At 44.2% G+C, this 128,254-nt stretch overlaps 4 protein-coding genes, 1 long non-coding RNA gene, 1 other non-coding gene and 1 pseudogene across 12 annotated transcripts in view; 5 read left to right on the forward strand and 2 right to left on the reverse strand.

Annotated features, from left to right (window-relative positions):
• The window catches only part of GABRQ (gamma-aminobutyric acid type A receptor subunit theta), a 19,401-nt gene extending 10,475 nt beyond the window's left edge, over window positions 1-8,926 (forward strand). Inside the window, exons 4-9 of the mRNA XM_043570403.1 lie at window positions 638-858; window positions 2,593-2,675; window positions 3,145-3,282; window positions 3,818-3,970; window positions 5,502-5,752; window positions 6,379-8,926. Of these exons, the coding sequence (XP_043426338.1) occupies window positions 638-858; window positions 2,593-2,675; window positions 3,145-3,282; window positions 3,818-3,970; window positions 5,502-5,752; window positions 6,379-7,359 (1,827 nt within the window). The 3' untranslated portion in view covers window positions 7,360-8,926. The remainder of the gene's footprint in view (window positions 1-637; window positions 859-2,592; window positions 2,676-3,144; window positions 3,283-3,817; window positions 3,971-5,501; window positions 5,753-6,378) is intronic.
• LOC122478167 lies at window positions 4,491-4,655 on the reverse strand (annotated as a pseudogene).
• A 4,325-nt stretch (window positions 8,927-13,251) lies between the features above and the next one.
• On the forward strand, window positions 13,252-13,404 carry LOC122478120. The gene has a single exon (XR_006295870.1). It is a non-coding gene; the product is annotated as a small nucleolar RNA SNORA62/SNORA6 family (small nucleolar RNA).
• A 17,578-nt stretch (window positions 13,405-30,982) lies between these two features.
• LOC122477236 lies at window positions 30,983-32,329 on the forward strand. Its single transcript, XR_006295659.1, has 3 exons — window positions 30,983-31,070; window positions 31,907-32,009; window positions 32,168-32,329. It is a non-coding gene; the product is annotated as an uncharacterized LOC122477236 (long non-coding RNA).
• Window positions 32,330-32,638: 309 nt separating this feature from the next.
• LOC122477966 (melanoma-associated antigen 9-like) lies at window positions 32,639-34,025 on the forward strand. Its single transcript, XM_043571525.1, has 2 exons — window positions 32,639-33,645; window positions 33,789-34,025. The coding sequence occupies exon 1, from the start codon at window positions 32,798-32,800 to the stop codon at window positions 33,530-33,532; it is 735 nt and encodes a 244-aa protein (XP_043427460.1). The 5' UTR covers window positions 32,639-32,797; the 3' UTR covers window positions 33,533-33,645; window positions 33,789-34,025.
• Window positions 34,026-72,153: 38,128 nt separating this feature from the next.
• CETN2 (centrin 2) lies at window positions 72,154-76,578 on the reverse strand. The gene is made up of 5 exons (XM_043571120.1): window positions 76,450-76,578; window positions 75,325-75,483; window positions 74,664-74,792; window positions 73,175-73,312; window positions 72,154-72,728 (listed from the first exon to the last, which is right to left on the reverse strand). The coding sequence occupies exons 1-5, from the start codon at window positions 76,546-76,548 to the stop codon at window positions 72,639-72,641; spliced, it is 615 nt and encodes a 204-aa protein (XP_043427055.1). The 5' UTR covers window positions 76,549-76,578; the 3' UTR covers window positions 72,154-72,638.
• Window positions 76,579-76,728: 150 nt separating this feature from the next.
• NSDHL (NAD(P) dependent steroid dehydrogenase-like) lies at window positions 76,729-106,866 on the forward strand. 7 transcript variants are annotated; one of them, XM_043571114.1, is made up of 9 exons: window positions 76,740-76,860; window positions 84,246-84,313; window positions 85,171-85,282; window positions 88,742-88,900; window positions 97,162-97,308; window positions 100,963-101,091; window positions 103,854-103,996; window positions 105,121-105,223; window positions 106,306-106,866. In XM_043571114.1, the coding sequence occupies exons 3-9, from the start codon at window positions 85,211-85,213 to the stop codon at window positions 106,636-106,638; spliced, it is 1,086 nt and encodes a 361-aa protein (XP_043427049.1). In that variant the 5' UTR covers window positions 76,740-76,860; window positions 84,246-84,313; window positions 85,171-85,210; the 3' UTR covers window positions 106,639-106,866. The 7 variants fall into 7 exon arrangements, with proteins under 7 accessions (XP_043427048.1, XP_043427051.1, XP_043427053.1 ...); XM_043571113.1 differs by lacking the exon at window positions 84,246-84,313 and having other exon boundaries at window positions 76,729-76,860; XM_043571117.1 differs by lacking the exon at window positions 100,963-101,091 and having other exon boundaries at window positions 76,736-76,860.
• Window positions 106,867-128,254: the final 21,388 nt, after the last annotated feature.

The raw sequence follows: 128,254 nt of genomic DNA on the forward strand, positions 1-128,254 counted from the left end.
AAAAGTCAGACCATACCAGGCAGGAGCTGGCCAGGCAGGAGCATTGAGAAATCTCATCTGTCCTCAGTGTGGGTGTAAACTTGAACTTTCACTTCATAATTCTTATTTCATGTTGATTTGGGTATGTATCATGTGTTCACACAGTGGTGTATATGTAGTATATTCATATGAACAAATTTTATTAACAGACATCAACTTGAATTAATCTCACAAATATAATACATACAGTGTAATTCCATTTGGAAAAAAAATTTTTTTAAATGGGTCCAAGCAATGTTTCCTAGAAATACACACATAGACAACAGAATTCTAACAAACAGCAACAGAACTATTATCATTAAGATCTAAGATAATGGATACTGCTGGGAGGTAGGTGTGGGGAATATGTTCTAGAAGAAACAAATTGAAACTTAAAGTTATTGGTAATGTTTCATTTCTTAACCTGGATTTTAATTACATGAATTTCAGTTATTCTTTTTTTTTTGAAGTTCATTTTTAACATTTAACATTCTTACATATTTCAGTACTCATCTATATTTGTGATATATTTCATACACCTTCATGCACACACACACACTGTGAGGATGGAGAGGAGGACAACCTCACTTACAGCTGGGATTCACCTTTCTCTCCCCAGGACTATACGATCACAATGTTTTTTCATCAGACCTGGAAAGATCCACGTTTAGCATACTATGAAACCAACCTGAACTTGACCCTGGACTATCGGATGCTAGAGAAGTTGTGGGTCCCTGACTGCTACTTTTTAAATAGCAAGGATGCTTTTGTGCATGATGTGACTGTGGAAAATCGTGTGTTTCAGCTTCATCCAGATGGAACAGTGCGGTATGGCATCCGGTGAGTTTCCCCAGGCACTTGAGGACCATCCTCACAGGCTTCCTTCTTCCAAATGAGTATCCCATAAACACACTGTAAGAGACACACAAAGGAGCCCACGGCTTTCCACATCTGTCTTGTGCTGCCCCCTCACTCATCCTACCCAGTAGTCAAAGTGAAACCTTCAGAGCTTTCCACAACCATCCTTGGCTGTCCTGTCCCCACACCTTGCCCATCTTTCAATCCCTAACTTAAATGCTCTCTTTGTCAAGAAATCCTCCTTGATTATCTCAACTCAAAGAGCTCTCCCTCCACTTTAGCATTCTATACATTCTGTTATTTATCTTTGTTTCTTTTCTCTTCCATGCAGTGAGGGAGGGAGACAAATGAATGCTGAAGCCCATATGTAATGAGGGAAGGGGACCAATCTCTGTCATTGGTCATATTTGCATCATGCAGGGGAGCCCACGGTGTGCAATATATGTCGATTGTCCATGGCTCTGTACACATAGGATGTGCACATGCTGGAAATCCTCACTGGCTTATTTATAGCACAGTATATGGTCACCAAGGCTCTCCCCACAGCATCATCTCTTATAAACTATCACTTAAGACGAGCATAAGAGATAAATGTAGCTCAGAAAATTTTTCCAAAAGGTAGTTGTGCCAGGGTTCAGCCCCTGTCTCTGAGTCTCTCTTTCTCTTGGGTGCTCCTGTTATATCCCTTTGTTTCTCCCTTCTTTCTCCATGGCCCAAGGTGCTAGAGTTAAAGAACAACAAAACTTACAAGGAACAGATGACTGGTCATACCTGTTTCATTAAAAGGGGTCCTCAGCTGATAAACGCTGCATGGAGGATTCATAGAAAGGAGAAACACACACACACATCTCTACCCAGTGTACAAAATGGAAATTGCTTAAAGGGTTGAAAGGGACTACACTGGGATTAGCAGCTGGGAAGGGCAGGATAACGGATAGGGGACAGCCTCCCAGCGGAGGCTGCAGAGAACGTTTGTAATTATCCTCTTTCCCACAGGCCATTCCTCCCACTTCCCTAGCGCCTCCAAGATCCTTCCTCAGATTCCTCCCACAGACGTACCACCTGGCAACTTGAAGCCCCTGCCCAACACTGCATGACCCACCTTAGATATGTTAATACCTCCTACCCATTTATACCTACTACTGGCAATTTTCTCAGCTCCAGTGGTCCATGTACTTAGGCAGATACGCAGAGATGAGAGTGCTATGGGAGCACCTCTCCTAGCCAAAGGTGGGCCTGGGCTACAGCTCACATCCATGCCTGCACAACACATACGGGCACTCCACATGTGATCTGGCACATCAGCTGCTCCAATGTAGCCTTGCTCCTTCTTCAGCAAGAAACTCCACTTTCTGTCTCTCCATCCAGTTTCCTCAAGAGCCCTTCCCATTTTGATGCCCTGAGACTTCCTGACATGCCACACACCTGTTCTTTAAGCCCTGCCAGACTTGTTGGCATATACATTCCCTCTCTCCTCCCTCCACAAGTGCAACTTAGCTTTCCTCTAGAGAGAAAGGAAGGAAAGGAAGAGGAAAAAGAAGGAAAGAAACACTGGAGGGAGAGGAGGACCCAGTTCTAGTGTAGGCAGTATGGGAAGATGTTAGGTGGGTCAGCACTTGGAGTACCTCTCTCCTGCACACCCCTGCAGCCTTCTCAGGAATGGTTCTTTGCCTGAACTTGATTCGCTTTTCCCTTCCTTCTGCTTTTCCTTTGCAGACTTACCACCACAGCAGCTTGTTCCCTAAATCTGCAAAAATTCCCCCTGGACAAGCAGACCTGCAAGCTGGAAGTAGAGAGCTGTACGTATGTCCTCCAAGGCCCCTCATTTCTACTTGGGGTTATGGTTATCCAGAAACCAAAAGCAGAGTAGAGAGTGAGAAGGATAGCATATTTCCCCTACTCCATCCCTCCCCATTCTCTCTCTCCTCAGTAGACAGACAGACAGACAGAGGTATATACAGAGTATCTGGGAGAAGGTGGACTTTAATGTGTAAATAGTCCCATGAGGAAATTGTACCTTGCTATTGGAAAGTTGTGTACAAGCTAGTGTGCAGGAGCACATCTGTTTGCTTTCTTTCCTGGCTGAGAAATTCCAAAGTGAGAATTCCCTTTCCAAGTTCCCCCCTCTTCTGTGCTCAGACTCAGCAAACCACAAAGGTGCCCCAAATGTGCAGGTTCCAACCATTCTTTGGGTTCCACAGACTGCTCTGGTGTAAAATCTGCCTATGCCTGCTTTCTCAGACCGACCTGCTTCTTTCCCTGTCCCAGATGGCTACACAGTTGAAGACATTGTATTATACTGGGAAGGCAATGGGAATGCCATCCAGGGGACTGAGAAGCTGCACATTCCTCAGTTCAGCTTCCTGGGGAAAACAATGGCTAGCAAAGAGGTGTTCTTCTACACAGGTGGGTCTGATATTCTCTCCTATTTCTTCTCTCTTTTGTACCCTGGTAAATTCCTGGACATCTCTCTGCCTTTGACCTCTGCACTCCTGTCCTATTTCCTTCTGGCTCTGTACACCTTCCAAAACCCCTTCAAAATGAGGAAATGGATGTGGAAGCACTTGGCTGGGTTTGACACTCTACAGGTATAAAAGGTTCATGCTTTTGCTGATAAAAATAGGCCTCCTCTTAAAGCCAGCCTCTCCCCGTCCATCTGTTTGCAGCTTTGAAATATCCTGTATCTCCCATTTCAAAACTCCAGTTGACATGAAGCAAGTGAGGAAGGAAGGAGGAGAGAACAGACTCACTATGCCATATGGGCCTACTTACATGCCACTGTCACTGGCCTTAAGGCAGCAAATAGGGTCAGATCTACAAACTGCCCAGGCTGGAATATTAGAGGCTGAACTGCCCATCAGCTTCCCCTCCTCCATCCTGTACTTCACGCTGAAAATCCCCTCAGCCCTGCCACCCTAATACCAGTATGTCTCCTTGCCAGGTTCCTATGTACGTCTGATACTGAGGTTCCTGGTCCAGAGGGAAGTCACCAGCTACCTTGTACAGATCTATTGGCCTACTGTTCTCACCACTGTTGTCTCTTGGATATCGTTTTGGATGAACTATGAATCCTCTGCAGCCAGGGTGACAGTTGGTAGGTCCTGTCCGCATCCCGAGGAGGAACTTGGATCATCTTGCTCAGAAAAAAAGTTGACAATAAGAAAGGAATACCTGGAGTGGTATGTGACTGCACAGGCAAGGAAGCAATATGGTGCCTGCCCAACAGGCATTTATACAGGTCCTCAGCCAATCCCTAGCAGAGACACTGATGTTGGAGACAAGTGTGAAAAAACAACAGGGATAGGATCTTGATATGTTGGGCCCAAAGTATCAGAATTCATTATTTGCTGGATACATAAATGAACAGGTCATAAATTTAGATCAGAAATGCAATACAGCAGGGGTGTCTGGGTGGCTCAATCGGTTAAGTGTCTGACTTAGGCTCAGGTCATGATCTCACAGTCTGTGAGTTGGAGCCCCACATCGGGCTCTGTGCTGACAGCTCAAAGCTTAAAGCCTGCTTCAGATTCTGTATCTCTCTGCCCCTCCCCCACTTGCACTCTGTCTCTCTCTCTCTCAAAAATAAACATTAAAAAAAATTTTTTTAAGATGTGTAGAAATTTAATACAATAAACATAGATTGAGCAACATAGCAAAATGTCCTACTAGGCATCAGAGGACTTCCAGAGAAGCTTGCCCTCAATGAGTGTCTAATGAAATGCTAAGATAGATGCTAGGAGATTCTACACTTGATCTTAGCCAAAAGGCCGAGAAGCAACAGATGCTAGGAGATTCTAGAGGAGGAAATGACCCAGGTCTTGTTGTCTAAAACTACACCAAGAAAATGTTGCTCAAACTGGGTTTTCAAGATCTGTAGGAGGCAGAGACATAAGACTTGTCATTCACTAAAACAGGAAATTGCTATTAAAAGGCACAGGGGCCCTAAGAGGGGATTAGATCACAGAGGGCCTGGGGCAAGAGCTGGGGAAATAGGGAGAATAGCAGAAAGACAGGAGGGTTGAATGGGAAAGACCTTGAGATCCCAATTTTAGCAGTTAGAACTTCATGTCCAAGCAATGGGGAAAACAAGAGGGTTTTGAGCAGTACCAAGGAGGAGCCTAAGAGATCAGCTCCCAAGTTTATCTGGTCCCAGTGTGCCCCACATCCAGGTCTGGTTTTCCATCACCATCTTTGGGGCAGACTCCTCGGCCTCCTTCTTTAGGAGCACATGTTGGACTAAGCCTTTAACATTTGTGTAATATTTTAAGGGCTCACAAACCTTTCTGAGGGATGTGATCTAAAGGAAAGCCCATGTGTTGGAAGGCAAAAGAGATTGGAGATGTAAGTCACTGTGAAACCATGGCTGGAGATTTTGGACTTGACCCTAAGAACAATGAGAAGTCACTGAATCATCAAAGCATGACTGGATGTAAAGCTGGGAGGGCAGGGAGGAGCAAAGAGAGCACTTGAGCAAAGTCCCCAGGCCTAGGGAGTTGAAGGCATTTTGCTGAGAGTCCTCCTTATCCCAGAGATGATCGTTGCTCCCTTCCTGTGGGATGTGGACCTGATGGCTTGCCAAGAACTTCAGCCACCTGAGGATCCTAACCCTGCCATGTTCTTTACAGGTCTGACTTCAATGCTCATCCTGAATGCCATCAACTCACATCTGCGGGATAAACTCCCCCAAATTTCCTGTATTAAGGCCATTGACATCTACATGGTCGTATGCTTCTTCTTCGTGTTCCTGTCCTTGCTGGAATATGTCTACATCAACTATCTTTTCTACAGCCGAGGTGGATCCCGGCGCAGACTCAGGCGACACAGGAGAGCCCAAAGAGTCATGGCCCGCTACCGCTACCAAGAATTGATGCTGCAGGTTTGGCTTTTTGACTGACAATCAGCTTTCCCTGATTAGGGATTGGGCACATATTAAAACCTAAGTTTAGCACTTGACCCTTTCACATTTCTTAGCTCCTTTTAGCCTCACACAGCACATGTGTGTGTGTGTGTGTGTGCTCAAACACACACACAGACACACACACACCAGATAACAAATAGAACAATTTATCATCACTCCTTTACAGGTCAAATCATTGTCCTAAAGTCACAAAGCAGTAAGTGGCAGAACTAGATTTTCCCAGACCTTTTGACTTCAAATCCAGTCCACTTAGCATACTTTCCAAGGGCAGGTGATGGAACCAGAGGGAAGAGGAACACAGGCAGGCTGAAAGGAAAAGATAGGCAGCAGAGGTGTTGGTCTACCGCTCCTTCCTTTGCTCTTTCAGTTCCCAAAGCCATGCTGGGACTTTTGTTGCTGGCAGTACATTAATGTCCAGCAGTACTCCCTCCTTCACAGGGAGCCCAGCCACATTGCCTGAGGAGCCCTTGCCTCCATCCACCACACAGCACTCCAGAGGGAGCAGCTGCCCCAGGGAGACACAGGCTTGGCAGCCACCATGGATTTCCCTTACATGCTAACAGACTTTTGGTCTTGTTCCTCAGCCCCTTGCACGTCGGAGATCCCAGGAAGAGATGATTCTGTCAGTGGAAGAGATCAACAATCACATTGCAATTGCTGTTGAGGAAAGTCCTCTCCCTCCTCCCTCCCCACCACCAGTGCTTATTCATGTAGGATGTGAACCTACTGACTTTGTAAGTCTACCTACTATCTCCTTAAAGGATGACCAGGTTAGCATAGAAGATGAAAGTGGCTCTCCTTTCTCCACACCAGTACAGGCCTGTCTGGCAAGCCTCGAAAGCCTCAGCTCTTTGACCTCCATCCCAGAGCAGGCCCCACTGGCCACCTCAGAAAGCCTCAGCTCACTATCTTCTCTCTCAGAGCAGGCCTGGATGGCCTCTAGAGAAAGCCTGAGCGATCTCCCCTCCACCTCAGAGCAGGCCCTGCACAGCTATGGCGTTCGCTTTAATGGTTTTGAGATTGATGACAGTGTTATTCCTACTGAAATCCGCAACCGTGTGGAGGCTCATGGCCATGCTGAGACCCATGACCCAGAAGACCCTGAAGAGAACTCGAGCTCAGATGAGAGTCGTAGCTGTGGCCCTAGTGGGAGGCATCTGCTTCTCCACAGCCACAGGTGTGTGCAAGAGGCAAGCTATAGCCTTGATGAGATCCGTAGCAACCTTAATGAGATCCGTAGCAACCTTGATGAGATCCGTAGCTTGCCTGATGACATCAAAGTTGAGAGCGGCTACCTTGACCTTGAGAAGCAACTCGAGTGTGATCTTGACAGCACCTGGAGCCTTAATGTTGATGATTTCTTGGGCTTTGACCAAGGCAAGGATAGTAACTCAGAGTCTGATGACAGTTGCCCCCCGAGTCCTGGGTGCTCCTTCAGTGAAGGGTTGTCCTCCAAGCTCTTTCACCCTGACTATGTCCCTAAGGTCGACAGGTGGTCCCGGATCCTCTTCCCTCTTGCCTTTGTGGTGTTCAACATTGTTTACTGGGTGTATCATATCAATTAGTCCCATAGTGCTCTTTTCATGGTTCCACTTGATTCTACTCTGCCTTCTTTTCTTTGTTCATTTTACTTTGTGGTTATTTGGGCAGTTGAATCAGTTCTACCTTTCTCTTTGTAAACATGAGGTAGTGAGTGGTTGGAAAGGATGCGTTCTGACTGGAAGGAAAGGTATTGAGGAGGAGTTGGAGGTAAATAGCACACTGATTTCCCTTTTCTGCTAGAAGACTATCACCTTTCCAAAGACTTCTACCATCTATTAAGCACAGAAAAGCCCCTAGAAATGTTCAGAGGACAGAGCCAGGTTGGGGGGGATGGAGGAAGCATCCAAGCCCTATGCATAAACATTTCTAGGGGTTTTTTTGTCCCCCTGAGGTGTTGAATTTTCTTTTTCATTACTTTTTTTCTTCTGTTTTTCCCTCCTAGGGATTATGGTCTTGCTCACCCCCTGATTAAGGTTTTACAGGACAAAGTCAAGCTGGGTTGAACAGAGGTACACAGGGGAAGGGCTAGCCATGGCTTTAAAGTGCAAGGGGATGGCACTAGGGAACTTGGGAAACTTTGAAAGTGCCTCTTCCCCACTATTTTTTCTGTTGTATTTTGACTGTGGCATTGTGGCATGAGGTTGGGAGTGGAATATGAGTGGGTAGGGGTACTGAGTGAGATGTCAGAGTGAGAGATCATGTTTCCAGGAGGAGCTTACAGGGGGTGATGAGGTCAACTTGGAGATTACCCAGATGTAACTAGCATCTTTGGAGGGATTGGAACTTCTCTTGTCTATATTCTGCTTCATAGCGCTTGACAACACAGCCTGAGTACACCTAGGTCAGATGCTGACGTGATCACTAGTTACAGAGAAAGCACTTGATAAATGAAGACTAGGGTCAGGACATTTCTGGCTTGCTATTTCATCCTCTGGTCTAGAACAGCAAATGAACAATTGTCGTGAATCTCTATATAGTAATCTTATTTGTCTAGTGCACAGCAAGTGTCAACAAGCTCACTGACCCATCACAGTGTCACACCCTCACAGGAGCCCAGTGAAGCAGGAAGGCAAAGCACATTGTCTTCAGTGTTCCAAGGGGAACAAGTGGAGCTTATGTATCATGCTTGAGGACATGCAGCCAGTGAGTGGTAGATCCACTCCACTTGCTCTTCCTTCTTCTTGTCCTTTTAACTCTCTCAACTGAAGTGTTCCCCTTTCTCCTTGCCCCTTTACAAATGGGGGTGCTCCATCAGGTTCTGCTTATCTGCCAGGCACCAGACCTCATTTGATAGCACCTGGAACATCTCTGCTGGAAGTGGCCAGTGACCAGCCAATGAGTGTGAACTGAGCACATGGAACATGAGCACTGCACACCCAGTGGGGCTCCTAAGGGAAATAGAAAGTAGCCTGCACTCCAACTTTCTTAGCAGCTCCACCTCATGAATAGAGGCCACAGGGAACAAGATTTGCCAAGCACTCAGCCTGTGTTTCTCCTTCCTCCCCAGGCAGCCTCTCCCGTAGCCCCTCAGCCACCTACCCTTTTAACTGTGTTTCTGTGTTTGTGTTTCTGTGTATAGCTGAGTGTATGTGTGCATGAAAACAATTTTGTGTGCACATACAACCATTTGAGAAGCTGTACAGCTCTATGTATATCAGTGTAAATCTATATTGATGTGTATAAGAGTGTATATATAACAACATGTGGATGTGTGTATGTGTGTGCATACCCCTAGGAAAGAGTGTGTGTGCTTGTGTGTACACACATGGGTATGTGCTGTGTGTATATGACAGCATATGTGCATACCTATGTTACTTTATCTGATTTGAATGAGTGTGAAAAGAAATACACCTGAAAGCATATTTATTTCCTGTTGGTGGCTCTTCTGGAACCACCATAATTCCTTTGGCCTCCACATATGTGGGGGGCCTTATTTGGCCGGGCTGGTTAACTGTTTCGTTCCAATTCCTTGTTCCAGGGAGCAGTGTCTCCTGGCCCCCATCCATTCTTCTCCTCCTCCCTCCACCCATCTGTGCTGTCGCCTGGACAGAAGACATAGGAGAAGTGAATGTAGTCCCAGGAAGTGACAGTTTAGTGCCTTGAGGTAGGAAGTGCTCAAATGTGAGATAAGCTGAGAGTGCAGAGCATTTTGCTTTGTCCTGAAACAAATGTTTCCATAACAAAGACAGAGATTGAGGGGGTTCCTTGAAGATGCATTAAGAACAGAAATATGTGGACAATGGATGGGGACAGCTAAAGAACTGGAGAGGGAGTTGTATATAGCCTTTATAACTTATTCCCTTATTGCAATCACATTGTACGCCCAACATGTGTGGGGGCTGAAGACAGCCAAAAGCAGGTGGGTGATGTGAAGACATATCCCAAGGGATCAGCTGTAGCACTGGATGCAGAGAACTAAAGGTGCTTGGGAAAGGCCTGCAGGCATGGCCAGTAGGAGTGGTCCCTTTTAGGGGCACTGTAATAACCCATCCTGCATCTTTGGACAGCCTTGGATTTGGAGTCCAGAAATCCCTCCTCCTACCCACTCCAGGAAAAGAGATTGTTATAGGGGTGAGAGGATTGGCCAAGGAGAGAGGTATAAAGGGAGCCCCAGGGACTGACTGTCTAGATCGGTCCAGCTTGCCATGTCTCTTATTTTGTATACACACAACATACAAATATAGCCTCCTACACATACACACCCACAGAGACATAGTCACGCATACATGGATACTCACCCTCAGCACTAAATGGATATATACACCGAGACATGCACACTCACATATAGCTACATATATATTCACATGCACAACCACACACGATTACCCTCATTCATGTGCATGCACACGCGTGCATATACACACACACACAGATAACAGCTAAAAACAAAAAAGTTGCCAATGGAATATCTAAGATTGCCTCTTTCTTTTTGGACACCTCTCACAGAAAGGTTGGGAGGAGAGCAATGACCCCAAATCTGAAGCTCCCATCATGGCTATTGAAAGTCTTGCTTCCTGGAGCCTAAACATTGGTTGGTTGATTTGAATTTGGGTTTCCAGGATCCTAGAGGACTGTCGAGCCCTGTAGGAAGTGAGTGGCTTATCTGGGGTGATGTCATACAGAAAGACTGGAGCAGTGGGCACCAGAAAGTGGGTTTGAAGATTGGTCTGGCAGCAATGCATAGGAAGGCTTCAGAGCACAGACGAAGGGCATAGAGGCCAGTTGTAAATATGTCTGTAGATCCACGTAGCTAGATAAAATATTCATACCTTAAAATGAATATCTTGGGAGCACCTGGGTGGCTCTGTCGGTTGAGTGACCGACTTCGGCTCAGGTCACAATCTCGCAGTTTGTGAGTTCGAGCCCCGTGTCGGGTTCTGTGCTGACAGCTCAGAGCCTGGAACCTGCTTTGGATTCTGGGTCTCCCTCTCTGCCCCTCCCTTGCTCACGCTGTCTCTCTGTCTCTCCCAAAAATAAATAAATAAAATTAAAAAAGAACATCTTGCCCTAATGTGCTGCAATGAGAGCAGTTGAACTCTACTGCAACTCACACTGCGTGAGGTTGTCAAGGTGAGGTGGAGGTTTGGCAATGATACCTTTGCAGAAACTTGAACCTTCTGAGTTTTTCATGGACTTGGTCATTTTAGCCTGAAAATTGCCAGATCTCCCCTTGTTGTCTTCTATGTGTGTTCTGTCGTCAGTGTCATTGTAGAGCCCTATCCTCAGCCAGCTGCCTACATCCCCTCCCACTCCTCACCCCACACCAAGTAACTCTGAAGTGCAGAGTATCTAGCAGGGCTAGATACTAGAACTACTAGGGTTCAGCCCACAGAGCCGTTCTCAGCCCCAGCCAATCAGAGAGTGCTTATGGTAAGATAATTCACAGCTTGAGCAGAGGGAAGGGTCTTGTTGAGTTTGGGATGGAGCAACCCTCACTTCACTTTTCTGCACAGCTTTCCTTCCTTTTCCTCACATGGGCTATCCCATTAACTTTCCCTCTAGAATTCCTTCTCCACCACTACCACAGGAAGGGCATCCTCTGTCTCTTCAGAGTGTCATTTTGTTGTGAGGATGTGTGATATGTTTCCTGCCCATTCTTGCCCATTCCATCTGCCACTGTGGGGTGCCTTTGCAGAGATAACAAATGATCTATTGGGTCTTACTGTAGCTTATACAATGTATTCTTACAATTTGTGTCATCTTGTTAATAGCAAGGCTGTGGTGTCTTTGCATATTTAGAACTGAACTTTGCTGAGACCATGGCCATTCCTAATGAGGTTTCTTTATTCTGTACTTAAAAGAAGTAACACTTTGAGCTATTAACTAATGAATGCATTTGCTAAACCATCCACCTGCATGGTACCTTGCTTTGGTGATGAGCATCACAGGAAATCTTGACTTGTGCTATTGAAAGTGCAGTGTATTTGTGTTTGTTGTGTAGTGTCTTGTGATCAATATGAAATCCCTATTGTCAGTATTGTTTTCAGGGTAGGGAGGGGGGAGGGTGTTACAATGTCTCTCTGATATATTTCAGTTATGAAATAGCCTCAGTTGGTCAGGGTCACCTCTGTTAACATGTGTGAGACTTTACACCCACTATCTTGCCAGACTGCATCCCTGGGGTCAACAGTCATTAGCAGAACTAAAGGTGCCCGAGTGTAGTGAAACTGGCTGTGGTGCCTGACTTTAGACAGTGCAAGAGAATTCTTCAGAGGACAGGCAAGGCAGTGCCATTCTGAGGCAGATCAAATACAGTAAAACCACAAACATGGAGGTCTTCAAGAAAACCAAGAAAGGAGCAAGAAGAAAAACTACATGTCTTGCTGTCCTGAGCTACATAAGGATGCAGAATGGCAGAGACCCCCCCAAGATGACCCAGTTCCCTCTTTGTCCTCATTAAATGTACATTTTTGCATGAAAAAGACCTTGACCAGTCTGGACTTCAAAGAAGGAAAACATGAAGAAACATAAAATTATGCTTCTGAAAAATATGCTGAAATAAAGGTTGTAAATAGCCAAAAGGAGAAAATAAAATTAATATATATAATGCCAATTACACTTATGGGTTGTTGTGTTTCCTCTCTTGGTTTGGAAGGGAGCCGCTTCTGGACCTAAGAAGCCTCTGGCTTTCATTGCTCACCTTTCCCTTCCCAAGGCTTTGCATATTGACCTCCTCATACCCTGAGATATTTGAATCCATAGTTTTGAAGCAGACTGGAAATATTAATGTACAGTTGAAATTAGTTTCCACTTTCACACAAGCATTTTAATCATATGAAACAAAAATTATAAAACATGTCAAGCCATTGTGGTGCCAGAATACAATGAGGACATTTATTTGCAGTGGCAGGGGCATCTTTATGAAGAACGTTTTTAAAAAAGTATCTTTTGGGGTGCCTGGGTGGCTCAGTCGGTTGAGCATCCAACTTCAGATCAGGTCATGATCTCACAGTTCGTGGGTTCGAGCCCTGCTTCAGGCTCTGTGCTGACAGCTCAGAGCCTGGAGCCTGCTTCAGATTCTGTGTTTCTCTCTCTCTCTGCTCCTCCCCTGCTCACACACTCTCTCTCAAAAATAAATAAAGATTAAAAAAAAAATTTAAATATATCTTTTGTGGTGTCTGGGTGGCTCAGTCAGTTAAGTGCACCTGATTTCAGCTCAGGTCATGCTCTCATGGTTGGTGGGTTCAAGCTCCACATTGGGCTCTGTGCTGATAGCTCAGAGCCTGGACCTTGCTTCAGATTCTTTGCCTCCGTCTCTCTCTGCCACTACCCCCACTCGCGTGCTCTCTCTCTCTCTCAAAAATAAATAAATAAACATTAAAAAAATTAAATCTTTTTTGCCAATGTGGATGTGCAGAATAGAGAGCAAGAAAGCCCTATGGGGGTGGAAGCAGGTTTTAAAAATTTTGTAGAGTCCTGCACATTGTTAGAGCTTGGAGTTGAGGCCCCTGGCTAGTGATAAACTCACAGGGGTAGATAGCATGCTACATGAGGGGCAAGCCTTTCACTAACACCATGAGGGTCTCTGGCACAATGAGTGGAGTTTGATAGTAATTCTTGCTGCAAGAATAAAAAAAATAATAATAGAATTTGTAAAAATAAAAAACTTTATACAGTCACATTAAAACATCCTGCCACTGGCCCAGAAGGTCCTTGTTGTGGCCCACATTTGTGAGTGCACCCACCTCCAAGCACCTTTTGATGAAATCCTTGGAGTTACAACAGGAACCCTAACCTAGTGGCTCCTCTGTGGTCCCTTTTGTGCCCAAAACAGGCCCGCAGAACTGTGCATTCACAGCGTGCTTTGCTGGTCTGTTCATGGTGGAAGGGGCCTGGTGTCCTTACAGGTATACACAGAAGGAGAAAATGCAGTTGAAGGTAAGGAGGAGTTTTCACAGTACACCTGGATCCTGCTATTAGCTACCAAGTTCTTTTCTGGCTACGTTCTTGCCACAAGTCAGGTTTTTGTATTTATTTTGTACGTCAGGTTTTGAGGGTAGCCAGCGACCCCAGGTGGAGCTTGCTGCCCTTGAATGGTCCTACTGTCAATTGCTGCCCACTGATTATACAGCTACCCTAAAGAATAGGTCAGAAGAAAGGGAATGTGACCTCTTTCTCTCTTTACAGCCTCCCTTAGGGTGAAAGAGCCCTTGCTACAACCTTTCCAGGATTTTAGCAAGGCCTCTCTTCCCAGCCTCCCATGTTGGCCTACCTTCCTCCAAACCCTGGCAAGGCCTCCCAGGGGCTCCTTAGTACTGCTTTCCCAGTCCAGGTCTCTCCTAAGCTCTCCTCCTGATCAGAATCTCAAAAGAATTAGTAATACAAGACTGAGGCAGATTTGTTTTATTTTTCAATAACCGTAAGTGCATTTTTATACTGATACATTTAAAAGTAATAGGGGATAAGGGACTATTCATCATGAGACTCAAATGAGTTTCTGTCCAATGGTCTGGAAGCAGTTCAGAGACTGCACCCAATGTGGAAGTGCCAGAATTTGAACATGAACCCTTCCCATGGCCAGGCTAAGACTTGCTGCAATAGAATGCAGTCCAGCATCCTTGACTCTAGATTTCTCAATTTCAATTTACAAATCAGCTTCTTAAAAAGTCTCCCTTTAATATCACATGGGGGAAAGATGTTAAAAATTTATTGAAGATTGTGGACACCAGCCCCCACTTCTGTCTAGAATATTCTGCATGCTTTTGGGCGAGACTCTGGTCATTTGGGGACTTCTTCCATTCCTCACCTTTCCCAGCCCATTCTCACCCCAGGCCAGGTGCACCACTCAGAGTTCTGCCCATTAGTAAGATTTTCCCTCCCCACTTTCTTTCAAGACCACACCCATGTTAAAACCAGCCCATGTTTCAACCAGCCAGGGCCCAAAGGAATCCCATACGGTCATAAGTGCAAGCTGGGGAAGGGGTGCTGGTGCAACTGTAGCAGGTGGTATGGGAGTCTGGGCTATCTGCTCATGTAATTGGGTCCTCTGCTACTACTCAGGCTAGAACAGGCCAGCACTAGTATCTCTACCATGCTGTATCATTGGATGCAAGCAGCCCAGGAGAAGTACGGCCTTATTGCAAATGCAGCTGAAGCTGGCAAGCAACTATGCCCCTTACAATAGATTCTCTTGCTAAACATCTGAGTGGCACACCTCCATGGCCACAAAACAAACACATTTTACTATTGCTAATGTTGGTTTACTTCTTTCAGCATACTATTTTGCACCTAACCAAAGACCCTCTTCTGTTACTGTGCTTGTGGTTTGGTATAGGCCAGGACTCCAGGACAGTCTCCATCCTGGCACTCTCTACATACAGGAATATGTGGATGCTTTGCTAAGGGAAGTGAGACCTCCCACCTTCCTCTCTAATGAGTAAAAGGTACTCTGTCCCATCACACTACCAAACAATGGCTAACCATGTGATAGCCAATTTGTTATAGGATAATCAGTGAGGAAAGGTTACATGAGTGCTGCTTGAGGTTACAAAATCCTAGTAACTTAACCCCAAAGCATGTTTATTTCCATCTCACATTGTGTGTCTAATGCAGGTCATCAAGTAAAGTTGGGGGTTTGGGGGGAGGTGTCTCACATTAGTGATTAAATGCTATATTCAGAAAGGATACACATCATTCACACTCACAACTCATTAGCTAGAATTATAGCCCAACCCAACCTTGGAGAGCCAGGACATTTACTTTGCTATGTACCTAGGAGAGGTGAACCACATACATAATCACTGAGAAGTACTAAGGACAACCATTGGAAGTTTCCCTTGATCTTTGCAGGAATATTATTTGTTCCTCTTCCCACTCAGAGGTACTTATGCCCTCCTTTGTAGTAGTCGTCTCATCTTTAACTTTGACACATGAGCCAGCAACATATATTAAAATTCCAAAATGCTCCCAATCATCAATGAGAGTGTTTACCATTCTTAAAGGAGGGATTTCTGGCCTCTGGATGAAGTTGCACCTTCCCTATGGCCAGGAGTGCAATTTGCATTCCACCCACCCCGGGCTAACTTGGTCCTGAGCAAAGTGGACCTGGAGATAATTCAAGCCTCCAGTGAAATCTTTGACAAGACTACAGGTAAACTTCTTTTGGGATCTCAGTATTTCTGAATTCTTCTGAGAGTGCTGTCAAGACTGAGAGCAGCTGGGGGAAAAAATGTGTGGAGCAGGGATGGGGTAGGTCCATTTCTGAGCTAGCAACTCCCCATGGGTGGATCAGATGACCAAAATGGACTCCTTCTTCCTGTGGGGTCCCCTCAGCTAATGACCTTATGGCCCTACTTATGGGTGATACCATTCTTAGAGAATGAGACTTCCAGCCTGAGGCCTTTCTAATTAGGAGCTTCAAATCCTATTTTTATGGTGGAGGGACTTTATTAGACACTTCCATGAAGTCCTGCCCAGACTGGTGGTACTTCATGTGCTAGAGGAGGAGGTGCTCCCACTGGCATTTCTGGAAGCTCCCTGACCACTGTGGAATCATTCCATTATTCCTATCATCTCCCCACTTAGAGTATCCCCGACCTCAGGGAAAAGAGAGACCCTTCCATTGCTCCATTAAGTACTCCAAGCCCCAGTAGTGGGGGTCTGCATAAAGCGTTTTCTGCAAGGTCACCTTTGCCAGAGCAAAAAAGGAGTGAGGCCAGGGCTTCTGAGTCCTTCCCCCTAGCGAGATCTCTCATCCAGGTGGGGAGGGAGGTAGAACTCTGCTCCCATCACATGTCAGTAACCTGGCACTGACTTTAAGTCAGTAAAGGACTACTGGGCCTGTTCAGGGTGTTTGTAGTCAGCCCAACATCTCATTGTCATGAGTCTCTGGAATTACACTATCAAGTCATACATGTATGACTATGTCAAAGATATATTCTCCAGAGCTCCAGAGGTCAGCAGAAAGACTGGTCCAGTAGGAGGCAGGATAAACTGATTATTGGCCCAGTAGCTTTCTCCCAAGCCACTGCTAAGTACCAGGTCCTGCTCTTTGAAGGCAGAGGCCCATGAAGGTGTCAAAGCCATCAATGTTAGCAATAAGGGGGCAGAAGGAGCTACCATTTCCATTCCTCCTCTCTAATTCATATAATCTCTACCCTTTTTGTTATTGATTTGACCATATCCCCAGCCTCTTCTAGTCCTTCCCCCTCCAGAATTATCCATGTCCTACTTGACTGGGACTGCTGGTTCTTCAGATGATAGAATATATGAAGGATCATTTTACTATTGTGCATACTTACATGCACAGTTGAATATTTTTACAATAACAATTTTATTTTTTTAAGTTTATTTTTGAGAGAGAGAGAGAGAGAGAGAGACAGTGAGAGAGAATGGGGTAGGACCAGAGAGTTGGAGACACAGAATCCGAAGCAGGCTTCAGGCTCAGCTGTCAGCACAGAGCCCAATGCAGGGCTCGAACTCAGGAACCGCGAGTTCATAACCTGAGCCAAAGTCAGACACTTAACCGACTGAGCCACCCAGGCGCCCCTCTCACTTTCATTCTCATATTGTTTGTTGCTATAGAAACAAAGTTTACTTTTTATATATTGATACTAAGCCCAGCAAACTTTATATTCACTTTATTGATTGAATACTAACTTTAGTACTTTTGAATTTTCTTTGCATGCAATCTAATCATCTGTGAATCATAGAAGCTTTGTTTCTTGTTTTTCTGATTTCTACCTCTTTTATTTTTCTGCTTTTCATTCCTGCACTGGCTAGTATTTCTATGAAAATATTGAATAGAAATGGTGATTAGGTATCCTTGTCTAGTTTGCAGTTTCAAATTAAAAGTTTTCAACTTTTCCTCATACAAGTATGATGTTTGCTATAGGTTTTTCATACTTATCCTTTAGCTAGTTGGCTAAATTTTCCCTTTTATTCATTTGCTAACAAACTTTTTATTTTAGAATGGTTTTAGGTTTGCAAAATTTTGCAAAGATAGTACAGAGTACTCATATATGCTCAATACTTGGTTTACTCTAGTATTAACATCTTATATTCACATGGTACATTTGTCACAACTAATGAGCCAATTTTGTTATACTGTTATTAACACAAATTCATACTTTATTCAGATTTCCTCAGTTTTTATCTAATGTCCTTTTTGTATTTCAGAATCCCATCCAGGATCCCACAATACATTTAGTCATCATGCTTCCTTACGATATTCTTGACTATGACAGTTTCTCAGGCATTCCTTATTTTTGATGACTTTCATAGTTTTGAGTAGTTTGAGGAGTACCAGTCAGGTATATTATAGGATTCCACTCTTGGCATCCTTCGGGTGATTTTGTCATAAAAATACTGGGGTTATGGGCTTTGGGGAGGAATAGCACAAAGGTAAAGGACTATTCTCATGACATCATATCAAGGGTACATACTATCAACATGCCATGAGAGTTGATGTTAATCTTGATCACCTGGCTGAGGTCATATTTTTCAGGCTTCTCTACTATAAAATTACTCTCTCTCCCACCTTTTTCACATTGTACTTTCTGTGGAAGGAAGTCATTATGCATCACACACTTAAGGAGTGAGGAGTTATGCTCCCCCACCTTGAAAGGGGAGTACCTGTTATGCCCAGAATTCGTGATCCCCAAAGACCACCAGGGAGCCAAGTCCGATGCAAAAGCAAGAGAGCCTTTATTCGAGCTAGCTCGAGCTCAATCCCCTACCTGCACCGAGGCAGCGGTGAGATACCGGGAGAGAGAGCGAGTTTCAAAAGGACAAAGATTTTATTGGGGCCTAGGGGCAGTTGGTGAGGTAATGGCTGTGGCCTCAGCCGATTGGCTGGGGAAGGGTCAGAGTCCTGTTAGGCAGGTGAGCAGGAGGTTACTCAAGGGGAGGAGGCGTGGTCAAGGTGAAGGACACAGAACAACATGGAGTCAGCCAGCGTAGGCCCACCTTTTCAGTACCTACAAAAAATGATTTGTAATTCTACCACATGAGAGGTGTATCTATAGTCTCCAATTTATTTATTTATCCAGTCACTTATTTACATCAGTATGGACTCATGAATATACACTTTATACTCTGGGACTAACATTTCTTTTTATTATGACCAGATATAGATATTTATTAAATATTTTTATTTATCTACTTAGATATGATGTTCCTCACTCAATCTGTTAATATAGTAAGGCAGTCTTGGGCTTATTTGTCCCTAGATCCATCCCTCATTCTTCTCCTGGTCTGCCTTCAATTATACAGGGGCTAGTCCCTGAAGACTACAATCCTTAGGCTCACCAATATTTGGCTACCATTCTAGTGCAGCCAATTGGAGGCACCAGCAGGAGATTAGAACCCAGGAGGATAGACAGTCAGACATTTTTCCTCCTTCTTCCTCTGTATCAAGTGGCTTCTCCTTCAATGACTACATGGGCCCTATGGGTCCAGCCACCATCACATTGGCCCACCATGCCTCCAGATACTAGAATCCAATATTTAGATTATAGTAACACTATCACCTCTCTTTGTCCTACCAGCCTGGAGATCAGATTGACTTTCTCATGTTGCTAATTATTGGTTTGCCCAACTTTCCCTCATTGGGTTCCTCCATCACTTGTGTAATCAGTCCTCTGAATTAAATTTTCACTGTGTTAAATATTTAGAGATGTTTCTATTTTCCTGGACAATCCCTGACTGTTACATGAGGCCAATTACATGGATTGATTTTCTAGTGTTAAATTTCTTTGTTTTCCTGGGATAAATCAACTCTGTTGCCAGCAATCAAATATGTTTCTATTTATAACTAACAACAAAAATAAAATAAAATAAAACAAAATACTCTGGACCCTGAAATCTCCTCTAAATGACATTTTACCTCTCTCATCCTCTTCACATCCTTCTCAAAAACAATTTTTAGACTCAATTTTCAGTTCCACATGTAAGGAACTTGGAAGTTGCCACTCCTTCCTAAAAATGAATAAAAAGCTGAACAGACTAAAAAATCAATAACTTTACTTAGATCCATAGAAGAGGTGAGAACACAGGGCAAACAAGTTCTCAAGATTATTGAGACAGGCAGGTGAATACAGGAGGTTGAGAACTTAGCAGAGCAGAAGTTCATAATGGAAACCATTGTGGGAACCAGTTCTGGGGTGACCTGCACTGTAAGTGATGAATTGCTAGATGCTCAGTGTAGACAACTTTGAGAGTTAAAAATTCCAGGTTGGGGGAGTCATTGTAGGGGTGGGAACATTATTGTGAGATTTACTCCAGGCGCTCAAACAGGTTCCCAGAGTAAATATCAGAGAAAAATCCCCCCATGCTTCTGGTAGAGGAAGGTACAAAGGAACCATTTTGAAATATACCAGAGCACTCTGTTCTTTGTAACAAGGCTTGCCCTCAGGGAAGCCTAGTTAACCAGAGCCTAACCTGGTAGGGTATTATCAGAGCATAACTGACTAGGGGAAGGGAAATACCCAACTCCAGTCAGCTCTAGCTTTTCACGTGGGAGAGGGAAATAATTCCAGCCCACTGTAGTCATCCTGTTCCATCAAAGGGAAAGGGAGAGGGGAAAAATAGAAACACTTGTGAAGTTCATAGTGCAGAGGCACAAGCTCACTACAAGACTGGGATCTAACATAAGACCAAAGAAAACTTCCCTTCCCCCCCACACTTTACCACTATATTAAAGTCTTATTTACAGTAGTTCTTTCTACCCAGTACATCATGTCCAACTACCAAGAAAAAAATTACAAGGCATGCCAAAAGGCAAAAACACAATTTAAAGATAAAAAGCAAGCATCAAAATTAGATGTGGCAAGGCTGTTGGAATTATTGGACCAGAAATTCAAAACAACTGTGAGTAACATGCTAATGGATCTGATGGATAAGATAGACAGCATGCAAGATTGGCTAGGCAAGGTAAGTAGAAAGAAAAAAAAATTTAAGAACCAGAAAGAAATATGAGAGACCAAAAACAATATTGAAAGAGAAAAATAAAGTTGGAAGACTGACACTACCCAACCTCAAGACTTATTATAAAACTATAGTAATCAAAAGAGTGTGGTATTGGTGAAAGAATAGATGAATAGAACAACAGAACACAACAGAGATCCCAGAAATAGACAATATAAATATAGTCAACTGATCTTTGACAAAGGAGCAAAGACAATATAATGGGGAAAAGATAGTCCTTTCAAACATATAGTGTTGGACAACTAAATATTCACATGCAAAAAAATTAATTTAGACAGAGACCTTGCACCCTTCACCAAAATTAACTCAAAATGGATCATAAACCTAAATGTGAAATGCAAAATTATGAAACTCCTAGAAAATAATGGGATAAATCCTAGATGCCCTGGATATGGCAATGACCTCTTAGATGCAACACACAATCTATGAAAGAAATAATTGATTAAACTGGACTTCATTAAAATTGACAACGTTCTGTTCCATGAAAAAGAATATAAAGAGAATGAGATGAGAAATAACAGACTGGGAGAAAATATTTGCAAAAGACACATCTGATTAAGGACTGTCATCCAAAATATAAAATGCACACCTAAAACTCAAAACTAAGAAATTTTGATTTTAAAATGGGCCAAAGACCTTAATAGACACCTTACCAAAAAAGATATACAGGTTAAAATGCGTACTTTTAAACTAACTGTTGAGTCCAAGATGACAATGTAGGAAGACCCTGAACTCATCTTCTCCATGGAACACACCAAATTACACCTGTTAATTGAACAACTCCTCCTAAATAAGAACAGAGGGCTGACTGAACAATTTCTGCACAACCAGAAATAGAACTACAAAAGAGAACAGCAAGAAAGATGGAGACGCAGTAACAAAGGGAAGCCCTACCCCTGATGCTGTGAACAGCAGTGGGGAAGGATAGTACCAAGGGACGAGGAACAGATTCCTCTGTCCTTGGGCACAGAAAGAAAGCCACAGTTTAAAAGAGCAAATAGCATGTGAAAGAGACAACCACTAGAACTCTGCCAAAAGGTAGAGGAGCTGTGGGAACACTCTCCAGGTCAGAGAGACTGGAGAACAACATGGTTTACATTAACACTCCAGTTTAAATATCCAAAAGGGAGCAGGGTCCAAACTAGCAGGTCTTGTCATCACAACAAGCTTGGGACCACAGTGATCCCAGAGTCTGCAAGCCCACATTAGCACCAGTAGCACTGGGGAACAGACAATAAGGGGTTTGTTGTTGTTTGTGTTTTTTTGGTTTTTTGTTTTGGTTTTGTTTTGTGGTTTTTTGGTCTTGTTTTGTTTTTGTTCTTTTTGCTTTTTTTTTCTTCTTTGTTGCTTCTTTTTCTTTTTTCGTTTATTTATTTTAAAAATTATTTTATATTATTATTATTTTATTTATTTAAAAAAACTACTGTTCAAAAGACCAACTATGATATAAAATAGTCAGCCCTAGAACTCCACCAGTGAGGGTAGCTGATGGAACACTCTCCAGGTGGGAGAAGCTAACAGATACAGTCTATACCCCATCTCCACCTTGAATCACAGACCAGTGCATAGTCTGGGCACCCTAACTGGCCTGCTGCCTCAGTGAGCCCCAGGCCCCTAGCCCACACCAGCCCCAGCTGACCTACCAAGGTGGCCAAAGGGCAATGAACACTGGGACACCACTAGTTAGCGCTCAAAACGGCCCCAGCCTTCGTGCCAAGGTGACACAGACACAAAGCACCCTAGAACAGTCCAGGCCCACACCACTTTGGCTTCAGATGTCTTGCTAGGACCCCCGGGTACAGAGCTCTCTAGAACACCTCATCTGATGTCTGTTTTAAATCCAGTCACCCTGCCAGGGTGTCTTCTAAGACGAGCACCCCAGGAATCCCAGGTTTGTGCCTGCATCAGTTTCTGCTAACCCACCAGGATGCTCCCTATATGGAGTATCCTAGAACACACCCACTTGCAAAGGCCTTGGCCTCAGTATCTCAACCAGCATACCCACTGTGCTAAACAGCTTGAGACGCCATGGCTTGGACACAATTCAGCTTCAGCTGTCCTGCTAGGGCACATTTTGTATGAAGAGCTCAGGGACCACATCAGCCTGTGCCCATTTTAGCTTTAGCTGTCCTGCCAGGATGCCCCCTGGAGTGCCCCAGGACCTCCCAGTCTGTACTTCACCTTAGCTCCAGCTGCCACTTTAGGGCACCCTCTATGCAGAGAGTCCAGAAACACCCCTGATTATATCCACATCTGCTTCACCTATTCCTGCCAAGGTTCCCTCTGTTTGTAGAGCCTTGGATCCCCCCAGCTTTCACCCACTATAGTTTCAGCGATCTTACTAGAGCACCCTCAGCATAGAGAACTTACTAGGGCCCATACATTGCATCAGCTCCAGCCACCCTGCCAAGGCACCCTCTGCACAGAGCACCATGAGACACTCCATCTTGCACCCATCTCAGCTTTTACAGTCCTTCTAGGGTTCCTTCAGCACATAGAAACCCCGGGACACCCTGGCCTGCATCCACTTTAGCTGTCCTGACAGGGCACCTGCTATGTGGAAAGCTCCAGGACCCTCAGCCCAAGCCAGCCACAGCTCCACTCAGCCAGCAAATTTACCAAGCACACACAGTTAACACAGGGGATGATGATACACAAATATATTCCTTCCAGCTGAGGAGAAGTGGCTATTCCACCTAATCCATAGAAACAAACACAGAAAGTCAAGCAAAATGGGGAGGCAGGAATATGTTCCAAAAGAGAGAACAAGAAAAAAAAAACTCTAAAAAAGAACTAAAGTAAACAGATAAATAATATGCCTGATAAAGAAAGTAATGATCATAAAGATACCCACAAGGCTGGAGAGAAGAGTAGAAAAAAATGAGTGAGAACTTCAACAAAGAGATAGAGGGATGCCTCGGTGGCTCAGTCAGTTAAGCGTCCAACTTTGGCTCAGGTCATGATCTTGTGGTTCATGAGTTCGAGCCCCATGTCGAGCTCTGTGCTGACAGCTCAGAGCCTGGAGTTTGCTTCACATTCTGTGTCTCCCTCTTTCTCTATCCCTCTCCCGCTTGCACTCTGTCTCTCTCTCTCTCTCAAAAAAATAAAGATTAAAAAAATTTTAAAGAGATAGAAAATATAGAGAAGAACCCATCAAAGTTGAATAATACAATAACTGAAATTTAAAAAACATTAGAGGGAATTATCACTCTAGTGGGGGGTGTTGATAATGGAGGAGGGTATGCATGTGTGGGGACAGAGAGTATATAAGAAATCTCTGTACCTTTCCCTTAATTTTGCTATGACCCTTAAACTGCTCTAAAATATTGTCTTAATAAAAATAAATAAATAAAAATAATAATTTTACACTCTAGTTTTTGTATATGTATGTCTAAAAACTTCTAATACCATAAGTTATAGAGTGATATATTCAACTTGTAAAATATTTAACTAATACACATAAAGCTATACAATATTACCTTTGTCTAAATGATACTTATCTGGATACTAGTCTAAGTATCATTTAGACTAGTTAGGAAATATATACCCTTGAGTGTATTAATTAGGAAATTAGGAATGTATTCATTAGGAAATATATACCCTTGAATGTATTAAAAAATAAGAAATATTTATAACATCCAAGGAATTCAAGAAGCTAGGCAATGAATACTATAATAAACCTAAAGAAGTAGAAAATTAGACATAATGCATATAAATGCAGAAATAATGTGCCTGTTCACACACTCTCTCTCTCTCTCTCTCTCTCAAAAATAAATAAACTTTAAAAAAAAATTTTTTTAAAGGGGCACCTGGGTGGCTCAGTTGGTTAAGCGCCCGACTTTGGCTCAGGTCATGATCTCACAGTTCATGGGTTCAAGACCCTTGTCGGGCTTTGTGCTGACAGCTCAGAGCCTGGAGCCTGCTTCGGATACTGTGTCTCCCTCTCTCTCTGCCCCTCGCCAGCTCACACTCTGTCTCCCTCTCTCTCTCAAAAATAAATAAACATTAAAAAAATTTTAAAGAAATAATGAAACAAATAACAGTTGAACTAAATAACAAAAGCCAGTTCTTTGAAAATACTTTTGCAAATATGATCAATTACTGAAAAAAAGCACAAATAAATTAAATTAAATTAAATTGGACAAAATATAGGTGCACAGGAGATTTAAATATTATAAGAGAACACTACAAATATGTTACACCTTTTTCTCAGTATAACCAATGGTGGATGTGGACAAGGAAATGTCTCTACTGTGAAAACTAAGGAAACGTTGGTTAAAATGGAGTCAGAAGTCCAGTAGGGGGAGCTCTCACATACTACCACTCTGGGTCAATTGCAGACCCAACAGAAAGCGCCCCACCTTGCAAGCAGATTCTACTTTAGCAACTACTTTATAATCCCAACAAAGGTAATAATGTTTCCTCATCCCCTAGCAACAGCCCAGCCAATGAGAGAAGGTCACAATTTAGCCAATGAAAAGCCACTATATTTCAAACTCCCAGTTTACTCCCATAGGTTTTTCTGCTCATAAGAGCCCTCCAAACTTTCCCCTTTTCTCTATAAAAGAACCCCTCCTTTGTTCTCCAGCATTGCCTATGGTTTTGCAGTAGCTTGTGTGTCCTAATATTGCAATTCTCTTTTATTACAAAAAAAAAAAAACATTTTGCTGGTAAAATACTTGGCTGTTTTATTTTTAAGGTTAACATAACATATAGAAGTATTTCAGCCAATAAACTATGAAAGAGAAAATGAGAGAATTACCATCCTGCATTAATAGATAAAGGTGGTAATTGTTTTTTTTTATTTTTTAATGTTTATTTTTGAGAGAGAGAGAGAGAGACAGAGACAGAGTGTGAGTGGGGGAGGGGCAGAGGGCTAGAGAGACAAAGAATCTGAAGCAGGCTCCAGGCTCTGAGCTGTCAGCACAGAGCCTGGTGCGGGGCAACGAACCCATAGACTGTGAGATCATGACCCGAGCCAAAGTCGGATGCTTAACCGACTGGGCCACCCAGGCGCCCTGATAAAGGTGGTAATTATTAATGACTGCTGGCATCAGCACAAAGAGAGACAACCAGACAATACGTAACGCCTAATGGAAGTACATAGCATCACCTATGGAGTGGTCTTGCAAAACAACAATAATAACAACAATAAAACAAAACAAACACACGAGCAAATTAATCTGATCAAGCTTACACTTCTAACCACTAATTAAAAGAAACACAAGGGGCTAAAACACATGTTACAGGACACCAAATTGTTACATTAAGTAAAATCTACACTACAAGAAACAGGTCACAATAGAAGACTTGGTTTGTTTTCTTTTTTCCAACAACAAAAAAATTGTACGGAAAAAGATGTGATGTGAGGGGAATTTATAGATTTTTAAAGATTTTAAGGAACATAATGAATAATCACAGCTGTGAACCATATTTGGACACAAATTCAAATTTTTGAAAAAGTATAAGGCCCTCAGGTATATATGAAAAATACCTGGATATTTTCGATATTTAACATTTCATGCTTAGAAATGTACATTGAAATATTTAGACATAAAATAATTATTCCAGCAGCTGAGGCGCAAAGTAGGTGGAGAAATAACTGGAACCAGATTGGCCATGTAATTAAGGTTTTTGATGATGAGGGTCAGGTATATTCAGTTTATTATACTATTCTCTCCACTATTGTATATATTTATAACTTTCCACAAGAAAACATTTCATTATAATTATCATTTTATTAAATTTGAAATCCTAAGTGAAAATGATCATTTTTAGGGGGAAAAAATGTCCAAATTGGCCCATACAGAAAAAAAAAAAAAAAAAAACCTTAACAATACAAACTGAAACTGTTTTCAAAACTAAAGTCACCCTCAAAAGTTCTAGGACAGGCAGTTTTGGGGGCCAATTCTACAAAATATCAGGGAAAACTAATCACCATCTTATGTCAACTCTTCCAAAACTATAGAAAGATGGGCAACTGTTCAACTCATTCTCCCAAGCTAGCTATTCTTTTTTTTTTTTTTTTGAGAGGGAAAGAGGAGGGAGGGATGGAGGGAGGGAGAGAGAGAGAGAGAGAGAGAGAGAGAGAGAGAGAGAGAGAATCTTAAGCAGGCTCCACACTCAGCACAGATCCTGATGTGGGGCTTGATCCCACAACCTGGGATCATGACCTGAGCCAAAATCAAGAGTTGGATGCTCAACCAGCTGAGCCACCCAGGTGCCCCTAGCTATTCTTTATTCAAAAATTAAATGTGGACATACCACAAAAAGAATACTTGTGCCAAGTTCATTCATATAGCAGCAAATATCCTAAGTAAATTAATAGCATATTCAACCCAACAGTGAATTAAATGAGCAGTCTGTGTCTAAGGGATGAAAATATGGGGCGCCTGGGTGGCGCAGTCGGTTAAGCGTCCGACTTCAGCCAGGTCACGATCTCGCGGTCCGTGAGTTCGAGCCCCGCGTCGGGCTCTGGGCTGATGGCTCGGAGCCTGGAGCCTGTTTCCGGTTCTGTGTCTCCCTCTCTCTCTGCCCCTCCCCCATTCATGCTCTGTCTCTCTCTGTCCCAAAAATAAATAAAAACGTTGAAAAAAAAATTTAAAAAAAAAAATAAAAAAATAAATTATTTCAATTGTAATTCCCTACATTGACAAATTAGAGGAAATAAAAAGCATTTGATCACATCAGTTAGTAAAGAAAAAGTATTTTAAAGAAATTCAAGATGAATTCATAGTAAAAAGTTTTAGCAAACTAAGATGAGAATAACTTCCATTTCCTAAAATAGTGAACATATTTAAATGTCAAATGTTAGAGGCATTCCCATTAAAGACAGGAACTACATTTAGGTAGATACTCTCACCTTCACCATTTATACCTGTACTGGAACACAAAGCCAGACCTATGGGTGTCACATAAATAATAGTATGCACATTGAAAATAAAGAGATAGTGTTTAATAACAATCTGTTCACTTATTTTGAAAAGTCAAAGGAGTAGGCACGTGCGATATTCAAGGGGATGAGTCTTCAGATAGTGTATGAAAGATCCTTATAGCAAACTACCTAGCTCTGCCACACAAAATTATTAACAAATTAGAACATGTAATAGAATATACTCCATTCACAATGACAACAAAATTCAAAAATTACCTATAAAGAAGCCCAGAAAAAACAACAAGATCTATGTAACTATACAGAAAACTATATAAGTAGGGCACCTGAGTGGCTCAGTCGGTTAAGCATCTGACTTCGGCTCAGGTCATGATCTCACAGTTTGTGAATTCAAGTCCCACTTCGGGTGAGCTCAAGACCCGCTTTGGGTGACCCCTGCTTCTCTCTCTCTCTCTCTCTCCCCCACCCCTGCTCACTTGCGCCCTCTCTCTCTCTCTCAAAAAAAAGCCTATACATAATCATATAAATTATACATATATATGACACATAGCTTTATATATCTTTATAAATATAGTTAAGTATATAAGTACACGGGTTTACTGATAGATTCAGGTAAAAGAAGTCCCAAATAAATGAACCAGTATATATTGTTCCAGAATATTGCAAACACAGAATTCTGTTTAAATGATTTACAGATTTAGTGCCCTACCGTGTAGCTGGCAAGATGACTATCAAGCTCAGACTGCTGACTTCTCCCCATACCAAACTTGGAAGACTATAGAAGGAAGGGGAGAAGGGGAATCAACAACAAATTATAAACAACAAACAGGAGAAAGTTCTTCGGGAGAATGGGGAGTAGTGAGTTGGTGCCTGTGTCTGGGCTTGGGGTGTGAAGAGCAACAGGGATGTGGGAAGGTGCTGTAGGCTGCATAGATGCAAATGACAGGATGGATAGGAGAAATGATTTTAAACTTCTGCCCCTACATCCTGGCACAAATCTGAGGCGGGTTCTGGCAGCACACATGCCAGTAGCCCTGGAGTAATACCAAGACAGAGGGAAAGATGGGATGATTGAGGCATTTGAGTCCAGAGTCTGTGCTAATAACCATCTGAAATCATCTTAGCAGGGAGGAATACCCTTTCCAAAAATTATTATGTAAATAGAATATAAAGAACAGACTAGAATAGAGAGTATCAAAGCAAATCACATGTAGTAAGACAAGTTAGTCTTCATCAAATAAGTATAGTCTACACACATACACACATATATATGCACACTCATATAAATATATAACATAAAGAGGCATGCATATATATGTGTGTATACATATGTATGTATATAGTACACACACTAGGTAGAGTTGGACAATGTACTTCTTACTATGGATGAGCATGACAAAGGAAAACTCACTGCAGTGGACCCTGCAATATTAGATAACCATAAAATCGTAGGATCATCCCCCAAAACCCTTGGAGCTCCTCAGTAAATTAAATCTTGAACATATTTCTGAAGTCTGGGTGCTGGCAAAGGGACCACATGGGAAGCAGTGCATCTTCTCTGACCCTTGCCCAGGTTTATGGGCACTAAAGCTCCACTTCAGGCATTTGTCCTGCAACTTCGTGCATTCCCTAAGTGTTGATGAGAGCCTCCTGGGTGAGGATTGAAAATGGCACACGACTCAGAATACTGGGGGCTACTTAGCCCACCTGTGCCCCTGTTGGCAGCTATGAGAGACCTCAAGCCAGGGCAAAAGGCTGGGCACAACCCTCAAAAACGTTCCCTCATGTCTTCAGGAAAGATAGGGAGTGAGAGCCTGGGTCTGAGGCTCTGACCTGCCGGTGCCAAAGTAAAAGTGAGGCTCTGACCCAAGCCTGCCAGAGTCAAGGTGAGGATCCCAGAGAGGAGGGAAGATTCCCCCCCCCCCAACCTCCGCCAGCCTCCGAAACCCACCTCTGAGGGATATTATCAATGCCTGGGGACCGGTTGGCCATGGGGTCCAGATGTGACATCCACCGACATCCTCCCTGCAGACCGGGGTGACAGAGGTGGGGGTCTCGGTCCAGAAGGCCCGATTCAGGTCAGCCAAGGGAAGGGGCCCAGACCCGGCAAACAGGCATATACGTCGACCTGTGAGGGAGCACAGCGGGCCACCGCAGCCAGGAATCCAGGTCAGCCCCGCCGGCAGCCCAGAGAGACCCCGGCAGGGTCGTCAGGCGGAGCACCTCTCCCAGCAGGGCTGTGTACAGGGGTCCCCAGAGGGACGGGCCCCGGCTCTTCATGGAGCAGGTGTTGGGACCTGAGGGACAACCGTGGGGCCCTCTCCACCCTGGCGACAGGCTCTCAGCCCCTGCAGCGGCCCTGGGGTCCATGGAGGGAGCTGAGGAACCTGGGGTGAGGGGCAAGATCCCAGTTAGGAGAGGGCAGGGACACGGGGCCGGGCCAGGGCCAAGGGGCTCAGGACCCCAGGACACACAGAGGGGACCTCCCAGAGTTTGGGCCCTGGCATCCTTCCAGTAAGGGCCCTGGGCGGGATTGGGACTCCTGGAGGCAAGTCGGGCCAGACTTCCACAGCCTGGTGTCAGAGACACGGGGCACAGTAGTGGGGGGGGGGGGGGGGGGCGGGGCGGCTCGAAACCTCAGTTTCTCAGAGGGCAGGGCCCAGGTCCTAGGGCGATTCCTGGTGAGGATGCAGAGGACGGAAGGAGCCTGGACCCAACATCAGAATCAGTCTGGTAAGGCCCCCAGGCGGGATGGAGACACTGGGCAAGACTGGATTCGTGCATCCGGGTCTCAGGTAGCCAGGGCCAAGGAGTGAGGTGCGAGAGGGCAGAACAGGGGGAAGGATCGGTGAGCTGGGGAGGACAGGGGACCCTCTGTCTGTCGGGAGCAGCCGCTCAGGTGGGCAGAGGTGAAGAGGGCCCAGGTGCTGTCAGGAGTCAAGTTATACCCCAGCTACGAAGTCAGTCCGTGCCGCAGGCCCAGGGAGCCCCTGCATCGGGCGGCCAGAGGTGGCCGGCGCCCCGTCACTGAGCCTGGGCGGTGCGTCCCAGAGACCTTCAGACCCCGGTCTGAGGGGCACGAGTTCCCATCGTCAGCGGCCACGCACACAGGCCGTCCCCGGGGTGCAGGAGGCCACGGAGGGAACACCGAGGGAGGGACTCTGGCCCCCAGAACGCAGGCCCCGGCCCGGAAGGCGACCCCTAGCGGCAGCCTAGGGAAGCCCCTAGTGGGAATGAGGCCCCGCGGGGTGTCTGGACTTCCGCATCCGGGTCTCAAGAGACTGGCGGGGCGGGGCGGGGCGGGGCGGGGCGAGGGGGCCTCGGGGGCCTCGGCGTCGGCGTCGGCGTCGGCGTCTTCCGGCCGCGCCTCGAATCCCGTCAGGCGCGGGAAGGGCGCAGAGCCTCGTGGGCTTCGAGGTGAGGCCCAGCGGGAGGAGCGAGGGGGCCGGGACCCAGAGGGGAATGAGTACGGCGGTGGGGGCGGCGGTGGAGGCCGCAGGGCGGCGCGCCCACGACGACTGTGACCAGGGCGTGAGGCGTGGGCGGACTCGGGCTCTGGGTCCCAGCCCGACTGAGAGCTGGTTGCGCGCGAGGAGCCGGCGTCAGGCGGCAGAGCCCGAGGCCCAGGCCGCCCAGGGAGTCCGGATGGGGACGAGAGGATAGGGCTGAGGGACCCCCAAGGAAGCCACGTGAGCCCCCCGCCATCGGCCCCGGGCCTCCCCGGACTTGGTCGCCTCGTGCGACGCCAGCCGCCTTGGCCCGGACCTCGCCGGGCCGTGAGGGTTGTGGTGGGAGGCAGCGGGCCCGGGGCTCCCCGGGAGAGCCCTGCGGGAGGACGGCCGGAGGCCCCTTGGACCCCAGCCCCGGGGCCGCCCTCGGAAAGCCGCCCCCGCGGTGGGTCTGGGCGAGGGGAGGGCCTTGGTGTGCGGGGCTGGACCCCGGTCAGCCGAGGCAGGATCCCGGGCCCTGGCCGGGGTGCAGGGGAGAGAGGAGGCGCTGCCTCGCAGCCCAGGACACCTGCGTAGGGCCCAGGCCTGCCTGCCCTGCCGCTCGGGTCCGCTCTGGCTGTCAGCGGAGGCCCAGAAGGGGCAGGCCCAGGCTGGATGGGGGGTGGGGGGGGTGGGGGCTCCCGGGGCGGGGCCGCCCAGAGTCCTGGCCAGAATCTCCTGGCCGCAGTGGGGGGTGGGGGCCCGGGACGATGCTCGCGGTCTGCACCCACCCTGAGACCCTGAGGCGCTCCCTCCCTCTTCCAGGGGCTCTGCGAGCTCTGCAGTTGAGGCCTTGGTCTGAGGCAGGAGTCCTGAGGTCACAGAGCAGAGGAGGCGCGGCCGCGTGCCAGTCGGTTGTCCAGGCGAGGTGCGTGCTCCGCGCGTGGGGCCGGGGGCTCGCCCATCCCACCCCAGAGGGGACCCCTCGGCCCCCAACCCCCACGCGGCCCCGCTCTCAGGCCTGGGAGCTTGGGGTCTGGGTGGGCTGGGCCTCCCCCTGAGGAGCCACCCCTCTTCTGTCTTCAGGGTCTGGAGACCATCATGCCCCTGGGTGAGAGCAGTGTGTTCTGCAAGCTGAAGGAGGAGCCAAGAGAGGTCCCGCTGCCATGGGATGCACCGCTGCCAGAGCCTGAGGACAGGGAGGTGGAGGAGGTGGAGTTGAAGAAGGAGGAGGTGGAGTTGAAGAAGGAGGAGGTGGAGGAGGTGGAGGAGGTGGATTTGGAGGAGGAGGAGGAGGAGGTGGATTTGGAGGAGGTGGAGGAGGTGGAGTTGAAGGAGGAGAAGGCGGAGGAGGAGGAGGAGGTGGAAGAAGTGGATTTGGAGGTGGAGGTGGAGGTGGAGGAGGTGGAGGTTGAGGTGGAGGAGGTGGAGTTGGAGGAAGAGGAGTTGGAAGAGGAGGAGTTGGAGTTGGAGGTGGAGTTGGAGGTGGAGGTGGAGGAGGTGCAGTCGGAGGAAGAGGAGGAGTTGGAGGAGGAGAAAGCAGAGGAGGAGGAGGGGGGATACCCATCTCCCTCCTCCTCCTCCTCCTCCTCTCCTTCCTCCCTGTCCTCCTCCTGCTCTGTCCTCATTCTGGTCCCCCTGGAGGAGGGGTCTGCTGCTGCCGGGTCCCCGATTCCTCCCCAGAGCCCTCGGAGCTCCTGCCCCTCCCCCAGTGCCATGGCAGGCGCTTCGGGGAGCCAGTCCCACCAGGGCTCCAGCAGCCCCGATGAGGAGGGGTCGAGCACCTGGGGGGCCCCGGCAGGGGCCCAGGCCTCGCTCCCAGATGCGCTCTGCGTGAAGGTGGCCGGCCTGGTGCTGCTTCTGCTCCTCAAGTATCGCACCAAGCAGCTGACCACACGGGCGGAGATGCTGGCGGCGGTTAGCCAAGATGACCAGGACCGCTTCCCCGTGATCTTCCGCCGAGCCTGCGAGTATCTGCAGCTGGTCTTTGGAGTCGACGTGAAGGAAGTGGACCCCCGCGAGCGCTCCTACGTCCTGGTCAGCATCCTGGGCCTCAGCTGCGATGGGACGCCGAGTGGTAGGGACGGCATGCCCAAGACCAGCCTCCTGGTGCTGGTCCTATGGGTGATCCTCCTGGAGGACGACCGTGCCCCTGAGGAGGCGGTGTGGGAAGCGCTGGGGGTCATGGGGGTGTATGCCGGCAGGGAGCACGTATTCTATGGGGAGCCCAGGGAGCTGCTGACCGAAGTCTGGGTGCAGGAAGGGTACCTGGAGTACCGGCAGGTGCCCGGCAGCGAGCCCGCACGCTACGAGTTCCTGTGGGGTCCCAGGGCCCACGCAGAAACCAGCGGCGTGCAAGTGCTGCAGCACATCCTCGCGGTCAACAGCAGGCAGCCCGGGTCTCCGTGTCTGTCCGAAGACGCTGTGAGCCATGAGGAAGAGCGGGCCTGAGCCCGAGGGGCAGCCGGGCCCGTTCCCACCTGGGGTCGAGCAGCTTCTCCTGCAGGACACGAAGCCAGGCCACTTCTCCCCTGCGAGTGCGAGCAGAGCGGGCGCTGGGCGTTGTGAGTAGTGGAGGGCCAGGGCGGCTTGGGGGAAAGCGGGGCCAAGCGCACGTTTGGGTGGGTTCTTGTTCTCTGTCTACGTGGCCTCGGAAATCGATCTTTGTTTCCTCGAGGAAGTTTTCAGATGTTGTTCCTTGTCATAGAAGGTTTCGTGAGCTTCGGGCTCAGTGTGGGAGCGGCACCCACGCCACAGGTGTTCAAGAGTCAGAGTTGTGCCGTTTGGTGCAACGAGCTGGGAACCCTTCCGTCCTCGTTCGGGATCCAGAAGGGAATCGCGGTGCCTGGGCTGGGCACAGACAGGGATGTCTTGCAAACGTGAAGACCTTGGCAGTAAATGGATGGTTTCAGGACATGGAGAAATAAAAGATGTTCGTTCTTGCTTCTTGTCCCTTGTCATCTGTCATTCTGGACAAGGGACATAGAGATGTGTGCCTCCCTTTGCTTGGGTCTCCAAGAAAGGAGGAGACACTCGATCTGAGCAGAGGTCCCCAGCTCACTGGGACATTTGTGGCCGGACGTTCGCTGAGCTCTGCTCACGCTCGGAAGGGCCCTGTGTTGGCAGTGAGGACACTAGGAGAGGCAGGACACGTCCCACCCATAGGTGACTGTCTAGCAGCGACAGTCCCAGTGGGAAGGCAGGGAAGGGTCCCCTAAGAGGAGCAGAACAAATCAAAGGAGGGTGAGGCAGTGTGGCTCCAGGGGGAGCCCTACAATGGAGACATCCTGAGCCAGGCTGGCTTGGTGTCTCTGGTCAGTGTGATGCCTTCTGTGCAGCTGATCACAATGAAACTGGATGTTGACAGTGGCCAGGCCCACAGATGGTGTCCCTTAGGGGTGTGAGCAGAATCTCAAGTAGATAATTGCTCTGAGAAGTTCCTTTTGGATCATGGACAAACCAAAGAAATCTCCTCCTGGGTCAGGAAGTGAAAGTGTCCTGCACTCTTGTCCCGGTGTAGTTGAGCACAGTGCACGGACTAGGTGTTTTCTACCCATCATCTGCAAGGATTTCTGGAGAAATGCAATAATATTCCTTTAAAGTCGAGCCCAGAAGGCTCTAGACGGACACTGTTGTTCCTGGCCATGGAAAACCAGAACCAAGTGCATTATAAAGATGTTTTCATTTGATTATCTTCAGTGTCCTTAGACAGCTGCAAGCCAGGTCTAGGTTTTGGTGTGGGAGAAATGAATGAAAGTAGTGGTTTAGATGGAAGAGCATGTGGAAGGAGGGAGGAAGTTGGTCTTTGATTCAAATTCTAGCAGCTTTGTGCTGTATCCAGCTGGGACGACTCCCCCACGCCTACATTCCACACATATTCTCATATATCCCACGTATATCCCCTATTTAGAAAATGGACTGTGGGGACCCTGGGCGGCTCAGTCGGTTAAGCATCTGATGACAGCTCAGAGCCTGGAGCCTGCTTCAGTTTCTGTGTCTCCTTCCTCTCTGTCCCTCCCCTGCTCGTGCTGTGTCCCTCTCTCTCAAAAATAAATAAAACATGTTTTAAAAATTAAAAAAAGAATTAGAAGTTGGAAGCTTAAGGGTTGCGGCAAGATGGCGGCGTAGGAGGACGCTGGGCTCACCGCACGTCCTGCTGATCACTTAGATTCCATCTACACCTGCCTAAATAACCCAGAAAACCGCCAGAGGATTAGCAGAACGGAGTCGCCGGAGCCAAACGCAGACGAGAGGCCCACGGAAGAGGGTAGGAAGGGCGGCGAGGCGGTGCGCGCTCCACGGACTGGCGGGAGGGAGCCGGGGCGGAGGGGCGGCTCGCCGGCCAAGCAGAGCCCCCGAGTCTGGCTGGCAAAAGCGGAGGGGCCGGGCGGACTGTGTTCCCACAACAAGCGCGACTTAGCGTCTGGGAGGTCATAAGTTAACAGCTCTGCTTGGAAAGCGGGAAGGCTGGAGGACAAAGGGAGGGAGAGCTGCTGAGCCCCCTGACGACAGAGCTCAGTTTGGTGGGGAACAAAGGCGCTCGCCAGCGCCATCTCCCCCGCCCATCCCCCAGCCGAAATCCCAAAGAGAACCAGTTCCTGCCAGGGAACTTGCTCGCTCCACGCAAACACCCAACTCTGCGCTTCTGCGGAGCCAAACCTCAGGCAGCGGATCTGACTCCCTCCCGCTGCCACAGGGCCCCTCCTGAAGTGGATCACCTAAGGAGAAGCGATCTAAGCCTGCCCCTCCTGCCCCCGTGCACCTTGCCTACCCACCCCAGCTAATACGCCAGATCCCCAGCATCACAAGCCTGGCAGTGTGCAAGTAGCCCAGATGGGCCACGCCACCCCACAGTGAATCCCACCCCTAGGAGAGGGGAAGAGAAGGCACACACCAGTCTGACTGTGGCCCCAGCGGTGGGCTGGGGGCAGACATCAGGTCTGACTGCGGCCCCGCCCACCAACTCCAGTTATACACCACAGCACAGGGGAAGTGCCCTGCAGGTCCTCACCACGCCAGGGACTATCCAAAATGACCAAGCGGAAGAACTCCCCTCAGAAGAATCTCCAGGAAATAACAACAGCTAATGAGCTGATCAAAAAGGATTTAAATAATATAACAGAAAGTGAATTTAGAATAATAGTCATAAAATTAATCGCTGGGCTTGAAAACAGTATACAGGACAGCAGAGAATCTCTTGCTACAGAGATCAAGGGACTAAGGAACAGTCACGAGGAGCTGAAAAACGCTTTAAACGAAATGCATAACAAAATGGAAACCACCACAGCTCGGCTTGAAGAGGCAGAGGAGAGAATAGGTGAACTAGAAGATAAAGTTATGGAAAAAGAGGAAGCTGAGAAAAAGAGAGATAAAAAAATCCAGGAGTATGAGGGGAAAATTAGAGAATTAAGTGATACACTAAAAAGAAATAATATACGCATAATTGGTATCCCAGAGGAGGAAGAGAGAGGGAAAGGTGCTGAAGGGGTACTTGAAGAAATCATAGCTGAGAACTTCCCTGAACTGGGGAAGGAAAAAGGCATTGAAATCCAAGAGGCACAGAGAACTCCCTTCAGACGTAACTTGAATCGATCTTCTGCACGACATATCATAGTGAAACTGGCAAAATACAAGGATAAAGAGAAAATTCTGAAAGCAGCAAGGGGTAAACGTGCCCTCACATATAAAGGGAGACCTATAAGACTCGTGACTGATCTCTCTTTTGAAACTTGGCAGGCCAGAAAGAATTGGCACGAGATTTTCAGGGTGCTAGACAGAAAAAATATGCAGCCGAGAATCCTTTATCCAGCAAGTCTGTCATTTAGAATAGAAGGAGAGATAAAGGTCTTCCCAAACAAACAAAAACTGAAGGAATTTGTCACCACTAAACCATCCCTACAAGAGATCCTAAGGGGGACCCTGTGAGACAAAGTCCCAGAGACATCACTATAAGCATAAAACATACAGACATCACAATGACTCTAAACCCGTATCTTTCTATAATAACACTGAATGTAAATGGATTAAATGCGCCAACCAAAAGACATAGGGTATCAGAATGGATAAAAAAACAAGACCCATCTATTTGCTGTCTACAAGAGACTCATTTTAGACCTGAGGACACCTTTAGATTGAGAGTGAGGGGATGGAGAACTATTTATCATGCGACTGGAAGCCAAAAGAAAGCTGGAGTAGCCATACTTATATCAGACAAACTAGACTTTAAATTAAAGGCTGTAACAAGAGATGAAGAAGGACATTATATAATAGTTACAGGGTCTATCCATCAGGAAGAGCTAACAATTATAAATGTCTATGCACCGAATACCGGAGCCCCCAAATATATAAAACAATTACTCATAAACATAAGCAACCTTATTGATAAGAATGTGGTAATTGCAGGGGACTTTAACACCCCACTTACAGAAATGGATAGATCATCTAGACACACGGTCAATAAAGAAACAAGGGCCCTGAATGAGACATTGGATCAGATGGACTTGACAGATATATTTAGAACTCTGCATCCCAAAGCAACAGAATATACTTTCTTCTCGAGTGCACATGGAACATTCTCCAAGATAGATCATATACTGGGTCACAAAACAGCCCTTCATAAGTTTACAAGAATTGAAATTATACCATGCTTACTTTCAGACCACAATGCTATGAAGCTTGAAATCAACCACAGAAAAAAGTCTGGAAAACCTCCAAAAGCATGGAGGTTAAAGAACACCCTACTAACGAATGAGTGGGTCAACCAGGCAATTAGAGAAGAAATTAAAAAATATATGGAAACAAACGAAAATGAAAATACAACAATCCAAACGCTTTGGGACGCAGCAAAGGCAGTCCTGAGAGGAAAATACATTGCAATCCAGGCCTATCTCAAGAAACAAGAAAAATCCCAAATACAAAATCTAACAGCACACCTAAAGGAACTAGAAGCAGAACAGCAAAGGCAGCCTAAGCCCAGCAGAAGAAGAGAAATAATAAAGATCAGAGCAGAAATAAACAATATAGAAACTAAAAAAACTGTAGAGCAGATCAACGAAACCAAGAGTTGGTTTTTTGAAAAAATAAACAAAATTGACAAACCTCTAGCCAGGCTTCTCAAAAAGAAAAGGGAGATGACCCAAATAGATAAAATCATGAATGAAAATGGAATGATTACAACCAATCCCTCAGAGATACAAACAATTATCAGGGAATACTATGAAAAATTATATGCCAACAAATTGGACAACCTGGAAGAAATGGACAAATTCCTGAACACCCACACTCTTCCAAAACTCAATCAGGAGGAAATAGAAAGCTTGAACAGACCCATAACCAGCGAAGAAATTGAATCGGTTATCAAAAATCTCCCAACAAATAAGAGTCCAGGACCAGATGGCTTCCCAGGGGAGTTCTACCAGACGTTTAAAGCAGAGATAATACCTATCCTTCTCAAGCTATTCCAAGAAATAGAAAGGGAAGGAAAACTTCCAGACTCATTCTATGAAGCCAGTATTACTTTGATTCCTAAACCAGACAGAGACCCAGTAAAAAAAGAGAACTACAGGCCAATATCCCTGATGAATATGGATGCAAAAATTCTCAATAAGATACTAGCAAATCGAATTCAACGGCATATAAAAAGAATTATTCACCATGATCAAGTGGGATTCATTCCTGGGATGCAGGGCTGGTTCAACATTCGCAAATCAATCAACGTGATACATCACATTAACAAAAAAAGAGAGAAGAACCATATGATCCTGTCAATCGATGCAGAAAAGGCCTTCGACAAAATCCAGCACCCTTTCTTAATAAAAACCCTTGAGAAAGTCGGGATAGAAGGAACATACTTAAAGATCATAAAAGCCATTTATGAAAAGCCCACAGCTAACATCATCCTCAACGGGGAAAAACTGAAAGCTTTTTCCCTGAGATCAGGAACACGACAAGGATGCCCACTCTCACCGCTGCTGTTTAACATAGTGCTGGAAGTTCTAGCATCAGCAATCAGACAACAAAAGGAAATCAAAGGCATCAAAATTGGCAAAGATGAAGTCAAGCTTTCGCTTTTTGCAGATGACATGATATTATACATGGAAAATCCGATAGACTCCACCAAAAGTCTGCTAGAACTGATACAGGAATTCAGCAAAGTTGCAGGATACAAAATCAATGTACAGAAATCAGTTGCATTCTTATACACTAACAATGAAGCAACAGAAAGACAAATAAAGAAACTGATCCCATTCACAATTGCACCAAGAAGCATAAAATACCTAGGAATAAATCTAACCAAAGATGTAAAGGATCTGTATGCTGAAAACTATAGAAAGCTTATGAAGGAAATTGAAGAAGATTTAAAGAAATGGAAAGACATTCCCTGCTCATGGATTGGAAAAATAAATATTGTCAAAATGTCAATACTACCCAAAGCTATCTACACATTCAATGCAATCCCAATCAAAATTGCACCAGCATTCTTCTCGAAACTAGAACAAGCAATCCTAAAATTCATATGGAACCACAAAAGGCCCCGAATAGCCAAAGGAATTTTGAAGAAGAAGACCAAAGCAGGAGGCATCACAATCCCAGACTTTAGCCTCTACTACAAAGCTGTCATCATCAAGACAGCATGGTATTGGCACCAAAACAGACACATAGACCAATGGAATAGAATAGAAACCCCAGAACTAGACCCACAAACGTATGGCCAACTCATCTTTGACAAAGCAGGAAAGAACATCCAATGGAAAAAAGACAGCCTCTTTAACAAATGGTGCTGGGAGAACTGGACAGCAACATGCAGAAGGTTGAAACTAGACCACTTTCTCACACCATTCACAAAAATAAACTCAAAATGGATAAAGGACCTGAATGTGAGACAGGAAACCATCAAAACCTTAGAGGAGAAAGCAGGAAAAGACCTCTCTGACCTCAGCCGTAGCAATCTCTTACTCGACACATCCCCAAAGGCAAGGGAATTAAAAGCAAAAGTGAATTACTGGGACCTTATGAAGATAAAAAGCTTCTGCACAGCAAAGGAAACAACCAACAAAACTAAAAGGCAACCAACGGAATGGGAAAAGATATTCGCAAATGACATATCGGACAAAGGGCTAGTATCCAAAATCTATAAAGAGCTCACCAAACTCCACACCCGAAAAACAAATAACCCAGTGAAGAAATGGGCAGAAAACATGAATAGACACTTCTCTAAAGAAGACATCCGGATGGCCAACAGGCACATGAAAAGATGTTCAGCGTCGCTCCTTATCAGGGAAATACAAATCAAAACCACACTCAGGTATCACCTCACGCCAGTCAGAGTGGCCAAAATGAACAAATCAGGAGACTATAGATGCTGGCGAGGATGTGGAGAAACGGGAACCCTCTTGCACTGTTGGTGGGAATGCAAATTGGTGCAGCCGCTCTGGAAAGCAGTGTGGAGGTTCCTCAGAAAATTAAAAATAGACCTACCCTATGACCCAGCAATAGCACTGCTAGGAATTTATCCAAGGGATACAGGAGCACTGATGCATAGGGCCACTTGTACCCCAATGTTCATAGCAGCACTCTCAACAATAGCCAAATTATGGAAAGAGCCTAAATGTCCATCAACTGATGAATGGATAAAGAAATTGTGGTTTATATACACAATGGAATATTACGTGGCAATGAGAAAAAATGAAATATGGCCTTTTGTAGCAACGTGGATGGAACTGGAGAGTGTGATGCTAAGTGAAATAAGCCATACAGAGAAAGACAGATACCATATGGTTTCACTCTTATGTGGATCCTGAGAAACTTAACAGGAACCCATGGGGGAGGGGAAGGAAAAAAAAAAAAGAGGTTAGAATGGGAGAGAGCCAAAGCATAAGAGACTGTTAAAAACTGAGAACAAACTGAGGGTTGATGGGGTTGGGAGGGAGGAGAGGGTGGGTGATGGGTATTGAGGAGGGCACCTTTTGGGATGAGCACTGGGTGTTGTATGGAAACCAATTTGTCAATAAATTTCAGAAAAAAAAATAAAATAAAAATTAAAAAAAGAAAATGGACTGAGTTTTATTTATGAAGCACCCTCTTTGGCTTATTAGCTGTTCCATGTTCTGTTGAGCTGCATATTCTCTAGCATGACCTGGAAAACAAAAAATATCCCAGAGGAGAGAGTAGAAGGGTCTGGGATCAAAACAACATTAGAAACAACTGCCATTCATCACAGTGCCGATATGTGCCCGGCACAGTGCGAGGTGCTTTCCATACATCACATACATCCCTGCAGTCCTGCAAGATGGGGCTTATGAAACCCACTTACTTCACAGATGAAGAACCTGAGTCCCACAGGGCTTGGTCGTTTTCCCAGGATCACACGGCTAGTAAGTGACAGGGCAGAAACCGGACCCCTGGTCTGAATTCATGGAGAGCCCACGCTGTTCCCACCCACCCCAGCCTGTGGCCGACCGTCTGACTCCTACGTTTCTCTTCTCGCTCCCATGGTGTTTCCCAGGTGACATAAAGTAGGACCCCGAGGCCCAGGTAGTAAAAACAGGCCTAAGGAAGAAAGGTGACAAGAAGAGTCAAACACAACTTGGGGATTTTCCGAGTCTTGTCCACAGCAGACTCTGTTAGGTGCCGCCGTTTCTTTCCAGTCCCAACACTTTCCCCCATGACAGCCCCTGGTCTTCCCACATGTGCCCTCCTGTCCAACTCTGGAACCTGGCCTGCTGGCCAGCTCATCGCCACCGCCTCCTCTCCTGGCTGCACAAGGGCTTCATGCCCTCCCATGACACAGAGCATGCCTCCTCCCTGCCCAGGTTCCCTGGCTCTCCTGGAGCTTACCCTCCCACCCCTCTGACAGCTAAAGCCCTTTTGATGGGAAGCGGGACGTGGACTGTGACCTTAAGACATCTGTTCATCCCTCCCCAGGGAGTCTTCCATACACTCTCTGTTTTCCCAATGGGCTGTGAGGAATGTCTCATTGCACCTATAACCTACAGGGACTTGGGGATTAACCCCAATGTTACACAGCGGATATTTGAAGCCACCCCGGTGTTTGCAGTAGGACTTCAATGATTTTCTTATTTGAAGCTGGGAACGGAACACATATTCAGATGAAGGAGCTGATTTAGGTGGTCAGATAGTAATGCTTCATCACAAGTGGTAGATGAGCAAACATCCACTGAAGTCAAATTCCTAAAATCCCTGGAATGCTCCTGGGTGGTAAAAAATGGTTCCTCGGTGGACATATTAGGCCAAATTGAACCAGAAAGAAAGAACCATCCTCCCACTGCCTCTTGTCTGGTACCTGCCCCACGGAAAAGCCCTGGCGGCCAGTGAGCCTAATGGCACCTGTGCAGGTAAGGCGTTCAGGCAAGTTTAGTCACGTGGAGGGTAGCAGAGACTCACAGGTTCAGACTTTACCCATGTTTCAAAAAGAAGGAGGAAATCCTCGCCTATTGTGATTACAGATGGCAATGCAGGGATTTTCTGCAGGCAATGCAGAAAAGTACTATTGAGTGAAGAAGGTGAACACTTCCTGCTGAGAGGTACAGGATCCTCTTAACATCAGATGTGGTTCTCTATTTGAAAGTATCTGTCATGTGGTAGGCACTTGAAAATTCAAAGAAAACCAAGGCAAATCTCACCTCAGATTACTCCTCCGAGCAATAAAGTCGGTTGTCCTAACAAATTATGATAGTTGCCTTTGGTTGAGCACCTACTGTGTAGCGATATGTGGGAGAAATTTCAATGCTCATCCATACCTTGTCTTTGCTTTCCTTCCTGGACACAGGGGACCCTGCATTTCCAGTCCACTTGTAGTTGGGAAGGGTCACGTGATGACCTTTGCCACGGAGACGTGAGCAGAAGCATCGTTCGTCACATCCAGGCATCTCAGAGCCAGTATGTCAGTATGTCAGTATGTCAGCATGTCAGCTCCTTGCTGTCTCCCTTGATTCACCATGGCCACCCCATGTTGAGATAGGGGAGCCACAAGATGAAAGCAACCTGGCTCTCCAGGGTCTAGGAAAAGCGGAGGGCCCCTGCCAAACTGTATCAGAATTTACGTGCACCAGCATGCACTTTTGTTGTGCTAGCCCTTCAAGTGTCAGGGTTTGTCTGTTGCATCAGTTAGCAGTTACTTTGACATGGCTGCTTTTCTGTTGTTAGACTTACATGGAAATTTCAAGTACAAAGGTAGTAGTGCATATCTTCCCGCTTCCAAAAAACTCTAAAAATACAGGTAAGTCACAATGTTCCCTTTTCAAAGATCTTCCACAGTTCAGCCTTCTCCTCAGAAGTCCCCACGACTAACAATCTAGTGTGTGTTATTTAAAGGTGACTACGGTTTTCAATAGTATGCTGTCAGAATATATCGTTTTTCTTCAACGTAATAGGTAAGAGTGGACATATTGTTCTGCCACTAGCTTTTGTTACTTAATAAAATGGACGCAGGATATTCCCGTGACAGCACATATAGATCCACCTCACTTTTGAAACTACTCCCTGGAGTGTTAAAGTATGTATATACCACAATTAATAACATAAACATTTTTTTTTTCCTGGTGGAGATGTAAGTGGTTTTCTCTGTGTCCTATGATTAATGAACTGAAAACAACATCTTTGAATACGAATGGCTGGGTAAACATTAGAAAACATTGTTTTCTAATGACATATACATACTAACATAGACATCGGGTTAAAGTGGAAAGGGTGTGGACAGTTTAACATTTTATAAATACGTCTGAAATTTTATTCCAAAAATGCTATACAGATCTGTATTCTCATAAAAATTGCAAATGATTTGAGATTATGCAATACCAACAAGATATTTCCCCTTTACTTTGAGAAAGAAGGATTTGGCCAGAGTGACCAGGAGCCGGGGGAGGGAACCAGACAGGACACCCTCAGCTAGTGAGGGGCATTGAGAACATCCAGCGGAAAGCGATTGCCACAGTCCATGAGAGAAAAGGAGTACAAAACCAAGTCCAGGGAACCCCCAGGCAGGCTGGCAGTTGGGGCTCTGACTCTAGAGTCTAGCTTAGGGGCAAAGGGGCCAGAAGGAGAGAAGGTGGGGAGGTAGAGGGACCTGGGACAAAGAACATGAACAGGCTGGGGAAATCTCTGAATCATTATCACTAGCTGGAAGTTTCAGGGTGGTCTGACAGGGCAGGTCTATTGGATGAATGGACCAGCACCATGCCAGACACCCCGCTGCCTTAGAGTCCCCCTACCTCTGTCAGGAAGAGTACACTTGGCTCCCTGCGTCATTCAGGTGAGCGACATCTCTGGATTACTCTAGCATTATAGCATTATCTAGTGCATCCTTGCCAGGGTCCTGGGGCTGGAAGCTGTCAGGATGCCTGCTGGAGGCTGGGGACTTTCCCTCTGGGTGCAGTGCAACCCCACATAGAGGGCGGGGCTATGTGAGTGAGGGGTTAGTGAGCCGAGGAATGATGGCTGAGAAGGGCCAGGAACATCCAAGAGCAGTGGAAGGAAGTGTGCAGTGGCAAGGAGGGCGAAATCAGAAGGAGAAAGCCCTGGGACTAATCATCTCAGACTCTGCAGATAAAGGGCTGGGCATGGACACACTTGAACGTTGTCCAAATGGTGTCCCTGGCTCGGACTGCCTTCCAGGGCTTCTGAGGCCTTGGCATAGAAGGAGCGGATGTCCTGTGGCCATGATGACTGGCCTGTGTTGCCATCAGATTCTGTCTGGGATACAGGACTGGCCCAAGGTGCAGATGTTTGCAAGGTGGATGGAAAAGCTGTAAAGATGGCACTTTTTCTTGTTCAACTGATGAGGAGGTGTGGGCCCCAATGCAGGACAAGGAACATGAATGGGCTGGGGAAACCTTTGATAGACTATGTTTCCTAGGAAGGAAGCACCATGGACACCCTCAAAAATAATTTCCTATGGGAATTCTGAAGTTCATGAGCCATTGGAGAACTGTAGGTTTCATGTATGGAAGTGGAAGGCTCAGGCAGGGGGCAGGCTCCACATTTTGAGTCAGTGAATGGCACTCTCCAGTAATTTGGTTGATTCACTCATTCATACAGCAAACATTTACTGAACATATGCTGAGAAAGAATATTAAGCAAACAAAGCCAAATAACATGACAAAGCACTTAATTCAGCCTGAGTGGGAGGATGGTGAGAGATGTCATGTAAAAGAGTTTTAGTAACTGTGAGATGGTGGGGAGAGTGTATAATGACCCAGAATTCTGAGGTTTCTCACTTTGCTGGAGCTTTTGCTCTCATCTCAGATTGAGGATGAGAGAGGAAGAGGTAGTGGTGAGTTGATGAGGAAAATATGGAGAATGCAATCAGTATGAGCCATGTGGGTGGTGAACTTCTGCTGGTTGTCCAGGTGGGTCTATCCAGTGGGTAGTAGGAAACATGGGTCTAACAGGAGAGGAGCTTGGACTGGACATTGTTAAGCTGTGTTAGCAAACACAGTTGGAAACTAAAGTCACATATTAAATTTAGGAAAGATTTTAATGGGAGAAAAGAACCAGAAAATATAATTACAGAAAGTTTTTATAGTATATGTACATAAATATATAATATATATATTATAGATATATATTATATATATATAATATATATATATATATATATATTCTTGCATTTGTGGCTCACGTACAGTTACACTAATGACCTTTCAATTTCACATCTGCTGTGTTGGATCACTTTTAAGGACTTTACTCTTGATAGCCTTTGGCAAAACTAAGCTTACACTCTCTCTCTGTTTCCTTCAATATCCAGACAGTATCTTTTCAAACCTAGTGTGTGCATTTTAGGCAGTTGGCAGCTCTTCAGTAACAGAAGTTGCTCATTACAAACAGACTAGGGGCCTGGAGGACACCCTTGGACTCAAGTATCTAGAGGCTGGACCCATGATGGGTCATTTAGTGGACATCAAAATTTTAGATGTAGGACCTCTTATTTCAACTGAAGCCTTCCACAGAAATCCACTCCATATACATGAGCAAGGCAGAGAACTCTGGTTGAACTGTTGAAATGAGGACTATAATCCTAAAGTCCTACCTAAGCCTTAAAGAAGTTGACCCTGACACTCAGCCACAGACTCTAGGGTCTTGCTGAGCATAGATGTGAAAGCTGTGTGCTACAAGGCCCTTCTTCAGACATGGACTTCCTCATGCTCCTGCATAGACACCTATCTGTGTGGACTCCAATGCGCCCAACGCACTGACTTCTAATTTTGCTGTTGGGTTTTCCAGCACTGCCAAAAGCAAATGGTGCCCTAACCTCTGTGTATTCAACATACGTTATAATCCCATTTATTTTCCAAACTCCTCATTGCCCATTGCCCCCCCCACCTCAATCCAGACACACATAAGCATACATTATCTTTCTACTATTCTCTACTGTCAGAACAGAATTGGCTACCCTCCCTCCAACCCACCATCCCTGTTTTTTCTTTCCAGACCTGCCTTAAATTCTAATTTGAAAAGAGGCTTCTATGAGTGCCTAGGTGGCTCAGTAGTGAAGCATCTGACTCTTGGTTTTGGCTCAGGTCATGATCTCACAGTTTTGTGAGTTTGAGCCCCACATTGGGTTCTGCACTGATGGCATGGAGCCTCCTTGGGATTCTCTGTCTCCCTCTCTCTGTGCCCCTCCCCCCACTCATATTGTGTCTGTCTCTCTCAAAATAAATAAACTTCAAAAAATAATTAAAAAAAAAGAAATAAAAGAGGCTCCTACTTGTGCTTTACCTGCTAGCTCTCAGCCCCAAGGAACATTATGGGCCTTCTTTGCCTTCTTACCCATGTTTCCTTCTTTTAAAAGTATCCTCAGATCAAGTTCAAGCACCTTCAACAAGAGTGTGGAGCTTGGCTCATTTTATTTACATCTATTGCCTCTGCTTCCCCAGAACATTGCAAAGACATTTTGTTTACTTCTATGAGAGGAGTGTTTAGTCTCCAAATTTAACTGTAGATGTGACTATTCTTTCAGTTCAATCAAACTTTGTTTCTTATATTTTGAAGCTCTGCTTTTAGGTGTATACACACTTAGGATTGTTATGTCTTCTTGGCGAATTGACTCTTTTATCATTATGTGATGTTCCTTTTTGTAAATGTTTATTGATTTATTTTTGAGAGAGAGAGAGACAGAGTGTGAGCGGTGGAGAGGCAGAGAGAGAGGGAGACATGGAACCTGAAGCAGGCTCCAGGCTCTGAGCTTCAGCACAGAGCTTGACGCAGGGCTCGAATTCACACACCGTGAGATCATGACCTGAGCCAAAGTCAGACACTTAACCAACTGAGCCACCCAGGCGCCCCTGTGATGTTCCTTTTTGTCCATGGTACATTTCCTTCTTATAAAGTCAACTTTTTCTGATATTAATATAGTCACTCTAGATTCCTATATTTCTTATTTTTAAATTTTCAAAGAGTAAAATTAGTTTTTTCTTTTGGTGTTCAGCTAAAAGTGATGTATAGATTTATGTAGCCACAACCATAACACAAAATTGTTTCCTCATGCTCCTTCCAAAAAAAACCACAACTCTCATATGCTATTTATTTATAATCATACTTTTCCCCAAAACCTAACCTTGGTAACCACTCATCTGTTTTCTATCACTGTAGTTTTGTCTTTTTAAAAATGTTATAGATATGGAAGAACAGAGCATGTAATTTATTAAGACTGGTTTCTTTCACTCAGGAAATTGCATTTGAGGTTCATTCAAGTTGTGTGTATCAATAGTTCATTACTTTTTTGTTGTTGAGTAGTACCCCATTGTATGGATACACCACAGTTTGTTTATCCATTCACCCATGGAAGAACATTTAAATAAATATGAACAGATTTTGGCAAATATGAATAGAGCTGTTATAAACATTCATGAATAGGTTTTTGTGTGAACATGAGTTTTTATTTCTTCCAAGAGTGGCATTTCTGAGTCATGTAGGGTCTGTATGTTTAGAAGAAATTACCAAATCATTTTCCACAGAGGCTGTACCATTTTACATTCTGACCAGTAATATATGAGATTTCAAGTTGTTCTTTATCCTTGCTAACATTTAGTAATGTCAGTAATTTTTTTTAATTTTAGCCACTCTCTTTTTTTCTTTTTTTTTTTAATTTAAATTTTAGTTTGTTAACATACAGTGCAATATTGCTTCCAGGAGTAGAATTCAGTGATTCATCACTTACATACAATTCCCAGTGCTCATCACAAGTGCCTTTCTTAATACCCATCACCCATCTAGCACATCTCAAATGTGTGTTGTGTTACCTCATCTTGATTTTAATTTGCATTTCTCTTTATTAGTGTAGAACAATTTCCATGTGCATATTTGCTATCCATATGCCCACTTTGGTGAAGTGTCTATCAAGATTGCCCATTTTTAAAATTGGGTCATTTGTTTCCCAATTTTTGAGTTTTGAAAAACTTTTATGTATTCTGGATACAAGTCTTTTGTTGAATATATGATTTGCAAATATTTTCTAACAGTCTTTAGCTTGACGTTTTACTCTTTTTTTCTCAGAGCAAAAGTTTTTAATTTTGAGTAAGCCTAAATCCAGGTAATGAGATTTTCTCCTATGTTTTCTTTTAAAATTTTATAATTTTCACCTAATATTTAGATCTGTGATATATTTTATTTTTGTACCATAAAGTGTGAGGTTTAAGTACAGATTCTTTTTTCTTTTGTTTTGTTTCTTTTATTTAACATGGGTGTCTAATTGTTCTGTTACCGTTTATTGAAAAGACCAACATTGGGGCGCCTGGGTGGCGCAGTCGGTTAAGCGTCCGACTTCAGCCAGGTCACGATCTCATGGTCCGTGAGTTCGAGCCCCGCGTCAGGCTCTGGGCTGATGGCTCAGAGCCTGGAGCCTGCTTCCAATTCTGTGTCTCCCTCTCTCTCTGCCCCTCCCCCGTTCATGCTCTGTCTCTCTCTGTCCCAAAAATAAATAAACGTTGAAAAAAAAATTTAAAAAAGAAAAGACCAACATTTCTCAATTGAATTGTCTTACTCCTTTGTAAAAAAACTCCATTGGTCTTATTTGTGTGGGTCTATTTCTGGACTCCCTAATCAGTTCCACTGATCTATATGTGTATCCTCTATCCAATATCACACCATCTTGATTACTATAGCCTTGTCTTAAAATCAAATAGTGTGATTCTTCCAACTTTATTCTGCTTTTTCATAGTTGTTTTAGCTATTCTAGTTCCTTTGCCTTTCCATAAACTTGTTGAATCAGCTAGTTTATATCCAAAAAAAATATCCTGCTAGAATTTTGATTGGATTGCTTTGAATGTATAGATCAATTTAGTGAGAACTGACATCTTCACTATGTTGAGTCTACCAGTCCATGAACACAGTATGTCTCTGTACTTACTATTTATTTAGGTCTTGATTTCTTTTTATCAACATTTTGTAGTTTTCAGCATACAGATCCTGTGCAAGTCTTATTAGATTTATACCTAAGTATTGCATTTTTGTAGCTATTGGAAATGGTAAGTTTTTAATTTTGGGTTTCCAATTTTTTAATTGTAGCTGTGTGTAAATATAATTAATTTTGTGTATTGATCTTGTATCCTGCAACCTTGCTGAACTTGTAGTTTCCTTGTGATAGTCTCTGCATCCCTCCCAGGCTGTCTGATATGAAAAGGCCCACAGAGTGCCAAGCCAGCAGATGCGTTCCAAGCCTTCCTAAGCTGTACCCTCACTAGTAAAGGTGACACAATGCCAAGTGCTTCACCCACTGAAAAGACCATGGACTGGCCAGCCAGAGGCCTACCCACTTAGCCTAAGCCCTTTGGTCCTAAGAAGTAGAGGTTAGAGTCATGATACATTCTTTGTACCAGAAAGGAGACTAAGGGCAGTTGTGTCCAGTACCCACTGTATGCTAAATTCTGAATGGTGCTTAAGAAGGCTTCTAGAAGTTGGGGGAGCCAGGGTCAGTCCTGCCCTTTGACTAAGGCAAGATCCCTGGGGTATTCCACTCCCACCCGTTCTGGACCCACTGCAGCTACAGCTTCCACTCTAGTCAGTTTCCAAGCAAAAGAGTGGAAAGAGGAAAATAGTAAGAGAAAGGAGGAAAGAAGAGTATACCTGATCTCTCGGCTGAATATCAGGACTGCAGAAATAGACCAACAATGCACAAGTATTGGGGAAGGAAATGAATAGTAATCCCTTTGTATGTAAGAGGGAAGCCGATGGTTTGCTGTGGTTATATTTTAAATACAGAAATCTGATTTAATAGTGTTCTGAAGGTGCTGTGAAGGGGAAAGTAAGGATCTTTGAAAATCAGAGACACAACAGGAAAGCCAAACCTGGGCAGTCAGTCCAGACCTGGTTCTCTGAAAAGAACACCCCCCCCCCACCAAGTTGTGGAAAACACTATCGTTGGGGCAATATCAACCTGCAGAGCACTCACCCCTACCTAAGGCCCCATTTGCCTTCTTAGGACTACCTGAAATGCAGCAAGACTTCGGGCATTAATGGATGAGTTTCTCCACACGCCCTACCCACACCATGCTCCTGAAGGCTTCTTCTCTCCCTCCATCCAACAGCTAGACATGAGTCAGCCTCTAAATAATCAGAAACAAAGGCTGCAAATATAAGACAGACTATTAAAGAGAAAAAAATAACAGTCTTTGGTCCAAGAACCAGACAGAATGATTTAAATGCGTATTTCCCACTTGGAATGTAAAGACACTCAGCAGCACTGAGGAGAGGAGGAAATAAGATTAAGAAACCAAGACACTCAGTTAGAAAGTGCACAGCCTCAGACCTGTGTGGAATGGCGATTGCCCCAACCCTCTCCCACCCCCATTCTTGACTGACCTTCCCCCATCCCCTGCTAAGTCTTCAATCCTTACTGCCTATGGTGCTTGTAAAGCAAACCTCAGAGGGATGAACTTGAAACTTTGAAGAATGATGAGGATTAAAGGGAAAGTGTGGCCTTGATTACAGTAGACTATATAGAACCAGGTAAAATTGCTCCCTGAGAAAATAGTAACTTTGTTTTTTAAAACAGGAAGGAAAGGGAGGAAGGAAGGAAGAAAAGGAGGTAGGGAGGAAGGAGAAAAGGGAGGAAAGGAAAGAGAGAGAGAGGGAAGGAGGAAAGGAAAATTATTTATGAATTCATGAAGCAAATAATTGAAAGGGCTGATCTGGAGGGGGTTGTTGGGAGAGCAGAAAAGAAGGGGAAGCAAAAGGAAGTAAAAAACGGTTAATGAAAAACTGTCCAGTGGTAAAAACCTAGGACAGGGATTTTTAGAGAATTCACATTCTAGTCACTGCTCTGCCACTGATTTACTAAGTTACAAGTGTAATCCCTTCTCTGGGTCTGTCTCTTCTGTCACTGGGGGTATGTGGAGACTTAGAGATGCCACCAAGTTTCCTGCATGGCCTGTTGTCATGGGAGAAAAGCAGACCAGCTAACACAGAATTAGGCTGTCAATGGGGATATATAATATTTACTCAAATTAGTAATTGACTCAGTAAGTACAAATGTCACCTGTTTATGAGAGGTTTCCAATATTCCCAACCATCCATTAATTTACATAAATTTCATCATATTGCTCACATTATACTGCAACTTTCTTTCTTAAAAACAGCATTGGGGCGCCTGGGTGGCGCAGTCGGGTAAGCATCCGACTTCAGCCAGGTCACGATCTCACGGTCCGTGAGTTCGAGCCCCGTGTCAGGCTCCGGGCTGATGGCTCGGAGCCTGGAGCCTGTTTCCGATTCTGTGTCTCCCTCTCTCTCTGCCCCTCCCCCGTTCATGCTCTGTCTCTCTCTGTCCCAAAAATAAATAAACGTTGAAAAAAAAAAAAGGGGGCACTGAAAAAAGGATCTGAATAACTCCTTCCCACCAAGGCCTGAATGACTTCTGAACTTAAATACATTTCTTAAAAAACAAAAAACAAACAAAAAAAACAGCATTATTGAGATATAATTCACATACCATAAAATTCGCCCACTTAAAGTGTACAATTCAGTGATTTTTAGTATGTTCACAGTTATGCAACCATCACCACAAACTTAGAACATTTCCATCAACCCAATAAGAAATCCTGTACCACTAGTGTTCACTTTCATTTCCTCCCAATCCCACACCCCCAGCCATAGACACTTTAATTAGTCTACTTTCTGTTTCTACAAGTTTGCCTATTCATATAAATGGAATCATACATGCAGAGGAAGGGAAACACTTTTGCACTATTGATGGGAATGCAAACTGGTGCAGCCACTCTGTAAAACAGTATGGAGGTTCCTCAAAAAATTAAAAATAGAACTAGCCTATGACCCAGCAATTGCACTACTAGGTATTTATCCAAAGGATTAAAAAATGCTGATTTGAAGGGGCACATGCACCCCAATATTTATAGAAGCACTATCAACAATAACCAAATTATTGAAAGAGCCCAAATGTCCATTGACTGATGAATAGATAAAGGAGATGTGGTATACACACACACACACACACACACACACACATACACACACACAATGGAATGGTGTGTGTTTGCGTTTGTATGTGTGTGTGTGTGTGTGTATGTGTGTGTGTATATACACACACACACATATATATATACAATGAAATATTACTGAGAGATTAAAGAGAATGAAATCTTACCATTTGCAACAACGTGGATGGAACTAGAGTGTATTATGCTAAACAAAATAAGTCAGAAAAATAAATATCATGTGATTTCACTCATATGTGGAATTTCAGAAATAAAACAGATGAACATATGGGAAGAGTGTAAGAGAAGACAGGAAAACAAACCACAAGAGACTCTTAACAATAGAGAACAAACTGAGAGTTGATGGAGGGAGGTGAATGGATGATGGGCTAGATGGGTGATAGACATTAAGGAGGGTACTTGTGATGAGCACTGGGTGTTATATGTAAGTGATGAATCACTAAATTCTACTCCTGATCAATCAATCAATCAATACTACACAATATGTTAACTAACTTGAATCTAAATTTGAAAAGGAGTGGCACCTGGTTGGTCAGGTCATGATCTCATTGTTCTTGAGTTATAGCCCTTCATTGAGCTCCGTGCTGACAGTGCGGAGTCTGCTTGGGATTCTGTCTCTCCCTCTCTCTCTGCTCTTTTCCCACTCTCTTTCTCTGTCTCTCTCTAAATAAATAAACTTAAAAAAACAATAAACCAAACGTTGTGGAAACACACACACAAGAAAAGACAATTTCTCCCTCTCTAATCTTTCTTTGCATCCCTATTTAAAATCAATTGTTTGGGGCACCTGGGTGGTTCAGTAAGTTAAGCGTCCGGCTCCAGCTCAGGTCATGATCTTACAGTTTGTGGGTTTGAACCCCGTGTTGGGCTCTGTGCTGACAGCTCAGAGCCTAGAGCCTGCTTCATATTCTGTGTCTCCCTCTCTCTCTGCCCCTCCCCAGCTTGTGCACTCTCTCTCTCTCTCTCTCTCTCTCTCTCTCTCTCTCTCTCTTTCTCTCTCAAAAATAAATAAATAAACATTTTTAAAAACAATTTAAAAATAAAATCAATTGTCTGTACATGTGGATATGTTTGAGTCTATTTCTGCACTCTCTATTCTGTTCCATTGATATATTTCTGTCAGTATGCCAATATCATACTGTACTGATTATTCCCACTATATAATATGCCTTAAAATCAATTAGTGTAACCCCTCCATCTTTGTTCCCCTATGTACAGTTATTTTAGTTATGTAGGTCCTATCCAGTGTCCATATGAGTGTTAGAATCTAACTGCCAATTTCTACTAAAAAGTTTTCTGGATTTTAGTTGGGATTGCATTAAACCTATCAATAAACTTGGAAAGAATTGATATCTTAATAATACTGAGTCTTCAATCCCTTGAACAAGATATCTATTTCCATATATTTAGGTTTTAATTAATTTATCTCTGCAATGTTTTATAGTATTTAGTGTACAAACCTCTACATATATTTTTGAGATTTATTTCTAAATATCCTATATTTTCTAAAAATATTTTAAATTGCACTGTTGTTTATTTCAATTTCCAAATATTCATTGCTATAATATACAAAATACAATCGATCTTTCATATCGATCTTATATGCTGCAATTTTGCTAAACCCAATTTTTATCTCTAAAAGCATTTTTTTAGATTGATAGAATTTTATGCTGTCTTGTGGTCTTTAAATAAAGACAGTTTTACTCTTCTCTTTCAATCAGGAGGTCTTTTTCCCCCTTGTACTAGACAGAACTTCAAGTACAGTGTTAACCCCCTCCTCACCCCCACACTGTGATATCATTAGTTTTAGGCTTTAGTTTTCTACATGAAAACATCCTGCACAACATCCATATGGAAATATTTCCTTTATAGCCCCTACACTGTTAAAACCCAAGACTGGATACTACACCTACTGAGATGAACATGATTGCCAGATTTGGAACAAGACTTAATTTGAAACAAGATATTCAGTGGAACAAGTTTATTCACTGAGGTCTTGACAGCCAAAATCAGTTGTTTTGGACTGAGAAAATTAGGAGAGTGGGACATGGACACTAAGAAAATGAGATGGTTAGAAAAATTCCCTGGTGTAGCCAAAAAGTGGATGGTTTTCATGGTGCATAAGAGCAGTTTGAAAGTGGGAAGTGGGATGATTCACATCTCCACAAAGACTTAAATACATCCACAATGCTTTGGAGTAATTTTAGGTAAACCATACAAACACTAGGTAATGATGGGTGGGAGAGAACACAGTGAACCACTGAATAGGGTGACCAGGGGGAAAAGTATTTCCTTCTCCCTGCCATGTGGCTCACCAGGATTAAACATGGGAAGATGATAAGGGGGTGGAAGGTCAGTTGGAAGGGCCCTTTAGGGGTGCTAAAAATACTTGCTTTCTCCAACCAGAATATTTAGGCTCTCCATCATCCCTCCCTCAGCCAGGGGTCAGGGTGATGCATTGTGAGATGTGTAAGCTGCATCTTGGCTTCCCCAGCATCTCCTCTCCCACTATGGGAATGTTAACAGGGTGTTTGTGATAGCTAAGCTGCTCTAAGAGCTACCATTGACTGGGGGAGTGCCTTGCTGACCAATCAAAGCTGAAAGGTGTAGCCCCTCATTGTCTGGGGGAAGGGTATATACATATAAGGAGTTCAAGAAATCTGGAAAAGACCACTGGGAAGTGGTGACATGGCAAAGGTGACCAGGAAACCTCAAACTCCTAGCACATTTATGGAACAACCTACTCCAGGCACCAAAGGGATGAAGAAGAGGAAGATGCCTTGTCAACCCATGTCCAGATGCAGTGTTAAGGTAAGGTGAGCACACCCAAGCTCTTCCTCCTCTTCTCCATTAACACCCTCAACAAGACTACTCTCCTGTCTTTGTGTGGCACACATCCCCTCCTCACAAGAAGAGTGCACCCCTTCTCCTGAAGCTGCTATTTTCATCCACCCCTCACCCTGTTCCCCCAAACCAGTGCCTTTCTATGCTCATCCTATTGTCCTTCCAGGTGGCAAAGACAACCATGGGGGTAAAAAGATTCCTTTAAAGGAGTTTTAGGGGAAAAAATCCTCTCCAAAAATTCCCACCCCTTCCATAAAATCTAAGAAACCTAGAGTATCAACACTACTATGCCACTATCATAGGCTGAATACAAATGAGCCATACCAGGACCAAGAGAGCATGGAGAATCCCACTACTTCAAGTGACAACCTGAGCAGCCAGTAACTTTGGAATGATGACTGAGGCCTCAGAACTATCTACAAAGTCTCTGGGATCTGGCTTCTGAGAAATGATGAACTGTATAGACATCAAAATTTACACCAATAGGGTACACCAACAGTAATGACTAAAATAAAATCAAAGTGTTGTGAGAAGATGTGTGTCTCTGCAAGTTTTTGATGGTGGGGAGGGGGGACGGGAAGAAGCAGGTATGTGAGAAGGGAGGAAGGTGGGTTCTGCAGGGTTGGGGTCAGACTTTTAGGTCCAGTTAGCCAGACATTGGGTACAAGGACTGGATAAAGACTGAGTACTGAGGTTAAATCTCCTTAAGTTCCTATTTCTGTGATAAAAGCCCAATAGCACAATTTCTGAAAAGTAAATTTCACCTTCACTTTTTTTTGCTTTTTATTTTTATTTTTTAATTTTAATTTTATTTTTTTAATTTTCGTCCAAATTAGTTAGCATATAGTGCAACAATGATTTCAGGAGTAGATTCCTTAATGCCCCTTACCCATTTAGCCCATCCCCCCTCCCACAACCCCTCCAGTAACCCTCTGTTTGTTCTCCATATTTAAGTCTCTTATGTTTTGTCCCACTCTCTGTTTTTATATTATTTTTGTTTCCCTTCCCTAGTGTTCATATGTTCAAATAATCCAGTGAAAAAATGGGCAAAAGACATGAATAGACACTTCTCCAAAGAAGACATCCAGATGGCCAACTGACACATGAAAAAATGCTCAACATCACTCATCATCAGGCAAATACAAATCAAAACCACCACGAGATACCACCTCACACCTGTCAGAATGGCGAACATTAACAACTCAGGCAACAACAGATGTCAGCGAGGATGCGGAGAAAGAGGATCTCTTTTGCACTGCTGGTGGGAATGCAAACTGGTGCAGCCACTCTGGAAAACAGTATGGAGGTTCCTCAAAAAAGCTAAAAATAGAACTACCCTATGATCCAGCAATTGCACTACTAAGCATTTATCCACAGGATACAAGTGTGCTGTTTTGAAGGGACACATGCACCCCAATGTTTATAGCAGCACTATCAACAATAGCCAAAATATGGGAAGAGCCCAAATGTCCATCGATGGATGAATGGAGAAAGAAGATGTGGTATATATATTCAATGGAGTATTACTCGCCAATCAAGAAGAATGAAATCTTGCCATTTGCAACTACGTGGATGGAACTGGAGGGTATTATGCCCTAAGTGAAATTAGTCAGTCAGAGAAAAACAAATATCATATGACTTCACTCATATGAGGACTTTAAGAGACAAAACAGATGAACATAAAGGAAGGGGAACAAAAATAATATAAAAACAGGGAGGGGAACAAAGCATAAGAGACTCATAAATATGGAGAACAAACTGAGGGTTACTGGAGGGGATTTGGGGAGGGGAGATGGGCTAAATGGGTAAGGGGCACTAAGGAATCTACTCCTGAAATCATTGTTGCACTATATGCTAACTAATTTGGATGCAAATTTAAAAAATTAAGTTAAATTAAAAAATAAGATAAAATTAAAAAAGGAGAGACCATCCACTTGTCAGCCTTGAGGATGTTTTGCCCTTGGTGACCTGTTTGCCCCCCTTTGCACAGATAATGAAATTCAGAGGAACCAGCCCTGCCTCCCTTGGCAGCAAAACATCAGCTGCCCTTCCCCCTTTTCTGCTGACACCAGATATATTCAGCTGTGGAAGCAGAGATGCTCACTGTGCTCTTGGTAGCTATGGAAATCCCAGGGTTTCCCTAGCAACAGCTCTGGTTCTGCCTTGTTGCTAGGGAACGCTGGGATTTCCCAGGTTGCCCCTTGAGCAAGACTTCTCTAGCCCAAGGGCAGAGGTGTGAGCACAGCTGTGGGTCTATTCCTAGGGAATAGATGATCCCTTTTGATTCTGATCATTTTAGGTCATCCTGGCCCATAGCCAAGTGAAAGGGGGATGCACACCGGGTGAGAGGTCTTGAGAGGGGGATCAGGAGGGAGTGCTGTACAATAAGCAAACTAATTAGAAAATTCCAAATGAGCTCAATAGATACCAGGAGGTGGAAGATGGTGGGCTTTGGGAAGCGTTTTAGTCTTCAAGTCCAACATTTGGCTGTCTACAAAGCACGTTCCCTAAGAGTATCATGCAGCACACACCTGTTTGGTTTCAAGAGAAAGCCCAAGGTTAGAACTAATGCCAGCCTCCCTCATGGGTGTGTAACCTAGGCAGTCCCACAGAGCCCCTGCTTAAAAGGGCTCTGAATGGTTGGTATAATGTTCTGTTGTCACCTTGAAATTCAATTTTTGAACAAGAAGCCTTGGATTTTTATTTTGTGTTGGGATCCACAAATTATGTATCCAGTCATAATTATAACCCTCATTTTACAAAGGAGAAAACTGACTGATAGGGAGCAGATATAATTAGCCCAAGTTCATGTGTCAGAAAGCACATCTTACTGGTGACTGTATCTTCCCTTAGCTGCTTTCAGACACCAGCAGCTGGAGGGGCTTAACCCAAACAGGTTTTCAGCATGGGGAGGCTTTCCTGGGATTGCAATGGCAGGAAGATAAGAATGACCAGAGTCACGGTCCTCTCAGTTGTTCTGGGGGTTGAACAGAGAACTGGAGAAAGTACAGTTTCAGGGAGCTCCAGTCTAGTACAGGAGACTACCAGCATTAAGGAGATATAATTGGAATAAGGTCAGGGGCAGTGGCAAGTCTGTTGGCAGGGGTGGGTGGGTGGCAAGGTTGTAGCAGTTACTGGTTCTGCTCATGTCTTAGAAAGCCCTGAAGAGTATGTCTGCTTCCTACTGCCTGGGATTCTTTAGAAAGTGGACTTTTCCCATCTCTTTGTCCCATAGGCACTAATTCTATGGCAATGGGAAAATAACCATGCAAAATTATATATATATTTAGTGAGATTCCTGCATGCCAGACTCTGGGATAATATCTGTTCTCAGCTGAATTGTGTCCTCCCAAAATTCACATGCTGAAGTATCAACAACAGTACCTCAGAATGTAACTATATTTATTTTTTAAGGTTTATTTTAGATAGAGAAAGAGAGAGAGGCAGAGAGAGAGGGAGACACAGAATCCGAAGCAGGCTCTAGGCTCTGAGCTGTCAGCACAGAGTCCGATATGGGGCTGGAACCCATGAACTGTGAGATCATGACTTGAGTGGAAGTTGTCAGATACTTAACCACCTGAGCTACCCAGGAGTGCCAGAATGTGACTATATTTAGATACAGGGTCTTTAAGGAAGTAATTAAAGTTAAATGAGGTCCTATGGGTGGCCCCTAACCCAATCTGATTGGTGTCCTTATAAGAAGAGATTAAGACACAGACACACAAAAGAAAGATTCTGTGAGGGCACAGGGAGAAGAGGACCATCTATGAGCCAAGAAAAAAGGCCTCGGAAGGAACCAACTCTGCTGACACTTGGATCTCAGATTTCCAGCCTCCAAAAACTGGGAGACAATATGTTTCTGTTGTTTAAGCCCTCAGTCTATGGTACCTGATTGTGGCAGCCCAAGCAGACTAATACAGTATCCTTCAGTTCCACTCCTGTGAAACAAGGACTATGACTATCTCACAGAGAAGGGACCCAAAACTCAGGGGTTAAATATCTTGCTCAGCATCACCCAAGCTACCAGGCTGTCATGCCAGGACTTGGACTCAGCTAAGTTTGCCCCCCAAGCCTGTGTTTACAACTCAGCAGGCCTAGATGAACTGCACCCCAGCTCATCCAATTATGAACATCTGGAGCACTTCCCAGGGCATGTCTGTCCCTCTACTGTCCTGTGGACTCAAGGACTTCTGGCACAGTTCTCCTGCCCTATTGCCCATGACTAGCATATTTCTGCTTAGCATTCCAGTGTCTCAAAGCTTCCCGGTGGTTGGCACCCATGCCCCAGGCTGAGATGATCACCCAGTCTGGTTCCTTTCACAGAAAGACTCTGAGACTATATAGACATTGGTTCTGAAGACCAAACAATAAATAGAGTGGATATGCAAGGTCTTTGATAGGTGTTACAAAGTAAAGTGGCAGCTGCATGAAGTCCTTAAGCCCTTCAGTACTAGGGGGACACCTTTCTTTAGTGTTAAAGTGGCTGCATCAGGAAATCCCAGATTCTGCTGCCTTCACATGGGGGAGCAATTAAGTTCTCTCTTTGAATTTCTTCCCTCATCCCCAAGACAAAACTGTGTTACTCCCCCGGAAAGCAAAAGCAACTGCAGGTAGTTAAAGAGATTTTTCTTCTTTTTTTCTTTTTAAAAAAATTTTCTAGGGGTACCTGGGTGGCTCAGTTGGTTGAGCGTCCAATTCTTGATTTCAGGTCAGGTCATGAGGTCATCATGATCATGGTATTGAGCCCCACAACAGGCTCCATGCTGAGCGTGGAAACTGCTTAAGATTCTCTCTCTCTCTCTCTCTCTCTCTCTCTCTCTTTCTGTCTCTCCATTTTGCCCCTCTCCACTGCTTGTGCTGTCTCTCTCTCTAAAGTACAAAAAAAATTGTAGGTTACTAGTGTTTTATCAAGGTATAATATACATCTAATAAACTGCCCAGATTGTAAGTGCAAAAGTTCAATGAGAAATTTGACAAGGATACACTTCCATGTAATCATCACCAAGTTCAAAATGGTAGTTGTGGTTTTATTTTTACATATTTTTTAAATTTTTTAAATGTTTTATTTATTTTTGAGACAGAGAGAGACAGAGTACGAGCAGGGGAGGGGCAGAGAGAGACACACACACAGAAGCAGGCTCCAGGCTCTAAGCTGTCAGCACAGAGCCTGACATGGGGCTCGAACTCGTGAACCATGAGATCATGACCTGAACCGAAGTTGGACGCTCAACGAACTGAGCCACCCAGGTGTCCCGGGTAGTTGTGGTTTTAAATATAAATCCCCACCTCTCTGCTACAAAGTCTCCATACATAGTATGTCAACTCTGGCCATGGTAGATATTGGGCCCCAAGGATGCAGAGTTGAAGCACAAGGTCAGTGGAGTGGATGATCTTGCTAATCTAGCAGGACCAGAGCTATGATGGAGAGGACATGGGCTGGGGGAGCACAGAGAGGAGTATAGATCCAGCCTGGGGCCAGTCACAAAAAACTCCCCTAAAGCATGTGACAGGTAAGCTGGATCTTGTAGGCTAAAAGTGAATCTGTTGGGGGTAGAGGAGAAATTAGAGGACATTGTAGACAAAAGGATGTGTGAAGCCTTAGGGGTATCAAACAGCTTAGGAGAAACAGTTCAGACCAAATGGGATGGCTCAGAAGGTGCCACTGGCATCAGGAACAAGATATGATTATAGAGAAATGAAACTGAGCTTCTTGTCTGACTTAGAAACTGTTTCTGAGGCCAGAACAGTCAGTGCCTGTCTAATGTTCATGTCAGGTTTTATTGCTTGTGGTCAAAGGCTGTTGCACAATATACAGGGCAAGGAGCAGGGACTGCGTGATTCTCTTAGCAACATCCAGAATAAATTTGAGCCTCTGTCTGAAAAGTGACTTTGCAGAGCAAGTTACATAAACGGAATTATCTAATGGATCACAGCACAAATTGATCAAGGCATCTCAAATCAGCTTAGCACTGGTATTTAAAGCAGTCAGTATTAAAGAGATGCTTAAAGTTAGAAAACCTAAATGTATGTTTCATGTCATTGTCCCAACATGTCATTTTCTTCCTCTTCACACATTTGTTTTATTTTGTTGCCAGAATGTATATTTTCAAGATGCCATAAGTCCTTTCTTGAAAAAAGAAAGGTATACACATAGATGACCATATACATAGGTGCATCAGAGACAGTCTGTCATTTTACACCTTTCCTGACATAAACCAAATCGCCATATACACTGAAATTTGATTCAAGACCATTTCTTCTGTTCCAGTAATCATTTATTTGTTCCTCACCCTACACCACACTGTATTTACTGTGGTTCTTTCCCTTTAAACATTCAAACATTCTCAAGTTTCTCCCATTAAAAATCAAAACAAAGCAAAGCAATTCTCCCCATGCCACTTCTGCATGAACACTAGCTACTATTCCTCTCTTACCCTTTTATAGTAGTCTACTTTCTCACCCACATTCCACTCCTAAGCCACCACAGTCTGATTTCCACAGACATTGCTCTAAGATCTGTCTCTTCTCACAGTTTTCCCTTGCTTCTGTGACATTCTTGCCGTCACCTTCCTTATTTTCAGTGTCTTTGCTTTCCCTCGCCTTCTCTTCCCATTTCTTAAACACTGAAGCTCCTGGGACTTTGGTTTTGGGCAACTTTCCCTTAGCACACACGATACACAGTTGCCCAGGAGTGCTCCCCACATTTATATTATTTATGACATTGGTGATGCTACATGTTCATCAAACACCATTACCTTTTCCTCCTTTATTTGTACCTAGACCACATTTCCCAGAATCCTTTGTGATTCAGTGTACTTATGTGACTGAGTTCTGACCAATGGGTATAGGAAAAAGAGATGTATGACATTTGCAGGTCTGGCCACTCAAGCCTCACACATGGTCCTCCAAGATCTCTCTCTTCACTCATCTGCCAGCCAGATGCAAAGAAGCCAGGGGAGGCCTTGGAGTGCCTAGGGCCTCTGCAGCTACTGGTCAGAAGGAAGCTGGGTCCCTAATAGCCTGCATAGAGTAGAGCCCAACCCCCACTCCACCCACTCCCACTGATTTTGAACTACAACATGAGTGAAAAATAATAGTTTATTGAGTCGGCTCACTGAGACACGAGATTCTTTGATATGGCAGTTAGCCTGCCCCAATGAATACACTATATCTATGCTAATGATAACCAAATATGTGAATTCCAGGCTTCTAATTCTCTTTGTACACAGAATAATTGACAATGGTGCCCAAAATGATAGGACAAAAAATGTTTTTAAATTTTTTTACATGTTTATTTATTTTTGAGTGAGAGAGACAGAGCGTGAGCAAGTGAGGGGCAGAGAGAGAGGGAGACACAGAATCGGAAGCAGGCTCCAGGCTCTGACCTGTCCGCACAGAGCCCAACATGACACGGAGGTCGAACCCACAAGCCTTGAGATCATTACCTGAGCCAAAGTTGGACACTTAGCCGACTGAGCCACCCAGGCACCCTGAAAATGTTTTTTAAGGTAGATTATTAGCAAGTCACAGATATTCATTCATTTATTCAATGCATATTTATTGAGTGCCTACTGTGCACCAAACACTGTGCGAGGCTCTAAGGTTGTAATGATGAGCAAAGATAAATTTAGTCCCCACTCTCATGGAGTTTAGCATGAAGTGGCTGACAACGAATTCCCACATCTCCTTATTATATTCCAACTGTCAGAAACTTGCTCAGCACCTGCTGCTTCAAACACATCCCTATAACTGAGACCACCCCTCTGTAGTCCCTAGAAGCCACTCTTCTCTCCTTTGTGAAAGGAGATCCCTTGTGTATCTAAATAGTGCAACGCTTGTTTTTTGTTTGTTTCTTTCTTTGTTTAAGAATTCTTCAGGTTTTTTTTTTACTGTGGTAAAATATATATACCATAATACTTACTATTTTAAGTGTACAACTTAGTGACATTAAATATATTCACACTGTTGTATAGCCATTACCACTTACCATAATACTTACTATCATAAGTGTACAACTTAGTGACATTAAATATATTCACACTGTTGTATAGCCATTACCACTACCTACACTCAAAACTTTTTATCATCCCCAGAAAAACTCTGTACTTATTAAATAACAGCTTCTCCTTCCCTCTTCTCCCAGCCCCTGGTAACCTCTTCTTCACTTTCTGTCTCTATATATTGGCCTATCCTAGGTATATCATGTAAATGGAACTGTATAATATTTGTCCTTCTGTGTCTTGCCTTTTTTCACTAAGCATAATATTTTCAGGATCCTTCCACACTATAGTATATATAAAAATTTAATTATTTTTTTATAGCTAAATAATATTCCATTGGGTATGTATACCACATTGTGTTAATCAATTCATCTGTGGATGGACACTTGAGTTTCCACCTTTTGACCATAGTGAATAATGTTGTTATGAACATGGATGTGCAAATATCTTTTCAAGTCCCTAACTTCAATTCTTTTGGTAACATATTTAAGAGTGAAAATGCTGGGAGGTGCCTGGGTGGCTCAGTCGGTTAAGGTTTTCATGGGGCACACAATCCAGAAATAATAATGAAAAAAACTAATCATTTAAATGCACTTACATTTAAAAAAAATTTTTTAAAGCGGGGTACCTGATTGACTCAGTTTGTTAAGCGTCGGACTTTGGCTCAGGTCATGATCTCATGGTTCATGGGTTTGAGCCCCATGTCGGGCTCTGTGCTGACAGCTCAGAGCCTGGAGCCTGCTTAGGATTCTATCTCTGTCTCTCTCTGCCTCTCCCCTGCTCATGCTCTGTCTCTCTCTCTCTCTCTCTCTCTCTCTCTCTTTCTCTCAAATATAAATAAACAGTGAAAAAAATTAAAGAGTGAAATTGTTGGGTCATATGGTAGTTTAATGTTTAACCTGAGAAACCACCAAACTGTTTGGCAAAGTGGCTGCACTATTTTACATTTCCACTAACAATGTATCAGGGTTCCCATGTCTCTACATCCTCACCAACACTTATTATTTTCTGGCTTTTTTATTATACCATCCTAATATGTGTGAAGTGTTATTTAATAACATTTTAAAAATATAAGTCATACTGCGATACAATCTTGTTTTAAGAAATTCAAACCCAGAACAGAATAAGAGGAAGAAATCCATTTCCCATAGCCCACGAAGCACCTTCCTCTTTCCAGAGGAAACCACTATTAAAAGTTTGGTATGCATCTTTCCAGACCTCATTCTCTGCATTTATATTTTACATAGGTATGAATGTAAGATTATACATAATGTATACACATAAACTATGTCAGTAATATCATTTTCCATCCTTCTTTCCATTCATTCCCTTTTTCTTTCTGTTAGAGAAAGTCCACCTGTGAAATCTGGCCCTATAGCTTATCCCACTGATTATAATGTGGTCTTTGATTTCCAGCAGAACTTTGGTGTCTATCTCATGCAGAAAAATCATGATGTCATTGTCACTGTAATAAGCCTGTTCTGGGGATGACCATTTCCTATCACATATACCAACAGCTCTTTATGCCCCTTTCTCCCTCTGAAGTTACCTTTCTTTTGTCTGGAAGGAAAAAAAGAATTAGATTTTCTCCTTTTTAAAGAAAACAATTGTCTAAGAGTTCCAAGTGGGAAACAGACAGTGTTTGATGGGAGATTGCCCTCTGCTGGCTGTATTAGTTAGAGTTCTCCAGCGAAACGGAACCAACAGATTATATATATACATATACATATAATTAATTATATTATATCTAGCTATCATCTATCTATCTAGACAGAAACAGAGAGACACACAGAGAGATTTATGGATGGATGGGTGGATGCATGCATAGATTATAAGGAATTGCCTCACATGATTATGGAGACTGACAACTGTCAAGATCATCAGGATAAATCAGCAAACTGAAGACCCAAGAGAGCCAATGGTGTAAGTTTCTGAGTGTGAAGGTCTAAGAACTAGCAGAACCAATGGTGCAATTTCAGTCTGAAGGCTGGCAGGCTTAAGATCCAAGAAGAGCTGATATCTCAGTTTGAGTCAGAAGGAAGGGAAAAAGCCAATGCCCCAGTTCAACGGAGGAATTCTTTCTCTGTTACTAAGAGAAGGGTCAGCCTTTTTATTAAATTCATGCCTTCTACTGATTGGATGAGGCCCACTCACATTAGGAAGGGCAATCTGCTTTTCTCAGCCTATAGATTTAAATGTTAATCTCACCCAAAAACACCATCAGAGAAACACTCAAAATAATGTTTGACACCCCATAGCCCAGTCAAGTTTTTACATAAACTTGATCACTGCAATAGCCAAGTGAATGTCTTTGGAGACCTAACCCCATAGCAGGAAGCTGTAATGCATTTAAGTAATTGCCCTGATGGGTGTTGTAGGCAATCAGAATTCTAAGTGAGAAATTAAGATAGAAATCGTGTAAGCCAAACCAGAGAGAAAGAGATAAACCATCCAGCTTCCACTTAAAAGTATTTAAACTCCTTGAAATAAGAATCAAATTGTTTTACTTAGCAGAGTGATAGAGTAGAAAGAGCATGAGCTTTAGAGTCAAACTCTGAGCTTCAGTCTTGGCTTTCATGCTTAACCTTCCTGAGCCTTAGTTGCTTTATATGTAAAATGGGGTAATAAATATCACTGTGCAACACTGATAATACAAAGATCAAGTCCTTTCTAAACCATAAAGAGTTTGGGAAATCCTAGGTCTGGGAGTTATAAGCCACTTTCCCTAGAATGATCTATTAAACCTAACCAGCAAGAGAGAACTGACTGTGGCTGAGAAAATAACCAGAACTTGAGAGAAAATAATAATGACATTTTGAAGTCCATAATAATAATAATAATAATAATAAACCCGTTTGGGTAGACATTAGCTATAAGCTTAGACTAGAGGACCTGAGGAGGCAAACTCTGGGAGGAAACAGGCAGGAAGCTAAATAGCACAGAGTATAATCTGTGATCCCACTGCTAGAGACTCTAGAAGGGAATGTGGCTCCTGAAAGATGGGAATTCTAAAAAGGAGAAATCTGCCTCTAACGCTTCACATTCCATAGCAAAACTTGCCCCAGAAATTTCTCAATCTCAAATAATCCAAATTATAAAAAAATGTCTAAGTCAGCCATGTATCTATGCAGGGAGACCTTTAAATGAGCTCATACTGTGAAAAGATACATACTCTCATAGGCAATTCTCAACACAGCTGCCAGCATGAGACTCCAGTGTAAGGCATGTTACTTTCCTGCTCAGATCCCAGTGCTGACCACCACCCCCATCACCCCCAGAACATAACCCTTACTTTGGGGATTTACAAGGCTTTAACTTACCCAACTGCTGCCTCCTTCTACAACTTGCCATTTTTCACTTTGGTGTGAGTGAGGAACAGCTCACTGCTGCCTCAGGGACTTTGCACCCGGTGTTTCCTCTGCCTGGGTACTCTTTCCCCAGATCTCCACATGGCTTCAGGTCTTTTCTAGAATGTCATCTCTACAAGGAGGTCCTGTCTACCCTGTCTAAAATAGCACCCCTTCAATCCTTCACTAGATTGTAAATCCCATGGGGCTCCTGGGTGGCTCAGTCAGTTAGGCGTCCGACTTCGGCTTGGGTCATGATCTCATGGTTTGTGGGTTTGAGCCCCGCATCTGGCTCTGTGCTGTCAGTTCAGAGCCTGCAGTTTGCTTCGGATTCTGTGTCTCCCTTGCTCTCTGCCCCTCCCCCACTCTTGCTCTGTCTTCTATGTCTCTCAGAAAATGAATAAATATTTAAAAAATAAAAAAATTGGGGCGCCTGGGTGGCGCAGTCGGTTAAGCGTCCGACTTCAGCCAGGTCACGATCTCGCGGTCTGTGAGTTCGAGCCCCGCGTCGGGCTCTGGGCTGATGGCTCAGAGCCTGGAGCCTGTTTCCGATTCTGTGTCTCCCTCTCTCTCTGCCCCTCCCCCGTTCATGTTCTGCCTCTCTCTCTGTCCCAAAAATGAATAAACTTTGAAAAAAAAAATTTTAAAAAATAAAAAATAAAAAATAAAAAATAATAAAAATAAAAATAAAAAAATTAAATAGACTGTAAATCCCATGAAGCTAGCAACTGTGTGTTTCTTTTTCACTTCAGAGCCTGGGTCAAGGCCTGAGTGCTCATTAAGTATTTGCTGAATGAATGAATGAATGAATGCAAAAGAAAGGAGAGAACAGTTCTAATAATAGATTTTTAAAAAAAGCAATGATGTGGATCCCAAAGGAAAAAAAAATTCAGGGAGGCTAAAGCTGAAAATGGATTGAAGGTTTCAAAAACTGCTGAAGACAGATAGGTAAACAGCCTTTTAGTCAGTGCAAGTAAGAAAAAAAGCAACTTTCTGAAAGAAAATAAATCCTCTTGTGTTGGCATATTCCTTGAAGAAGATTGATTTTTCAAGCTAAAAAAGACTGGAGGGAAGGGAGGGAAGATCGCAGGAAGTCCAGGTGAGTGATGAGGTTGCTGGATCCAAGGAGTGATTAGTTGCCAGGAAGTCTAAACAGGGGCAGATACAGCATTGTAGAGATCGCAGGTCCCACAGTGACAAGGAAGAAAGGACATTATAGCAATCCAAATTTGGGTTGAGGTGGTAGTTTCAGAAATGAAAAAAAGGGGTGCATCACAATAACTACTACAGGGAAATGTTGGTGACATAATAGACTTTTGGGGCAAAGAGGAGAAAGGAAATGAAAATCACAAGCCTCTAAATGATAGCCAGCAACCAGAATCAAAAGGAGAAAGGCAGTGGTTACTAGGAGGCTTAGAAGAGATGACTGGCAGTCAGCAGGGAAAAGCTAGAAAAGACAAGTTCTGGTCGTAATATTTTAGAAATGGGCTTGGAGCTTCTGTGAGAGTCTTAGGGGCCACTGATGGATATTTGGGTCACTAAATATGTCTGATATGTCACAGCATGGCACACTAGAATGATGTCACTGCTTCACAGCTGTGATCAATGCAGAGTGATTACTTTTGCTACAGCTGAAGATGTGCAGTAGTCCAGTGGCTTCTAGAATACAGCCACTAGAATACAGTGGTTTCTAGAATACAGGGGGTGCCTGGGTGGCTCAGTCGGTTGAGCATCCGACTTCGCCTCAGGTCATGATCTCAAGGCTTGTGAGTTCAAGCCCCACATCAGGCTCTGTGCTGACAGCTTAGAGCTTGGAGCCTGCTTCGGATTCTGTGTCTCCCTCTTTCTCTGCCCCTCCCCTGCTAATGTGTGCGCTCTCTCTCTCTCTCTCAAAAATAAATAAACATCCAAAATAATTAAAAAAATTTTTTTAATTAGAATATAGGATGTTGAGCAGGGCAGGTTCTGAGACATGGAGTGGACGAGGGAGCCACTTGCTACAAGACACTTATCACAATGGCCATGGAGGGCTCAGAAACAAATAGCACCTAGACTGTGGGCGAACTTGGCTTCGTGAGGGAGCATCATCAGGGAGCAAGCAGTTCTAGTCAAAGCAATATATCAATGCATAGTGGGATGGCTGTGGAGATGTGACAGAGTTGTAATTGTTGGTAAAGTGCTGCTTTGAGTGTATTACTCCCTTCGAGTGTGCTGCCAAAACTCAGTATTTGAAAGTGTGACCAAACAAGCATTTAAAATCTGATAGGAGGTGAACAGACCCCAGAAGATGCCCCCAGGCAGCCAATGTACATTTCTGCCCTTTGATGTCCCATCAACATCCTGGATCCAGCAGCTCTTCCATGTCTGAAAGACGGGGACTGAGCTACCTCCTTTCTTTAAACAACTTTCTGAGATAGATTTTACTTATATCAAGCCTGAGTACGGCTATTGATTAAGACAGCTGTTCCTAGCAGTTGTAATGCTTTGGAGCAAAGAAAACACTATTCCCCTGGAAAGTTCCTTCAAGGAAATCCAGTATATCCCTCAGTTAGTACGGAGGCCCACAAGGCCCAACAGGAACTGGCTTTTTTTTTTATCCCACCCATCTCCCCCCACCCCAAAGCCCCCATTCCCACCATCTCCCTGGATCTCTCTGCTGGATTCTCGTAGGAAGTGACCCCAGCTCCCTCTCTATCCTCACCCCTCCACCTCCCTCCACCTCTCTGCTCCAGCTCCATATGAAGATACTTCTGATCCCTCTTTATCTACATGCCTGCCATCTCCCTATGACTCTCTCTTGTCCATCTTACATCAACCAACTTCAGCTCCCTCTCCTTTCCAATACCTAGCTCAGCATGAAATGCCCTCCCTTGCTTTCCATCCTACTCACCCCTACATTTTTCTACTACCCCCTAACATGAACTAACCTCTGCTCTCATTCCCCTCAGCTCCACATGAAGGAATCTCGCCCCCCACCTCCCCGTCCCAACTCTCTTGAACAAATCTCTGTACTATGTCAAATCCCACCCCACTCCTCTACAGCTCCCTGGTCCAGCTCCACATGAACTGACCTCTGCTCTCCCCATCACCCCCAAGCCCCTACATAGAAACTATGGGCTGGGCCATCTACATAGAAACTATGGGCTGGGCCATCTACATAGAAACTAATTCTTGCTCCCTTTCTCTCCCCTTTCCTCCTCCCCCTACCTGAATCACTCTTTCCTGCCCTCATAGACTGACTTTGGGCCCTCTACTTCCCAGCCACCTCTCCTCAGGATCTTTCTAATTCATCCCCAATTGAACTGACCTCTCCTACCTCTCCCACTCCACCCTACCCTACTCTCCATACATCTCCCTCATTGGTTCCTGTTCCCTTTATCTCCCTTCCTATCTTCCTTCATTCCCCTCCAACTCTGTAGACCCTTCCTGTGAACTGTCCTATGCTGCCTCTCCCTCCCCATCTACCCTACACCCCCCAAGTATTACCTAACTACTCTTCCTACATTTCCCTGATCCAGCTTCACAAAAACTAGCTTCTACTTCTCTATCCCCACCCTCTGCCATCTCCCCTACATCTCTTGGTTCAGCCCCACCTAAGCTGACTCTGCCCCCCCCGCCCCCGTCACCATCACTCTCCACCCACTCTACAACTCTGCATCACCTGCAGCTGCACTGACCTCTCCTACAATTTCTTCCCCATCCCATCCATTCCCTTCAACTACCTGGTCCAGCCCTATATAAACTGACTGCAGTCCTCCCTCCATCCACATTCCCCCACCCCCTTGTAGTCCTCTTTTCTGCCTTCGCATGAAGTGGTCCCAGCTGCCTCTCTGTCCTCATATTCCTGACCCTCATGTGACTCTCTGTTCCAGTCTCACACCCACTGATTCATGCTGCTCCCTCTGCCCCCATCCCCTCCACAAACCTATTTTAAAATGGCTGGAAGGCACCAATATAGTGAGTACCTCGTGCTTGTTTTTATCCTTAAGGATAACATGTTACGTACCACTTTCCCTTCCCCCAAGATTCCTGACTATATTTCATTTATGAGAACATTAAGAAGGAGGAGATAAGAATGTTTCCAGGGTGACAGTTAACAGTAAAATGGGAAGTAGGACCCAGTCTTCCCGCTCCTTTCCATTATCGTATGTCTTTTATCAGATCACATGCCTCTTATTAGAAAACAGAAATATGACAAAGGTCAAATCCTCCCAGTAAATGCTGTCAACTCGACTTTGGAGGACAATATACATTAAAAACTTCATGGATGCACATCTAACAAAGCTATGTGACAATCACACCAAGGAAATGACATTGAGAACAAACAGTTCTGAAATGCCCTCTTGGCCCTTTGTGTGAGTCTGCATTGTGCCCTCAGAGACTCAGACTTAAGCACAACTCTTCTCCCCACTACACAGACAAGGAACCTGAGGCACTTGGAGAGGGAGCTTGTCCCAAATTACCCAGCCAGAAACTGGTGGAGCCCATGAGAGAACCCAGGTCTGAAGCTACTCTGGGTTCCCCCACCACATCCCCACAGTGTTTCTCAGAGTTATGCCCCTATAGACTTGTCTGGGAGTGGGTCACCAAGTTGTTCAGGATGCCAGTGTCCAGGGATGAGGCCCAGGGTCATGCCTCTTTACATGTTCTCCATGTAGGGTTACCACTTGAAATACAGGAAACCCAAGCAAAGTTAAATTTCAGATCAACAATGAATAAACAACACAAAGTCCAAATGGGACATACTTGTACTGAAAAAAAATTGTCTAAAATTAAAATTGACCTAGGTGTTCTCTTTATTAGCTGAGGCAACCCTATCCTGGGATTAGGATGCCCCCAGAAGTTTGAAACCCATTCTCTTCCCCTCCACGTGTGGGTGAATGAGCATTCTATCACTGTTGTTCATTTTCCATTTCCCCTCCGCCTTTCTTGTTCCCCACCCTCAGCCTGGGGCAAAGACTTTATTTAATATTATCTGCCATGGCTTATCTTATAGATCATCCCATGTAGGGTGAAGAGGGGGCTAGACAAGGTCATTCAGCCCAATCTGACACAGAGATTCTGAGACACCATCCAGCAAATAAACTGACCAGAGGTTGGCTGAATTCAACCTACTGTCATAATAACTTGCCTTTCCCCAATTTGTCCAAGCACAAATTACCAATAAGACTCTCAGACTAACTGCGCCCAAACTATTTTTAAGGCATCATTTAGGCTTAGGTGAAATGGAAATTCTACTAGTTTTACACACTGATGGATTCCCAAAGAAACAAACAATTCAAGTCAGTAGCAAAGGATTAATTTTCTGTCCATCGGCTGGGAAGGAGTTGGGGATCTACCAGGCTGTCTTCAACACAGTGGTTTAGAAGATGAACTCATATTCAAGGTTAAAGAACTCACCCTTAGAGAACAAAAGCTCAAAATAAAAAAGGCTTTATTTTTAAGACAAAAAAATAGCACAAACACACATCCAAATGCAAGTGAATAACTTCACTGGGTTTTATAAAAGAGAAAGCTGCACTCAGGTGTCAATTATAACTGGAAACCTCAAAGAGAGGCCCCCTGCTTCTGGTGACATGGGTACAACATGTGCTAGTCCAAGAAGTCATTCTGTGGTGGCATCAATGTGGAAATGCATGACAAGAGTGAGGCGATACAAGGCAGAACTGCAGGTGGGTGAAAGCTTTAAGACCCTTTTCTCCACTCTAATATGCTCTCATTTTGCTTTGGGGAACTAAAGTAACAGGTCACCTTACAAAGAACTTTAATGTCTAAGAACACTTTCAAATACCTAAAAGAGATTCAAGGTTGTTACTAAAGTTATACAGGGAGGTCAGTGGGGGAAAATAGTTTGTGTTCTCAAAACCCAGGTTTCACACAATATGAAAAGAAGACACTGATCTTAGTAAAGGCTGGTCTTTTTCATGATGCGCAGGAACTCTTGCTCATTGACTTCTCCATCTCCATCTCGATCAGCCTCATCGATCATCTCCTGTAGAACAATAAGGATTCAACTTAGATTCATTCATAAATGAATTAAAATGACTGAGCAATGGCTTTCATAAGGTTACATGAATAGACAGTTGTGGTCCACCCATTGCAAATGTGCTGCTTTTTAGAATAGCTTGGTTCCCAAAAAGTTATTTGAAAATCAAGCAATACTTTGTCATACATATCCAGAAGAGAGCCTGAAAATCATCCTGACTAGAGGGATTCTTAAAACCTAAAATAGGAGGTAAAGTTTTACGTGTGCATTTTTCTGGGAGCAAGGCCCATAGCCTTGTCACACTATTAAAGGAGAAATTAAGTGGTCAAGAGAGGGACAAGAGAACATTAGTTTTCCTTCAAAGTGGGACTCACATCAGAGAAAATGTTATTCAGAAAAGTCACACAGGGGCTCCAAGCAGGAGCTAAGCTCAAGTCCGATGCCTTACAAACCTGAAGCTCCTCATCAGTGAGGTTCTCACCCAACTCCTTGGCCACACGCTTTAGATTTTTGAATGATATCTTCCCAGTTTCATCATCATCGAAGAGCTTGAAAGCTTTCAGAATTTCTTCTTTGGTATCTTTCTCAGACTTAGCAAGTAAAACAGATAACACAGAAGCAGTTACTCATGCAGCAGCTCACCGGCACCTAACCCCTCTACGTGGTCTTGGTGATGGCTTTCATGACATAGGTCCTAGCTCACAGGAGATCAAAGGTCATCCAGGGTAGAAGAGGACAAACTCAATGACATTATTATAAACAGGCTAAAAAGGAAATATAAAGGACTGACTTAAAATATTCTTTCTATACAAAGCAGAGAGAAACAGGAATAGAGGGTAGAGTTAAAGCTAGAGGAAATATAGTGCTTGAGCTGGCAGAAGAGGGGTCCTCTCGGTGGGGAAGGGGGGTGCAGGGAGGAAAGAGAGGGCTATTTAACTTGTTATGAGATAACAGAGAGTTACTGGGATCCCAACTACTCCAAAAGAGGAAGAGAGGAAAATCCCCCAACAGCTCAAACTCCAGAAATTCCTGAAAGGTAGCTAAAGATAGACAGAACCTCTCTAATAAGAGCAATTTCGGAACCCACCTTTAAGGTGGGACAGCTTTACTAGGTGGTTACAGAAGGTTAAGCTTCCTGATCACTTAAATAAGTACACAAAGAAAAATGCAGGTATAATTAGATGATTTCAAAGCCACAGAATTATTAGAGTAGGAACAGACCTGTGACCTGAGACACACATGGAGTTACTTTTCTACATGCTACTAAAGCGAAGATAAGCCTCACAAAAGGGGAGCTGGAAGGCCAACGAATGAGCAATGGCCCAATGGGAACATCAACATACATCCTGGGTGGGATGACACTCAGGGGAGTGAGGTGGATTGGTCAGGTGACACGTCTTTCTTGACCCCCTGGGCCCGTTAAAATGGTGACACCTGAGGGACTAGAGAATGGGTACATTCAACCTTGAAAATGCTAAAAGACCAAATTCCCAGGGCAGTGAAAAGCTAGGCTGTTGGAAGTAACCTGCCCTCAGGCTAAGGCTGCCCAGAATAACAAATGAGAGAGAAAAGAATTTTGACCTTTAAAGTATAGGCATTTCACCTTGTCAGGCACTGTAATATTGCTGGTGTTTACAGGTTTTACTGCTTGTGGTTATCATATTGACAAATCAGTTGAGAAAAATAATCACAAAAGAGTGACAGCAGTAGGACTTTTACGACTTTACAGAGGGTAAACCGACTTTTCCTGTGATTTGTGTGGCCTTGAAGAAAGCCAAGAAGAACCTAAGCATTCTAATTTTCAGTCATAAATACCATCCTTTATCAGCTGAACCCTCCAGTTTGTATTAACTTTTCTTCAGTGAAGACATTTTCATATCTAGATTCAAATTTGTTCACCATTATGGGTGGAAAATATGCTGATTATTCCAGCTAACTTACCATTTTCTGAGTCATCACAGTCAAAAAGTCACTAAAGTTCATTTTTCCTGTCCCTTCCTTATCAATTTCGCTTATCATTTTCTTGATCTCTTCTTTCTTGGGTTCAAAGCCCAGTGCTCTCATTGCCACCTACAATGAAAACAGGATCATCTCAATACGCACATCTAAACCGTTAACAGGAACAAAAATGACAGCATTGAGAGTATTAAGCCAGCATCTGACACAATTTCATTAAAATGATTGGGAGGGGCGCCTGGGTGGCTCAGTCTGACTTTGGCTCAGGTCATGATAGTAGTTCGTGAGTTTTGAGCCCTGCATTGGGCTCTTTGCTGACAGCTCAGAGCCTGGAGGCTGCTTCAGATTCTGTGTGTGTCTCTCTCTCTGCCCCTCCCCCACCTGCGCTCTGTTTCTCAAAAATAAATAAGCATTAAAAAAATTTTTTTAATGATTGGGAAACACTAGAACATTATGCAGATTGATATTTGTGTTCCATTTTATTTAATAACACTTGAGGTAAAGAAAAGATAGGAAAACAGAACACAGTGCATCCTCCCGTTACTTCTTGCAGAGAGATGAGGAAAAAAGAGGTACAGTGGTGACAGGGAAACAAAAAGATGTAGAGGAAAGGCAAGGCTGGGGAGTTGGAATGTAAATGGCTTACCTTAAGTTCCTTAACATCTATGGTTCCAGTTCCATCAGCATCAAAGAGATCAAAAGCTTCCCGGATTTCCTGTTTCTGCTCTTCAGTAAGCTCAGGCTTAGGACTCATCCTTTTTCGCTGGGCAGATGTTGCAATGCTTGCCTTCTTAAAGTTAGAGGCCTTTAGACGTTTTACAAACACAGAAGCACAGTATTATGTAATATAATCTATATTTTACATAAAATAGTTACAACAAATTATTTTAAAATTGTTTACACCAACCAATTCCGAAGCTTTGCTTAACAGAAGAGATAACAGGGTTTACTGGAAAGAACAGTGAATCCTTCCATGCACCTCTATCCCTCCCTCTTCTTTATTTACTACTGTTTCTAGAAGCAAGGAGACCCCTTGTTCGGTTGGACACCTCTGATTGAAAATCATCCTAAAAGAGATCTAGCCAAGGAGCTGACTGCATAAATGTACAGATAACCAGGTGACCTTGATTTTGGGGATCCTGATAATTATCTAGAAATGTCCTTACAACACCCACTCGCGGTACTCCGCTTCCCTCTATGCAGTCCGACTTTAAGAAGTAACCACGCTTCCAGATTTGGCCAAATATTACTAGGTTGCTAAAATGTATATTCTGCCAATATTAAACAATAAAACTCAATCCACTTGGCACATCTGTCCCTCCTGCAAGGAGCTCAAAACATGTCCCGAATATCCCTGTACTTAAATTTTAGGATGTATGTTACCAATCAAACATAATAAACCTCCTCCCCAGTTCTATGGGTAAACTTTGGTAGAGCGAGGCGTCCAGGTCAGGATCTGAGAAGTCAGGGCCTGCGGGTAACTTCAGTTTTCTTTGTCCAGGGGCGGTCACCGAGGGGGCCGGCAGGGGAAGATCAGGGGAGCCTAAGGGATGGGTGGGCGCAGCGCAGACTGTGGGTGAAGGGGAGCAGCAGCGAATCACAGGCCCAGCTGGGCGGCAGGCGTCTCTACACTACGCTTCCGGGAAAGAACTCAGAGGAAGGAGGGGCACGCCAAAATCGAGAACGGCGCAGGGGAGCTGGCAGGGCCAGACGAAATCTTGGAAGGGCTCAGCCTCTGGGCGCGGGGCACCAAAGGACGGCCTGCACTCACCATTGCCGACCAACTCCGCCGCCCGTTGTTACGGCAACCGACGTATACACTGACTCGGCGCCTTTCCCACCTCCCCACGCGCGCGGCCCTGCTCCCCATTGGCGGCCCACTAGCCGCCGCCGCCCCCCATTGGCGCAGGGCTGTGGTGGGTGGGGCTAACCGGACAAAGGCCTGGCCCAGGGCCTGGGGGCTGTGCACTCACAGCTAAGACCTGGCCTCATTGGGCAGGATCACGTTATGAGCGCCGATTGGCTGAACTAGCGCTAAACTAAGCCAATCCCGTTGGCGGAGGAGTCTCGGCAGATCCTCTGCTCACGCGGGCGTGGAGAAACTGGTGCCCGCCGGCGGCTGCAGGTCTTTGAGTGCTAGCTTGGGGAGCGCTGAGGCTGGCCAGGGGATCACCTACGGACGGTAAGGGTTACGACCTCGCCCTGGGAGGCTGCCTTCTATCGGCTACAAGGCAGGAGGGCAAGGGGCTGGGTGAGGCGGTCTGGTCGGGAGGTTTCTGGTCTGGCCTAAGACAAAATTAGGGTCAGAAGAGCCAGAGAAGACCGTGACCTTGCGTGTTACAGCGGAGACTACACAAGGAGCAACTGAGACCCAGAGAAGTGAAGGGGAATGTTGCACAGATTTGGACGGCTGGGACTTAGAAACCGTGTCCCACTGAGGCTGTTTCTTCGAGAGTGTCCATTCTATAGCACCGCCTCCCCCCCCCCCCCCCCCGCCCTGCCCGCAACTGATTTTAAGAGTGGATCACTTTGGTTCTCTCCTGGCTAAAAGCAGCCAAGGAGATGAGGTGGGAGCCTGGGAACGGACTTTGAAGGAAGTGAAAGAGATATGAGCGAGCATGAGGGGAGAGGTCGTCAAAATAGACCTTTTTGATAGTCACTCAGGCGGATGGGGGGAGCATTCCAGGCCGAGACATTGCCATGAGCAAAGTCACGGAGGACTTTGAAGTGTGAGGGGTGCTTGGAGAGTGTGGTTTTAGATTTTCTTTTATTCAGTTTGTTTTTATCATGATAAGTGTAGTCTTTAATCCCCATCACCTATGTAACTCATCTCCCCACCTATTTCCCCTCTGGTAAGGATCAGTTTGTTCTCTATAGTTGAGAGTCTGTTTCTTGGTTTGCCTCTCGTTTTCGCTTTGCTCATTTGTTTTGTTTCTTAAATTCCACATATGAGTGAAATCATATAGTATTTGTCATTCTCTGACTGACTTATTTCACTTAGCATTATACTCTGTAGCTCCATCCATGTCATTGCAAATGACAACATTTCTTTTTTTTTAATGGCTGAGTAACATTCCATTGTATATTTATACCACATTTTCTTTCTCAGTTCATCCATCCATCAAAATATGGACTACTCTCATATCTTGGCTATTGTAAATAATGCTGCTATAAACATTGGTGTGCATGGATCCCTTTGAATTAGTATTTTTGTATCCTTTGGGTAATACCCATTAGTGCAATTACTGGATCATTTTTAATTTTTTGAGGAACCTCCGTAGTGTTTTCCAGAGGCGCTGCACCAGTTTACATTACCACCAACAGTGCAAGAGGGTTCCCCTTTCTCTGCATCCTTGCCAACATATGTTGTTTCCTGAGTTGTTAATTTTAACCACTCTGACTGGTGTGAGGTGGTATCTCAGTGTGGTTTTGATTTTTATTTCCCTGATGATGAGCGATGTTGAGAATCTTTTAGTGTGTCTGTTGGCCATCTAGAGGTCTTCTTTGGAGAAATGTCTATTCATGTCTTCTGCCCATTTTTTAATTAGATTATTTGTTTTGGGGGTATTGAGTTGTATCAGTTCTTTATAAATTTGGATACTAACCCCTTTTCAGATATGTCATATGCAAATATATTCTCCCATTCAATAGGTTGCCTTTCAGTTTTATTGATTGTTTCCTTCGCTGGGCAGAAGCTTTTTATTTTGATGTAGTCCCAATAGTTTATTTTTGCTTTTATTTCCCTTGCTTCAAGACACACATCCAGAAAAAAAAGTTGCTACAGCCAACATCAGAGAGATTACTGCCTGTGCTCTCTTCAAGGATTTTTAGGGTTTCAGGTCTCACATCTAGGTCTTTAATCCAAATTTTGAGTTTATTTTTTTGTATAGTGTAAGAAAATGGTCAAGTTTCATTCTTTTGCATGTGGTTGTCCAGCTTTCCCAACATCATTTGTTGAAGAGACCATCTTTTTCCCATTGCATGTTATTTCCTGCTTTGTCAAAGATTAATTGACCATATAGTTGTGGGCTTATTTCTAGCTTTTCTATTCTGTTCTATTGATCTATGTGACTATTTTTATACCAGTACCGTACTGTTTTAATTGCTACGCTTTGTAATATAACTTGAAATCTGGAATTGTGATACCTCCTGTTTTGTTTTTATTTTTCAGGATTGCTTTGGCGAATCAAGGTCTTTTGTGATTCCATAAACATTTTAGAATTGTTCCAGTTCTGTGAAAAATGATGCTGGTACTTTTCATAGGGGTTGCAGTAAATCTGTAGATTGCTTTGCATAGTATGGACATTTTAAAAATATTTGTTCTTCCAACTCATAAGCATGGGATGCCTTTCCATTTCTTTGCCTTATCTTGGATTTCTTTCATCATTGTTTTATAGTTTTCAGAGTACAGGTCGTTGACCTCTTTGGTTAAGTATATTCCTAAATATTCTGTCGTTTTTGGTGCGGTTGTAAATGGAATTGTTTTCTTAATTTCACTTTCTGCTGCTTTATTATTAGTGTATAGGAATGTAACAGATTTCTGTACATTGATACTGTATTTTGCGACATTACTTAGTTCGTTTATCAGTTCCAGTAGTTTCTTGGAGTCTTTAGGGTTTTCTATATATAGTATTATGTCATCTACAAATAGAGTTTTACTTCTTCCTTACCAGTGTGGATGCTTTTTATTTCTTTATGTTGTCTGATTGCTGTGGCTAGGACTTCCAGTACTATGTTGAATAAAGTGGCAAGAGTAGACAACATTGTCCTGTTCTTGATCTTAGCGGAAAAGCTTTCAGTTTTTCGCTGTTGAGTATGATGTTGGCTGTGGGTTTTCCATACAAGGCCTTTACTGTGTTGAGGTATGTTCCCTCTAGACCTACTTTGTTGACGGTTTTTATCATGAATGGATGTTGTATTTTGCCAAATGCTTTTCTGCATCTAGTGAAATGATTATATGGTTCTTATCCTTTCTCTTACTGATGTGATATATTACGTTGATTGATTTGTGAATATGGAATCAGCCTTGCATCCCAGGAATAAATCCCACTTGACTGTGGTGAATGATTTTTTTGAATGTATGGTTAGATTTGGTTTGCTAATATGTTGAGGATTTTTGCATCTGTATTCTTGAGAGATATTGGCCTGTGGTTCTCTTTTTTTTTTTTGTGGTGTCTTTATCTGGTTTGGTATCAGGGTGACACTGACTCATAGAATGAATTTAGGAGTTTTCTTTCTTCTTGTATTTTTTGGAATAGTTTGAGAAGAATAGGTATTAACTCTTCTTAAAATGTTTGGTAGAATTTGTGAAGCCGTCTAGTGCTGGAGTTTTGTTTTTTGGGAGTTTTTTGATTACTGCTTCAATTTCTTTGCTGGTAATTCGTCTGTTCAATTTTCTATTTCTTCCTGCTTTACTTTTGGTAGGTTTTATGTTTCTAGGAATGTATCCATTTCTTCTAAGTTGTCCAATTTGTTGGCATATAAGTTTTCATAATATTCTGTTACAATTTTTTGTATTTCTCTGGTGTTGGTTATTTCTCCTCTTTCATTAGTTATTTTGTTTAGTTGAGTCCTCTCTCTCTCTCTTTTTTGATGATTCTTGCTAGAGGTTTACCAATTTTGTTGATCTTTTCAAAGAACCAGCTCCTGGTTTCATGCGTGCTTGGAGAATTACAAGGGTGTGTGTGCAAGGGTATGGGCTGAAGCATTGGAGCTGGAGGTCCAGGATCTGCCCTCCACAGCTAGCCCAGTGTAAGAGGGCTCTCAGTCCTTACATGCTTCCCCTCTGGGCATTGGGGCATTATTTAGGGAGGCAGGGCACAGAGCATAAGCTTCTTAGGCTGAGAAAGGCATGAGATATATTAGCACCCATTAAATTAACGTCTTTGCTGACCTTCTTCCCTTTTTTCCCTTCCTTTTTCAGCATGAACCAGGTCCAAAACCATTCAGTCATATTTGACTCTTTTCCTGTCCCCTCCGCATTAACCAGCCTCCAGGTTCTATCCGTTCTCCCACTTAAAGGCCATTCCTTTTCTCTTTTCCACCTCTGCTGCTCCTCTTCCAATTCAGGCCTTTGTCAGCAGTCTCCCAGCTCCTACCAGCCAGAATTCTCATCGTGGTCTGCAGGGCCTGGCATATCATGCCCTTTCCTTTCTCCAGGCTCATTCCAGCTGGGACACTAGGTTCCTTGTTGGGCCTCAAACACACAGGCACAATCCTCAGAACTTTGGCTCCAGCTGGCCCTTCTGCCCGCTTGCTCCACTTCTTTCCCTCCTCCAGGTCTTTGCTCCACTATCACCTTCTTTCTTAGTGAGCCACCCTAAGCACCCTATTTGTTTAGCACTGCAGCCCCCAGCATGCTTGAGCCCCATATCTTGCTCTACTGTTTTCCCCTGGTACTTGCTTATTTTGTTCTTTATTGTCCACCCACTAGAAGGTAAGCTCTATGAGGGTAGGCATCTTTGTTTTGTTCACTGCTGGTACTCCGGTACCTGGAACAGTGAAGGGCACATATTAGGTACTCAGTAAAGCTTGTTTGAATGACTGGTGAAGAATGTCCCTGTGCCTGCTTCTCACCTGCCTAGTCTACCTGCTCTGCCAGGTTTGTCTTCCTGGTGAACAGTCTGGTCAGGTCATCCCCCCTGCTCTTAAACCTTCAGAGGCTTCCCATGACTACAGAGTAAAGTCCCAACCTGGCATCTGAGCCCCCTGCCCAGTTTTGCCTCTGCTGGTCCTTATATGTCTTGTTTTCCATACCCTACTTCCTGGTCTGCGGGGTGACAGACAGCCTGGCAGAGTAGAAAGAACAGCCACAAAGTTCTGCCTTGGCTGTGTAAAATCTGTGTGGTGCAAGTCACTCGACCTCTGTGCCTGAGTTTTTCTTTTGTTGAATGAGACCTAACTGGGTGCTTTAGGGATCTTAATGGTGTAATATACTTAGATGTAAAAAGACCTGGCATTTGGCAGTTTTTCGAGCAATATTATTTCTTTTCTCTGATTTGCTCTTGTTATCTCCCCTACCCCGCATGCCCAAAACTTTAGACTTGGGTAAAATCCCTTCTCCGCACTGCAGCCAGAGTGATCCTTCTGATCTTAACACTCACCCTGCTTACAACTTCCCAGGACTTCTCCCTCTCCTCTTAGTGTAACCTTAACTTGACACACAGTCCCTTCATATTCTCAACTTTGCTCCCAATCTTGCTTCATACTCACTATGACACAACTTGTCACAGTTGCCAGAACACGCTGGCTTTGTGCTATCACCTGTCCTTCACACCCCTGGCCATGGAAAGGCTTTTAGGACACCCACCCCTGTTTGACTCACTCCTCCATGGCCTTGAGAACTTGGCTCAGGGATCGCCTTCTTGGGCCAGCCTCCCCGTTCTGGGTTTACCTTCATGAGAACTCAGAAGCATTCCACAATTGTCCACTAAGTCTGTCTCTCACACTAGATCGTGGGCTCCCTGGAGGTTGGTGCTATGTCTTAACGCAGGTTCTGCCTGGCAGTGGCCAGCATTGGGTGAGTGAGCCAAAACCTGGGTGCTTTCTCTTTTACAAGTTGCAGCTCCACTTTTATCCCCGAGCCTTGTTTGAGCCCCATAGCAGCTCTGAGGTCAGCAGGGAGGATCACTGCTCTGCAGAAGAGACCTCTGGGAGCAGCTGCAGGAGAACAATACAACCCCTGCTCTGTTCCAGGCTCTTTGCTGGCCCTCAGGGGGCTCACAACCAAGTAGGAAAAAAAAAGGTATAATTGAGCGTGCTGAGTATTAGAACGGGAGCAGACAAGGAAGGAGCTGACTGTTCCCAGGGAGGGAGAGGAGGTTCACAGTAGTGACAGTTGAGCTAGGCCTTGAAGGATAAGGAGGAACTCACCAAGGAGAGGGAAGGTATTCTAGGTGGAGGGGATAGCATAAGCTCAAGCTCGCAGGCATGCTGATGGGTTTCTCGGGGGCCACTACAAATCCAAAGCCAGGGTCTTTCTGTGTCCTAAAAATAGACAATCAGAGAGACGAATGACTAACAGAAACAACCAGACGCCTCAGGTCTATGAAAGGACAAGATTTAGCTGATTGAGTCCTTTGGGGAAGTGTGTTTTGCCTTGACTCCTGTTTGCAGTTTTCTTGCATACACAGACATTGTCTGTCCACAGACTAGACCGGTGAACTTGTGGTAGCTACATCTTACCTTCCTGCACTGACTCCATGGAAGACAGCAGGCCGGGCCCCGACTACCCCCACACACCCTAACACACCCCTCTGAATTGCTCTGCATTACCCCTTTACAAAGAAGCTGATCTCCCATGTTTTCAAAGGAGGGAATACTTTTTCTTTCTATCTGGTTTGAGGTGGACAGACTGTCCCTTCCTTTTGCCTCTAGGACTTAGTTTTTGGAGACTTTCCCCAGCAAGAAGGAGATTAGGCTCACTTGCTTGTCTTCTTATATAATCCTGTCAGCAGCCTTTCTCCCCTTGCCCAGAAGTTGAGCAAGGCACTTAGATTTCACCAGTAGAAGGTGGATCTCTTCCTAGTTTGTTTTTCTTAGTTCAAAGCTTTGTCTCAGTATGAATATACTGGTTTTTAATGGATTCAAAGAACTAACATTTTACAGGAGAAAGACTTGAGGCTTCTGATGTGTGAACCTTAACAATCCCAGCCCCCTGAATGTTGCTCTTTAGGGTCTTATTTTCCCATTCAGAGCTATTCTGAGCCCACTTTTTTTTTTTAATTTTTTTTTCAACGTTTATTTATTTTTGAGACAGAGAGAGACAGAGCTTGAACGGGGGAGGGGCAGAGAGAGAGGGAGACACAGAATCGGAAACAGGCTCCAGGCTCCGAGCCATCAGCCCAGAGCCTGATGTGGGGCTCGAACTCTCAGACCGTGAGATCGTGACCTGGCTGAAGTCGGACGCTTAACCGACGGTGCCACCCAGGCGCCCCCTGAGCCCACTTTTAAGAGTACGGTCAGTGGCATTCATTTCACATTGTTGTGCAACCATCCCCACCATCCATCGCCAGAAGTCTGCCTCTTGTAGAACTGAAACTCTACCTAGTAATCACTAAGTCCCCAATTCCCCCTCCTCCCAGCCCCTGGAACCCACCATTGTTTCTACATATATGAGTTTGACTACTATACATATCTCATATAAAAAAGGATCATATGGTATTTGTGCCTGGCTGATTTCATTTAGCATAATATATTATGTGAAAAGTGAAGTTTTAAAATGTATTTTCCTGATAACTTCCATTATGATTTCAGAAACATGTTTCCGTAAAATGGCCCCATCAGACACAGAGGTTCATAATACCCATTTCAAGGCCATTTCATCCAGCCACAAAATCATTTCCTACAAGAACGTGTGTATGTGTTTGTGTGTGTGTGTGTGTGTGTGTGTGTGTGTGTGTGTGAGAGAGAGAGAGAGAGAGAGAGAGACTAGAGGTGTGGAATTGGATCGGAGCAGTCATGGTGTTTGAGACCCTGGTGTTGGCTGCCTGGCAGCCACCTTCTCACTGATAAGTGTTCTGTGAATCTAGCTTTTTGCACGCAATTGGACTGTTTTCTTGGTCACAGATTTCACCGTCTCCAGATGTTAGGAGATCCATGGCTTAAGTAAATTGACCACTACCAAGAAAACGGACGTAAGACCAAATACATCTAACCCAAAATTGAATGCTTCTCTTTGTTTGCGAGTCAGTATTATGGGTGAATGAAGAGAGGAGCATATCCTAAGGGCTGTCACAAAAGCTGGTCTTATAAACTACTTGTCTGAGTGGTGTTATGGTTCTTTCATCAGCTGGTATGCTTCATTGTGTCTTGGTTGTGAAGTGCTCAGTCCCCACCATACTCTGAGCACTTCCTGAAGGCTTCTGACAGCCCCAGACACTGAGTTCTTCCACACATAGTCAGGGTGGCTTTAATTTCACCAAGAAGAGCTCTGTCTTCTGTTATACTGTTCCACTCCCAGCACCCCCTGCCCTAGCATCATGGGGATGAGCAGCACATAGTCCCTTTTATCCACGGGGAAACTCAGCTGCAGCAGAAAGACAGGACTGGAGTGGATTTACCTAGTTTGTGGTAGGGCTGGCACCAGAACCCAGCACTCCCTTGGTCTGTGCATTTTCCCACTGCACTCCCACAATGTAATGATCAACACAAGGAAAATCAAGAATAATTGAAATGTGTGAGTGCCATGGAAAAAGCTACAATGCCAAAGATGCTCCTTTTGTTGTAAATGACGAGAGAGGCCATTTAACTGGCTTCCCATTTTGCCTCTAATCCAAGAATGCAGTGAGTTATGGGCCCAGTTACACCTTTTCCGCAGAGAGAAGCCTGTCACAGGAATATTAAGCAGAGGGCTTCATTTAATAGCTACCACTGTGGTTCAGCTTTGTGGAAACTTGACAGGGGAATGGCATCCACACAAAAACACTAATGCCTAAAAAATGTTTCAGTTGATATTATATAAATGTCTGTCTCTAAATATGTCTTTATGAAGAGAAAACTTCATCGCAAACATAACGTTATTTGGAGCTGAAATGGAACAAGCATTTGGTGAGCCAATGAGAGACCAGGTCACACGGACACATTTGACAGAAGACATTCCAAATGTGAGTACTGACACACAAAAAAAAGGTTAACCAAAACCAGATAAGGGGAAAGTCGAGCACATATATACCAGGAAGCCACTGATATTACCTGTGGATTAAAAATTGTATTTGGTACATTTATCAAATCAATTAATGTTGAGTTTATACACATACACACACATATATACATATATATTCAAGGTTTCAGTTACTTATTGCTGTGTAACAGTGTTAGAACATAGTGGTTTAAAACAATACCATACCCATTTCTTTGTTCTTGATTCTGTGATTCAGGCTGGCCCCACTTGGGAGTCCTTGGCTGGTTTCCTCTGGGTTTACCCACCCACCTGCAGTCAAGGGGACCCTCCCCTGAGGTGTGAGTTCCAAGCGGCCTCACTCACATCCCTGGCAGTAACTGCTGGCATTGGCTGGGTGCCTCAGTTTGCCTTCATGTGGCCTTCAACAGGCTAGACTAGGCTTTTGGTTGGAATGGCAAAGGCTTCCCTAGCAACCACACTGGCAGTAGCAAGGACTCCTAAGATCTAGCATTGCAAGTATCAGAAAGGACTTTAAGGAATTGTCAGGGCTCCTGGAGGTTCTTCATGTAGGTCTGCATAGGTTTGGTTTGATTCATTTTTGATGAATGCTAACGTTTCAGAAATGAAATCATGTCAAGATAAAATGTGTTTAGATCAAATGTTAATAAATTAAAGATGCCCAGGAGTTTCCCCACTAGATCACACTTGTCTTGGTGGGTAGCTCAGAATAAAGCCTCCTCTGTGCCTCTATAATAGAAGGTTAATGTGAGATTCTAATGTTCAGATGAACCATCAGAGTCCCTTGCCATCTAGTTCCTTGTTTGTATAAATTAGGATTTTATTGATACTCAGCAACCAAAAAAATTAGATTTCAGTGGTTGTGTTATGGTGTTCTTTCTCACTGGTTGCCTTTATAAGAAGTATAAGTTAAAAATTTAAAAAGAACACTTTCATCTTACCTTATATATATGTTCTGTGTAAGACTTCTCTGAAAAGAGGCCCACTGCTAGAGACAAAGGAAAACAGAACAGGTTAAAAGAAACCCAGGGGCCTAGATCATTCTCTTACCTCAAGGTCATATTGCAATTAAAATCATTTAGATGGCTTTCTTTTCTATTCTTAAAACTCTCTCCAAGATGTTGATGTTATAACTTCTCTCAGTAACCCATTCTTGAGTCTCATTACCTGTTTACAGTCCAGAGTTTTATTCTTGTTAGTACATGTTCCTTCTTGTCCACTGTGCCCACTTCCTCTGCATCATCTTTCATGGCCATAAAACGTAAGTGGTTATTTCATATGATCTCTAACCATGTGGTGTTATAGGTGTGATTAAAGACGTTGGCCCATCACACACCTGACTTTTCTGGGGTAAATGTCAGTTCAGTTCTCATCACTACACAACTCTCTGTGGAATAGCCATTGGCCCACTCGTTCCAAGCAATATTGGTGCCACATTTCAAAATAATATTAATGATTTAAAAAAAAAAACAAAAACAGGGGCGCCTGGGTGGCTCAGTCTTGATTCTGGCTCAGGTCATGATCTCGTGGTTCATGAGTTCAAGCCCCACATTAGGCCCTGCACTGACAGTGCAGAGCTTGCTTGGGATTGTGTCTCTCCCTCTCTCTGCTCCTTCCCCACTCATGCTCGTGCTCTCTCTCTCTCAATATAAATAAACTTTAAAAAATAAATAAAATCATGAAAGGAAATTGCACTGGACATAATAGAAAGGTTATTTGATTTTTTAAAATAGACCATCAAACTATGAAACAATTGTAACTAGAGATGCTAGATAACAAGAGAATCTGAAATCCTTTGGGATCCTATCAAAACATGTCTAGTTTGAACCTCTTTGAACTAAGGCAAGCTTTTAGCAAACCAAGGAAAATCAGTTTGGGGAGCAGGGAGGCTCAGAGTTATTCTAAACAACCTACATTTACCTATACAGCTGACTTGAGGGAAGGAGAAGGTATAGCCAAAATGAGGATCAAATGGAATTTGTGTATTTAATTTGCCTATGTCCTGGGAATATCTTAGAAATTCCAGTCAAGGTACAAATTATTTAGCATGGTGTGATTATATGTATATGAGAGTAATCAAACAAAACCTAGACAAAAATGGGTTGAAGAGATCATTTTGTTGGGGGTGGGGTGCGGTGTGGAATAGTGAAGCTGATTACATCAGTAGGTTACACGTGCCTGAACAAATGATGCTTAAGCTCCAGAGCCATCTCTGGGTGGCCCAGTGGACTCCAGTAAAAATGCCAGTCCGTGGGATACTAGGTTGGGAGGAGCGAGTCTGTAGTAGGGGCCCTGACACCTCTGAAGTCTCCTGCATAACTCAATTGTATAGATATTCAAGGGATAAAGAGAGGGGTTGTTTGTTTGCTTTCTAATCAGGATCAGAATTTCTTTAATATCTTTAGTTTCCAGACTCCCAACTTTGATTTACTGTACATGAGCTTAGGGAAAATGGGTGTTTGTCATTTTCAGAAAGCCCAGATACAGTTTTAGAAAGACCCCAGGGAGGATGGATATCACTGGTCCTCCTTTGGAGACTGTTGGGGCCAGCTTAATCAGTGTGCAACAGACAGTTTTATTCTCCCTGGCATCAGAATATTGAAGTGCCTGCATCTGGTGCTCTGTCCTTCCATTATCCCCAGTTGCCAGATTTGGAATTTAGCCCAGAAAGTGCACATGTTGCAGAAGGTGAAATGTAAGCACCATAGCTCTTCCCTGATTCGTCGGTTTGCTCAGAGCTCAGAGAAGGGAAAGCAAAGCCTAGGGCCTGGCTGATTAACAGTTTACTGATCCTCCCTGCAACCCCTCCAGGAGATCCCATCAGACAGCAACAGTCTTGGATATACTAAGGTGGGAAGGGATTAGGTGACAAGTCCAAAGTCACACAGCACAGCCCTATAATGGTCAGTTTGAGGAAAAGAGGCTGACTTTCTCCTGCGAGCATATAGACTTTGCTTTCTTCTTACTGATATTTTAAGTCGACATTGTCAGTTGAGTGGGTGGCATGTTGTGTTGTGTTTTATTTTGTTTCTGTCTGTTTTAGAAGTGCCCAGGGCTCTGTTACTAGGAGCAAGAAGGTATGACTTTGGGTTTTTTTTGTATTGTCCAGTTTTGATCATACATAGTTTCATTTTTTCCAGAGGTGTTTCCTGCTCCTTTCGTTAAACACACAGCATGCATGTATCAGATCATCCAATCCAGCCAAAGTCTATCTCAGTATCATCTGCTATCTCTCTTTCCTCCTTACTTATCTCTGGAGAGGAGGGTGCCACTGGCGATAGAACACCAGAATTATATAAAGCTTCCAACTTGACTCAAAAAGAATTTCAAACAAACAGATGGACTTGCTCGTGAACATGTGAGTCAAAGTTCTTTATAGCTTCAAATTCTCATATACCCCCTGCCCATCCCTCTCTTTCTGCAGGCCAGTAAGTGCACAGTGATTGGAGGCTCTGGATTCCTGGGGCAGCACATGGTGGAGCAGTTGCTGGCAAGAGGCTACGCTGTCAATGTATTTGATATACGGCAAGGGTTTGACAATCCCCAGGTGCACTTCTTTCTGGGTGACCTCTGCAACCAACAGGTAATGATGGACCACCCAGCCTTGCCAGTTTTCCACAGGCCCCCAAAGGGAAACTACCAGGCTTACCCTGCTCAGAGGTCAGCCAAATTGTTTCAAAAAAATTTTTTTTGAAAAAATTTAAAGTTACACAAAAGAATTTAACACATACCCTCATTTCGTCAGTACAACTGCACTCTACCATGGTAGTGCAAAAGCAGCCATGGTCAGTACATAAAGGAATGGGTGCAGCTGTGTGCCAATAAAACTTTATTTACAACGTTGTCCACAGGCTGTACTGTGCCGACTACTGTTCCAGAGTATTCATTTGATCTTGGAACAACATGGGTCAGAGACACTGACCCTCCGTGTACAACTTTTGACTCCCCAAAAGCTTAACTGCTACCGGTAATATAAACAGTCACTTAACACACATTTTGTATGTTGTATGTATTATATACAATATTCTTACAATAAAGTAAGCTACAAAAAAGGAAATGTTGTTATAAGTAAACCATAAGGAGTAGGGCACATGGGTGGTTCAGTCACTTGAGCATCTGACTTTGGCTTAGCTCATGATCTCACAGTTTGCAAGTTTGAACCCCACTTTGGGCTTGCTGCTGTCAGTGCAGAGCCCACTTTGGATCCTCTGTCCCCCTCTCTCTGCCCCGTCCCTCTTGTGCTCTCTCAAAAATAAATAAACATTAAAAAAAGAAAACCACAGGAAGAGAAAATACATTCATGGTCCTGTACTGTATTTACCTCAAAACCACATATAAGTGGGCCGATGCAGTTCAAATCCGTGTTGTTCAAAGGTCACCTATGTACCCCAAAGTGCAGTTGCTGGTTTTCAGGGTTTTTTTATTGATATGTTTCACATTCCATAAACTTCATATTTTTAAAGTGTACAATTCAGTGGTTGTTTGTGTAGTTAAAAAGTTGTGTGACCATCACCTTGGTCTCATTCCAGAACATTTTCATCATCCCAGCAGAAAATCCCAGGCCCATTAGCGGTTGTTCCCCTTTTGCTCTCCTGCCCTCCCAGCCCTTGGCAACCCACTCGTCTCCTGTCTCTGTAGATGTGCCTGCTCTGGGCATTTCATATAAGTGGAATCATGCAATAATATATGTCCTTTTATGACTGGCTTCTTTCACTGAGCATGTTTGCAGGCTTTACTTGCGTCATAAGGGTATTAATATTTTGAGTTTTATTAGATGTTGCCAAATTGCTGAACAAAGCTGCCAAATCAGTTTTCTGTTCACACCAGCAGTGTGGTTGGTAGGATCCGCATGGTTCTACGTCTTTGCCAACACTCAGTGTACTTAGACTTTTTGGTATCGCCATTCCAAAGAATGTGGAATGGTAGTTTGGTGAGGCTTAGAGTCATGTGCCCTCCCTATTCAGGAGGCCAGACTCTGTGCTCTTTGTTGATCCTCTGTGAAGTGCCTGTCAACAACCTTTGTCCATTTGTCTTTGGCTTACCTTATTTCTCTTATGGATTTAGAATGCTCTATCACAGACAGCTTCCTTCAGCCTGTCCGTGGGCTCTTATTCTTGACTTTGGCGTCATTTGCCATAGCTGTTTTACTTTGAATTTTAAGGACACAGCTTCCCTCGCAGGCTGTCTTCTCTCCCATCCTGCCCACACCTCTGAGCCTGGAGATGGGGTAGAAGTCTTCCTTGTTTGTCATTGCCACTTCCTCACTGCCCTAAGATCCCTCTGGCTGTGCAGATGGTGCCAGCAGACTGTACATACCCCAGTGCCTTCCTTGGGACAGTCATCCACAGCCATGTGTTCCCTTTCCCAGGGGAGTCCATCTCATTTCTTAGTGATTTTAGCTCCTGGCCGAGGTCAGCCTCATCATAACTGTCGATAAGTTCAGTAATCACACAAATGACCCTGCCAATACCCTCACCTCACCTCTCCTTGGCCTTCTGTCACTCAGCCTCTTGGCTTCCAGGCCTGTTGTCATCCCCCGCCCCAGAGCCTGTTATTGTTACTAAATGTGTCCTCAACGTGATCTCACTTACAGGCCCCCCACTTTGCACCACCTCCTATCTTTCTAGTTCATAACCTAATACCTTCACCTACCAATTCTTAAACCACACCCAGATTTCTGGCTCTTTTCAACTCTCCATCACCCAGTTTGTGTCCTTACTGCCTTTGAGTCCATGGCTGACTTACTCTCTTGCATAACACTTATCCCCCTTGCCTCTTTCTTCTTGTCTGTATCAGTCAGGGTTCTCCAGACAAACAACCACTAACGTGTGTGTGTATGTAGATAAAGAGGAAGAGGGAGAGAGATATGGAGAAAGGGATAGAATAAGATTTAATTAAATAAATTGGCTCATGGGATTGTGGGGCTGGCAAGATTGAAATTTGCAGGGCAGGCCAGCTGGCTGGAAACTCATGCAGGAGCTGATGCTGCAGTCCTGAGGCAGAATTTCTTACAGAAACCTCAGGGTTTGCTCTTAAGGCCTTTCAAGTAATTGGATGAAGCCCACACAGAGTATGGAGGATAATCTCCTGTACTTAAAGTCAGCTGATTATAGATGTTAACCACAGTCATAAAATACCTTTATGGCAACACCTAGACAGGTATTTGATGGAATGATGGGACTGGAGCCTCACCAAGTGGACACATAAACTTCTACATCAGGTTGTACTTCCTAGGTATAACCCCAGTCCTGGTTAAATCTGATTCTCCCTCCTCCCTTGGGGCCTCTGGGCACTGAACAGGGCCGAAGAAGAAAATACAAGGTTTTTTACCTTGTTCTTCATGGCCATGGCCTTCAAACTGGTCCCATGGTACCTTGTGGCACCACATAACACTGACATGCCTGTGACCGCATCCACGCTCTGCAGGTGCCTCATCTGTGCCAGCTGGAGCCCCTCTCTTCCTACCCAGTGATTCAGCTAGGGATTCTGGCCTTTCTCTCCTGCATCAGCAATTGATCCCTGTCTGCCCAATCATAGCCATCAGCACACAGACATATTGCAGGCTCACCCATCGTAAGAAAGCAAAACGCCCTGATGGGAGATCCCACTCCAGCCATTGCCCCACTTGTCTCTCTCGTGTCATAGGGGGAGCTCAAAGAACCATTTGCACTTGTCACCTCTGATTGCTTCATTCCATTGTCTCTTACAAGTACTCCAGCTAGGTTGTCACCAACAGCCCCCTGTCACAGCCATCGGGGGCCTAGAGGAAACCAGATCCAGTGGCCAAGCCTAGGACACCCCACTTGCCCATTTCTCCTCTTGCCATTCTGTCTCATCTCTATAATTTCTTTTTTCTGGTTCTTCTGGTTCTCCTTATCTCTATAGTTTCTAAATGTGGTAGGCTCCAGAGCTTATTGCTTAGATCTCCTTTCTTCTCTGAGCACACTCAGTGTCCACGTGAATCCCCCCTCCCCTGGTTCACCGATGAAATACAGTCTAGGAGCTGATGAGCTCCCAGCTTGATATCTCCAGCCTGTAGCTCTCCTGGACTGTATCTGTCCAGCAGGCAGATATCTCTATTTAGATACGTAATAGACATTTTAGACTTGCCATATCCAAAATTCAGCTCCTGGTTCCCTGCTACAGGCCCCCTCTCCCACTACAGCAAGCCTACTAAAGTCCTTTCCCTCTCAATAAATGACCCACTCTGTCTTTCCAGTTGCTTTGGCCAAACACCGTACATTTACCTTTGATTCCTTTCTCTTGTACCCTTCATCCCATTCATCATCAGATCTTTTTGACTGCACTCTCTGAATAGATCCCCAATTCACCAACTTATTCCTTCATTTGTTACCATGCTTCTCGAAGCCACCACCCTTTTAATGCATAAATCAAATCTTGATACCCGTCTGTTCAGAAGTCTCCAGTGATCCAGTTCTGTTTAGAGCAAACACGTAAGCCCTTATAGTCACCTATGAGGTCCTGCATGATTTGCCCTCACTACCTCTCTGGCCTAACCCTCTCTTGTATTGCTCTGCTCATTGCTCTGCTCCAGGCATACTGGTGTCTTTACCACTCCTCAGACTCACCGAGTTTCTGCCTCAGGACCTTTGTACTCACTGCTCTTTCTACCAGGAATGCTCTTTGTGAACCACCAACCTTGCTCCCTAAATTTAAGTCTCCGACCAACTTATGCTAAGCCACAAGCCACTCTAGATCTCCTTTACTCTGTATTATATTTCTGTATAACACTTGATACTAGCTGATATACTCTGTATCTACTTGTTTATCTGCCCACCATCCCTGGAGAAAGGAAGTTCCATGAAGGCAGGGATATTGTCTCTCTTGATCAATGCTGTGTACTCTCAAAGGAGATAAGACTCCTTAGCAAACTTCAGCTTCCTTCCAAACTGCCCTCTCAAGTATCTACTACTCCTGTGATATGGTTGCTAGTCTTTTATTTACGAAGTTTTTTTTTAAGCACAAACTTAAAGCAAGACCCGCCAGCATGGTGTATTCTCCAGCTACACTCAGCTACTCAGGCACCAGCAGGGAGAAGGAGAGAGTTGCATTTAACCAGAGCTGCAGTTTGCCAGACCAACTTGATAAAGACAGACATAGGCAAGGTCAAGATTGCAATGATGGATCAAGAAGTCCAAGCTAAAGAGGATGTGAAAAGGGTGAAGGGGTTTAAAATGGGTTTGAAAGTCACTACTTAGGTTTTGTGCCGTATTCTTGAATTCGTTCATCAGTACTTCTTCTCTCCCATTTCTTTCTTCTAGGTTCCTTCCTCTTCCTGAAGTGTTTCCTTTAGCATCCTTCAGTGAATATTTGGGCAGAAAACTTTCTATGGCCCTTGTATGCTTGAAAATGTTGTTATGTCACCCTTTCTCATAAGTGCTTATTTGCTGGGGGTGGAATTGTAGGTTCATAACTATTCCTTCCAACACTCAATCTGATTATTCCTTTGGGGGTCAGCTGGGTTTTAATCTCATGCCTTTTAGGATTTTCTTTTTTATCCTGTATACTCTATGGAAAGCATGTCTAGGTCTGACTTTTCGTTTTGTATTTAAATCCTACTCAACACCTAGTGGGCCGTTGGACTCTGAGGATGGAATTCTGTCCTCATTTCTGGAAAATTCTTCAAATACTGACTCTACTTCCATTCTCTTTTCTTTCTGGAAGCCTTACCAGACATATATGGAGGGAAGGTGGAGTCCTTAATTATATTCTACATGTCTGTTAGTTTCTCCTTCATGTGTTCTTTCAAGTTCTGTCTTTGTAATATTTCATAGATTTCCTCTGTATCATATCCACTCACAGACAGTCTTGTTTCACCTATATCCCCACCCCACCCTCATTGTTTTGAAGCCAATCCTAAACACCATTATCATTTTTATTCCTATAAATATTTCAGTATTTGTCACTAAAAGATAAGGAGCCTTTTTAAAAACACAGTTCCATAACTACATCTAAGACATGGTGACAATTCCCTAAGTTCCAGCCTGTGTTCAAATACCCCTAAATGTCTCATAAGTGCTTTTAAATAGAGTTCTTTCCAAGTAATGAACCAAGAAGATTTCTTTCCAAATAATGAACCAAGAAGGTTAAGATACTGAAGTTGATTGAACTAGTTAAGTCTCTTATAAAAGTTCCCCTTCACATTTCATTTGTTGAATAACTGATATTTATTTAGAACTGTATTTATTGTCCTGTAGCATTTCCCATGGACTGAATTTTGCAGATTGCATTCCCATGGTTTTGTTTGACATGTCCCTCTGTTCTCTAGGGTTTCTAAACTGGGAGGTCTGGGACTGCACTGTCCAGTAAAGCAGATGTAGTACAGAAAAAGGGAATATACATAATTCATTAATAATTTTTATCTGGATTACATATTGAAATGATAGTATTTTGGATATATTAAATAAAATACATTATAATTATTTTCATCCATTTATTTTTACTCTTTTGATGTGAGTACTACAAAGTTTAAAGTCAGATCTCTGCCTTACATTTCTAGTGGACTAAAAGCTGGATCTGATTCTGGTTCAGTTTTTTCCTCTGGGGCACCAATAGCAATATGCACATCTAGTGCTCAGATTTTGATTTCTGTATGCTATTGCCCATAAAAGGACCAGGGTTCCTTGGGAATATAGCTTATTCAGGACTCTGAGCAGGGGTAGTACAGTGAGCCTGAGACATTTTCTTAGGACAAAATTAAGAAAGTGCTCAAAACCTAATAAGAATATGTCAAAAGGACAAAGGAACCTGGGGTGCCTACGTCGTTCAGTCGGTGAAGTGTCTAACTCTTGACTTCGGCTCAGGTCATGATTTCACAGTTTGTGAGTTTGAACCCTACGCCAGGCTCTGCTCTGGCAGGTTTGGAGCCTGCTCAGGATTCTCTGCCTCTCTTTGCCCATCCCATGTGCCCTCCCCCCAATCTCTCTCCCTCTCTCTCTCTCTCTCTCTCTCGATATATGTGTGTGTGTGTGTATATATATATATATATGCATATATATATATATATATATATCTTTCAATAAATAAATAAACTTTAACAATTTTTAAAAAGAAGGATATGAACCAACTTGAAGAGCTTCCACTGGCCAAATTTGGGACACTTAAACCTCACAAAAGGTAATAGTAGTGGATAGTAATGCATTGAATAAAATAAGAATCCATGTGTCCCTGAAAATGATAAAAAGAAAAATTAGGGGGCACCTGGGTGGCTTAGTCAGTTATGCTTCCAACTCTTGATTTTAGTTGAGATCACGATCTCACAGCTCGTGGGTTCGAGCCCTGTGTCAGGCTCTAGGCTGACAGCATGGAGCCTGCTTGGGATTCTCTCTCTCTCCCTCTTTCTCTCTGCCCCTCCCCTACTCGCTTCTCTCAAAATAAATAAATAAACTTTAAAAAAAAGAAAAACTAGTATAAAGGAGGGGGAACATCTACATTACAGAGGAATGCCAACTAATAAAAGTAAAACAAATGCTAGAATTAGGATTTTTACCATTTTGCAATAATGTGTTAATAAGTGTTCCAGGCAAGAATCATCACTGAATGTTCAAGATTGAAAGAGACAGAAGAGACATGAGGACTAAATACAATATGATCCATGATTGGATCCTGGATCCAAATATAAAAATGCCTTTAAAGGACATTACTGGGACAATGGGAGAAATTTGGATATAGACTAATTATTGGATAAGAGTGTCCTGTTACATTTATTGTGTGTGATCATTATTTAGTGGTATTTAGGAGGATGTCTTTATTAGAAAATACCTAATGAAGAGTTTAGAGGCAAAGTGGCACAATGTCTCAACTTACTCTTAAGTGGTTTCAAAAAAAAAAAAAAAAGATCTTGTGTGTGTGTACCTACAAAGAAAATTTTGGCAAAATATTAATAATCAGTGGATCTAGGCACATAACTCATGATTGTCTTTGTTTTAGTGATGTTCGTCTGTTGATGATCATTCCTAGATCTTATTACTTAATGAAGGTTTTGTAAAATGGCGACATGCTGTCATTCTCTCTTTCTTAATTCAATTCTTTGTACCTAATGCAGATTAAATGTTTGACTGTTTGCTTCCTTTATTAGTTTATAGAAGGAATTCGTATTCTTACTGGTGATCAAATTGCCCCTTCTTTGGCCAGTGAGAGCCTCTTCAAGATGACGCTTGAGTCCTTTTAACAGGACCCCAGGAGTCTTGGCTAGCTAGCTTCCTTACTTTCTGGCTCAACAAGGTGTTCCTGACTCGTCTTATCTATTTCCTGCCCCAGATCTATAATCAGCCATTGCTCTCAGGAGCTCTGGTTCCTTTTAGCAGTAAATTAAGCATACCTGTTTTTATTTCCTTTCAGCTCTTGCTGTTCTGTATCTATTTTCACAGAAGGGACTACTCCTGTGTATTGGCTGTTTGCACTGCCTTTCATGGTGTGGGACTTTTTCATATTATTCATAGTTTGTATCTATGAGCTGGTTTTCCCAGGAGTTTTACCCTCAGGTGCCCTGAATTGTCACACACATGCATACATACCCCCCATGGTACACAGAGGCACAGATACTGCCTTTGTCTGGACCCCACAGGCTTCTTTCTTATGCCCTAAACCAGTTTTTCCTGGGGACCAGTCAATGGGGAGGGGCGATTGAAAGGACAACATGGTTTCTATCCTATGTACTTCTGTATTATTTGAATCTTTTACAATGAGATGTATTTCCATGTTAATTAGACTTATGAAAGGGCAAGACACCTACATGCCATAGATTGGAGAGTGGGAATGTGAGGAGGCTGTTTACTTGTCTAAAGCAGGAATAATTTCTTTGGTCTCTGTTTGCTTTTCTAGGATCTCTACCCAGCTCTGAAAGGTGTAAGCACGGTTTTCCACTGTGCATCACCCCCACCATCCAGTAACAACAAAGAACTCTTTTATAGAGTGAATTACATTGGCACCAAGAATGTCATTGAAACTTGCAAAGAGGCTGGGGTTCAGGTAAGGGGAAAGCTGGAGTGAGTGCTATCAGGAGCATGTCGTGGCCCCTTCTAAGTGTGTGGGAGCCAGGGTTCTTCTTGCTCTCTTCCTGGGTCTAGCCAAGCTTGCTTCCTAAAATATTGTGAAGATCCTAGAATCAACCCTAGGAGCTGCTGGGCCAATTTGAGCTATAATACTCTAACTGCATCTCAGTAGACCATCTGAGGATGCTAAGGCTTATCAGTCTCTGGTTAAAGAGCTGTAAAATGTCTATTGCTTATATTTTTTATTATGATGTCATAAAATTTACCATTTTATCCATTTTTTAATTTACAGTTCAGTGGCATCAAGTACATTCGCATTGCTTGGCAAACATCCCCACAACCCATCTCTACTTTCATCTTCCCAAACTGAAACTCTATCCCCATTAAACAATAGCGCCCCTCCCCCTCCTATCTAAGCCCTTGGCACCCACCATCCTACATTCTGTTTCCATGAATCTAGAGACCACATAGAAGTGGACTTTATATCTAGCTTCTTTCACTCAGCATAAGGTCTTCTAGGTTCATCCATATTGTAGCCTGTGTCAGAATGTCTTTTTTTTTTTTTTTTAACCACTTAAAAACATTCCGTTGTGTGGATAGGCCACATTTTGTCTAGCCATTCATTCATCAGTGGACACCTGTTGCTTACATGTTTGACTATTGTGAATCATGCTGCTAGAGATGTAGGTGTATAAATATCTGCTCCAGTCTCTGCTTTCAGTTATTTTGGGTAAATACCCAGAAGTGGAATTCCTGGATCATACACTAATTCTATGTTTAACCTTTTAAGGAACTGCGATACTATTTTCCAGACCTTGCTTACATTTTCAAAGAAAAATTAGCTGTTTACTTTTTACCAATAGAAACCTGTTATAATTCAGATCTGAGGGCATATGAATTTCCACCTGTCATAGCTTGCTGCTTTGTTATAAATCTTGGTTCTCAGGATCATCACCCTTATGGGCCACCCAGCATCATCAGCTGACCCAGCAAGAACAAGTGGGTGCCTGGTGGCTCAGTCGGTTGAGCATCCGACTCTTGATTTAGGCTCTGGTCATAATCTCACGGTTCGTGGGATCAAGACCCATGTCAGGCTCTGCACTGATAGCATGAAGCCTGCTTGGGAATCTCTCTCTCCCTCCTTTGTACCTCCCCAGCTCATGCACACAATCACTCATGCTCTCTCTCCCTCTATCTCTCTCAAAATAAATAAACAAACACCAATAAATAAAAAAAAAATAAAACATTAAAAGAAAAGAACAAATGGATAAGGAGCTCTTCAGAGGTCAGTGCCTGGAAAGGTTGGATCATAGTAATAGTGACCCCTTATACTTTGCAAATGATAAGACATTTTGCCCTGTAGTTGTCACCTGATTTGCTTCTCAGTAGGTAACCAGGATCTACTAATGTCTCTTAATAGGTGAGGAACCAGATTTGGAAGGCTAAATGATATCTCTTTGCCAGTAATGAAAGAGGTGGGATTAAAATCAGACCCTGTAATGCCAAATTCCAGACTCCTTAGTCTATACCATGCTTGAGCTCTGTGAATTTCACTGCTGCTGTTTTTTTTTTTTTCACGGCATAAACAAATAAGAATAATATAGTACTCATATAATCATCACAGAGTATAAGTAACACTACTGGTGAAGTTGAAGCCCTGTGTGTTTCCATCCTCAATGCCATTGCTGTCCTTCCCCACCCATGGAGAATGACTGTCCTGAACTTGGGTTTATCATTGCTCTTTGCTCCATGTGCAACCAATATAAGTTATCAGTTTGCATGTTAAAAACTTTATAGAAATGATATAGTGAATATATCTTCCTGCAACTTGCATTTTCTCCCAACATGTTTTTTGAGATTTTTCCATCTCAATATATGTATATGGAGTATATTCATTGAAGTGGCAGAATAGCTTAGTGGCTGCAGTGCAGAAAGTGGCTTTTCATATTATATTTAGGAAACATTCCTAACACTGGAATCAAGAGACTGTTTAATGTGGGTTTTCTCCCCAAAGGTTTAAAGTGTTATTTTGCACATTCAAATCTTTAACCCACCAACAGTTTAAGTTTGTATGTGGTCTGAGGTAGCGATTGAATTTTTGTTGTTCAGCATCATTTATCATGTGACCCATCCCTTATCTGCTCTTCAGTGCCCCCTCCAGCACATCTCAGATGTAGGTGCCTTCCACGGGTCTCTTCCCAGCTCTTTCTTCTGCTTCATTGGCTTCCGCCTGTGCCCATACTACTGTGCTCTGCCTTCAGTAAGCAAGGCTTAAGGTCAATCTCAGTATGTGCTAGAACAACTCACCCCCTAGCCATGTTCTTCAGAATTTGCGTGGCTGTCCTTAGCCCTTTGCTCATCCATATAAATTTTAGAATCAACTTCTCGAGTTCCTTGATAAAGGCTGTTGGAGTTGTTATTGTCATTGCATCAAATTTAAAGGCAATTTGGGAGAGAATCTATACCTTTCCAATACTCAGTCTTTGTATCCATAAATATATAATAACATCTCTATCTCTCTCTTTAATGCCTTTTAATAGAGTTTTATCCTTTACTTTAGAAAGATTTTGTACATCTTTTGTTAAACTTATCCGTGTTCTTAATTTTGGGTTATTAAAATATCTTTCATATTTTTTTTTCAACGTTTATTTATTTTTGGGACAGAGAGAGACAGAGCATGGACGGGGGAGGGGCAGAGAGAGAGGGAGACACAGAATCGGAAACAGGCTCCAGGCTCTGAGCCATCAGCCCAGAGCCCGATGCGGGGCTCGAACTCATGGACCGCGAGATCGTGACCTGGCTGAAGTCGGACGCTTAACTGACTGCGCCACCCAGGCGCCCCTATCTTTCATATTTTTAATTGCTAATGACAAACACAATTTTTGTATATTGATTTTGGACTCACCAACTCTGCTGAACTGTAACTATAATATTTTCTGTATGTTCATAATGTTTTCTGTGTAGACATTTCCAACATCTGTGAATGGTAATAGTTTTGTTTCTTCTTTTCAAATTATTCCTTATTGTTTGTCTTAACCCACTACACTTGCTAGGACTTCCAGTACAATGTTGAATAAAAGCGGTAAAGATACGATTTGAGCTATTGGTGTTCAGTTTTTGACGTGCTGCCTTTAACCAGAGGGCTGGAAGCTGGGACCCTTGTAAGAAAGCATTTCCTTTCCAATAGCACTTCTCAAGTGGGTATGGTGCACATGTGCTTGTGTACCTGTGCTGACATGCCAGGGTTGGTACCAGAAGCACCAGGCATCTTTTTCAGACAGACATCTCCCTCTAAGTTTGGGGGCTATCCTTCTCCCTTGAGGAATCATTCCCACAGTGAGATACCTGTTCCATCTCTCAGTAGTGATAGAGAAAAAAACGTGAAATCCACTGTTTTAGAATGCTATAGAATGTATCTCGAATCCACGTAGCTAACAAAAGATGCTGATCTTTGAATTATTTTAAAAATACCTGGATAGCAAAGCATTGCAGTAAATAATTTGTACGGTGCCTTGCCTGTGAGGGTTGTGAACATGTTGTTTGATTCTCTTTCATGCATGACCATCAGATTGTTTAAATAATGATCATTTCTTACTTTTATTTTTTTTAACCTTCCTTTCTCCTCTGCCAGAAACTCATTTTAACCAGCAGTGCTAGTGTCGTCTTTGAGGGTGTCAACATCAAGAATGGAACCGAAGACCTCCCTTATGCTATGAAACCCATTGACTATTACACGGAGACAAAAATCTTACAGGAGAGAGTACGTACCTGAGAACTCGTTGAGTGACAAGCGAGTTCCATGAACATCTGTAAGGTTTAGATTTTTAAGAAAAATATTTATGAAGTTAGTGTTCTCAGGCCTGAATACCTAACTTGGGAAGTAAAATTCGTGGATGAAATTCGATTTAAAAAATAATAACAATAGCTTAATGTGAGTGTTTTACAGGAACTTTCTCATTTAAACTTCACAATGACCCTATAAGGTGGATATTATCATCATCACCAGGTTACAGATGAGGACAGTTGATGCACAGAGATTCACTTTCTTCTTGAGACTCTGCAACTAGTGGGTGACTAACCCCATGCACTCAACCTCTACGTTATGCAAGGTTACTCAGTTGCCATAGAAATCAGAGGCAATTTATGATGATCCCAAGCACGCAAACAGAACTTGGGCTTGACACACAAGTGTTTTCATTTGAACACACCTTCCTAGTGGCACTCTTACCCCCTTCCCTTATTCTTAAACAATGAAAGGATCTTGCTTTATTTTAAGGAAAAGTACGTGGCAAGGCACTGGTTTCCACTTGGCAAACTAGCTTCGCCCAGGAGCACCTGGTTTTAGCAGCAGTCCGAGTTGAGTAACAGGGCCAGTAAGCCTTTGGACTCCAGGGCTACAGGGACCCTGACAGCAGCTAGCTCCAGGACTAATGTCCAGAGAGAATATTACCCTAAGGGCATACTTAACTTGAAAGCCATAGATGCTCATTGAGCAGAGACAGCTTGCCTTAGTGGGGGAAGCTGTGACCTTACCTCTCCCAGGTGTTTGCAGCATATCATACCCACTGAGGTTGCATTTCACAGCCAGCAAACTAGAGCTTAGTGCTGGCTTGGCATGCATCCACTGTGCTGAGAGCCAGCTGCCTCCCATCTGTTTGGTATTCCTCCAACTCAAAAAGTTCCTGAATAACTCATCTGCAGGGAGACACAAGGGCATCCCCAATCTAGGGGGTAGAAGCCTGGCTTTTTGTAAGCTACAGTCCTGTCTCCAGCTTCTGCCACCCTCTCCTTGGAGCATGGAGAGCCTCACAGAGCTCCCACCTGCTAGGACTTGAACCAAGAAGCACTCTCATCTAAGGCACTGGGACTCCCCCTGTCTACCCTCAGGAGCTGTAAGTGGCAGCCATGCCTCAGACCATCAGTGCCTCACTTAAGTTGACTTTTGGCTGCTCAATTAGAAGTAAGCAAAGCCTATAAATGCCTACAACAGTGACCTTCCTGGAGCCCCATGTCAGCCCCTGTTGGCACACATCTCGCTGTTGATTTTCAGACCTCTCAACTGATGATAAACTCAGTGAACTCAAAGTCAGCTTAAACTCACCAGGAGGAAAACATGTGCAAGAATTTTGCCACCATAGAGTAGAAATCCTAGGTGAGGTGGTACAATAAGTACACATATCAGGCACATACCGAAACAGTTGACATGGGTCACCTCATTTGGTCCTCCCATCTGGGTAGGAGCTGTCGTGGTCCACATTTTACTAATAACATAGCAAATCATTCGGGATGTTTTGTCACTTTTGAAACAAAACCTGTTTCTCTGTACTTCAAGTCCTTAAGTTCTAGTTTGTCCACTAAGCCACGCGAAACATATCTTTTCTGACAGTGGATGACACAAATAATGGCTGCCACTTCTTGAGTGCTTACTAGGTACTAGGCACTGCTCTAGGCTTTACCTGTGTTGGATCATCTCTTTAGCTACCCAGTCACTGCACTGTTTCTCCCAGACCCATTACCTTCTCAGTCCCTTCTTCCTGGCCCACTTGGGTTCGTCAGAGACCCTTCCCAGGAGGTCATTCTTAGAACTGACCAGAGCGGCCTGTGACTGGTGGAAACAAGCACGTGGAGCTTAAGGCAGGAGGCTAAAGGCTAACTTGCTAACTAGAACCCTCATATATTTTTCCACAAACTGCAGCCAAGGCTCATCTTCCCCTGGCTGCAGTTGTGCATTTTAGGCCTTTCTCTTTTTTTTTTTTTTTCCATCTGCTACTATATTTTTATTTTTTTTTCAAGATACGAAATTTATTGTCAAAATGGTTTCCATACAACACCCAGTGCTCATCCCAAAAGGTGCCCTCTCCAATACCCATCACCCACCCTCCCCTCCCTCCCACCCCCCATCAACCCTCAGTTTGTTCTCAGTTTTTAAGAGTCTCTCATGTTTTGGCTCTCTCCCACTCTAACCTCTTTTTTTTTTTTTCCTTCCCCTCCCCCATGGGTTTCTGTCAAGTTTCTCAGGATCCACATAAGAGTGAAAACATATGGTATCTGTCTTTCTCTGTATGGCTTATTTCACTTAGCATCACACTCTCCAGTTCCATCCACGTTGCTACAAAGGGCCATATTTCGTTCTTATTGCCCTGTAGTACTCCATTTGTGTATATAAACCACAATTTCTTTACCCATTCATCAGTTGATGGACATTTAGTAGGCCTTTCTCTTTAATCATACTGTGGTCGTCGTCGTTGTTGTTGTTGTTGTTGTTGTTGTTGTTGTTGAAGTAGGCTCCACACCCAACATAGGGCTTTAATTCACAACCCTGAGTCGCATGTTCCATTGACTGAGCCAGTCAGGTGACCTTGATCATACTGGTTTTGACCCAGCTACCTCTCCTGTGTTTTCAAATTTGGGTGGCATGGGTGGATGGGATAGAGAAGTAGCTTCAAATTATACCAGAGCAGACGCCAGCCTCCATGTCTCCTGTGTGTCGTGCTACTGACCTGCCCTTTCTGCTCTTTACAGGCAGTCCTGGACGCCAATGATCCTGAGAGGAATTTTTTAACCATAGCCATCCGCCCTCATGGCATTTTTGGCCCAAAGGACCCCCAGTTGGTCCCCATCCTCATTGAGGCAGCCAAGAAAGGCAAGATGAAGTTTGTGATTGGGTAAGTTGGCCCACAGTTGGTCTTCATGACCCCTTGACAAGTATCAGTCAAGTTTGTGTAGCTCTCTTCCAATGTGGCCTTTTCTGCCACCCTCTCTGTTTGTCTCCTGGGGCTGCCACAAGTGACCACAAACTGAGGGCCTTAAAACAACAGAGATTAATTCTCTCCCAGTTCTGGAGGCCAGAAGTCCGAAATCAAGGCATTGTCAGGGTTGGTCCTTCTGGAAACTGAGGGAGAATCTCTTCCAGGCCTTTCTCCCGGCTTCTGGTGGTGGCCAGCAGTCCTTGGTGTTACTTAGCTTGTGACAAATCACTCTAATCTCTGCCTCCACATTCACATGAGCATCTTTTCTGTGTGTCTCTATCCCAATTTCCCTTTTAAAGGGATGCCAGCCACTGGATTTAGAGTCCATCCTACCCCAATATGTCCTCATCTTAACTTGATTACACCTTCAGAGACTCTAATTCCAAATAAGGTCACATCCAAAAGTTCCAGGGAGACATGAATTTGGGGAGGACAGTGTTCAACCTAGTACACTGTCAGGTAGCCTGGGAAAATATTTGTGTCCCTGTTGGGAAATTGAGGAAATAGGCTCAAGGGGGAAAAGAGTGGCACAAGGTCAAGGGCCAGGCCTTCAGCTCTCCTTGCATCTAGGAAGGCAGGTAGAGGTGTTCGCATTCCTCATCAAGGAAAGTGCAGGTGGTAAGACCCTTGCAGGTGGTGACAGAGTGTGGCTGTTTCCCCAGTACACCTTGGCTTCCTTCCTTTCTTTTTCTTTCTTTCCTCCTCTTATTCCTGTGTCCTAGCACCTTGCTTCTCTGCCTCTTGCTTTGCTTCCTTGCTGCCCTGTCTTCTTGCTTTGAGGGATTAGAAAGAGATGGTAGAAAAGTGTGAGGCCAAAGTAAGCCATTAGTCCAGAGTGTCCCAGGGGGAGTTGAAGAGCCGCTACCCAAATAGAAGCCCAGAGCAGATAATATCGGGGTTGGCCTTGCCAGGATAGGGCAGGCTGGGCACTGGGCTCTCAGACTCATTGCTTGGCCCTTACATATCCCACCTCTGAGGGCCCCAGGAACGTTGGCCCCTGCACATCTCTAACTGTGGAACCATTCCTGGCATGCCCACAGAAATGGGGAGAACCTGGTGGACTTCACCTTCGTGGAGAATGTGGTGCATGGACACATCCTGGCTGCAGAGCACCTCTCCCAAGATGCGGCCATCAGTGGGAAGGTAAGGCTCCTGCTCCTCCTGCTCCGTGTGTGTTTGCCTATCTTCGGATTGTGTCTCCCCATGATTGGATTTGTTGGCAAATTGCCTTCATGTTCCCGTGTCCTGGCCGATCTGGTCCGAAGTTGATCCCCTATGGTAGGTGGTGGGGTGACATTGCAGTGCCACACAGCTCCAAACAGCCCAAATCTGGGGCCAATGAGCTGGAATTGAGTAAACATTCAGGACCTGGTTCTCCATGTTACGTGACCTGGATACACACAGTGGACTTGACTGCTCCCAGCAGGGTCCCACGTACATTTGATGGGGTGCTTCCTATTCATCTTTTCTCCTGCTTATTCTGGAAATTTCTCCATTTCTCCCCCATTGCCCACCCATGCCCATGCCTCTCACCGCTCCAGAGGGGTGGATATACCTAAATGTCCTGGCATTTGGCACCTGGTGGGCAGGATGGACATGTCAGGGGAGGTGAGCCCTCACGCAGAGAGGGGAGAGCACATTAGGGCCTCCTCACCCTCTCCTCCCACTCATAGGGCCTCCATCTTCCTGTTTCTCACCACTACCTTTGGAAGTCCCTCTTTGGGCCTCATTTTTCTCCTGGACCTCTGCTGTTTTCCCACTGCTGTAACACTTAGGGTGGCAGGACTAGGGTAAGTGTATGGCTTTTGGTTTAGATGAAACACATCACATTTGAGAAATGTAATATAACCTGTTTGTTGCATCTGAAGATAAAGAGTTTTACCATGAAGAACATTATTATTAAATTAAGTGCAATTAACAAACATACTTTCCTGAATTCAATCTAAGCTTCACTTAAAAATCCTGGCCCATAGGTAAAACTCTTCACCTTCCCTCTCGACTTTAAGGCTACCTGCCCGTAGCTGCAAACCAAAAAAGCCCCTCTGCCGCAGTCTGACATTGGTAGATTGGAGACACTAGGTGGGCAGGCAGGGAGAGCCACTAGCTTCCTAAAATACTGGTCCCAGGCTGAGCCAGCAGCGTGTGGCTAAGCTCCCAAGTTCCAAGTGTGGTCTTCTCACCTCTGCAGCTGGGGAGCATTTTCTAACTTCTTGTTCTCTCTCCAGGCATTTCACATCACCAATGACGAGCCCATCCCTTTCTGGACATTCCTGTCTCGTATCCTGACAGGCCTCAACTATGAGGCCCCCAAGTATCACATCCCGTACTGGGTGGCCTACTACCTGGCTCTTCTGCTGTCCCTCCTGGTGATGGTGATCAGTCCTATCATCTGTGTCCAGCCCACTTTCACACCAATGCGGGTTGCACTGGCCGGCACATTCCACTATTACAGCTGTGAGAGAGCCAAACAGGTCATGGGCTACCGGCCCCTGGTCACCATGGATGACGCCATAGAAAGGACTATACAGGGCTTTCACCACCTGCGGAAGGTCAAGTGAGGCACCCCGGATACTGGGCCCTCTCAGTGCATTCCCCAGCCACTAACTGTCCCCTGTGGATCAATAAACTAACCTCCTTCAAGTGAGTTTCCTCTGAGCTTAGGTCTCCTCCTGCCAGTTAGATGAGACCACACCCAGCTCTTCTGCGACCACAAGGGTGGAGAAAGCAGCAGACATTTCTCCCTTTGTAGGATTGGATTTGAATTTCTTAAAGCAGGCAGCTTCATATTCTGCTGTGTGGTGTTCTCGTTCTTTCCCTCTTCCTCTCTGCCACCCCTCCTAAGTCCTGGGTTACTTATCATTCCAGTGTGCTTGTGCATAATCAAGGAAGCTATAGGGAAGAAACAACCCATTTGCTAATTGATGATGAGAAAGTACATTTTCTTCCATGTGAACTGATACTAGAAGAGAAGCCACAAACTGTTCGGGGAGCCACATAATACAGATATACTAGAAGAAGAGCAGAAGTTATAAACACATGGTGAAACTTCAAATGTACATTTCAAATACACACAGAAGTTAGAGCAAAAACTTAAAAATTTTAAATAATTGTCACCCCACCACCAGCAATCTCCAGAGGGAAGAGACCACTTGTTGGTCACCTCCATATATGCGTCCAGGTTCTCTCTCAGGTGTAGCTGGTGTGCCTGCCTGCATTGTTTTTTCATAAAATGTTCTTTCATGGACACATGTCTCTTTAGCAGCAGAGCCCCATTGTCCATTTTAGTTGCAAGGTGGTAGTGTGCCCCAGCAGCCTGCCATTTCAGGTGTGTAGTTCCTGTTCTAACATGGGACGTGGGGCCACTTGACAGTCTGCCACTGAAGAGGTCAGAGAGAAGTACCTCCTGGATCTGCTTGGAGTTTGGGCAGAAACTCCACGAGATGATGCAGAAAGGGCTGTTTCTCTGCAGCTCACGTTCATAGAACCCTTCAGCCAGTTTCCAAAAGGCAAAGCACATATGTTTCAGTGCTCTCTATTTTCTGTTTTTCTGCTTACAGAACCTGCTTTCTTCTCAGACTCATTGAAATGTAATGTTAAAGATTTCTGCTTTCTTCTCTGCCTTTGTCCAGGGGTGGAGAGGCAGCAGGAGAGACTGGAGTAAAGTGAAGGTCTTGTACATGCCATGAGGTATACGTGATAGGAACGTCACCCCCGCCTGGGGGTAGACTGTACGAAGCTGATGGGGCAGGGGAGCACAAGCAGAAATAAGACAGGGTCTTTGCCCCGGAGGCACTTAGAATAGAGGAGCTTGATATATGTTCACAAGCCGGGGTGCCTAGGAGACAAGGTGGTGTAATTTCAGGGGAAGGAGACATGGCTTCCAGGCAAGACCATCAAAAAGGCTTCCAACGAGGAGGCGACAGCATTGAGTTGGATCTCAAAGGATGGATAAAGGGTCCATAGGTGTAGACCCCTAGGTGGCATTTCAGGCTGAAAGGCCAGGTTCATAAGCAATGACTTGTCGTAAGTTCATTAGTAGTGTGTTGTCTTTCTCAGTTTCAGTGAAGTACAGAAGTGACCAGACTGGCTTGGGGGGGGGGGGGGGGGGCGGCGTGGAGCAGTGGGAGGTTGGTTTGGTTGAAGAGATAAGTAGGGCTGAGGATGCCAAGCCAAGAGGCCTTAAACTTTGTCCTGTATGCATGGGAAACTGTTCAGGGTTTACACAGTGGAGGGCAAAAATCAAGAAGCTTATATCACCACCCTGTGTGGGGCCTGGGAGATCAAATAGGAAGTAACAAAAGTCTGAGCAATGCTGTAGCCATGGAAATAGAAATGAAGCCTTAGTGGGAGCACCTGGAAAGGACTCAGCTTGCTGCCTGATTTCTTAGGTGGAGTGGGAGGGAGGAGGAGGCCACGGCATAGAACTGATGGACTCTGCTTTCAGAGCTGTGAGGAGGAGACTCTCAGGCCTAGAAGAGGGAGACTGGCAGACCAAAGTGCCCACAGCTTTGTCCTCCCAGCTTTCTTGGGAAAATGCTACCAGCTGCCCCTACAAAAGGTGTCCCTCACCGAACTGTCCAGAGTTAGTACGTCCTGTCCATCTGTATCTACTGCCTCAGGGAACCTCTGGTCTGCTCACTTGTTCACCCATTCATTGTACACGTTTTTTGGGCACTGCCTGGGCTTCAGTGGTGAATGAAACAGGTACAACCTGGAGCTGACATTGCAGTGGAACTACCCTCCCTGCCGCAGAGGGCTTTTATGACTCCTTGCTCTGCCCTGTATTCCTGACTCAGACCTACATCACTCCCCACCCCCACCCCCATCCGTTTGGAGAAAGTCCAACTGCCCGGGAAGGCTAGCCTTGGCACCCCCATGGGGAGCTTGTTAGAAATGATGGGGCCCCACCTCAGACTTACTGAGCAGAGACTCCGTGAGCCTGCCACTCTGCTTATGGGCTCCATGCATGGCTCCCCACCACTGAAGGAGACTCCCACCAGGTCACCAAGTCCAGCTAGAACCTTGCTTCAGTTATTGCAAGACTGAACTTGTCTTCCTAACCAGCCCGAGTCCCTGGGCCACCCCAATCTGTCCCTTTCCTGATGGCTGATAGCCTTGCAGTACACCTCCCTAAAATAACATCCTAGAGAACCAACCTAGGCCTGCGCCTCTCCCCCATGGCATATCCATCTGTAAAATCATGCTGGAGGGCGGGGCGCCTGGGTGGCGCAGTCGGTTGAGCATCCGACTTCGGCCAGGTCACGATCTCGCGGTCCGTGAGTTCGAGCCCCGCGTCAGGCTCTGGGCTGATGGCTCAGAGCCTGGAGCCTGTTTCCGATTCTGTGTCTCCTTCTCTCTCTGCCCCTCCCCCGTTCATGCTCTGTCTCTCTCTGTACCAAAAATAAATAAACGTTAAAAAAAAAATTAAAAAAAAAAATCATGCTGGAGGGAAGGCAGTTCTCTCCCAGCTTGAGGACAGCTGAAAGTCCATGCCCAGTTCTGCATGTTCATTGGGGAGGTCTCTCATTTCAGTCCCTCCTCCCTCCCTGTTGATACTGACCTAGTTCAGCACCTGGCCCTCTCTGCACCTGGATCGGGTGTACTGGGACAGCCAAGATGATCTGTCTGCCTCCCCTGATCCAGACTTTATGTATCTCCAGGTCATCCTTCCTAAAAGAGACCTAGATTTGTCCCTCCTCTGTCAAAAACACTTCAGTGGGTCCCAACTTTCTCTGGAACACATTTTGCAGCCAGTTTTTCACAACCTGTGCTCAGCCTGCTTTTCCAGCCTTTTCCACTGGGCTTCACACCTACTGCACTCCAGCCAAACTCCTCATGCCTTGTCAGACGTCCCCTTGCTCACATTGCCCTGGCTGCCTGTCCTGTCCTCTCCCTGTTATGTCCCCAAATCCAAAATAGCCAGATCCCTTCCCTGCAAAAAGCCTATCCTCTTTCTCCCAATTGGAAATCATCCACTTGCTCGGGACTCCCAGCCTGTAGCTCTCAATCTTCGCTTTATTTAATGTATTCCCTCGGTGTACTTCCTCCCACCCCTACCAGGCTAGGAGCTCCTTGAGGGCAGAGCCAACCAACATCCCCACAGCACCAAGTGGGTGCTCAAGAAATGGGGGTTATTACCTGCCTGGCTTGAAATCCTAGAGTAACTGCAGCAACAGAAGGAAACAGCCAGTGGGACTGGTTGGAGCAGGGGTTCCAGGCCTGGCATTCATGCGTGGAATTGGGAGGTCTGTGAATTCTATGAATTGGCTACAACCTTTGGGACATCTGTGAGTATGTGTCTTTTGTCAACAGAGGGCACGGAGCTGTCAGCTTTTCAAAGATGACTATGGCCCAATACAAAATCCAAGCTGGTGGGATGGGTGCCAGCAGCTGTAGGGAAGCCTGCTTTTGAGGAAGGGTCCAAGAGAGACAAGTTGACAGGGAAGAGGCCAGAGTGGAGCTCCCAGGCCTCATTAGCATCTCCATCTGGCAGTGTCCATGGACCGAGAGGTGGCTGTGGCCAGCTGCTCTGCCTGTAGGTCCATGACTTCAAGATAGAGAAGGACTGGAAGCAAGGTAGAAGTGGACTTGTCAGATGGGACAGAAATGCGTTAGGCCTCTGGCCACAGCCCTTCAAGTGCTGGTGTACATTTCTATCCACTGACTAGGATATCCTTGCCTTGCTGTGTGATAACAGCCCTTGCTGGTAGAAAGTTCTCCCTTCTGCTGAACTGAAATACCTCTCTGCAACTCCCCTTGCCTTCTCTCTCTCCACCCAGCACCAGCAAGCTAGCCTATAAGCTCCTCATGGCTCCTCAGCTCCATTCTGCTCTGCATAGCTCACCTCAGCGTATCTGGTCCTGCTGGGCAAGCAGCCTGTTCTTTCAAACTTTCTTTCCAACATCATTCACTCCTCACAGCTTTTGCCCTACAGTCTCTCTCTCCTGGCTTCCTACAAAGCCCAGCCTGCACTGCCATCAGTCATTGGCTCAGCTGCCTGGGTCTCCTACAAGCCGCTACACTCCTCAAGGTCCAGGGACTTTGGATTTGTTTCTCTGCCTCTGAAGTCCTGTGCAGTGGCTGCTCCTGGGACCACACTGAAAGGGAATTTAGAGGACAAAGCTACTAACACCCACTTTGACCAGCTGGGGGAGCCCCAGAGAGAAGAAGCCATGGCGTAGGGCACTCAGGCAATTAGCAGAGCCAGGGCTAAACCACAAGTTCGGAATCCCCTAGGTTAGTGCACCCCACATTATCCACCAAGATTCAGGCAGTTTACACAGCAAAGGTGCCCATCTGGGGAGGAAGGGGCACAGGCTCTAATCTGAGGCTTTGCAACATGAAGGGCTCAAAAGGCACAAATAAGAGGAATGGAGACTAAAAAGAGGCATGTGGAGAAACACTAGAACCTTCCATCAGCAGCATGCACCTCTTTACCCCAGCACTGCCTAGTTGTTAGTTGTGGAAGACTTCAAATGATAATGGACCCAAATTAGAGCCTACACTTTGCCAGCTCTTTCACCCACTCAGCCCCAGAAGGTTTGTTCACATTAGATCCTTCAGCCCAGAAAACTTTCTAGCATGAACTGGGTAGGGAGAGAAAGAGAGGGAAGAGGTTGCCCTGTACTGCAACTCTTGGGAGACACCTTCTCTAGTAGGTACTGGTAGACATACACACCACTGGCTTTGTTCTCTGTGGGGAGGGGTGGGGACCATCAATTCAGAAAATATTAACTGAGCACCTGCTAAGTCCAAAGGGATGCAGAAGTGACCAAGATAGAGCACTTACCCTCAGAGAGTCCCACAGAGAAAGTAATATCCCAAGTGCTCTTTCCCTTAAGAGCAAAGGTCCACAAACTGAACTTGGGGTTGAATCCTGTTTGTGTTTAGTCAGTAAAATTTTATTGGCATACAGCCACATCCATTTGCTGACATGTCTGTGGGTGCATCCATGCTACAATGGCAGAGTTGACCAGTTATGACAGAGATCTGTAACCCACAAAGCCTAAAATATTTACTGTCTTCCCCCTTACAGAAAGTTTGCCAACCTCCACTTAAGAGTGACTAATAGGCCAACAGGTACTTGAAAAGATGCTCTCAACATCTCTAATGGTTAGAGAAATGCACATATCAAAACCATAATGAGATACCACCTCACACCCATTAGAATGGCTACTTTTAAGCCAGGCAGAGAAAGACAGATACCATATGTTTTCACTCATATGTGGATCTTGAGGAACTTAACAGAAAACCATGGGGGAGGGGAAGGGGGGAAAAAGTTACAGAGAGGGAGGGAGGCAAACCATAAGAGACTCTTAAGGATTGAGAACAAACTAAGGGTAGATGGGGGGTGGGGAAGAGGGGAAAGTGGGTGATGGGCAGGGAGGAGGGCACTTGTTGGAATGAACACTGGGGGTTGTATGGAAACCAATTTGACAATAAATTATATTTAAAAAAATAAAATACATAAATTAAAAAAATAAAATACAAAGCACTGTAAATCTGAAAGATATAGAATATATTTTAACCTGTTTTATAAACATATTCCATTTAGGAATATTAAAAATTATTGGCCTCTTATTCATCAAATATTTTTACACTAAATAAATAAATACATACATACATACATACATACATATAGGGCAAGCCCACTTTGGTCAGCTGGAAAAGAGAAGGAATGGCCTAGCTTCCAGGCCAAGGGAAACACTGTGGTCTGTGCCTGGAAATGGTAGGACGTGAGGTTGCAAGGGTCAAGGAACTTGGACTTGATTGCCCACTGAAGAGTGACATGGTGGCCTTTGTGTTTATATGATGAAAAGAGTGCAAGGGGGACCAGAGGCACACACCATTGTAAGCGGTGGCTTGTGGCCCTTTCATCCATCTTCAGAGTGCATCGCTCCCATCTCCACTTCCATCAATACATCTCAAGGGGTGGACATTTTGGGGGGGCAATTACTCAATCTACCACAGTGGCCAGTAAGGTACAGCCTCCAGCTGGAAGGGAGCCAAAGGACAGACAAGTCCCAACAGGCTCAGCAGCCATGAATCTAGGGAAAGTCGTCCCCTCACCAAGGTGACAGAGGTAGGTCCCTGGGTAAAGGGCCAATGCTCCAACCTCCTGACAGGCCATGGGCTTCAAACAAACTGCTGGATCCCTGCAGCCGTGTCTGCCAAATACTATTCAAATAACTCACTGGGCTAGTTTGGCACTGACTGATGATTGCAAATCCTGTACAGAGGTCACTAATATGATGGTGCAGGTTTAGAAGGTGCTGAGAAATGTGGGTGGATCTGCAGGGCGGGTTTGGAAAGGCCTAAGAATCCAGTGGCCCAGGTGAGCAAGTGTTAGGTCTCAGCACTGCCTCAAGGCCTGGGACTGGTTCTCATGTCCTGGCAGGAGAGGAACTAGGATTTGGACATGCCTCTTTGTGCTATATTTGGGGCTGGGATTAGTGTTTAGGGAAGTGAAGCACAGGCTAAGCTAAGGCCACCTGAAGACCATCTAGCCATAGCCAGCCAAAAGGGCTCTAATACGGGCCCAGGTGGTGCTGAGAGCAAGCCTGCAGAGACTGGGCCTAGATGCAAGGCCCCAAGGCACTGTAGGCTGTACAGGACAGGCTGCATCGAGGTACCGCAGAACCAAGGGTCCTGATGTCCTTGTCCTATTCACAGTCAATTGTCTGATTGCTCCCTTCATCAAAGTCAGTTCTGGCCAGGCCACTGAATGCTAAAAAGCTGCCTTCAGTGTTGAGCCCAAGATAACCTTTGACATCTATGGACCCTCTAAACCAGGGACTCTGCAGGCAGTCTGATCTGGAGCTTTAAAGGGACTCCCACTGGACTAGGAAGCCCATTGCTAATGGCAGCACATGGGGGCCTCTCCCCAGAATGCCTTCTGCTGTCCTTGCCTGGCTGACTCCTACAAGTCTCTACTGGGCTGGCAGCCAGGCCAGGTAAAGCTCCTGCTGTACTCTCTCCCAGGCTCCCACTGTGCCTGCCTGGGGCTTCTTCCACCCATGACTCTAGCCCAAGACTCCTGGCTTATGTACCTGCCTCCCTCCGCACTAAGAAGTACTTCAAGGCAGGGCCCACCTGTGATCCCTGTGATCCCTGCAAGGCCAGCACAGGCATTGGCACTCTGGGGCCTACCTCTCTCCACCCCAGCAGAAGTGCTCCACAGAGCCGGAGAGAACCCTGCAACAATGAGAAAACAGTAATGACCCATTTTCAAATCCAGTCACATTTACAGGCACTGGGAATTAGGACATCAACATATCTTTTGGGGGGACATAATGCAACCCATAACAGGACCCATCTGATCTCCAGTGCCCAATGAGTGCTTCATTCCTAAGAGTTTCCCTCCCTCACTCTTTCCTCAGCACTGGAACGTGGGGGTGACTGAGAGAGCCAAAGCTTCTAGAAGAAGTGGGACTGAAGACTCTAGGTGTGCCACTGTTCTCAAAATGAATTTTATCATTTACATTAATATGGGGTCATTCAGGTGGGCCCTAATGCAATATGATGGCCTTTATGAGAAGAGGAAATAGAGACACGGACACAGGGAAGACAGCTATGTGGAGGACAGAGGCAGAGATTGGAGTGATGTGGCCCTGAGCCAAGGAATGAATGCCTGGGGTAATGCCAGAAGCTGGAGGCTGGAGGAGGTAGGAAGGATCTTCCCCCCTGGAGGGAGCATGGCCCTGCCCACAGCTTGATTTCAAACTTCTGGCCTCCAGAACTGTGAAAGGATAAATGCCTGTTGCCTTAGTTTCCCCACCCCCACCCCCCGCCACCACCGATGTGTGGCACTTGATTGCAGCAGCCCCAGGACACTCCTACAGACACTTGCACAAATGTCCCCTAGCTCCTCACAGCAAGACAGAAGCAGAATCCTTGCCCATCTTCCCATTCTAATGCCAGCACCCCTTGTGCAGCCTCTCTGAGCTTACCACTTCCACCTTAATTGTGAATAAACAGTGCTCCTCAGCTTCAAAGCACTTTGGACATAGTAATTAACTCTCAGTTAATTGGATGAAATAACGTGAAGCTCTAGTGACATCATTTCCATTCCGTGCCCAGATCTAGCCACAGGCAGTCTGGTGACTGCTGGGCTGTGAGCCTGTCTTGTGGTAACATGTTGTGCCTTTTGCAACCGTCCCACAGAACACTGATCTGGGAGGGCCCTCTACCCTCCTCCACTCCACAGGCTTTAGAAAATGACCAGCTATGGGCACTCTTGGCCAATAAAATACACAGGACACAAATGGTTCTGTGACTATGTGTGTCTGTGTCTGATCTACACACCCCTGCCCTGTTCCACATCACTGAGATGCTCTTACTGGAATTTTTAAACAAAAGACTACAAAAAGTCAGATGTATCTTCAGATATCCCAGAAATAGCCCTGTGGGGCTCTTTCTTTCACCCTCAGAGCCTGTGTACCCCCCTTGTGGAACAAAGGAGAAGAATCCCCTTACTCTTTCTATTCAGGACCCCAGCAGATGAACAGTACTTGAGCTGGGCAAATAGCTGTTTGCAATGCCTGGAGGCAGGAGCCTATTCCAAGTTAGAGTGGGGAGACATTTAGACCACAAGGATCATGAGGCATGGTGGGGAGGGGCAGGGCTGCAGCTGTCCTTACCACACCAGGGTCCCGCGTGGGTAGATAGTAGATGTGCTATGGTGCACAGAGTCAGGGGACTGGTTTGGCGTCCTGTCTTCAACTATGCCACTGATAACATGGATGATGTCAACAGCCTCGTCCCAGGTCTCCTGACTCTATTTGCGCCTGCCTTTGTCTTCCCCCCAGCAGCCAGGGTCTCCATGAGCCAGGCACTCTGCTCTTGCCAGTCCCCACTAAACGCCAGGCAAAAGCTGTTCATTTCCCTCACCCCGTGTGTCCCAGCACATAGGCTGGAACATTGTCAATGGTACTTGTAACAAATAAAGAAAGGCCATTCCTGTTCAATTCTCTTCCAATCCTGCAGACTACTGCGGGCAGGGGGAACACTCCAAATTTGGTGCTCTTGTGTTTTTAAACTGTATTGAAACAAAATAGACACAAAAGAATATGCATATCATGCATATTATATGTAAGTGTACAGCTTGAAGACAGCTCACAAAGACAGCATGTCTGTATAAAAGCACTCAGATCAAGAAACATAATATGACCAAGCACACCAGAAGCCCCTTCTCTTGGTCCCCCCCTACTCACTATGTGTCTGTGGCTAACCGCTATCCTAGACATCTAGCAGCAGAGATTAGGTTTGCCCATTTTTATATTTTACATAAATGGAACCACACTGTATGTGCTTTTACACATCTGGCTTCTGCCCCTCCACGTTATGTATGAGAGCCTCATCCATATGTTTGCAGTTGGAGTTCATGCTCCACTGTTGTGGACATGGCATGACTGACTTGTTCTTTCTACTTTGATGGGCATTGGGGTTGCTCTTGGTTATTATAAATAATGCTGCTATGGATATTCCTTTTGTATGCCTTTTGTCGAACATGTATATGCAATTGTGTTGACTATATACCTGTTTTAGTTTGCTCAGACTACCATGAAAAAGTACCACAGATGGGGTAGCTTAAACGACCGAAATTTAGTTTCTTACAGTTCTGGAGACTAGAAGTCCAAGATCAAGATGTCAGCAGCTTCACTTTCTTTTGCAGCCTCTGTCCTTGGCTTGCAGACTTCTCTTCTCCCTGTGTCTTCACATGCTCCCTCTGTGCATGTCTGTGTTCTAATCTCCTCTCATTATAAGAAGTCATATTGGCCTAAGGCCCACTCTGTTCCAAGTGGGACTCTAATGACTTCATTTTTACTGAATGACTCCTGAAATACCCTAGTTCTAAACACAGTTACATTCTGAGGTACAGGGCAGGGTAGAAGAATTCAATATATGAATTTTGGAAGGACACAATTCAACTTATAACAATAATGGGGTTGTTGGGTCAGAGAACTCATATATTTAGCTTTAATAGATAAAGACAAAGAATTTTCCAAAGTGGTTGTACCAAATTACCCTCCCATCTGCAATCTGCGAGTGTTCTAGTTGCCCCCATATCCTTGCCAACACTTGGTGTTCTTTCTTTTAAATGTGACATCTTATGGCCTTAATGTGCATTTTCCTGAGAACTACTGAGACGGAGTACCTGTTCTGATCTTTACCTGCTTTCCTATTAGCTCACCTACCCATAGTGTTGATTTATAGTTGTTTATTTGTTTGTTTCTTTGATATATTGTGGATGAGTATTCTGTTAGATTTCTGTATTGTGAAGATCTCCTCTCATGTTTGGGGTGGATTTTCATTTCAACAGTATGTTTTCATGAACAGAAGTTCTTCGTTTTCATTTATTCCACTTATCAAATGTTTATTTGATATTTAGTACTTTTTGTGTCATGGTTGAGAAATTTTTCACCACTCAAAGTTCACGAAGATATTCTCTTGTTTTTCTTTTAGAAGCTTTGTTGTTTTACCTTTCATATTTAGACCTGCAGTCTGTCTGAAACTAATTTTTTGTATCATATACAGTAGGATCCAAGGACATTTTTTTTCCCACATGAGTACCCAATGAAATGATGTTGTGTCCTTGTAAGGGTATCATCTAGATGATATTAATTTTTTTTAATTTTTTTAATTTACATCCAAGTTAGTTAGCATATAGTGCAACAATGATTTCAGGGGTAGATTCCTTAATGCCCCTTACCCATTTAGCCCATCCCCCCTACCACAACCCTTCCAGCAACTCTATGTTCTCCATATTTAAGAGTCTCTTATGTTTTGTCCCCCTCCCTGTTTTTATATTATTTTTGTTTCCCTTCCCTTGTGTTCATCTGTTCTGTGTCTTAAAGTCTTCATGTGAGTGAAGTCATATGATATTTGTCTTTCTCTGACTGACTAACTTCGCTTAGCATAATGCCCTCTAGTTCCATCCACGTAGTTGCAAATGGCAAGATTTCATTCTTTTTGATTGCGGAGTAATACACCATTGTATGTATATACCACACTTTCTTTATCCATTCATCCATCGATGGACATTTGGGCTCTTCCCATACTTTGGCTATTGTTGATAGTGCTGCTATAAACATTGGGGTGCATGTGCCCCTTTGAAACAGCATACCTGTATCCTTTGGATAAATACCTAGCAGTGTAATTGCTGGGTTGTAGGGTAGTTCTGTTTTTTCAATTTTTTCAGGAACCTCCATACTGTTTTCCAGAGTGGCTGCACCAGCTTGCTTTCCCACCAGCAGTGCAAAAGAGATCCTCTTTCTCCACATCCTCACCAACATCTGTTGTTGCCTGAGTTGTTAATGTTAACCATTCTGACAGGTGTGAGGTGGTATCTCATTGTGGTTTTGGTTTGTATTTCCCTGATGATGAATGATGTGGAGCATTTTTTCATGTGTTGGTTGGCCATCTGGATGTCTTCTTTGGAGAAGTGTCTATTCATGTCCTTGCCCATTTCTTCACTGGATTATTTGTTTTTTGGGTGTTGAGTTTGATAAGTTCTTTATAGATTTTGGATACTAACCCTTTATCTGATATGTCGTTTGTAAATATCTTCTCCCATTCTGTTGGTTGACTTTTAGTTTTGCTGATTGTTTGCTTCACTGTGCAGAAGCTTTGTATTTTGATGAGGTCCCAGTAGTTCATTTTTGCTTTTGTTTCCCTTGCCTCCAGAGACGTGTTGAGTAACAAGTTGCTGTGGCCAATATCCAAGAGGGTTTTTTTTGTTTTTTTTTGTTTTTTTTTAATTTTTTTTTCAACGTTTATTTATTTTTGGGACAGAGAGAGACAGAGCATGAACGGGGGAGGGGCAGAGAGAGAGGGAGACACAGAATCGGAAACAGGCTCCAGGCTCTGAGCCATCAGCCCAGAGCCTGACGCGGGGCTCGAACTCACGGACCGCAAGATCGTGACCTGGCTGAAGTCGGACGCTTAACTGACTGCGCCACCCAGGCGCCCCTCAAAGAGGTTTTTGCCTGCTTTCTCCTTGAGGATTTTGATGGCTTCCTGTCTTACATTTAGGTCTTTCATCCATTTTGAATTTATTTTTGTATATGGTGTAAGAATGTGGTCCAGGTTCATTTTTCTCCATGTCCAGTTTTCCCAGCAACACTTGCTGAAGAGACTGTCTTTATTCCACTGGATATTCTTTCCTGCTTTGTCAAAGATGAGTAGGCCATATGTTTGTGGTTCCCTTTCTGGGTTCTCTATTCTGTTCCATTGATCTGAGTGTCTGTTTTTGTGGCAGTACCATACTGTCTTGATGATTATACCTTTGTAATACAGCTTGAAGTCCATAGATGATGTTAATTATTTATTTTTTTAATTTTTTTAAATATGAAATTTATTGTCAAATTGGTTTCCATACAACACCCAGTGCTCATCCCAAAAAGTGCCCTTCTCAATACCCATCACCCCCCCTCCCCCCCCCCCATCAACCCTCAGTTTGTTCTCAGTTTTTAAGAGTCTCTTATGCTTCGGCTCTCTCCCTCTCTAACCTCTTTTTTTCTTCTTCTTCCCCTCCCCCATGGACTTCTGTTAAGTTTCTCAGTAGATGATGTTAATTTTGATTACCCAAAGTTATAGCCAAGTTCTCCCCTGTATAGTTACATTCCCCCCATGCAAATAGTTTTCATGTAACTTGCCCCCTCCCATAGACTTAGCATCCATTGATGATTTTTTTGCAATGGTGATTGCAAAATGTTGAGAAAAGTGTTTTTTTAATGTTATGTTACAGATAATGTGTATTGGAAAGTCCATCCTTTGCCTACTGCCCTGCACTATACTGCTAGCATTTCATTAGATCCTCAAACACTTGGTAAATTTTCTACTTTAACAATAAGAGAACAGGCCTCAGTCTTAAACCATTCATAAAACCACAATATTTTAGTTAATATGTCATATTATTCCCTTTTTATTGTAATGTTTCTTTTTATGGCTCCCCTCTATTTATGGCAAATGACTAGTTTTCCATTTGGAATAGTAATATAAAATTTACCTTTAATGTAAATATGTATGACTTTGGAAGAATGAGTCAATTTAAAGAACACATTTTAAGTAAATAATTGTATATGTGGTACTTAGATATGGCAAAAATTGGTGAAGATAGCATGCAAGTAACTAAAGTGTGGACAATACTGACTCCCAGTAACATGTCCTAGATCCACAGGGAGACACTAGCTCCATAGTTCAACTCTCAGTCACTTTCCTGAGCTCACCTGTGGCAACCGTCCTTATCAGACACATACTATAAATGAACTACGTTTACTATGTTTAAGGAAATGAATTAAAAACTCAAAAGATATCTACAGGGAACAGGATTGAAATCATATAGAGTGTACTCTCTGATAATAATGCAGTTAAGCTACAAATTGATAATAAAAGCAGCTGGAAATTTTAGCATGTTTGGAAATTAGGCAACATACTTCTAAATAACTATAGGTCAAAAAATCATACTGGAAAGTTGAAAATATTTTCAATATTAAAAAAAATTAATGTTTATTTTTGAGACAGAGAGAGACAGAGCACGAGCAAAAGAGGGGCAGTGAGAGAGGGAGACACAGAATCCGAAACAGGCTCCAGGCTCTGAGCTCTCAGCACAGAACATGATGCGGGGCTTGAACCCACAAACCACGAGATCATGACCTGAGCTGAAGTCGAACGCTTAACTGACTGAAGTACCCAGGTGCCCCTATTTTCAATATTTTAATAAGGAAAATAATACACATAAAAATTTTGTTTGAGGGGAGGTGTATCAATCAGGGTCAACCAAAGAAATCAATAATAGTTATATAAACAAGTTTATTACCAGGAAGTGGCTTACATTATGCTGGGGGCTGACCAGGAAGCCATAGGACAGACTAGGAAGAAGGGCAGGCCTGGGAATGGCAACTTTAGCTCCTGTGAGAGAGTTCCAGCTCTGTTCTTAAGGCCTTTCAATGGATTGAATCACACCCACCCAGATTATCCAAGGTAATTTCCCTTAAAGTCAATTGATCACAAGGGCACCTGGGTAGCTTAGTTGGTTAAGCATCCAACTCTTCATTTTGGTTCAGGTCATGATCTCATGGTTTGTGAGATGGAACCCCATGTTGCAAGCCCTGCACTTTCTTGGGATTCTCTCTCTTCTCTTTCTCTGCCCCTCCCCTGCTCGTGTGCTCACTCTCTCTCTCAAAATAAATAGTTGGTTTCTAAATGGAAAAAAAATATAAGCAGCAATGAATAATAAATGGAAATTTGATGGAGGCTTTCAAACTGCCTCATATTTGATATCTGTAATCTATTATTTTAAAATGTATCTTCAAAAAAAGTAAATGTTAAGTCCCTTACCAAAAAAAAAAAAAAAAAAAAGAAAGAAAGCCAATTGATTATAAGGGTTTAATCACATCAATGAAATGCCTTCACAGCAACACCTAGAAGAGTGTCTGACTGAGTAAATGGGGAGGGTAGCTTAGTCAAGTTGACATATAAAATCGACTATTATGGGACAGGAGACTTTTAATTGCTGATTCAATTTTTAAAGGGTTATAAAACTATTTGGACTTTTCTAAGTTGCATTTTTTTCTATGAATTTGTATTTTATTTCAAACTTCTAGATTATCCTTCAATTGCAAACCAAATCTTGCAGCATCAATTCATATTAATGTAAATGATAAAATTCAGTTTGAGAACAATAACACACCAATAGTCAAACTTTCTAATGAAATGCATTTTTTTAAGGAGGCTTCATGCCCAGCATGGAGCCCAACATGAGGCTTGAACTCATGACCCTGAGATCAAGACCTGAGCTGACATCAAATGTCTGCCACTTAGCTGACTGAGCCACCCAGGTGCCCCAAAAATGTATTTTAATTTTTTTTTAGTTTTTTAAATGTTTTATTTATTCTTGAGAGAGAGAAAGAGACAGAGTGCAAGCTGAGGAGGGGCAGAGAGAGAGGGAGACACAGAATCTGAAGCAGGCTTGAGGCTCTGAGCTGTCAGCACAGAGTCCAATGTGGGGCTCTAAATCACTAACTGTGAGATCATCACCTGAGCCGAAGCCAGAAGCTTAACCAACTGAGCCACCCAGGCGCCCCCCAAAATGCATTTTAAATAAATGTGAACATCTTTCAGTTACCTTCATATCTTTGGTATCCTTAATACCTTCATGCCCTTGGACCCAAGGCTGACAAACCAGGTTGAGGAAGTTTCCTGGCCACACAATTTTTCCAGCTCCACCCCTGCTTTACTCTCCTGAAACTCCCCACCCCACCCTGCATGCCTTACTCAGGAGCCACAGTCCTTAATCTTTGGAGTACATCTGAATCTCCAGGGACATTTGTTAAAAATGTGAATTGTCAGAACTTATCTCAAAGAATTAGGAGCTCTAGGGGTAAAGCCTGGACATGTGTATGTTTCAAAGGTTGTCCCTTCCCCTCCTGACCTGCACCTTCAGGAAGGTTCCTCTCAAGGTGAGCTTTGACCTCCAGCCTGGCAGAGGAAGTAGAATCTGTCAAATATAAAGTCCCTCAGCACCCCATCCACACTGGAGGTATGCATCCACATGTGTGTACTATCCCTTCTAGGGCTTTCAGAACCAGCAAACTGAGTCTCCTGGGGGAATTTAGTGGTACCCAGCAGAGAGATTTTTCTGAAGGTCTCTGGCTGCCTCAGATTGCTCTCCAGACTCAGCCACTCCTGAGTGGAGTGGCCTTGGGCAAATGACCTCATTGCTCTGAGTTTCAGTGTCCTAATCTGGACCATGTGTAGTTCTCTCTCTCTCTCCTTTCAAGCAGTCAGATAGTCAAGGTTAGGCTGCCCAAAAACAAGTCATTCTCTGATCTTTCTAGAAATATCTTGCTAAAAGCCAATTACATGCTTTCTTTCAAATGTGACATTCTGTACAGGTGTTTAAACTCTGGCATAAGCAGCAAGTTGCATCAGCCTCTCTTCTATTTAAGGCCTGCACAATTCTAGTAATTTAATTTTGACCAAAAAAAGAAAGTCTCCTTAGGAAGTGTTAGTGTAGTGCAAGTCCCTCAAGAGAATTTTCCCAAGACATCTACTAACAGAGGCTGTTAACAATATGTCTGGCATATAGTAACCTTTTAATAAGTATTAGCTTTGCCATTGGTGAGACTAGTGTAGCTGCCACAAATGCCCCCAACCGGGTTCCATATGTACTGAATAATTGAGCTAATAACAGTGGAGGTTAGGAGTCCAGCTCCACTTGTTAGCTGTGTGACCTTGGGCCTTTGTCTCCTCATATGTAAAATGGGGATAGTCCTAGTGTTTCCCTCAGAGGGCTGCTGTAGGGGTGGACTGAGATGATTTCTATAAAGCTCTGGGCACAGGGTCCAACATAGAAGGCATTAAAACCAGTCAGCTATTTAGGTATCTCTAATCACTCTCTTCAGTTGAGCCACGTCAAGCAAGGCATGCCCATTCATTAATAGCATCTTGGGCAGGTTTTAGAAGCTTGGTTATTGAAATAGAGAGCAGATTAAAATGTCAATCTCAGACTTGATTTAACTCTCCCTTCCCCTAGTGCAGCCTCCTTGAGGCCCTCACACCACCACACCTTCTTCAAGAAAATTAACAGACACTAACTCATGGGAGAGTTTTGAATTCTTGAGGGTTTTTTGGGAATCTCTCCACTGTCAATCCCCTGCCATTCACAAACCAGCTCCTACTCTCCTTCCTTCCCTGGTAGGGGGAGGTGTGGGAGTGGCAAGGGGTGGCAACAGTGGCTAGTGACAATGGTAAGGTCTCTGTTGCCATCTTTTGTACATCCTGGGCATTTTTAGCTGGTGGCTATAGTAGTCCTTGGCTCTTAGAGGGAACAAATCATTTGGGAGCAAGCAGTTCAAACCTGGTGGGCATCCTGTTCCCTCTGTGCCATGCTCACTTCCTCTGCTCCTTGCAACAGGATGAGTCTTGGCAAATGTGACTCCTGATGCCTGATCTCTGACCTTTTCTTCTCAGGCTCCTTCTTCATTGGGGATTCTTTTTGGTGGAGCTGGGCAGGGCTCCTCCCTGACCTTCCTTAACATTCTACATGCACTCAACTCTTACCATAATGCTTAGGTGATGCCATGTCCTCTGTGGCCTCCAGGGGTCATTGAAAATTGCCTTTACCCCAACACACTTGGTCTCCATTCTGGAAAGTCCTTCTGAGGCCCAGGCCTATAATATCCTGCTGTCGGCTCATCTTCTCCACTTGGATGTCACATGGGCTCTTCAGTCTCACTCTCTCCCAAACCAGTTTCATTACCTGCCCCTCAGAATGGCAGTCCTGAAGACTAAATTCCTGCTCCATTCCCTTCCTCAATTATTTCACAGGAATAAATCTAATTCCCGAGTAAAAGATTTGTCCAAGTAACTGAAGCAAGTAGGCACCCTCTCTCTTTCTCATTCCTAGCCCAAACTCCCTCCAGGTTAAGCCCATTCCTTGTTCTAATGAACACCAAACCCTTGTCCTATTTGTGCACGGGCCAGTTTAACCCCTCCAGACCAAGGGACATGAGGGCTAGTGGGGTACTGCCTGTGAAACCTGGGAGTGGTGGCCAGGGAAAGGGGAGATGAAAGTATATCCCAGCCATATAGGAATGTTTCTGCTGGCGCAAGAAACTTGCATCAAAGGGGCCACAAATGAGCTAATAGAAGACAGACAAATGTGAATCCACATTTACTTAGCTTTATGTGGAGTCCTGACTTCATAGGGTGGGGCTCTGCCTTTGCCAGTTTCCTGATCCCTTCCTCTTCTTCCCAAGCTCATGGAGCAGGAAGCCCCTTCCTTCCCCCACCCCCATTTAGGGTTGGCATTTTAGATTCTTATCTTTTCCATTATTTTTTTCTTCCTTCTATTATCTTGAAGCACATGCTGACCTTCTCTCTCTACCCTGCTTTTTTCCCTGGAGAAATATAATAAATGAATAAAGATTTATTCATCTCGAAAAAAAACTTCTGTGAATCCAGCTTTTACGCATATGGAATGAGCTGTAAAGAAACTTGATTGATGGTGGCATTTCACTCACAGGACATTCTCTCCTTCCTTCCCTCTCTCCCTCCATCCTTCTCCTTTTTTGCAAGCATTGACAGAGCAGCCCATATCCCCTGTGGGCATAGCCAGGGGCTGAGACCTGTGACCTGAAAGAGCTCTCAGCTACCCCAAGAAGACATGACTTCCACTTTCCACCTCTGCCTCCTCCTTCCTTGAGGCCTGAAGCTCTAAATGGGTATGGTCTCTCCCATATTCAGGCTCCCCTCCAGGCTATTCTTTCCACCACCAACGCTTCCCATTTTTCCCCCAATATCATTCTGTCTCTACCCACTGACTCCCACCACATCCCAGTGGCTGGTCTTGCCTCAGGACTCAGTGACTTTTTAAGCCTCTTAGGCACTTTTGTATCCCCTACCAGACATAGCTACGTGGGACCAAGGCCTGGCTCAAGGCAGACACTCAGAACATGTGTGACCACCTGAAACCCGCCTCTGGATGTCATTTCCCTCTGTCTGTATCACAGGGAGAGAAGCAAGGAATGGAGCTCAGGGAGCACCTTCTGGAATGACTTCATACAATCCTATACAATTGTGATATTTTAGAGCAAATATACATGAATTTTTTAAAAAAGCTTTAAAAAGCAGAATTTAACCTGTTTTAAAAACACACCGAGTATTTACTGGGCTCCTACTTGTGAACAAGATTGTGACCTGAGCCAAAGTCAGACACTTTACCAACTGAGCCACCCAGGCACCCCTTTTATGGCAGTTTTATTAAGGAGAAAGTATACATTCAAAAGACTGTCACCTCTTCCAAGCCAGTTCCTAGAGAGGGACCCACTTGTCCAAGGAGGCTGAACTCAACAGTGTGAGCCAAGCTCTGTGTGTTACTGGCTTGATAGGCATACTGGGCCCTAGCAGATTGGGCAGTAATGCCAGGAGGTATCCAGCTATGACTGTCTACTTTCAATTTTGAAACATGGGCATTTGCAAAATAGCATCTTTGTTTTCTTTCTATATTGAGATGATCCCATTCCATTGTCCCAACACTTGCTGAGTACTTAGTGTGTGCTAAGCCTCATGCCTGTTAGGAAGAGGCAGGAGAGGAATGGGGGCCAGTTTCTGTCTTCTGGAACTTGTGAGCTGTGGGGGAGACAAAGGAAAATGAATGATGACCACATGATACACTCCACGAAGAGACTGAGCTAGCTACATGTGTTGATGTGGTAGTCACTCAGAGCTCAGAGGGGCTGCTGTGAAGAGGAAGCATCTCTCCTTCTGGTGCCTTTCGAGAAACTACAACTGTACGCAGTCCCATTGTACATCCAGTTCATGCTGTGTGAAGTCTTTGTTTTAGATCAAATTAATTCTTTCTCAGTTGGGGGAGATTTCTGATTCTAGCATCCAAGTGTGTCATAGATGACTTCACATTCATCATCTCTACAACCTTCTGATTTTGTAGAATTTATTTCTTCCTACCTCTGATCTTTATAGACTTAAAAGTGCTTTGTTAGAGACACTGACTTTCATTATTGGAGCTTGCCCGCCTCTGACAGTCAGCTCCTTGGTTGTGTTAATGGTTTCTCTCTGTGCCCTCTGGGGGGCTGGCCTCTCCTTCCACCACAGAGGGTGCGGGAGCCCACAGGCACAGGCTTTATGGGGGTGACACATTGCTTTTGGCTCAAGGCACCACCCAGAAGCAGGAGGAACTCTTTCTTGGGCAACCCAATGATTGGCCTTGGCTCCAAAGCTTGAAAGCTCCTTGGCCAGAGGAGGTCTGGCACAACTTAAGTGGGTTCCTTGTGAAGTCTCTGGAGCCTCAGCACAGCTAGGTGGGCCGGGCTGGCCTGGCAACAGCAGGGGCTGGCAGGGCTGGCTTGGGTGTTAAGAATAACTCTCTTTTCTTTTTTGTTTTTATTAGTGTGTTTTTTTTATTATGAAAGTAATACACTGTCATAAAAATCAAAGAGTACGGAATGGAATAAAGAGAAAACTCAAAGTACCTTCCCACTCAGCCCACACAAACCCATTGCCTAGAAGCAGCCATTCTGACCAGTTTCATGTGAAACCTTCCAGATACTTTCTATTATATACAAACATAAATATCATGTATTTTTTCAAAATCACTCTTTTAAAGAAAAAGGAGATATGCACACTTAAAAAGAATTGACATTACAGAAAATTTTAAAAAAGAAAGTAAAGGTAACCCTGAATACATCTCCTAAAGATAACAAGTATTAACATTATCCAAGGTGTTTCTCAATTCCTTTGAACAATTTTACAGAAATGAAATCACACTGTACATGCTGTCATGTATCTTAGGTAAACTTCTTTTCCCCTCTTGTTTAACAATATATTATAGGCATTTTCCATATCCATAACTAGAGACCTATAATCATCATCCTCATCACTCACATAGTATCCTGTTGTAAATTTTGAAAGTACCTATTGATGGAAACCTAGATTGTTACCAGTTTTTAAATGTCATAAACAACGTTACAATGAGTATACTTGTACTTATGTCCCCCACCCCATATCCCATGTATTTGCCACCTGAAGATAAATACAACTCAAAACCACAATGAGCTAACATTTTGTATGTACTATGTTGTTAATACAACAGGTCTGACAACATCAAGGGTTGGCAGGGATGTGGATCACTGGGAACTCTCAAGCAGTACTGAAAGGAATAGGAATCAGTGTTCTGTTGTCAGACAGAACACGCATGAATCCTATGACCCAGCATTTCCACTCCTGGGTATAATATACCCTAGAGCTATGGATCTCCGAGTGTAATTTCTGCACTAGTAACATCAGCATCACCTGGCATCTTCTTAGAAATTCGGATGGATTCCAAACCAAATCAAGAACTCTGGGGATGAGGTCCAGCACTCTGGGTTTTAATAAGCCCTCCAGAGGATTCTGATATTCACCAAAGTTTGAGAACTGCTCATCTGCGGAATCTCTTGCCTGTGTGATTAGATGTATAAGGGAATTTTCAGAGCCATGTTGTTCCTAACAACAAAACAACTATAAACTCACCAAATGGTAGAGATGGGGAGAAGTGGCCAGATTTCTGCATCTATTGGGAAGGTGGGGCTGAAGGATTTCCTAATGAATTAGATGTAAGGAGTGAGAGAAAGTGAGGAGTCAAAGATCACACCAAGGTTTTCAGCCCAAGCC

This window comes from Prionailurus bengalensis, chromosome X, assembly GCF_016509475.1.
Source record: "Prionailurus bengalensis isolate Pbe53 chromosome X, Fcat_Pben_1.1_paternal_pri, whole genome shotgun sequence".
NCBI classification, from domain to species: domain Eukaryota; kingdom Metazoa; phylum Chordata; class Mammalia; order Carnivora; family Felidae; genus Prionailurus; species Prionailurus bengalensis.

Excerpts from the sequence above, each read along its gene's own strand:
- LOC122477966 (XM_043571525.1), top strand. The coding sequence starts at position 32,798 with ATGGCAGGCGCTTCGGGGAGCCAGTCCCACCAGGGCTCCAGCAGCCCC.
- CETN2 (XM_043571120.1), bottom strand. The coding sequence starts at position 76,548 with ATGGGGAGCAGGGCCGCGCGCGTGGGGAGGTGGGAAAGGCGCCGAGTC. Across the intron at positions 75,484-76,449 it reads GGCGGAGTTGGTCGGCAATG|GCCTCTAACTTTAAGAAGGC; the intron begins GTGAGTGCAGGC and ends AAACGTCTAAAG. Across the intron at positions 72,729-73,174 it reads TCACTGATGAGGAGCTTCAG|GAGATGATCGATGAGGCTGA; the intron begins GTTTGTAAGGCA and ends ATTGTTCTACAG.
- NSDHL (XM_043571113.1), top strand. The coding sequence starts at position 85,211 with ATGGAACAAGCATTTGGTGAGCCAATGAGAGACCAGGTCACACGGACA. Across the intron at positions 101,092-103,853 it reads CAAAAATCTTACAGGAGAGA|GCAGTCCTGGACGCCAATGA; the intron begins GTACGTACCTGA and ends TGCTCTTTACAG. Across the intron at positions 105,224-106,305 it reads ATGCGGCCATCAGTGGGAAG|GCATTTCACATCACCAATGA; the intron begins GTAAGGCTCCTG and ends TTCTCTCTCCAG.